Source organism: Sminthopsis crassicaudata, chromosome 2, assembly GCF_048593235.1.
Source record: "Sminthopsis crassicaudata isolate SCR6 chromosome 2, ASM4859323v1, whole genome shotgun sequence".
Lineage (NCBI taxonomy): Eukaryota > Metazoa > Chordata > Mammalia > Dasyuromorphia > Dasyuridae > Sminthopsis > Sminthopsis crassicaudata.
Window position 1 is genome coordinate 605,011,245 of NC_133618.1, and position 144,179 is coordinate 605,155,423.

Consider the following 144,179-nt stretch of genomic DNA (forward strand, 5'->3'; position numbering starts at 1 on the left):
TATGAATAAAACAAAACGTTACCATAATTTGAAAAATCATTTATATTTCGGTCAGTAAAGCCTTCAAAAAGCTCCTTATAACAATATAGGGCTAAATATATTCTTGGAATTCACAATACTTTAAATTTAGCAGCTTAACAACTGTATATTTTTGGTCTAGTCACTTGATTTTTCCTGATTTTTCAAAGACCCATTCTAGCTCTAATATTTTATCATTTTATGCTTAATCGTGGAAATGTATAACATTTCTATTTCTATTAAATTAGAAATGTCTAAAAATATAGGATGGAATGGGTACAAGGAGAACATATGCATGGGGAGAAGAATAAAATCTATTGAGAATTTATTATACTTTAAATTTTAACACTGGTGGGTATTTTTTTTATTATAGCTTTTTGTTTACAAGATCTATGCATAGGTAATTTTTTAGCATTGGCAATTGCAAAACCTTTTGTTCTAACTTTTCCCCTCCTTCTCCCCACCCCTTCCCCAAGATGGCAGGTTGACCAATACATGTTAAATATGTTAAAGTATAAGTTAAATACAATTTATGTATACATGTCCAAACAGTTATTTTGCTGTACAAAAAGAATCGGACTTTGAAATAGTGTACAATTAGCCTGTGAAGGAAATAAAAAATGCAGGCAGACAAAAATAGAGGGATTGGGAATTCTATGTAGTGGTTCATAGTCATCTCCCAGAATTCTTTCCCTGGGTGTAGCTGGTTCAGTTCATTACTGCTCTATTGGAACTGATTTGCTTCATCTCATTGTTGGAGAGAGTCACGTCCATCAGAATTGATCATCATATAGTATTGTTGTTGAAGTTTATAATGATCTCCTGGTCCTGCTCATTTCACTCAGCATCAGTTCATGTAAGTTTCTCCAGGCCTTTCTGAAATTATCCTGCTGGTCATTTCTTACAGAACAATAATATTCCATAATATTCATATATCACAATTTATTCAGCCATTCTGCAATTGAGGGGCATCCACTCAGTTTCCAATTTCTGGCCACTACAAAAAGGGCTGTGGTGGATAATTTTTGACTTAATAGTTCTTTTTTCAACTCACACTCTTAAATCCTTATTAGAAAGGTGCTGCATAAATGCAATGTTTTACAAGGATCTAGAGTCTGTTCTTGATGTTCATGTCACTAGTCCATATGAAGAAATTGAAGCAGAATCAAGATAGGTCATCTATTGTCTACAGAGAAAAAAAGAGTAGGATGGGAGAGACAGAAAGACATAGAGGAGAAGGGTCTGAGGGAGGGGAAATTAGGTCTATGAAAACTTTTTTCATTTATATTTTAAAACTTAAATCAGGGCCTGGCAAGGCAGTAAGAGATTAATAAACACTTGTTGATTGGTTTATAGGAGTCCCTTCCTGCTCTACCTATTATTGCTAGTATCTTCTCTCTGAGATTAACTTTCATTTATATTACATATATCATGCAGAATTTTATGTAAGTATATTGCTATATATTTACATAGCAAATGTTATAAGCAGCTACATATAATATATACTTCCAAGTATATGTACTAAACCTATGAATATAGACTTAATACACTATACTATTCATTGTTCAGTCCCATTTGACTCTTTACAACATCATTTGGGGTTTTCTTGGCAAATATACTGGAATGGGTTCCTTTTCCAGCTCATCTTACTGGACTTCCGGCCAAGATGGCGGCCTGAAGGCAGACAGCTGCTTGAGCTCCGCGTTTTCTCTCAGGACTTACTTCATGACAAGTCTCAGAGTTAATGCTCTACTGGAAAAGAAACCCACAAATAATCACCAACAGAAGCCATCCTTGAAATTCGCCAGAGAAGGTCTGTGTTTGCTCAGGGGAGGGTTGAATAGACTGGGCCCAGACTGAGGGCAGGCAGTGAGAGCAAGACAGGCAGCTTACTCAGCTCAGACCAGAGTGGGGAGGGGTACGATCTCTTCCTTCGAAAGGACTTTTACCCCAATACAGATACTCTGTCTTGGCAGCAAGCCAGGAGCAGCAGAAAAGGTGTAATTACCAGAGGTGAAGAATAAAACCCCGGAAAGCTTGCATCTCTCAGGACCGGCCACCCCTACCCCCACCCAGAGTGACTCAGCACATTCTCAGAGCCTCAGAGCGCAGACACAGCACAGCCATCGCTGTCCTACTAGTGCCTCGCTGCTGTCTGTCTCCCTCCGTCTGTAGAGGAATCACAGTAACACCATCCAGCCCCATCCTCCCCAGAAATAGACCAATTGTTTCTCTTGTCAATTTGTTTTCTTTGAGTCCTGCTCTGACAAAATGAACAAAAAATTCAAAAGGGCTCTAACTATTGACAGCTTTTGTATGGAGAGAGAGCAGACTTCAAACACTGAGGAGACTAAAAGCAGATTGTCTCCAGAGGAATCCCCTAAGGGGGATATGAGCTGCTCCTCAATACAAAAGAATCTCATAGAGGAAATCAAAAGGCCTCTCACAAGAGAGCTAGAAGAGAAATGGGAAAAGGAAAGGGAAGGTTGGCAAGAGAGCCTAGAGAACTCATTTCACACATTTAAAGACTGGATAAAGAAACCAAATCATTGAGAAACAAGATTAGTGAGCTGGAAAAAGTAAACAACTCCAAGGAAAACAGGATTAGTGAGTTGAAAAAAAGAAAACAGCTCTCTATGGAAAAAAATTCCATAGAAGAAAAAACTCAATTGGACAATTACAAAAAGATATAAAAAAAGTGAGTGAAGAAAATACATCATTGAAAATTAGAATGAACAAGTAGAAATGAATGACTCAAGGAGAAACTAAGACGTAGTCAAGCAAAACCAGAAAAACAGAACAATTGAAAAGAATGTCAAGTACCTTATTGGGAAGACAACAGACCTGGAAAACAGATCCTAGAGAGACAATTTGAGAATAATCGGACTCCCAGATGAAGAAACTGAGGCAAACAAGATTAAGTGACTTTTCTAGTGTCACATAGTGTTTGAGACCATATTTGAACTCACAAATGCCACTTAGCTGCTCTCACACAATATATTTTGTATATACACACATATGTTTTGTGTGAATACATATCTGTATATATAGATGAGCATATCTGTCTAAAGTATTAGAATGAGGGGTATTCGAGAACAGGGACAAGTGTTTGCCTTTCCTGTTCTCACCTGTAACATACTAGATTGATGGAGTTTAATAAAGAATTTTGGATTGATTAAAAGAATCGAGGAGGAAAAAGTGTGGGTGAGGACCAGGAATTAAGGAGCAAGATAGGACTGGGAAGGAGAGGAAGCAGAGAGAGGGTCGGGGAGCCAGAGCTCGCTGGGAAGGGCTGTTTCAGTGGAGGCCTCCCAGACCCAGGAGCCCTCCTCCAGGCTTGGGGAAGCCAGCCGCCAGCACCAAAGCCGGTTTCTCTGTCTGCGGCACAGTCCCGGTCTGGGATGACTCGTGTGTCCTCGGGCTGGAGCACATGGCGGAAGGAGGCCAGGCTGGCTGTCCGACTGAATCCCTAGGAGGGGGCAGTGCTCCTCAGCGGGAGACGGGACTGGTCATAGAGCTGCGGAGGGGAGAGGATTTTAAGGGATCCTAGAACCGCTCCGGCCCCTAGTAGGGCTGGAGCGCCGTGGAGAGAGCGCGTACGCCGAGGCATACGCCAACCCTACCAGGGCGCTCCGCCCCTGCGGGCTCTCGGGACCCGCTCCAACCCCAGCCCATCCACAAATATGGCGGCTCCGGAGGCGGCCCCTCCTCCCGGGGCTCCGGGACTAACTGGGGCGGGTCGTGGCCGGCGGCTGCTGGAGAGCCCGGCCTTCGCTTGGTAGCGTTCCTCTAGAGCTCGAGGCCGGCTGCGTGGGCATTGGCCGGCGCGGGCGGGAGGAAGGCGTGGGGCAGAGGCGGGAGATGCGTGGCCCCAGGTGACTGACTCACCGTCGCGCGGGAGGAGGGGAGCGGGGCGGGGCGCGAGCCCCCAGGTGACGGAGCTGGCGCTAGGGAGCTGGGGGCGGCGGGGGGAGGGGCCCGGCGGGCGGGCAGACTGGCGGGAGGAAGCTGCTGTCGCCGGCGGCGCCGCGGGGCGGGGGCGGGAGCTCATTGAGGGAGGGAGGGAGAGAGCGAGCCGAGGGGGAGAGAGAGAAAGAGGCAGTGGCTGCCTGGTGTTCCGGCCCGGGGGTGGTGGGGACGGGAGGAGGTGTTTGCCAGTGGCTGGAGCGGAGCCCTCTCGCGGCCGCGGCGTCAGCAGCATCCCCTGCATCCCTGCATCCCTGTATCCCTGTATCCCCAGCATCCCCGCTCGCTAGCACCACAGTCCCGAGCAGCGGTTCAGCCCAGCAGTCCGCCGCTCACCGCTTCTCCCTCCCGACCCAGACGAGGGTGTCCCTGGGCTGTTGGGTGACACCATGAATGAGGACACTCGGGATCCCTCTCCGCCCGCGGCAGGAGCAGCGGCGGCGGCAGCGGTGGAGGAGAAAGAGAAGAAGGAGGAGGAGGAAAAAGGGAAAGAAGAGGAGCGGGAGAAGCTGCCCCCTGTCCTCAGCACTTCCAGCCCTGGGGCTTCTGGGGTAGGTCTGCCTGCTAATGTCACTGGGGAGCTCTCTCGGTGCCGGGATGCTGTGTGTGTGTCCTCAACGACTCCAAAAGAATCCGTATTTGGGGGAGAGGTTGAGAAAGGGAGGTTAACTACCTTGATGCATGATCAAAGTCTTGTTTTTTGTTAAACATAAAATTTAAAAGCAGAATAGGTAATTCATTTTTTAAAAATAGTTTTCCTCTAGACTTCTAAAGCAGTTTGCAAATAACATGAATAACTTCTGAAATAATGGTAAGGTTTTCCACTCCTGTTTTTCAAATTATTTATTTTTCCTCTTAGCATAACCCAGTAATAAGAAGCTAGACTGGAAACTGGGAGATCTAGGGTTTAAGGCTCACTCTTGACTCGTGGTGGTTGTGTGAACCTAGGCAAGTCATTTAAGCTAAGATAAATAGCAGAGAGAGAAAAGATACTACCGAAGAGAGTATCTTGACCTGAGAGTTTTATATACCGATGAAATCCCAAGGCCAGTCCCTGTCCCAATATCATTGTGTGTACTCTGTATCTAATAAGCTGAATTATTTAAATCCAGTTGTTCAGGGATGGATTATCTGGAGGGTGCCTGCTTGCCGTGTAAGGCAAGGGAAATCTTCCTCATGTCCTGGTTTTTTCTTCTTCCCCCATCATTCTGAACTTGTTCTCTAAGTGACTTACCACCTAATTGTGACTTTTCCATTTCTGTCAAGTAAGTGGGAGGTAGATATCTGATAGTATTAGTTTTCATATGGTATAGAATGGTGACTTTTAAAAGCTTCCTTAGACCTTCCATTTGAATCTAAAATTATTTAACCCTTAACCAGAATGATTTTCCTTCAAAGACAAATTTTAAAGAGCTTTCAAGGATTTCATTCTTCATATGTCATTGAGCATGGTTTAGTTTTCTTCAGAGTATTATTCTCTCTTCTTTCCTTTTGCTGACAATTGTAACTGATTAATTTGGCACATGAAATTCAACTCACATCTTAATTTCTTTCTTTAAGGAAAAAAACTTTTTTTTTTTTAGTTTGCCTTGTTTTTTTAAAAAAAAAAAAAAACTTGATAATAACAAAGTGAACTTTATATGCCAAAATAATAAATGAAAGTTTAGTGTGAATTGTAAATTTCCATTATTAATACTTTGTAAATCATTTCTTAAAACCACCCTCAAATGACTAAGTGTCTTACTAAAATAATTCAGTCTTTTTTTAATGTGTTGTATCAGGAATAGTGTTTTGATGCTGTAGATTTTTGAAATGTCTACACATAGCTAGGTGGCGCAGTGGATAAAGTGCTGGATCTGGAGTCAAAAAACTGATCTTTCTGAGTTCAAATCTGGTCTTAGATACTTCCTGGCTATGTGATCCTGTGCAAGTCACTTAACCCTGTTTGCCTCAGTTTCCTCATTGTAAAATGAGTTAGAAAATGACAAAACAAACCCCAAATGGAGTCACAGTCATATATGATTAAAAAGGACAAAGGCTGTAATAAATAGAAACTAGAGAAATTAAAATCCTAAATTATTGTAGCAAATAGTGAATTATAAATGAATTAAGTAAAGTTGATTAGAAAGTCAAACTATTAATTATAGATCAGTTTGGGGGCAGGATATTTTAAAGGAATTCTTTACATACTGCTTCAGATCTTGTTATTTCTGGTTCCTTGGTTACTATCCTCAGATATTAGATTAGGTCTGAATGGTGTAAATGGATGGTGTTCCAGTAGTGTAAGTAGATTATATGATATTTCATTTATATGTTTTCATAGAAAATATTATAAATGGTGTTTAGGTTCCAAGATTGGCCCACAGATAATCAATTCAACCCTCAAAATGCTGAAATAATGTTTATCCATAATAAAATATAGTAGAAATGAGTATTGCTACAATATCAACAACTAAAACTGAAATATAAAAGTGCATAAGAAATAGTTCTTTACGTGACATTCTAACTGTTGAAGAAAATCAGATTTATATCCAGGAAAATGGAGACTTTTAGAGATTCTTAAATGGATTTTTGTTTGGTTCTGACACCTGACTTTTTTCAAGTGTTTTAGAAGTTGATGGCATTAATTCTTATATCCAACCTTTAATCACATGACTTTCATAGTTACTGGCATATCATTAAATTATGTATATATTTAGCAATAATTAAATCTTTTATTTGACTCATATGTGAAGAGATTTTTTCCTGAAGTAAAAGTTACAAGAGGAAGGGAGTTTTGAATATGAGTGAAAACAAAATTGCTTGAATTGACATAAACAGTTTTCAGCCAGTGAAGGAAAAAGACAGGTTAAGTACCATCCCTTAAAGGGAAAAAATGACATAATGTATAATGATTGTAGGTAAAGTTGCTTTGTAAAGTATTACATGGCTATATATTGTTTACTGTCACCATGATAAATGATAGGTCTTACCTTCAAATGCTAGAAAAGAGGTGATCTTGGTTTAGATTATACCTTTAGACAATCAGTATTTGATTCTGAGGGTCAGATTTCCATACTAATAGCTAGTATTTGTACAGTATTTAAAATTTTGAAAAATTGTTTATATTTTTTCTTTCATTTGATCCTCACAACAACCTTGTGAGTTATTAGTAATTAATAATAGCATCATTGTCTGCAACTAATAGGACAAGGAGAAAAGGCTGAAAAGATTGAAAGGATTATATGGGTGAGAGACAACCCCTTGTCATTTGTGTGTGTGTGTGTGTGTGTGTGTTTGTGTGTGTGTAATATGTCTTTTGCAAATTGAGTGTACTTAACTTGAAGCATGACTATCTGTTTAAGGGTAACAATGTGATTGTTAGAATTGTGTCATAACAGTTTGCTTAATTCTTATGTTTTATCAAAATTTCCCAAGTTACACTATATATTGTTTGAAAAATTTGAACTTATGAGACAAATACAACTGTATATGATAACAGTAATTGGCAGGGTCCTAGGCAATAGTATTGCAACAGTAATTATTTTCTGTCATTTTCCATGGCAAGTGTGCAGTATTATAGTGATTTAACATATTAAACAGGATTTTATAGGCTAACCTGAAAGCCTAAGTAGCATTTATGACAATGAATTATGAAAAGATGTGCTTGAATTTTTCAAGAACTGACTTATAAATGACTTGTATTCCAGAAATTTATTTAAAAGTTGAGGGATACCTGAAATTCTTGCTTTTTTATTTTTGGTAGTTTGTACATCATTATTAGTGTGGTTCATCAATTTTCTTTGTCTTCAAGATTTGGAAGAATTTCACCAGAGCTGAAGAAGTAGATTGCTATTTTTGGCCCTTGGGATTGGGTTGTGGAGGACAAAACTAGGATCAGTGAATGACAATTACAAAGAGGCAGATTTACTTTTGGTGTGAGGAAAACTTTCAAAAATCAGAAATGCCCCAAAGTAGTGTGATGAATGACTCAAACTGTCAGATATTTATGAGTATGGCTCTTGCACCAATCTACCCTCCTCTTATTTTAGTGAAAACAAAAGTTCAAATAATCTTTATATGTATTTGGAAAAATAAAATCCTATTTAAAAAAGGAAACAAAAGTTCAAATAAAAATAAAAATCAAGATGAGGCTAAAAGGCCAAATTTGCTCCTCCAACAACAAATGCCATGTGGTCATTATTTAAGAAGGTATTCATAAAGGAGCTCAAATTTGAGTTGACATCTCATTAAAGACCAAGTTCAAAATCCAGAAGGGTTTCAATCATATTTCAATCTTGCATTTAAAATTCAGTGGGTACACAGGATATTGAAAGTGCCATAAACCCTGTCATATTTTTCAACATCATAAGTATTTTATAATCTGGTTTCCAAAATAATATAACTTTAAAAACTAGAATACATTGAAAAACATTATGGATAATTTTTGAACTTTTTAACATTTACATTTAATTATCGTCATTTATTTGTCTTTTTTTTAAGTACAAATAATGTTCCATTATGATAGAAAAATTAATGACCAGTTTGAATGGAAAAGCCACTGAAGCAGCTAAAACTAGTACAAGCAAAAACAACAGAGAAAATTTGAGTAGTGGAAATAAAGAAACACAAAGTAAAAAGCCCAGCTATAATATACTTCTTAAAATTCACAATGTTATTGATGGAGAGGAAAGAATGTTATGTTTATTTTATGTGAATTATTTGGATGCCAATAGAATGAAACATAATAGATGAAAGGATTCTCTTAAAAATGTGTGGCCAAGTAAGAATTTTTTTAAAGTCTGTTATTAAGTATCCCACTTGGATTTCTTAAGGTTATTTGTTGAACGGCTAAATATAAAGAGTGTAATTCTATAGAAATTTTGTTGCTACTTGCAGCTAATGATATTGTCAAATAATATGTAATGCATCTTTGAATGTTTCCACTTGTAAATAACATGGAAGGAAGCAGATTTGCCCATATGTTTGAGATCTTTATGATCAATTAATGAAGAAACTAAAATCTTCCTATTTTGCTTTATGAGTAGATGAAGTAACATTTATAATTGAAGATGCTGGCTCATTTGTTTACATATATAGGGCACACTATTGAAATTGATTGTGGGGAAGATTTGTTATTTTGCAAATTTAATGGCAATGCCCTATCAAGAGAAATTTTCAATATAATCCATTTTCAATATAATCAATAATCAATGAAAATTATATAATGTGGGATAATTTAATTGGAATGTTCTGATGGAACTTAATCAGTATAAGCACAAAAATACAAATCTACAAGTAATAGTTTTAAATGTGCCCCATATAATTTGGATGTATGACATGCTCCACAGATGAAGACTTCCATTGAAAGATATAAACAGGAACTGCATATGGTTTTTCAAGTTATTAGAGTACTCTCCTTTTAAAAAAAAAGTACATTAAAATGAAGTCTTTAACTGTAAAATTGTAAATATTAGTAAGGAGAAATAAAAAGTACTTCTATATAATTGTGAAACCTGCTTCTTACATTATTATTATTATTATTATTTTTGCTAACATTGCATTTATTCTTGTTGTTTGGTTATATTGTATTCTTGGTGATCCCAAGGATCATGGCAGAACAATACTGTCCATAAAGTTTTCTTGGCAACTTGGTAACTTGTCATTTCCTTCTTTAGGACATTACTTACCATTATTTTGGATTAGGAGAAATGGCCATTTTTCTTAGAGAGAATAAGGATGAAGCAAATTCTTTTCACTCCAGAAATTTTCTCCTGACATAGATTCCATACTCTAATGCAAAAAGGTGAAGTTAATATGTTTATGAGAAACTTAGAGCTGTAGATAATAAATTTGCAAAGATCACATTCTTGAAATGCTCTTTAATTTTATTTTAATAATATTTTGTTTTTCTCCAGTTACATGTAAAATAATTTTAATATATTTTGAGATTTTTAAAGTTTTAGTTCCAAATTATATATCTCCCTTGCTCCTCTCTCCTCTTCCTGATATTGTAAGCAATCATATTAGTTATACATGTACAATCATATATAACATTTACACAGTAGTCATTTTACAGAAGAAAACTAAAATGAAAGAGAGAAAAAAAGAAAAACAAGAGCAGAAGAGAAAGAGACAGAGACAGAGAGACAAAGAAGGTTTGGGTCTGTATTCAGATGCCATCAGTTCTTTTTCTAAAGACAAATAGCCTTTTTTCACCTGAGTGCTTTGGAATTGTTTTATATCATTGTATTTCTGAGAATAGCTAAGTTATTCACAATTGTTCATCATATAGCATTGTTTTTACTGTGTATAGTGTTCTCCTGCTTTTGCTTATTTGACTCTGTATCAGTTCATTCAAAGGTCTTTTCAGGTTTTTCTGAAATCATCCCGCTTGTCATTTCTTATAGTACAATAATATTACATTACAATCATATATTACAATTTTTTCGCTGCTCCCCAGTTGATGGATTTCCCCTCAATTTCTAATCCTTAGCCACCACAAAAAGATATTTCCTAATTTTAAAGATGCCTGCACTTCAAATGAAATAGAAGAAAGTACAAACTTGCTAATTAATTACTTTATTACAGAAGTAATCCTCATTTTAAATTAAAAATTAAATATTTCTAAATATGAAAAAAATATCACAAATATGAAATATTTGGTCTTACTCCATTAGAAGAACAATTATATTTGACTTATCTTGTTATGTGAAATGTAAAATCTTATGTTCTGCATTCAGGTGAGTCAACAATTTTCTGGTTTATCAAACAGAGTAATACACATTTCACTACCATTCATAACACTTTATTTTATGAAATGGCATTCTCTATTGCAATTATAAAGACAAAATATTGATCTTGATTAGTAGTTAAAAGGATTACAATTATTATTAGCTCCAAGATATTTTAAGAGACATAGTCTATCACATTGTTAATTATATAATGGAAACATCATAAGAGATTTTATTAATAAATATGTTTTAAAATTTATAATCGATTTTTAATTTAACTTGAATAAAATATAGGTTAGGAAAATGTCAGTGGACATGACAATATTTTTAAAGTGGTGTTCTTGCATAAAATATGGGAACCATTACTTTAGAAAAATTATTCAACTTTTCGGGCCTCAAATTTTTTCATATACAAAATGAGGAAGTTGGCCTAAGTGATTCAGAAAGATTCCTTTCTTGTTCTGAAATTCTTCAATTTTGTGATTCTTTAAGAAATGTTATAATTTTCCCCATATAAAAAGATGCCTAGTTCTCAGCAAGCTGCAAATTGAACTATACATTAATGTTCCTAGATATGGAAAATAATATGATATCAGAATTAAAAGGTGTCTCAGATGTTATCTAATCTATTGATCATAATCCTTTCTATAGCACTTGCAGTATTTGATCATCCAGCAAGTGTCTAGAGAACAACAATAAAGGACAATTCATTACATTTTAAGGTACTTTATTCCATTTGTGAACAGCTATAATATTAGGAAGTTTTTACTTACAAACTAGTCTGTCCCTTTAAGTTCCACCAAATGCTTCTTATTCTTTTATCTGGGGCCAAGCAAAATTTAACAATGCTTTCAAATAAAAATTCTTCAAATATTTGAAGACAACACGTATATTTCCCTAACACTTTTCCTCTATAAGCTAAAATACCCATAGTTCTTTCCCTTGAATGTGTTAGCTACCTCCCACTGTAGGCTTCCAGCTGGTCAATTTCCTTCCTAAAATTTGGCACCCAAAACAGAGCACAGTATGTAGTCTAATTGTATAATGGAGCATTGTACAATAGAGCTATAAATTCTATTGTTCTATAAAACGTGCTGTTTTAATGTAGCTTAAGATAGCATCAGTATTTTTGGCTATCATATAACACTAATGATTTATATTGAGCCACTAAAACCCTCTGATTCTTTTTTTCTAAAAACTGTCATCTAACCCTTTCTCTCCTGTCTTGTACTTGTATGATGATTATTGAAATTTAAGTGTAAGATTTTACACTTATTCCTATTAAATCATACGTTATTATAGTCATTTTAGCCTGTTAAATCCTTGTTAGATCCTAATTGGATCCTAGTATCTTAGTTATGTTCACCTAACTTTGCGTCATCTGCAATTTTGAAATATATGAACAAGAATCAGGTCTTTATATAATACCATCATTGTTTAAAGTGTTGAGGACTAGGGATAGAAACAAGCTTCTCTTGTTTAGTGTCCATGCCCAGATGACAATTTATCAGCATTTTCATTTCTTGGCATAGAGTAGCGGGTATAGAGTGCTGGACATAGATTTTAAGAAAAGGGTTCATAATACATCTTAACAGGAATATTGGTATTGAACTACATAATCTATCCTACTAATGTTTTACATGATTTATGAAGATTAGAAACACTACCAATGTCTACAAGATATGATGAACAGACAGAACACTGAGCTTGAAACAATAACCTTTGGGTTCAAACCCTGTCTTCAATACTAATTCCATGACCCTGAGGTCATGTAACCTTTTTCAGCCTTTGTTGTCTCATCTATAAAAATTAGTAATACCTATTATTCTTACTTTTCAGAGTTGTTTTAAGGATCAAATGAGATAAAAACTTCAAAATGATATAAGGTACCAACAATTGTTTCTCTTCATCATTTTCCTTCCATCTTTTGTGTTATTGAGGTATCATTTATACATGCCATACAGACTCAAGAAACTACTAGTTCTAAAAAATTCAAAACAACTATCACTCACAGGGCAACCAGAAACACATAGTGATATGAAGATATAGCAACACATTATAAATAAAGGATTATGAAGGAGAGCTGAATTAAAAGATGTCACCAAAGATATATAAGAACAGAAAGAAAGATGGGTTGATAACATAATGAGAACAAGGAATAACAGATAGAAGGTCTCCAGACATGGACACATTTATTGATGCCCTTGTGTTGAACTTATGGGAAGACCTGAACAAAATTACCACAGGATGGATAGCAGTCTTCATTACTAAAGTGAAGGCAAACATTATTGAGATTCCAGGTGCATTTGAGTATTATGCACCCACAGGCAGCACCAACTGCAAATTTCTCAGCTTGGCTAAGATGTCAGGAAAAGATCATGATAAATGTTGGAGTGGATATGGGAAAACTGGGACACTAATACATTTTTGGAGGAATTGTGAACTGATCCAACCATTCTGGAAAGCACTTTGGAACTATTCCCAAAGGACTATCAAATTGTGCATACCCTTTGATCCAGCAATGTCTTTACTGGGTCTGTATCCCAAAGGAATCATAAAAAGGGAAAAGGACCCACATGTGCAAAATGCTCTTATTGTGGTGGCAAGGAAATGGAAACTTAATGAATGCCCATCGTTTGGAGAATGGCTGAATAAGTTATGGTATATGAATGTAATGGAATATTTTTGTTCGATAAGAAAAGAGGAGCAGGCTGATTTAAGAAAGGTCTGGAAAAACTTACATGAACTCATGCTAAATGAAAGTGAACACCAAGAGAACATTGTACACAACAATAGGATTATGGGACAGTCAACTTTGATGGGCTTGGCTTTTTTCAGCATTGAGGTGATTTAGAGCAATTCTAATAGATTCATGATGGAGAGAGCCTTCTGCATCCAAAGAGAGGACTATGGGTACTAAATGTGGAGTGCAATATAGTATTTTCAGCTTTTTATCATTTTTGTTGTTTGCTTGCTTTTTTTTTTCTTATTTGCTTTTTTTCTCTTTTGATCTGATTTTTTTTGTGCAGCATAATAAATGTGGAAATATGTTTAGAAGAATTGCATATATTTAACCTATGTTGGATTACTTGCTGTCTAGAGCAGAGGGGAAGGGAGATGGAGGGAGAAAATTTTGGAACACAAGATTTTATAGGGGTGAGTGTTGAAAAGTAACTTTGCATGTATTTTGAAAAATAAAAAGCCATTATTATAGAAAAAAATCTCAAAAAAAGTTTATGGTACCAAAGTGGTTCTCAACTGTTTTTGGTTCATGGCTCAATGAGGAATTGTGCTTAAGGAACTGAAGATGGCAACAAGAAAGATTTCCAAGTTGTTGGGCCTCGTTATTCCTTATCATTAGAATTCCTCAACCTCTCCTTTACCTCTCTCATACTTTCTATTTCTTTACTTTCCCAGAACTCTTAACAGAAGACTTTGCACCTTCACACATACTGCAGCCATTGTGCTGATGCTAATCAGGGAAGAACAGGTTAGTTAGCCAACTGACATTTATTAAGCACTTACTATGTGCCAAGCAGTGCAACTCAAAGCATCACTTCCGAGAATGTCCTTTGAAAACCACAGATATTGATGTTTTGCTTTTGTTCTTATATCCTCAGTGCTTACAAGGTAAATGATAAATTAATTTGTTAGGGCTTTTTTTTTTATCTTAACTGTCAGGTACTTGCCTATCAGAATTCTCAAGCAAAGGAAAAAAGACATTTGGAGTAAGGTTGATTATGCTTTTAAATTTTAATTCCTCTAATAATCCAGTCTGGAGCTAATGTTATTCCCAGGGGAATATATAGTTAGCCCTTTTCCTATGCATTTTATTCCAGACTTTTATAGAAGTTTTGGGCCCTCCTAATGCTGTCCTACTAATGGTACTTCCTGAGTAGGAGTCAGAAAAGGAAAGCATAAGAACAACTACTGTTCAGATTTTGCACAGTGTTGGAAAATCAAAGTAAGCTTGTTTATTTTTAACCAATAGTTGAGTGTCTCTTGCTAGGGGAAGGGAGATGAAACAAAAAAGGTGGGAAAACACAACTGGGAGTTTCTCACTCTCAGTGGGAAAACCACTAACAGTTCTGGGAATAGCTGTGATATTTTCCCTCCTGGTTTTTTTCCTTGCTATCAGCATTGGTTGCATGGTAAAGATTTCATCATATTCTAAAATAACTTTTTTTTTACATTTATTTCATAAGTATGGTAGAAAGAACACTAAAAATAGGTAAATCTGAACAAATCCCTAGATTTGTTACTAACTTGATAGAAAATAATTCTCTGGGCTTCAATATCATCATCTATAATGAAGGTTTCCATAGTTTTTGACATTGTTAACCTCCTGCTCTACCTCTCCTCCCTTGACTTATGAGACTACATTCTCCTGGTTCTCCTACCTCTCCAACAATTCAATAAATATTAAGTGACTGATATGTTCAAAGCATTATTCTTGGTACTAAGGGTGCAAGGCAACAAAATAAGCTCCTCAAGGAGTTTAAGTTCTATGGAGAATCCAATACACATACATATAAGTAATATATAGTTATACAAAGAAATTTCAGAAAGAAAAAAGGATTAGGAAATACCTTATTTTGTTGGCATTTGAAGTATAAGTTGAAGAAAACTGGGGATTATAATAAAGTGAAATGAGATGAAAGAGATGCCTCCACTTTTAAATGTTCATTTCCCTTTACTTGGTTTGATTTCTTAGAATCTCTGGCTTGGATTAGGAACTGTGATCTGTACCAGACTCCAACTACTGCCATCTCTGGGATGACATGCTTCTCTGATGTATGGTGTTTCTCAGGCTTCCCACCAGAGAAATAATCTATTACCAGTTCTGTCCAAACTTGGTATTTTTGTTCTCATTCATGATTTGACACTTCACAGAGTTTAAATGTTAAAATTCATAATGTTAAAAGTACTTTATAGGAGCAGTTTATCCACAACAGAAGTTGCCCTTGTTAAAAGTAGTTTCATTCATTGTAAAGTGGCATTACTTTGACTGCTAGAACAAGTTACACTTGGTACACAAGAGAAAGGAGGACTTTAGAAAAGAAGACTCTTAAAATTAAAAATAAATACCCAATCTGGAAGTCCAAAGAACCTTTTGCATTTATTGTCCTTTTCTTCCAGTGTCTAAAGGAGAGGGGTCAAGTCCTCTTGAATCTAGGCTGAAAATCTAATTCATGGCCGTCTCCATTCCACGATTGTATTTGGTTTCAATATTTTTCCATAGCTTTCTTCTAATGGGTACATTTATTAAACCTTGTCTAGTTATACGTTCTATATTCTGTTTTTTTTTAATAAATATAGACTCATTTGAGAATTGTTAATTGGGGTATTAAATTCATAATCAGGAGATTAACCAACTCTTCCCATTTCCCTCTAAGGATATTGTTACATTCTTCTTCTTTCTCCTGAAGCTAAGCTCTCCTTTCTCTCCTCTAAATTCCAAAGTAAACAAATAACCACAATAGTCCCTCAGATTATATAGTTTACCAAGTCTCCATACAACTAAGTTTCCTGGGATATCCAGATAGTCCAGTCAAGCCCCATTCTCTATAAAGATTGATAGTAAGTATTTGTAGATCATATTTTGGCTGCCCAGTATTCAAATTGAATAAGTATTAATTATCCTAGTGTTCTTGTTGTTGAATTATTTCAATAGTATCATTTCTTTGTGACTCCATTTGAGATTTTCTTGGCAACAGTAAAAGAGTGGTTTGACATTTTCTTCTCCAGTTCATTTTATTAATGAGGAACTGCAGCCATTCAGAAGTGTCTGAGAGCATCTTTGAATTTATAAAGATAAGTCTTCCTGATTCCAAGCCCAATATTCTATCCACTGTGCTATCTAGCTTCCCTATTCTAGTTTACTGAGCATCTAAATTTATTATGTAAAATAGTAGAGATGCAATAATGAGAAATGATTCTATAGTGGAATCCCTAATGAAAGAGCAGTATTCACCCAAGAGTAAATACCCCCTTTCTAGAGGTTAGTATTAGTAATTAACAGTTGGGAAGAGAATGAAATAAAGGGCATTTTTTCAGCTAGTCAGGAAGACACCAACATGGAAGACCTCTGCCCAAAGTTTCTGGGAAGAGGACTTTTTTATGCATAGTTTCAGGAAGTTTATGGTAGCACATGCCAACCAATCCTTGAATGCAGAACAGTTTCCAAGGAAGAGAAGGAGCAGTACTTTAGGAGTTAGATAGAAACAATGAAATATTTTTCTAACAAGATGAAGCTCAATGCTTTGAATAAAGACAAAGAGAGGAACATCTTGATCTGGAGTCAAGCAAGGAGACAAAAATAAAGGGTGTGTTGTGAGGGGAGAGGAGGAAGCTAACTTCATTTACAAACATCCTTTAAGTAAAGTCTTAGAGCATTATCGGGGTCCTATTCTGGAAGCTCAATGCTATTTTTCTGGTTTTCTTCAACAATCATTTTGTTCCCGACTTTAAAGAATGATAGAAGAAAATAAGGTTGCAGGACATGAATCTTCAGTATTGCAGCAAAGAGGGACAGTTTCCTCCTCACTGAATAATATCAACAAATGTTACTGGATGCTGCCCTATTTCCTTTATTTCCTGTCTTTCAGGGAAACTGTCAGGGATAATTTGCATGGCCTCATCCAGCCTCCCGGAGGAAGATGAGAAGCAAGCAGGCTGATAGGGTAGAAGTAGGAACCAGACTAATATAAGATGATGTTCCATCTTCTGATATATCAGAAAGAGTCTCTTTAGTGCAAGAAAATATCAGGATCCCTCCCAAGAAGAAAAGGAGCAAAAGTCATGGAGCCTCTCTGACCTTGTGTCTATTAGAGAAATCTAAATCCTAGGAGCATAAAATTGGCACTGGAAGAAGGCTCCTTTGAGATCCCTTAGGGCAACCCTCTTCATCTTATATATGAGACCTGTCCATACTTTCTCTGTAAACAAAATCAGCTTTAGTTGTTTTCTTATAAATCAAAAAACTTTTAGAGATCAGATTTTGGGGTACTAGATAATAGCATTTTCAAGTTTTTCCTGAGTAAAGGAAAAAGACATAAAAGAAAAAAAAAGTGTGCCAAGGTCTTTCCTGTCGGAATGGGGCCTTTGGCACAAGGATTACTTGCAGATCACTAATGATAAACCATAGGCTTCCATCGACTAAGTCAAATATCAGGAATTGATTCTATGATCTCATATATCTTGGTTTTTAGTGCCCACACCCAAAATAAATTGTTTCATCACGTAATAATTTCTTGTGGGGGAAGGCATAGGCAACTAGAAGGATAGTAATACTCTCACCTAAGATAGGAAAGGTTAGAAAGAGGAAAAGACTTTTATGATAATGATCATTTTGAACTGACATGAGTTATACTGATGCATTAGAAAGATTGCTTTTGCAGTACTATAGTGGAGAGAAACAGGATGAGAGTTTTAGGGAACAGTTGGGAAGCTACAGTAATCCTTTAAAAGCTGAACTCAGATTTGATGTGGGTAAATGTGGAAATTTTTTGGCAACAGAAACAAGTAGGTTGAGCAAATAGTGGTAGGTAGGTTGAGGCTGTTGGGAGTTAGGAAGCCATCCAAGTAGGTTAATTTGGAACTAGAAGGATACTGGTGACTTTAGAGATGATTTAACAGGTTTTATTATCATAGTGGAAACTTTGTCTGAAAGGTTAAATGCCTTGCCCACTGTCATAAAGAGCTGTCAAAGGCAGAATTTGAACTCAGATATTTGGTTTTTAAAATTTTTTTAAACCCAACCTTTCATTTTCAATAGTAGATTACCTTTATTAAAAGAAATATGATCCAAATTATAACAAGTTCCAAATTAAAGTTTTGAATTTATACAATTTTATCATAAAATAAAAATGTATTATACATATAACCAAACAGAAAATCTTTGTTGTACCTCTGTGGATTGTCTTTAAATCTTGATGATTTTTTATAACTCCTTTTCAAGTTAATGTCATATTTTGAGATTCAGATTTTTAAGGACTGCTGTGAAATAGAATCATAATGTCAGAGCCAAAAGGAGCCTTAAACATTATCTAGTTCCATTTCCTAATGTCATCGATGAGGAAAATGAGGCCCATGAAAGAAGAATTAGTTTCCTGAGATCATACAAATAGTAAGAGCTGACAGTGTTAGAGCTTAACCCCAATTCTAGATTTACTGCTCTTTCCATTATGAAAATCCCTTTTTTATGAAAATAAAACATAATGAACAGGGAACTTGAATTCAAATTTTAAATAGTTGATAAGCCAGCTACCTCACTGCTATTTTAGTTTGTTTGCTAATATGCCTTATTAAAGTTTGAAGTTTATAATTAAAGGTTAAACTTTAACATTTAAAAATTTTTGATGATAAACACTAATTTATGCCTCTTTCTGTTCCATCGACTTGAGTATCTCCTATTTTATATTCTTTAATCTCCATTTCAGCACTATGTGGATCTCTCATCTCAAAGTTGTATTAAAAATCTTTTGAAATTTTTAAAATTTGAAATTTGGTGGAATAGAAACAATTGTTTTCAGGTTAACCATATTTCTTTTATTTGAAGAAACGGAAAACATTTAGTCAGTGGGACAATAGTAATTACTTGAATTAGAAACACATTTGTAAAGAAACATTTTAAAAATAAAGGATTTTGATATTAATATTGCATACAGATAGTATTCACTTTTCAAATTTTTAAAAATGAATAAACTAGAGCTAGAACTCCTTCTCATCCCAAATGTCAAAGCATCTACCTGATTATATTTAAGACCTCATTGTATACTTTATTAGTTTTTTCAGGAGAATAGGGTTAATGCGTACTTCTGCTGTGCTCAACAGAGGGTGTTCTCAATCATCACCCAGCAACTTATTTGTATTCTCAATCAATGGTGAAGACCAAACTTGTCAACTCTGTCCTTAATTCTTAACTTCCAAACACCAATAAGAAAGACATGGCTAAAACACACAAAGAAAGCACTTATCAAAAGAAAAAGAATTCTTAGAACCTAAAAGAACATTCACTTACTTCTTCTTCCTTAGCACACTACCCCAAACCCTCTATAATTCCAGGATTTTAAAGGGCAAAATTCCTTAATTTTTTTATCTATCTTGGATGTTGTATAAAATAGAATTTCTTTCTTTCTTAAGGTTTTTGATAGAAAAACATGATAATTTTAAAAATCTAAGCTATAATGGGCAAGAATCCAATTCAACAAAATACTTTGTAAAGTATTTATATTTTCAATTAATGTGGAAATGAAAAACTGGATCTTTTCTCTTGAAAAACTTACAATCTACTAGGGATCTATTCCTTTATACAAGTAAGCATGATGCTGAGACTTGAGAAAGGAAAATGAGAAGAAAGTGTATATTCCCTTCAAGTCACGCCAAACAGGCTGTACAAATGTTTAAAATACATCGAGGCAGGAGATAGTAGGCCAAGAGTGGGGAACAGTTAGTCATCAGAAAGTAATGAGAAATAAAGCTAGAAAAACAGGATGGAACCAAGGTATGGAGAACTTTAAATGTCTAGTTAAAGAGTTTATATTCTATTCTGTAAGTCATAGGGGAATCATTGAAAGTTTGAGTAGAGAAGTGTCATACTTGGAATTGTGCCTTAGGAAAATTACTTTTGCCTATATGTGAAGGATGAGCTGGATAGAGGAATAAGTTGAGACAGAAAGACCAGTTAGGAGAGACTGATAGAAAGTGATGAGTGTCTGAACTAGGATAATACCAATGTGAGTGAAGGGAGAAAGAAAGGGAAAGGATTCGTTGTTGGAGATATGAAAATAAAATTGGCAGGATTTGGAAATTTATCAAAACCAAATTATATATATATATACATATATTTGAAACAGCCAATGTAGTCTATATTAAGCAACTGAGAAATCTTTGAAAGTTGTGGAAACTAGTGACTGTAACCGCTGCCCAAAGTATTTGTTGATAGTTCTAACATTGGTGATGAACTGAGTACACAAAAATGTTTATTCAGAGAAACACCATTCCAATGTTGAGTTGTTTCCCAGTCATTCATAATTATGCTGTATTGTTTGAGGTTTGGTTTCATTGAATTCTTAAAGTGTTTTTTCCTGCCCTTCCTGCTTGCAATTATCACACTTCAGCTTCCAACAGCTGCTTGGGTATCCTGCTACTGCCAATTTATAGTTGTGTGATGATGAGCATCACTTTGATACTCATAGACTGGCCATGTTCCAAGATTCATCGCTAGTGTTCCTATTCAGCTAGGCTCATAGTAGATAAATGTTTCAACAAACTGGATATGGAAGTTGTGGTAGGTTGAGATCTCAAATGAAATGAGAAAGTATTATTGCTATATATGTTTTAATCTAAAGCTTGATAAGAAATTCATTTTTGCATGATGCTACAAAATAACAGGACTGGCAAAAATGACAATTTTTAGCCTTTATTTTTTCCCAAAGAAAATGTTTCATCTGATCAAAATGCTACTCCATCTTCTTCCACCTTATTGCTGGTCTTCAAGTATTATGCCAGCTCTACAAAATGTTCTTTCGTTAATCCTTAATCAGTCATCTTGAATTCAGATGTTAAGACTGTAGTCACATACAATATGTTTTTGTGATATTAGAGACAGTTGGACAATTGGAAAAGATGCTTTGTGAGTCCCAGTTGCAGAATTTACTCCCGGACCTAGAATAAAAACAGATAAAGTAAAAGGCCAAAATCCCAGGCCCATTTCTTAGGACCACATGGCCTAAAGAGGAGGAAGTTATTCCCAAGTCTGCCCCCTTTACCAAAAGCATTTATCTGCTATGATTGAAAAAAGTCCTTCCCCCTACTGAGTGCAGGGAAAAGCCTCAGTAGTTCAGAGAGTAATGGCTACACAGGCATTGGAATTGTGTAGTAGGCAGATTGTTCATGCATAGGCCATTTCTCAGGTCTCTCCAAGATCTTCCCTGTGGATAGTGCCATTTCAGTTGGTTTAGGCATGTGCCAAATCCACATTATAATTTTAACATTTTGTATTGTTAATATTTAGATGTAATCTCTAATATATATTTGCTGGTAGGAAAGATTTGTCTAAAATTATTTGCTTACTTGCATAGATGATACTATAGATGTTTTATTCTCACATAGCCTTTGGATCTCAAAAGGAAGAGAATTCTATATCAATGAAAATCTCTAAGATACAATAGTAGACCAAGAAATTATCTCATCTTTTGATAGCATATAGTTTATCCACTATTAAGATAAAATAACAATAACAATAATTAAGCAAATGCTTAATGCTAAAATTCACAAATCACTCTACATTATCTCATTTGATTCTCAAAACAGTACTTTGAGATAGTTATTATTAAGAACATATGAAAATTACAATTTGGTATAATTTTCAAAATTTACAAAATGGTGGCTCTTATTTTGGATGTTAAACTAATAGATTTAGTTTTGAGCTGAAATTTAGAATAGTTAAGCTGTCAAAACACACTTCTTCATGTTCCTGGCAAAATATCAGCTGCTAACAGTTTTTATCTTACTGTAAAATATTATTTCTCACTAGGTATAAGTGAAAACACTGGAGCACAGTGTAACCAAGCCCTTTAACATTTGAAATTTTGAAAATCCGTCTCTTAAATGTTATGAAAAAAGGAAATATCCTTCAATTATCTGCCTAAGGCCCCATTAACTTTTTTCCCTAATTATGGTGACTAAAATATAATCATCTATAAAATGGTACCTATGTGGCAAAACTTAGAAAAGGAAGACTTGACATTTCCTTGCTGTTGCTATCCTAGGCAAGTCACTTAGCCTCTTTCAGCTATAGTTTAGATAATAATCATACTTCACAGAGTTATTTTGAAGATCAAATGTGATGATAAATATAGAGTGATTTGTAAAGTGTTGTACAAATGCTTTTTTATTGTTATTGTTATAATGGCATGAAGCTTCTAATGACCTGATAGCCATGCAGTCATCCATCTCTTCTTATATCTGAAGCAGCCTCAATGAATCTCTGAGGTCTCTGGTTCCAATCCTAACCTACTGTAAGTAATATCATGGAAATAACTCCTATTTTCTCTATTCACTTGCTGGTCACCATACCTTTTATCACAGCCACTTTCCTACAGAAAAAAAGAGTAGAGCGGTCTTCCCACTCACCATTCCCAGAAAGATTCATATTTAGCCTGGCTGAGTTTCTTGTGTATTATCTCTGCCCCTTAGTCCCAGCCAATGATTGAAAAAGCTTCATGGAGACATAATCTATAACATCAGTATGCTATTAAACCTGAAAGAGTAGACTGCATAGAAAAATTTTTTTTTTCATTTTGACTTGATTTTCCAAACCTTGATGGAAGGCACAAGAGAGATTAGTTTTAGTCCTGCCATTAATTAATTATGTGATCTTAACCAAAATCACTTCCCCTTTATGACCCTCATTTTCCTTATTTTAGAATGAGAAGATTAAATTAGATGATTTCATAGATTTGATTTATGGTCAACTGAGTCCCAAGTTAGATAATCAAAGTTTTAATAATCTGCTAGACTTTATTTTAAGCCTCTAATACAACTTTTTTTGCATTAAAAAAAGAAACTTAAATACAATTATAGTTGTATGGAGAAGCATTTTGTTGGAGTGAATAGAGACCAGGCCTTAGAGGCAAGAGGACATAGGTTCAAATTTTAGTTCTGGCATATATGAGATAAGTAATATAATAGCTAGAATTTATATTACATCTATGTATATGTATATATGATAAATTCTCAATATATTGGAATATATATATATGTATATATATATATGTATATATATATATACATATATATATATTCTCAGACCTTTATCTGAGAAACTAGCTATAAAATTTCCTAACCACTATTTTCTGTTTTCCTTCTGATCTTGATAGATTTGTTTTATTTGAATAAATTTTTTTAGTTTAATGTAATTGAAATTATCCATTTTATGCTTCACACTGCTCTCTAGCTTGTTTATTCATAAATTGTTAAACTGTCCATAAATCTAATAAATAATATATTCTATACTCCTCAAATTTTCTTGTAATATCTCTCTTTATATCTAAGTCATGTATCCATTTTAAGATGTATCCATCTTACCTTAGTAAATCACGTAAGATATGCCCAATTTTTTCCAGACTATTTTCTAGTTTTCTCACCGGTTTGAACCAAATAATTAATTTTTATTCCAAAACTAAAGTCTTTGAACTTTGTACTTGTCAAATACAAGATTATGTTATTCATTTGCTGCTGTAAATTATATGACTATTCTGTTCACTGATTTACTTTTCTCTTTCTTAGTACCAGAAAGTTTTGATAATTACTACCTTATAATATAGTTTAATATTTCATATTGCTAATCCTCTTTTGTTTATATTTGTTCCTTTGATATTCTTAATTTTTTGGTTCTTCCAAATGAATTTTGTTATTACTTTTTTTTTTCTAATTCAGTAAAATAACTATTTGGTAATTTAATTGAGAAGGCATTGCATACACAAATTAGTTTAGTTATGATCATTTTATATCATTTTAAAATGCATCACTTTTTCTTGGGAATTCTAATTAAACTTATATCCAAGTTGTATTTTTCACTGAAGCTTTATTTTAGGTTTTTTGAAGTTCTTTTTCCTCTTCTGGATTTGTGTCTTAGGCATTACTAGCATCACAATACCTCTTTATCTTCTTTTGTTAACTTATTCTCCAAACTTCCTGTCCAGATTGGGACCTAAGCTTTGCACAATTCTTGTGGAACTATCCTGGCCTTTTATGACCTCTTACTCTGCTGCTGGGTTCAGAGAATGCTTTGGCTTTGTTCTTTGCCTAGGCTCCATGATCACCTTTTCTGAAGAGAGAGAACCAAGACTCTCTTCTTCTATTCCAGAGAAATGTTTGATTTCTGTTTTCTTCTTCTGGGCAAAGTGAAAGCTCAATGGCCTTTTGCTCTGGAAATTTATCTTAAATACCTTTTATAGAGATTGGGGTATCAGTGCTGAGGTCCTATTCTTTGCTCAGAGGTGAGTGTGATATCTCCTATCTCATGTTTAGGGGAAGAGAACTGCCATTCTTGTTTCCATAGGCTGTCTTACAGCCCATGTTTCTAGTCTGAGGGATTGAATGGACAGCACTGAGACTGTGTGGATTGCCTGGAGCCTGTTTTAGAGTATTCCTTTTTGGGGTTTGTAATAACAGTGTTGAAACACTTTTTTACATCGAGGATTAAGTCTAAGATCTCAGACCCTCAAGTGTCTGAGGCAGAATTTGAACTTGGGTTCTCCTAACTCCAGGACTGGTGTGTTCTATCCTGAGCCACCTAGTTGCCCCTGCACTTCTTCCTTCTAGACCTCCATCTTAGTAGTTTCTTTGCCTTTTTTAAAGAAGCATTTCTTTATCTTGTTCTCTTCATTAGTTCTCTTCTCCTTATGTCTAATTTAAATTTTTATTCTTTAACTCATGGCCTGACTCTTTTGTAGGCTTAGGAGACACTTCCTGAGGGATTTCCTCAAGCAGAGCATAGTTCCACTCTCAATTTTTTTTGCCTTCTCTGCATATGGCGGGGCAGAACTGGGGTCTAGTGCTTGTTGCTGTGGGAAAGACATGAGTGGGCAGTGTCAGCAAAAGCTGTAGTATGAAGTAAGTCCCTGAGAATATCTCATCTCAAGCCAATGTGTTAAGTTTATGTGCCTTGCCACAGCATGGATTGTTAAATTAGTGATAAGGATTGACGTTTTTCAATTTTAATACATAAGGCTTTTACTTTGTTGGGCTTTTTGCTTTTTTGTACTGTAAGACAAACTGTAATCTGTTCCAGTTCAAGATTCCTCTCTTCAGGTGTGGGGAAACAAAAGTGGTAAGGGGTTCTTAATCCTCATCTTATTCTTTTTACAGTGCTTGACACTATGGTTGATGTTCTTCTACTAGATAAATACCACTCTCTGGGTTTTGTGACTTGAGAGGCCATTAGATTCATTCTTGTCATTTTACACATGAAGAAACCAAGGCAAAGAAAGCGTAAATAATTTTTCCAGGGTCATATAGCTACTAAATAAGTGTCTGATATGGGGTTTGAAATTGAGTCTTTCTGCTTCCAAGGCCAACACTCTGTCTACCACAATAACTCTATCTTAGACCATGCTGTCTTTTCTCTCTACACTTTCACTTGCATCATAAACTTCCATGGATTATCATCTCTACTGAAGTGTGGATCTAATATTTAGACCTACCTCCTCCTTTAAAGATAAGTAAGAGGATACTTGCAGTTATGATAGAATCAGTGTAACTGAATAGAATACTGTTGAATCTTATCATAAGTGCTGGGCAGAAATACAATAACAACATTATCTATATCCTTACAACTTATCTTCTCCAAGGAAATACTTTATAAACATTTTTTCACTACTAATTTCTTAGTCCCATGAATCAGAATACATTAAAAAGCTGTGTCCAGCTCTACCATTTGATTTCCTTTTTAACACAAGTAAATTATGTTCCCTTTCTCTTTCTCCTTTGCTTCATTGTTTGCTATTTTTAAGAGAACTAGAAGCAACTCATGAAATTTGTAGTGAAGGAGATTTAGACTTGTAGATGTAAGAAGGTTTAATCAGGAGAGTTTTCCAGATAATCAATATAGTGAACTTATTGTGAAATCTTTAAATTTTTTGAAAACATCTCTCTCTGTAGAGTATGGACAAGCCCTTTAGGCATGATCTTGTTAAGAGCACAAAGAAAACACCAGATTAGGTCCCAGTTTGAGACTGTCCAAAATCAGTTAGGTTTGTGGAGCTGCCCTTTGACTCCTTCTAACTAAATGGTTTAAGATCATTTAATTAAGAATATAGACATACTCCTAAGATCATTTGGTTGGCTAGAACTCTTTTGCAGGAAACACCTTTGTAGGAAAAGCTATTTGTCTATTCTGTTCTATAAAAGTGAAATAACATCGCTTTTATTTTTCTTTGCACTTTTTTCTTTTTCCTCTGTTCAAAAGACAAATTGGAATGTAGCAAAGCAGACCTGGAGGGAGAGGGAGAGGAGGAGGAGAGAAAAAGGAAGGAAGCTTATGTATATGAACAGGCTTCAATCCAGGACCCACTAATAGATATCTTGACATGTCATATAGAAGTTCATGATAGTTGCAAGTCCTCACCCATTCATGTCTTGCTCAGTGTTGTTAAATTCTTGCCTCTCATTCCAGAGGGGAAAAATTTATGGAAACATGATCCAAGAATATAATCTTATAGCATATAATTCCTATAACAGAGAAAAGAGATTTGTGCCAGTTTTAGGGCTTTCCTTAAAAGTAAACTCAACCTCAAGAATTCAGAAATTTGACTTTCCAAAGAGAAAAGGAAAGTACTCAAGTACATGACTCAGGGTTACTGATCTTCTCCTCTGGCTACCATTTGCTAAGTGTCAGACTCTTCAGGGCCATCTGCTGCTTTCTGCTACTAATTGCTGAAATACAGCAATTGTTAAACCCTACAAGGGAAACTTATTCAGTGTCTCTGTGTGACCTGGGACAATGAAATTTTCCTCTTTCTCATGTTGCTCTCTATCTGTGCATCCACAGAGGAACCTAAGAGCCAAGTGTAAAGTCTAAATGAAAGTAGAAGAGCCATAAGCATCAGTCTTTATTTCTACTTTTATTATGTATATCCATCAGTAACTGCTGGCTTTTGTGCTGAATTCCCTACAAAATGAAAATTCTGATATTTTTATCTTCATAAATAATATCCTGAATCAATATATAAGCTGCCCAATCTACTATGCTATCTTTGGCTATATATCAGTGTATTCATAAATCATTTTAAAAATATTGACCTTGAGGCAGTGGTGGACTTCAGAACATTATAGCTAGTTTAGAAACTAGTTACACATAATCCACTTAACCTAGTTTAAAAACATTCTTCTATAGTTTATTTTGTTCTGTAAAGAATATACATATTTTAAAATTTTCCTTCTACAGTTTAATTACTCTTTGTATCAAGCTGTTGCTATTTATTCCTTTTTCTAGTTTCAAGGCTTGCTTTTTAGGCCAGTAATTTCTCCATTTCCCTTTTTTATTTCCTCTTACATATATGATCCCTCATTTCTGTGTGTATCTCGAATTTAATTTCTCCCCTTGTCCAGTTAGTAACACTACATATTGTATTATTATTACAGGGTATTGAAACACTGTGTTTAAATCTCACTATAACAAACTCTGTGGGACTACAGAATTGATTTGATTAGGAAAATTGTGGCAATGTATAAGTTCCTTGAAATCAAATTCCTAGGAACTAGTGATTATAAAGCTAACACCTGGCTTGCTCAGTGTATTATCAAGTGAAAAGAAGTGCTTTGAATCTAGTGAGATTTATTATAATCAGAATGATTACTAAGAAAGAATGAGGTTTTTCTGCATTAATAGGCACATCTATGAAAGATATGAATGTGAAGTTAGTGTTCAAATTGCAAATGGAAGTGAGGCATATAGCCAAGCCAAGATCACCATTTAGGTAGAATTATGACTGAGTGTATGTTTATTGTAGCTGTTGTTCTGTAGGTTAATCATTGGGCTACTTTCCATTCAACTTAGAGAAAATCTATTTCATGAAGCAGCTATAGAATGTGAACAAGATGCCAGCTTTTGATTCAAAGATTGACTATTAAGGTATAAAGAAACCACCATTAGAAAGGAACCCTTGCTGACTTGCCTTAATAATTGATCCATTTGTTGAGGTGCATTTTAATGTGTCCAGGAAAAAGAAAATAAGGTTTTGTCACTCTTTGAAATCTCTGATAAACTACAGAGTATTAACAGGTTCAGTCTGGACCCATTAATTATTTTTATGGAAATGAAAGATCATAATAAAATTGCAAATGTTACTTTTTTGTTGTTGGAAGGAGCCTTTCTGAGTAAATTTTGAAAGCTGAGAGCAGGAATAGCAATCCAATCAAACTGTGTCTTGACCGAGAGTAATAGGAAAAAGTCCTATTTAGAGAGAGATGGGATGAGAAATATTTAGAGTTAAATTGTTAAGAAGACAATTAACTCCTACATTCTGATAAGCAGAGACTGAGGCACATCATAAATGACTAGGAGAACAATCTCAAAGCTCAGATTTTTTACTTAAATCTTTTTGTTCAGAAGTTAAGAGTTAAGGTGACTTGTGGGAGCCAAGATGATAGAATAGGCAATAAATTGCTATAATTCTCATTTTTACCTCCAAATGACCATAAAATAGCACCCCCAAGCAAATCCTAGAACAGCAGAAAAAGCAAAAAGATGGAGTGCAACAATAGTCTTTTAGCCTAAGAAACTTGGAACATCAGCAAGAAAAGTCTGTTCCACTCAAATAAATGGGGAGTACAGTCTAGGACAGGAAGCATCCTAGCAAGCCAGCAGTAAAGTGGAAGATCTTGAGCCCCAATGTGGCCAATATCAGGATCCCCCATGTTCCTTGGTATAGCCGTAGGGAAGCCAGCAGATTGGAACTCTGAGAACCACCAAGTGGTTTAGCATCCAAATTCCTTTTTTTAATTTTAATTTTTAAAAATTTTAAAGCTTTTTATTTTAAAACATATACACAGATAATTTTTCTACATTGACCGTTGCATAGCCTTGTGTTTCAGATTTTTCCCTTCTTCCTCCCACTCCCTCCCCTAGATGGCAAGCAATCCAATACATATTATACATGTTAAAATATATGTTAAATCCAATATGTGTAAACATATTTATACCATTCTCTTGTTGCACAAGAAAAATCAGATCAAAAAGGAAAGAAAATGAGTAAGAAAACAAAATGCAAATTAATAATAACAAAAAAATGAGAATGTTATGTTGTGATCCACATTCAGTTCCCACAGTCCTCTCTCTGAGTGTAGATGGCTCTCTTCATCACAAGATCATTGGAACTGGTATCAATAATCTCTGGAAAGTCACGTTCATCAGAATTGATCATCCTATAATATTGATGTTGCCATATACAATGATCTCCTGGTTCTGCTCATTTCACTTAGCATCAGTTCATGTTAAGTCTCTCCAGGCCTTTCTAAAATCATCTTCCTGATCATTTCTTATAGAACAATAATATTCCATAACATTCATATACCATAGCTTATTCAACCATTCTCCAACTTATGAATATCCATTCAGTTTCCAGTTTCTTGCTGCTACAAAAAGGGCTGCCACAAACATTTGTGCATGTGGCATCCAAATTATTATTATTTTTTTGCTGAGGCAGTTGGGGTTAAATGACTTGCCCAGTTGCCCACACAACTAGGAATTGTTAAGTATCTGAGGCCACATTTGAATTCAGGTCCTCCTGACTTCAGGGCTGGTGCTCTAGCCACTGTGTCACCTAGCTGCCCCTGCATCTAAATTCTTAAAGAAGGAGTTAATTGAGTTTATAGGTTCATGATCAAATAAGAGATAAAGAACATTACAAAGTATAAAATAATTTTGATTATATTAAATTAAAAAAAACTTTTGTACAAACAAAACCAATGAAATCAAAATTAGAAGAAAAATAGAAAAGAAAGCTGGGAAAAATTTTATACCAAGCATTACTTGTTTTTGTTTGTTTGTTTGTTTGTTTTTGCTGAGGTAATTAGGGTTAAAGTGACTTGCCCAGAGTCACACAGCTAGGAAGTGTTAAGTGTCTGAGATCACATTTGAACACAGGTCCTCCTGACTTCAAGGCTGGTGCTCTATTCACTACACCACCTAGCTGCCCCCAAGCATTACTTGTAAAGACTTTATTTATCAACTATATAGGGAACTGAGTCAAATTTATAAGAATTCAAGCCATTTTCCAATTGGCAAATGGTCAAAGATTATGAAAAAGCAGTTTTCAGAAGAGCAAATTAAATCTATCTTTAAGCATATAGAGAAGTGATATACATCACTTTTAATAAGAGAAATGCAAATAAAAACAGCTCTTAAGTACCACCTCATATCTATCAGATTGCTCAAAATGACAAAAAAAAAAAAAGAAATTGATAAATATTGAAAAGTATGTGGGAAAATTGGGATACTTTTGCACTGTTGATGGAGTTATAAACAAAACCATTCTGGGGAGTAATTTGGAACTAAACTTTGATCCAGCAATACCACTATTGGGTCTGAATCCCAAGGAGATCATAAAAAAGAAGAAAGGACCTACATGTGAAAAAGTATATATAGTAGCTCTTCTGGAATTGGAACTGGAATTTCAATATTGGAATTAGAGGAATTGGAAATTGAAATATTGGAAATTGAGGTATGTCCATTAAGTGGGGAGTGGCTGAACAAGCTGTGGTATATTAATGTAAAGAAATAATATTGTACAATAAGAAACAATGAACAGGCAAATTTCAGAAAAATCTGGAAAGATTTGTATGAACTGATACAAAGTGAAATGAGCAGAACCAAGAAAAGGTTGTACACAATATCAACAACATTGTTTTATGATCATTGACTCAGATCGTCTCAGCAACACAGTGATCCAAGAAAAGTACACAAGACTCATTAAGGAAAATGCCCATCAACATCCAAATAAAGACCTGATGAACTCTGAAAGCATATTGAAGCATAACTTGTTGCACTTACTTTATTCTTTTTCTTGTTTTTTTTTTCCTTTTTTTTTTCTTTCACAACTGTGACTAATATGGAAATATGTTCTACATCATAGCACATGCATGACCTATATCAAATTGTTTATGGGAAAAAAGGAGAGGACAGAGGGAAGAAGAAAAATTTGCAATTCAAAATCTTGTAAAAGTGAATGCTTAAAAAGTATCTTGACATGTTAAGTGGGAAAAATAAAATACAATCAATTTTTTTAAAAATTGTTTAACTCATTGTTTATTAGTTTAGCTCACTGTTAATTTAATAATAAATTATATACTGTAAAATGCATTAGTATATAGATTTTTTGTTATATGAATATTTCAGTTATTCCCAGCATATTGGACCTATATACTTAACTAGGTATACCCTACTTAGATGTTCACAGAAGACTATTACCTCTGGTGTGAAGGTTTGCTAAGCCATTTTCAGGATGTCTACCTATGTCTCCAAGAATTTGTAGCATTCACAGTGGCCATATCCTGGCCATGTCAATAGACAAGCTAAACCAGTTTGAAAGTAGTTTGCTTGTTGGTGAGTTAGGGTAGTGTATACCCCAAGAATATGAAGACTTCCCCTTGGAAAAATGGGCAGATTGAAACCATTTGTTCCAAAAGACATGAAGGCGGCTGAAGCAGGTGCTGTGAAACACTTAGAGTTTGGTCAGACATTGAAGACGCCAAGGACATCCATCCCTAGTCATCCTGATAGACTTTGATGACTCTAGAAGAGAAAGTAAGATTTAAAACTTTGTGCAACTCTGCTCAAATTAAATTAAATCCAATCCACCCATGAGTCAAGACATTACCTCATGATGCCATTCATACTCTTGGAAAATGAAGAACAAATGACAACAGTGACTCAAAGTATAGTTTGAATTCTCAGTCAATCTGAGAGAGTTTGCCTTTTAATCCCAAACCTTTTAAGAGATATCAGCCTTCAGAATAACCTTTAATAAAACTAGAGGGCTCAACTAGGCTGATTTATATGATTCTTTCTGGCTATAATTTTTATTGACAAAGTGACATCTGAATGTTTATGTTAATGGCAATCAATGTTAGAACTATTTCAAAGTGGACTCTCTAACTCAAGACTTGACTTCAACTCTCATCTCAGACACACCCTGTTTATGTGACCCTGAGCAGTCACTTCACTGCCCCCATCTCTCAATTTTAAGATTAAAAAGTGTATGGTAAGTGCTGATCTACATTAGTGGGAGGGAATTCCCTCACTGACGTTACAGTTCTCCCTAAAATAGCACCTTGTCAGTACAAATTAGTGATCAGTCTAACTTGTTATTTGTAGATTTCTCAGCTCTTTTTTCTAAAATGTTGATAACTTATTTTTAATTGGATAATGTTAATGATGATTGTCATTGTATCCTGATTTAAAATAATTTGCTTCTAGTAAAAATTCAATACATGGCATATATAAAAGCATCAGATATACCTAGTTTCAAATTAAGAAATTTATTGTAAATATCTTTGTGATGCAGCTCACTGAAATATTATTTAAAGTAGTAGCTATAAGCACATTGAAAAAAACAGTTTGCTACAACGACTGCCTTCCTATTTCCAGGCGGTGGAAAGAGGAGCCAAAGGCCAGCTTTCTACTTTCAGCAGTTTCATTTCAACTGTTAGCCAGAAGAAAGAAGTGGCTGGAAAGAGAAGTTCACCCACACAACTTGTTACACCTAACGTCAAGAATGGTAAAATAAAACAACTTTTGTTCTAAAATTCTGAAACTGTGGCAGCAAGTAATATGTCTAAACCATTCTATGAGGATTAATCATATTTTCTCTGACCTTTTGAAAAGATTTTTTAGCTTAAAATAACCATGCAATTAGCAACAGATTCATATGGTTTAGACACCATGAAATTTCCTAGGCAGAAAGATACATACATATATATATATATGTACATACAATTTTTATATAGTTATATGTTGTTGTTATTACAGCCACTGTCTTCTTACATCCTAGTCTCTAACTCCACCCTCCTCAACTATCTAGGTCACAGCCACAGAGCAAATTAAGTCTGCAGCCATGTAGGAGTGGTCTCTCTAGTCCTGAAGAAATTCCTACTTCCCCAGACCCAAATTCCAAAGTTTCTGACTCACAATAGGAATATAACTTATGTACCTATAGAATTCTTCTACCCCATTAAGAATTAGTGTGTTACAGTGTTGGTGCCAAGAGTGCCAGGAGGAAGAAATGAATGCTGGAAAACCAATGAGGCTGGCAGATTAATGTTCCATCTCATTGCCCTGAGGTTTCCTTTCCTTTCCTCCGCTTTTATTTTTACTCACTTTGCCAAAAATCTTTCCTTGGGAAGATTGGCAAAGAATAAATGAGTGAATCAGAGAGAACAAAGCCTTTAAGATGGAAGAGATATTATACAGTGATGACTGAACTAGTGAGGTTTACCTGCTGAGAAGCTAAACATCTTGACTGAGATTACAGGGGTAGTACATGAGCCCAAGGCATATCTCCCTTAGTGCCTTGGACCTTACACTGAATCAAGTCACCTGTTTTCACTTACTTTTTCTGCCCACTCACACATATTGATTGAGCACCCGTTAGAGGCCAAGTGCTACCCAGGGTTAGAGTAAGACAGAGTCAATGCCTTGATTCCTTTAGTTTTCCCCTTCTCTCCTATTGGTGTTCACGTAGCTATCAATATTTGCCTTCAGGAGCATGTAAGCTTCCTGTGAGCAATAATAACTATTCTGATTTTGTATATTTATATATATATAACCACAGTGTCTAGTATTGTACCTGGCATAGATAATTAATACATGTTTTGTTGATTGATTAATTTATTATCTTTAGTGAATACTTTTGTTGAGGAAATATCATATAAGCACGAAAAGTCATGATGCAAAGCAGTATGTGATAAATACTAAGTGACTAGCAGCAGAAAGAATTGTTCAGTAGTTTGAACAGTGACCTCTAGAAACCTAATCTAGAAATTTGACAGGAGATTTTTCTGGATGGTTTGAAGCTGATAAGTGACTTGAGGTTTGTAACACAAATCTCCTTTCTCCCACCTCCTAAAATATACTAAATCAAATAATGTTGAGAAAATGACTATAAGGCAGTCTGCATAGACATGTTGTTTTCTAGTTTCTGGTTGGAGAAAAAACTTGTATAAAATATGCTTCACTGATGTGCAAATACCCTTTCAAAACTAATTTAAAGACTTGCACCTCACATTGAGTGGCAAGAAGCTCAGAGGCACTACTAGAATGGAATTTTGTGTGGGTGTGAGGGGAGGAAGAGGATGATATCTGGGAATGTATGCTTCAGCCCCAGATTAGCCCTGAGATACATGGTTGCCTTTGCTTCTTCATTTGGTCACACTAAGGTTCCTTCACTGTAAACTCTACTTGTCCTGTCTGTTGCATCTGCCCACCTTCACTTTCTCTGTGGGTTGGGAATTTGGTTGGGTGGGGTTGGCTATGCTTCAGGAGCACATACCTGATCCACTGACAAGCAGAGGATCTTGCTCTTCCCAGCACAGCTGCTCCTAACTAAGGCAGACTCATTCTGCTAGGCTGGTAAGAGCAGTAGTCTGGGTTAAAAGGACTGAGATTTAAAGTGAACTTTGATGTCTACAATCTGTGTGATATTGGGCAAGCCCCTAAACTTCCCTAAGCCTCAGTGCCCTTTTTTCTATGAAAAAAAAAAAAAAAAAGAATTGGTTTCTCGGGTCCTTCCCAGCTCTACAGCTGTGAGCCTATTACTCCTGCTATATATGGAATTATCTGCAGCTGACCCATTTGGAAGCTTTTACATACATTCAGTGAACTTTCCTGGACTTGACTTCCCCCAGCAACCTCTCCAGCAATCAATTCTGGGAATCTTTGTCTACCTGGTTATGCTGGAGTCGTTATTCCTCTTCCCTCTTCGTGGGACTTTGTTTCCTGATGTCCAAGGTTTCTTTCAGGTCAACTCTCCTCCTCCCTCCTCCTTCCCTCCCAAATACTTTTCAACTGAGTTTAGTGAGTAGGATGAAGTGACATACACATATTTCCTACAGTTTAGGAAAAAAAAATTTAACAGCTTAATGGAAAATGGATAAGAGTGGGGAAAGAATGGAGGCAGGCAGATCCAACAGCAGCTTATTACATTAGTCCATACTTGAGGTGATAAGGACCTGCACTAGAGTGGTGACAGTATCAGGGGAGAGAAAGAGGAGGGACATTGCAAAAGTGAAATCAACAGGCTATGACAACAGATTACATATATAGAGTGAGAAAAATCATGAAGAGTCAAAGATGACCTTGTTCTTATACCTTGTTTCTGTTTCTCCAAAATAATTGCTACTACCTTCTGCTTGACCATACCTCCCTCATCCCAGGACTCAGATCAAGTACAGATAAATTTGACTCATCCTTGACACACTCTCCTTATCAATAATAGGCTATCAAGAACAGAGATAATATAGCTAACAGATATACTAAATATGAAAATTAAAAGCTAAATCACTCTTTGTATTCCCCAGTGCTTAAGATAATGTCTGACACATAGACTGATGTATAGTCTGATACATTGATCTGCTCTTGAGTGTTTCTTGTAATAGTCTTTGTTCTGCAGTAGTATTTTTATTTTTCCAAATATATGTAAACATAGTTTTCAACATTAAAACTTTTTGTTCCAAATGTTTTCCCTTCTTCCTTTACTTCCTCCCTTCCCAGGACAGCAAGTAATCTATTATAAGTTAAATATGTGCAATTCTTTTAAATATATTTGTGTATTTGCCATGTTGTACAAGAAAAAATCAGACCAAAAGAAAAAAAAAAGGTGAAAATACTATCCTTCCATCCACATTCATTCTCCATAGTTTTCTCTCTGGACACAAACGGCATTTTCCATCCCAAATATAGACTCTTTTAGTGTAAAGGTACTCCTATTCTCCTTTAATGGACACTGTCTCTATAAAAGTCCCAGAATCTGTCCTATTCCCAGAATTATTTGAAAATGACTCAAGGTTAAATCATGCTTCTATGTTTAAGATCCAGTCTATTGAAATTAGCTAAATCAGATTGAAAACAGCTCTTTTAGTTCTGGCTTCCTTCATTCCCTTTACTGAATACTCAAACCTCTGATAAGATTGTACTAAAGAATTATTATTTGTTAAAATATATGAAGTATAAGACATTTTATATATTTTCAAAGTTAAACTTTTTAAAGAAAGAAATATTTCTTAGTACAAATAACATTAGCCCATAAAGGAGCGTTTCTCCCGGGGCCATAACTGGAAAATCAAGTTACTTGGGGCAAAATCAGAAGGCAGAGAAGTCTGTAGCCAGACTTCTGTTTTCACTGTTGACCCTAGACCTCCCGTATACCTATGACTTCACAATCCTTGGAATTTCTTTCTAAAGTCCTTTCGATGCTATCATTTACACCCACCTTAATTACTAGAAGTGGGCTGTAATCATCATAGTTGACAAGGCTTTAAGGGTAGGTGGGTGGGAATGGTTTTCCATTACATTTTAGGTAAATGCCGCACAAAAAACAACATAGCTATCTGTTGTTATCAGATTGCACATTGCTGTCTCCTCCTCCCTCTGGCCATTGGAGAGTCACCAGTCACCACTATGCATGTCTTCCTCTGACTCATGTTGGGTGATCTCTGACCACAGCACCTGGGGATTCACATTGTCATTCCTTGGAGGTCTAGCAGCTATTTCATATTTAAAGGATTCAGTTTCCTCTCAAGCTAGATATAAGTGAAAAGATAAAGCAATGTTAGATGGTTTTTACTATAAAGGAAGTTACAGTCTAATTGAGATAAGCCATGTATACATGAAAGATAATTAACAGTATTTCTTAGAAAATAAATGCCAAATAATTTGAATAGTGTAATCTGTAGAAATTCAGAGCAAGAAAAAAAAAACAATATTAGAAATTTATGCTATGAGACACCATATTTATTTATATAATTTATTCCTGCACAATGGTGTTATGAATTAAAATCTCAGCCCTGAACCTGAGTTAAAAAGTAAAAAGGTTTGATGAAAATACACTATATTATCTTGATAGTAAAAAAAAAAAAAAAGTGGGATTTTAGTGTATTACCTTGATTTGGTAGTATTTCTATTGCTAATACTATTTGTAATGAATGGGGGAATGCTTATTAAAAGCAATAATATGTAAATACATAGAATTTTAAGTGGATACCATTTTTTGTTTTCACCATTCTAAGACATATAATATATTATAAAAATTTATGCAATATAATAAAAAATAGAGAAGGAAGAGATCATTTCCAATTGTAAACATGCTGGAGAAAGTAGAATTTGAAATAATGAAAATGATAAGACTTCAGTTGTTTTAAAGAGAGAGAGTAACTATTCTAAATTGAGGAGGATATTAAACTATAAGCAAAGACATGGAGGCAAGAAAATTTAAGGTGTGGCTGAAGAATAGTAAGTAAACGATTTCAGCTCTGAGTTTCAAAAGTGATAAATTTATAATGATGTGATTTGATGGCCAATTCTCCAAAAGGCATTCCAAATTGTTACCTATTTTTGTACCTATTTATATGGCCTTGGGCAAATTATTTAGGCAGATTTCCAGAAATGATTGTACTAGATGAGATTCTGTTTTCTTTCTGGTAGCCTGCCATTTGGATATCTCATCATTCCCCTACTATTAACTTGAAGATAAGATTGAGAAAATAAGAAATGAAAGTTGCTTTTGTTAATTGGCCAAAATGGTCGCTTTTGAAAATTGTTAGTTTTGGTTAAAAAAAAAAAAAAGATGAAGTTATAACTGAGCTAAAATGAGTTTTTAAAATGACAACATATTCATTTTAATTATACAGTTTTCCCTATAGCTTTGGTTTTCAGTGTAAATTCTAATTTTAGAGGTCACTTTCATTTGGACTTTAACTTAGTCTTTCTATTTTGTGATCTCCTTCAATTTAACTCAATAAATATTAAGTGCTTGTAATGTATAAGGCACATATATCACAATACATTAAAAAGTTGAATCATCATAAATTGTTCCAGACATATCAAATATAATTTTTTTTTTCTGGTGGGATAAAATTTAGAGCTCTGAATTTTCATTAGATATGGAAATCCTTACAGCAAACTTTGTTGCTAGAGATTCTCTTTAGAATGAAAAGTATGGAAACTGGGGAAAACCTTTAAGCCTAAAAGTACCATGCCATTTGCAACTTTCTTGCTTCATTCTTTTACTATCTTTACTCTCTCATATATATATGGAAATAGTCCCAACTTTTCTGTGATATGGCAAATTTAAAATGGAGGCTTACACATTTGTGAAGTGTCTTCATCTCCAGTTTTCCTGTACTAACAAATCTATACTGTTTTCTTGTCAACAGTAATTTGACAAATTTGGCTAGTAATCCTACCATATCTTACAATGTGATATATTTTTCATAATTTTCATAATGCTGCCAGCTCCAACCATAGCCCTTATTCTTTCTGTACTCGTTTTAAGTGTTTTTACTTAATGTTTCTAAGCAACCAACTAAAATTGGCAACACTATATTAAAAGAAAGGAAAAAAATGATCACTGCTTATCAATTCAGCACACAACGTCCTTAAGTATTGGCTGAAAGAAAACTAAATGACGGGTTTTCAACTGATAAATGCATTATAGCTTATTTCACAGCATTGTAAAATTCTATATTTCAAACAAATCTGCATGTGCTAAAAAAGAAAGCCTTGCCTGTTCTATTTTTAAAATCACTTTGAGCTTAATGTCATGTGTCGTCATAGTCATTGATTGCTTCCTTTTGATTCTTATTTTTAATATCCATTTTTGAGTATAAGCAAGAAATTGTCTCTTGAAACAAAGTTTGATATTCAGGGACATTAGAGCAGCTGTGAATTACCATTTCCTCCTCCCCTTAATAGCTGAATATCATATCCTGTATTTTGGCTTTCATTCACTAATGTGAGGAAAAGGATTTCATCTTATTACTTAACTCCAGAGTTTCATTAAGATAGAATATACTAGTACTCTGGATCCCTTTTGTCTGGCCCCAGAAAAACCTTCTTTCTGAACGAAATATCACTTGCATCTATATACTTGGATTCTTTCAGTTGTAGAACTAGGTTTTGTCTAACACTGCTCTCTACCAAACCAAACTCTTCTCAGTTTTTTGGTGTCCTAGCCTTACCATTTTTTCCATATTCTCTTTTTTAAAAAAATTGTTGATGCTTTTTAATTTTTTTATAGCACAAACACTCCTCCCTATCTTCCTAACCCTTTCTTTGGCACAAATAAGCCTAGTAATTAACTTTACTATTTCATTAATGTATCAATTAGCAAAATTACTTTCATCTTAATATTATTTCCTTACTAACTCTTATCTTCAAGCATAAACTAAGAGGTTTTCTTGGTCCTCACTTTGGCCTCCTTCTGCCCCTTTGACTCCCTCAATTTTTTTTTCCTGGCCATTACCCCATACACTTATTTTACTTTCTTTCCCACAGTTTTTGGGGATAGCTCTTTTGCCTTCTGGAACATCGTATTCCAAGACTTCCTCTCTTTTACTGTTGAGGCTTTCAAATCTTGTGTGATTCTGATTGTGGATGTACACTATTTGAAATGGTCATTTTCTGAATCCTTAAAGGCCTCTTCTCCCAATCCCTCAACCCCCCTCATGCTCTGGAATTAGTCCATTATTTTCATAGGGATTTTCATTTTGCAATCTTATTTAGGAGATTATTTCTATATATAATTGTTTGTTATATATTTCTTGAAAGATGATGTGAATCATCATTTGATCATATAGTCCCATAATTCGTATTTCTTCTTGATCTGTTTTTCAGATCAGTTATTTTGTTCAATGAGATATTTCACATTTTCTTCAATATTTTTCATTCTTTTGACTTTTATTGTTTCTTAATTTCTCATGGAGTTATTTACTTCTGTTTGTCCCACTTCTGATTTTGAAGGAATTATTTTTTTTGTGAGCTTTTGTACCTCTTTTAATTTTTGCTTAGTCCTGCTTTTTAAGGATTTCTTTTCTTCAGTGAATTTTTGTACCTTCTTTTCCATTTGTTCAATTTTGTTTTTTAAGGAATTCTTTTCTTCACTGGATTTTTGTGTCTCTTTTACTGTTTAGCCAATTCTAATTTTTAAGGTGTTATTTTCTTCAATATTTTTTTGTGTTTCTTTTGCCAAGATGCTAATATTGTTTTTATAAATTTCTCTGTATCACTCTTATCTTCCAGGAATTCTTGTTGGGTTTGAGTCCAATTAAAATTTTTCTTTGAAGCTTTTTTTTTCCTTTCTGAGGGTTTTCACATTGTTATATTCTAGGTTTATGTCTTGGTCTTCCCTATCACCATAGTATTTTTTATGGTCAAATTCTTTTTGTTGTTTAAAAACAACAGCCTATTTTTTGATTTTGAACTTTCTGTCTAAGTTGGACTCTGCTCATCTGGGAGTAAGAAGGTACTATCCTAAGCTTCAGGCTTTTTTGTGCTGCTGTTTTCAAAGTTAATTTTGTGGGTCTGAAAGTTGTTGGTGCTTCCAAGGTATTGTGACCTTGGGAAAGATATAGTCATTGTTCTCTTAGTCTGTGCTTTGGTCTTTTCTTGGGAAGAGCCTCATCCCTTGCAGCTCCAAACAGTATCACTGTACTTTGTTTTGTTTCTCTCTTGTGACTAGCCAACAGTACTCTTCTTTACTTTGGAACTGTGACCTGGAACTACATAGGGACAATAAAGTTGCTGATTAGAATAATTTGCATTCAAAACCTGCAAAGGGTCCCATGTAATCTCTTTCTGACCAATTGTCTGACTTCCAAGCTGAGTACACTTGAAGCTACTGCTGTTGCCACCATTGTTACCCAGCACATGTATGGGCTCCAGATAGGCCATCCCTCTGGTATCACAGACTCCTATTAAGCCCCATAAGGTTTTTAAGGCCAAAAAAAATCTCCCCCAATCTTTTGTTGGCTCAGCTCCTTCAAAATTTGTTTTGAGACATTATTTTAAAGTTGTTTGAATGAAAATATTAGGAGAGGTCAGATGGGTGACAAATCCTTATCTGCTACTTTGTCTCTGCTCCCTTATTATTTCTTTCAGAAATCTTTCAGATTTCTTTTTTGGTTATGGACGTTAGGTAATTCCAGTGATTCTTAAATTATCTCTCCATGGTCTATTTTCTAGGTCAGTTATTTTTGATAGGAGATTCCTTACACTTTCTACTATTTTCAGTCTGTCTTGGTTTAATATTTCTTTGCTGGCTTTTGGAGTCATTAATTTCTGTTTGAGTCACTCCCATTTTTAAAAAGTTCAATCCTTGAATACAATTACATATTTCTTGTTAGTACAAGTTATTGTACTCCTTCCAAATCTCTCCTTTCTTTTCCAGTTTTTCCCTTCACTATTGTTATATTATTTATAAACTGATTTTAAATTCTTGCTTTATTTCTTCTAAAAATTCTATTTGAATATATGTTCAAGCTTGCTTTTTTGAGACTTTGCTTGAAGTTGTTTTAAAGTCCTTGGCCTCTTCCAAGATTATGCTGTGATCATCTTTGTCACCAGATAGCCCTTTATAGTAGAAAGCTTTCCTATTGCTGCTGTGGTTGTTACTTAACTTTTCATTCTTACTTTTCAAATTGGGATTTGTTAGATTCTGTATACTGCTAGGGAAAATATCTAGGTCTTATTTAATACTGATGTGAATTCTCTGGGTTCTGATATTACTTTCTCTTGGTCTTGAATGCTGTGTTCTTGAAAGATATCTGGAGTTACTTAGGTTGAAGAATTCCAAGCTTTCAGTGCAATTTTCAGTGAATTTTCATCTAGATTATCCAGATTGTACCTACTATGTGTACCACAAGGGTTTGTCTTGGGAAATATTCTCTTCTCTGTCTCTACTATTTCCCTTGGTGAAAGTCTCTTGGGCTTAATTATTATCTCTATGCAGATGATCTCCAGATTTGTGTTTTTTACTCTAGGTCTATTTCCTGAGCTTCAGGTCTATATTACTAGTTGCCTTTTGATCATCTCAAATACAATATACCATAAACATCTCAAAGTCAATTTGTGCAAAATAGAACTTACATTTTCCTCTAAATTACTTCATTTTGTCAAGAGTATTGCAGTCATCTATATTTCCAACCTTGTCTCTTCTCTCTCCCTTAATCCCTATATCCAATCATTTATTAAGTCTTATTGATTCTGTCTCCACAAAATCTCTTATATCTGCCCTGTCTAGACTTATACAATCTTCACCCTAATTTGAGTTCTCACCACTTTTTATCTCAATACAGGTAGCTTGTAAGCAACACGGTAGAATCAGTGTGGCATTTGGGATGATTATTAACCTTTGAAGATATTACTTTCCTCATCAAGAAAATGAAAGAATTCTATTAGATATTTTTTTCTTAAATGTACCTTGTATCTTTAAATATATAACCTTCTTCTTAATTCCTGTGCTATTAATTGGTGTTATTATCAATGGTATCAAACTCAAATAGAAATGGATCTTTGACATTGCATGTATTTAGAAAAACATAGTTTAATATTCTCTATGTTTTATTGTATTTTATTTATTTATGTATTTATTTATTTATTGTATATATTTATTTAAGTATTTCACAATTACATTTTAATCCAATTCAGAGCATTTGGAATTTTCTTGGCTTAGTATGATGCCTCAGGTCTAGTCTATTCATTTAATATTGTTTTATTTTTATTTAATGGAATTTTATATTTTTCTTGTACTTTAATTAAAATTTCCTTATATTTATGTCTTGATTATTCAACTTGATTGTTGGATTGTAAATTGCTTGATGAAAAGAATCTTAATCTTCATACTTATTGCATTCTCCATAGTGTTCTTTGTCTAATTAACATTTGTTGATTAATTCAATTGCTTTGATTGCTATTAAACAAAAAATTCCATACCACTTTTTCTTTGTTATAGATAAATCCATGGTTTGTTAGAAAAATTAACTTTATACTCTATACCTATTTTCTTTGTTCATATTAATCTAATAATGTCATAGTTGGGAATAGTGGTTTATAATTATATGAATGTTCTGTTTTATGCCTCACAGTGAGAGATCTACCACCAATTTGCCTTGATGTTAGACAAAAACAGCGCCTGTCTATTGATTCCTTGTCAACTGAAATGAAAGCACCAATTCCTCCAGAACCTGCCCTTCCTATTCGAACCAAAACTATGAAAGACTTTCAGTAAGTTTCAGTTACCTGATTGATATTTACAAAACTTTGTCTTCATGTCCTTTGAGACTTTTACAGAATATATTGTTCTTTACTTTTGTGGAGTATTGGGTTCATGGGTTATCAATGGAATTTGTCAATTAGTAATGCTTTTCATTTAATTAACTTATTAGCATCTTTGTCAGTTAATTAATGGATCAGTATGTTTTGTATACCTTGGATCAATTAAAATAAAGTATTACCAAATTCTTAATATTTAAATTGATAATGCAATTTATACCTTTTTTCTGTCATACTTCTTTTCAATTATTTCATTATTCCTTATTGCTTCTAACACTGGTTGACCCAGCAAAGAAGTAAATTTAAATCAGCTTCTTTTTCCATATGTTAACAATTCTGATTAAAAAAGATTTTATAACACAGGTGTTTATTATTAATAACACCAACAATTGCTGACTTTTATATAGTGTTCTATGATTTAAGAAGTATTATATATGTCATTTTTCTTCTTTGATCCTTACAACAGTCTTTTAAATTTGAAATTTATATGAGATTTTATGTGTAATAATTTTAACAAATAGTCAAAGAAAGTTTAAGAAGCAGAGTAGTGTCGAAAAACCATATAACAAAATAATATTGCTTGCTGTTTGTTTCTAAGAAGCAATAATAAGAGCCAGAGAGCACTTGAAAGTATGATAGTCACTTTACAGTGACTACAGTTAACACAGTATAGTAGGCATTTAATAAATGTTTATTTTGTAGAATGTAGAACAAAAGGGATGCTTTTTAAAAATTGACTTTAGGGGCAGCCAGGTGGTGCAGTGGATAGAACACCAGTCCTGATAATCAGGAGGACCTGAGTTCAAATATGGCCTCAGACACTTAACACACACTTAGCTGTGTGACCCTGGGTAAGTCACTTAACCCTAATTGCCTTAGCAAAAAAAAAAAAAATGACTTTAGTAATGGCAGACAAACTTCAACCAAAGGCAGATCACACGTATAGGTATAATATAGACTATCCATGCACTGTTGCCAGTTGTTACTTTTACATTTGCAATACAAATAGTAAGACTTCATGAATCTTCCAGTAGCCTGTACAAGTTTCTGAAAAGCTGTTTAATATGGCATACTTAAAACTCTACTTTCAAAAACTATCTTTTAGCTAAAAGAAGGAAACTTCAAAAAAGGCACAGGAAGATTTTTAGAAAGAGAATGTAATATAAAGGAAAGAATACTTAATTTATACTTAGAAGACCTGGATTTGAATCCTTTCTCTGCCTTTTACCAACTTGTGACCTTTGCCACCTGATCCTCAATTTCTGTTCCTCAGTTCACTTGAAAAGTGAAAATAATAGTATTTATATGATCTGTTTCTTAGTGTTGTTATAAAAATGTGTGTGAAGACCATTAGATATATATTTAGGGTTTCTAAAAGTTCTAGTGGATTTTTAAGCTTGGATACCTTAAATAGCTTTGGGGACCTTGTACAAATGTAAGCTAGTTAGTCAAGAAATAAACATTTATTAAGCACTTACTATGTCCCAGGCACTGTCCTAAGTATGGAGGATAAAAAATTATAAAAAGGATAGTTCTAGTCTTCAAGGAACTAACACTGTCAGGGGAATGACAATACATAAAAGGAAAGAAAATGGGAAGAGAGGGGGAAACAAAGGAAGTTCAAATACATGTATGTAGCAGGGTGGAAAATGAAGAGATGGCTGGCCTGAGTACCTTCCTTAAATGGAGTTTTTGGAAGAAATTTTCCATTCTACCTTCCACTTAGTAGGGACTCAGTGAGAGAGATAATGGAGTGTTTGTCTCTATAAATTCATAATAGCTATTAGCAGAATGGAATATAATTGGTTCTGTACTGTTCCAGGTTAAGAGACAAGTAGGGTAAAAATTAAGCTTTGCTTGAAGTGCTCACATGTGATTAGTTCAGAAATGTTAATTTTTTCCTCCCCAGAAGGAGCTAAGGCTCATTTTAGTGATTATTCAATGTCTGTGGTGGGAGGGAGAACATATCTAGCAGTAAGTATGTAATAGGCATATTGGGAAGCTGTACCCCCTGGAGTACTCAGCAAATGGGGAAAGAAATTTAATGGCCAGAAATAGGAATATAATACTTGATCATCCTTTCTCCTAAGTGCACATCCCTAATCTATTATAGAACACACTTGCTTGTACAATTGTGTATAAAAAACAGAGTTTAACTTTACCTCTTTCTAAGTTTAAAAGATTTATTTCTCATACCAAGTACACAGAGTACTGATAAGGTATGAGTATCAAGGCTAAAGCAATCTTGCCCAATGATGTGGGTCCTGGGGATATAGCAGAGTTCAAAAAATACATAGTTAGGTTTTACTATGGCCATCAAGGCCCATAAAGCAAAGATGGAGAATCTTATTATTTTTAAGGCCATGTACAATTGGGAAAATGATTTCCCTTTTAATTTACCCCTAAACATCACTTTTTAATGGGTTTATTTTCTTTCAAAATTATCTCTACTCTGTATTTCTAACCCACCTTAATTTTAAGTTTGTCATTTTTCTTAGTCTCTTGAAGCTTTTAATTGTTGCATGTGTAGAAAATTGGGAGAATTTTTAAAAAAATATTTCCTTTTGATCTTATTAACAACTGTTTATATCAAAAGTATATGCAGTTTCATAAGTCAAGTTAAAATATACCTAATATTTAAAACCAGAGAGAAAGAGGTCAGAGAAAGAAAACTATAAATCAGTATCCCTAATGAAAATTGATGCAAAAATATTTAATAAAATGTTAGCAAAGAGATTAATGCCATATTTATGATCTTTTAATGAATTTAAAAATATCTATAATTTATATTGCCAAATTTTTGTAGAATTTCCTGTCGAAAAAATTGGATACTCATATTGGTCAGTTAGGATACACTTAAACTTGAATAGTGTTGAATAACCTCTAAAATTTTTTTACTCTTTGGCTACCTTTTTCAGGGGTTCATATAGAACCCCACACTCAAATGTTATTAAAATATCAAGTTATACTATAGATAAGTAGTTTGAAGTTTTTGTTGTGCTTTTGATTGTGTTTGAATGGTTTCAAGGACATTGTAGCTAAGGTTACAATAACCAGGGCTTTGCCTTAGAGTACCAGTTAAGTTATAATAACAATTTATTTATTTAGCAGCCTGTCTGTAATACCACATTAACATCCCTAGGGATAATAGTAATAACTAAATAGAACATTAAGATTTGCAAAGCACTTTATATGTGTTATCTTATATGATTCTCACAGCTACCCTGGGGTGGATGCTTTCATTATCCAGTTTTATAGATTAAAAAACTAAGGCAAATGACTTATCCAGCATCCATAACTAGGGAGTGGCAGTAGCAGGATTATTTTACTGAACCTCCAGTGCAGTGCTCTATCCACTGTATCAGCCAGCTGCCTAAATATCTTTCTCATGGAATTGTGAGGGTCAAATGAGATCATATAGACCTTTAAGCACTATTTAAATATCCTCTACTATTGTTGTTTTGACTATAAGTCCTAAAATATCCAAAGAAACAGAAAACATTCTCAAACTATTGAGACTTATGGAAAGACTCAAAAAGTTTCAGTTTTCACTGGAGGAGAGATAGTAGAATCTAGAGCTGAAGCCCATTGGTGATCATCTGGTGTAAACCTCTCATTGTATAGCTGAGGAACCATAGACTTAAGGAAGTTATGACTTGCCTAGAGCCATTTAGGCAGTAAGGGGAAGGGACAATTCAATGTCATCTTTCAGTTCCAAATCAAATAGTTTTCCATCATTTCAATTAAATGAATGAAACCAAAGAATCATCAACATATCAGGGTCTCCAAATCTGTGCTATGCTTTATTTGAACCTTGTAGAGTTTTATATACCTCCAGACTTGAAGATCACAATTTAAATTATTAGGATCATAATATTGTAGATTCAAAGCTAGAAGGTAGCTTAGATCAACCTCCTCCTTTCAGAAATGAAGAAACTAAGGTTCAGAGGTTGAGTACCAGTGGTGAAATTTAAATCCTGGTTCTTTCATTCCAATTCCATTGCTTTTTCTACACATTCAATATTTATTTTTGATTTTAATCCAAGATGTGAAATATTTTCATTCATACTTCACATATATTTACTTATAGTCTAGGGTGATATGCTCATTCAGGTTAATGAAGCATTTATTAGAATTTCTGATAACAACCGTTAAGAAACCTGAATCGTAATGCCAATTTCACTACTACCTAACCTTCTCTTTGTTTATATTTCTACACCTAGAAATCTCCTAGCTATCTCACTAGGTTACAATGAAGGAAAAAAGAAGAGTCATTAGAAAAAAATTATATAAATGTAAATTATATTTTTCATGAAAAGGGAACATTTGAAGTAAAGGCAAATCATTTACAAATGGTAGATAGTAGCTATGGTAGGAACTTATTGGAATAATAGAACCCTCTTTAGATTTGGATATGCGTCATGCCCTTGGTAACTAGGCACTTAGCTATATTAGCAGGATGAAATAGGACTGACACAAAATTCACTTGTATTTCAAATATTCAGTGCTTCAGTCAGTTTCATCTGTAAGGAGAGAAAATATCATTTTGGAATGAGAGCATACTGTAATTATGTGTATATTAAATTTATTTCTATTAAAGTGATCTTTGCTTTTCATTTTAGGGAAGATGTAGAAAAAGTCAAGTCATCAGGAGAATGGAAAGATGTCCATGACTTTTATCTAACAACATTTGATTCTTTCCTGGAGCTCAGTGCTACATTTAAGGTTAATTGATACTTTTCTAATTCATTTTGTGTTTTGTTAATTTAAAATTCTTTACAAAAATTTATTTTGAATACTTTGTACTTTGCCTTATCTTTTATCTTTCAGAAATTAACACAAATATGTTTGAAGTAATGATGATTTAAATTCTATATAAATACTATTCTGTTCTGTTATGATACAAACATTATTTGTTGTATGGTTCTTTTTTCAGTATTAAAAAGGAATATATATATACATATATACAAATACACACATATACTTAGCTAAATAGCTTCACTTTCAATATAAGTGATTTTTAATAAAAAGATTCTTTTAAATCATCAGAACAAAAAAGTAGGTAGAGTTTCAATTTTATTACTTAGAACTGCTTTTATAACTTCTATGTGACATAGTCAATGATTTAATTGCTTTGCAGAAAGATGCCAATACCCCATTTAATACCATTGAAGATTCTGGGATTAATGCAAAATTTGTGAATGCTGTGTATGATGCCTTACTAAATACTGTAAGTATTATAAAATAAATTACTTAAAATACATATATGCAAATGCTCTAAAGGTTAAGTGAATTTGTAAGCGTAGAATTTACTCTAACTTTTTTTTTTGAAGCTAAAGATAATGGATTTGGAAATTACCTGTATAAAGTGATATTTTAAGCTGTGAGATTCTTTGAGTTTGCCAATAGGACAACAAATCAGTCCAAATTTAGATCTCAAAGAATAGAAAAATACAACTGCACACTACTTAAATTCACCTACAGTCTTTAATGATGAGGTACAAAGCAGTGACAGACATGGAAAGATATAAATATACATATACCAACAAGTTCTGCTAGTAGCCTATTTTTTCCCACAAAGAAGCAAGCTTCCAAGCAATCCTGGCTCTTTCCAGAATTTGAAGATATAAATCTGAGTAATAGCAAGGACTAAGGCTAGTATTGTTTCAGAATAAAAGGGGTTTCAGGGTTTTTTTTTTAAATGCATTAACAGATGCCTTTTCAATACACCAGTCCAAATAAAAATCCTAGGTTAGGATGTACAAATGGTTGGCAGAATTCTTCTGAAGGTAGAGTTATTCTTTTAATGAGGTAATTGATGAGGTAATACACTCATTAATATATCAGTTAAATCATTCTCCCTATTTCTGCCTACTGACCCTCTTCTCTTTGTTAAAAGGGTTCCATAGTTTGACCAGCTGGCATTATTAGAACAAAGTTGGAAAGTAGTTGTTAGACTAGGGTCTTGAAGAGTTTGAATTTTTATTTCAAAAACATTTGAGAGCCAATGAAGATTTTTGTTATAGAAAGTAAATTTTGTTTTTTTTAATGAATCCTAGAGATGAGTATTTTCTTGTCATGTGCCTTTTATGAAAACACAGCACACATAAAAAAATTCTTATTAACCAAGGTTTTAGTATGTTAACTGTTAGTATGTTAAATGTATAGTTATTAAAAACAATGAATTAAAAGGTGACATTTAACATTGTTCAAAATATATCTCATATAATGTTTTTTATATAAAATATTTAATATATAACAAATTTGTTTGAAATATATCATTTATTAAACTGCATGACATTTTAGAATTTTTTTCAATTGCTTTGTTACAATTCTTATTTTGGCTTTTACTTTTAATTCCTTCATTTTGTGGCATTTAGGAAAAAAATTTACAAAATTTAATAAAGTAAATTATATGCAACTTTAATTTCTGTATTAAATATCATTTCTTTTTATTTTCATTCTATCAAGTTATCCTATCAAAAAGAGAAAACAAAACTCTTTTTTCTGCTATGCAATAAATGTTATTATAGATCCAATATAGATTTTTCCCTATTAAATCCATAAATCTATCCAACATTTAAAAGTAATATTTTTAAAGTAGTTAGATGCTAATATTTTTGGTTTCCTTCACTTTACAGCCTCAAGATATTCAGAAGTCAGTACTGAAGGGTACCATTAACAGTCTATTAAGAGAATGGAAAGGGTAAGTGTATTATTTATTTTAAAATTAAATGTTAACTCCCTAATACTAAGTAAGGTAAAAATATAACTTATACTTTAAAAATATCAAATTGAATATTTCCAGTGAAAGTCAAATAGAATAATATTTAAATTTTTTCTTAGAATTTCACCTTAATTTCTCATTATGCAATATCTGATACCATCTATACCATTACTATTAGTCTAATAACCTCATGATTCATTCAAATTATTTATAATTCTGTTTTGAAAATGAATGCATCATTAAAAATTCCATTCCAAGACTTCTGGACCTAGAGAAAAGCTCTTAGGATCATAGATTTGAAATTAAAGGAACTTTGGAGCAATTTGCTCCAACCCCTTTATTTCTCACATGAGGAAACTAGGAAAGTCAATTGACTTTCCAAAGGTCATTACTAGTGGGGAGCAGAACTGGATTTTGAACACTATTCTCTGACTATAAATCCATTTTTCTTAAAGCCAAGTTAATTTGGTCTTACCTATTTGCACAATGGACTTATAAGTGAAAAGAAGTACTTTGAACCCAATAAAAAGTTAGGCTGTGACCCTCTAAGAAAGCCTTGACAAATGTCTGCTGCTTTGATTATATGCGTAAGTTATCTTATCACAGATCGCAAGAGTGATGGTTCCTGTCATATATGAACAAGTCATAATTTCTGTTCTCCAGACAACTCTCTAAGATGATAAATTATGGATGAGCTTTTCACAGTGGGTATTATACAAACTGATAAAATCACATGTCCCGACTAACCCACAATGCTGTTTCCCCCACTTTCAATCATAGAATTTTTATTATAAATCACTCTTCTCCTAAGAGGAGTTGAGGGATGCCATATCAAAGAAAACTAAGGGATACTGATGCAATCTGCAGCCTAGAACAAAATGTTTAATTTCTCATGGGGATTAAGACCTGCCAGTCCTTTTGGAAAATGAACTGAGAACTGCTAATACTTCAGACAAGAAACAGATGCTTTCTGAGTAAGAGTCTTGAAGTAGGTAGACAGCAGAGGAAATTTCCTTTAGCCACGGGGAGTAGCTGTTATGATGTGAAGAGAGTCTCTAAAGAAGGCATGATCCTCGACAAGTCTTTCTCAGGGCCTGTTTTCTCATCTTGTAAGTGTGGAGATTTTACTCTTTAAGGCATTTACTATGATCCACTTTTATCCATCCTCAAAGCCACGTCTATTAGTGAAGTGATGAGATGCTAAATTAGAAAAAGAGGTGGAGAAACAAGATTTTGCTGAAAAGTAGAACCAGTCTTAGCAACCTCCTACTGATTGTTCTTCAAGCCAAACACATGTTGAAAAATGAATCAGATGTAAAAGAAATCTTTCAAGAGCCCAAAGCCATGTAGACTTCCAAGAAAGTAAACAAAAGTACAGCTGCAGGGTAAGTGAAGATAGCCAGGAGCTCAGGGGCAGAGAAAGAAACCTCCTCATTTAGAGACTGAGAAATACATCAGTGGAGCTGGGAGTCAGGAGCCAATTGATCAGTTAACAAGCATTGATTAGCCACCTACTGTACTGAGCCTGGAGGTACAAGGAAAGATTGTGGGGTAGTTGTACGATGCAGTCCAACAACATCTGATGTTTGTATAATGTTGCCATGGGGCTACCCTGTGCTTAAAACAGAGTACCACCCAGAGTATAACCAAAGAGTCTGCACTAGGTAAAATGTTAAGAAGCAGATGCAGGGGCCAGAGCCTCAGCCTTTTAAGGTCTGTCAACTAATAGAATCGATCAACTGAACTGGGGTAAAAAAAGTTGTGCATCTAAATTTGTTTCTTTATTTTTCCTGTTTCACTTCAGCTGAGCAAACATAAAGTATATATTATGTGCCTACATGATATGTACTTTATGTTTGCTCAAAGTGAAAAAGGAAAAATTTAAAAAAATGTGATGGAATCTCCATAGCTCATAAGTCGTTCTCAGTCTTTGCCAGAATGCCCATTGCTCCTGGTTGTACCCTATTGGACCAAACAGAGCAAGTTTGGTCCCTTTTCCATGTGATGGCTCTTCAAATGCTTGGAGAGGGTTATAAAGAGTTTTCTGTTCTTCGGGCTAAACAACCCTAGTCTTCTCAAACAATTTTCATTTGCCATGAGATCAAGGCCTTTCCATACTGTTTGCCCTCTTCTGGACACTCTTCCATGTCTGTCCTTCTAAAATTGTGGTGCCCAGAATTGAACACAACATCCCAGATGAAATCTTGACAGTATCTATGACAAGAGTTCCTAACCTGGGGAGTAAAGTGGTTTATTAAAATATCATTACTATTTTCCTTTGAAATCCATTTATTTTCTTTTTCGCATTTAAAAATCTTATTCTGAGAAGGAATCCATAAGTTTCACCATGCTGTCAGAGAATTTCTTGATACACAAGTTTTACTCCTTGATATTTTAGGACTGATGGCTTCTTATTCCTGGATGCAATGCTCTCTTAATGTTGCTCAAGATCACATTAGCTCTCCTTGTATTCGCATTACGTTGCTCACTCACACTGAGCTAACAGTCCACAAAAATCCTGAAATTTTTTTTTCAAAACAACTGCCATATATCATTGCCTCTCTTATCCTGAGTTTATTTTTATCTCCATTTATATGACTTTACATTTATCTCTGTTGATTTCTATTTGATTGGATTATTTTAGATCTTGGTTCTGTCATCCAGCATGTTACTTTTCTTTATCGGCTTGATGTCATTTGAAAATTTGTGGGACAAGTCGTTTATGTCTTTAACTGATAAAAAAATATTGAATAGCATAGTTCCCTGTGGATCTATAGACCTGGGGACCTGCAATCATATTGACAATGTGGGACTTGTTCAAGTCACTTCAGTGAGGTCCACTTATTGGCCTAGGGACCTGGACTTGAACTTGGACCTGGAGTTTCCTTTTAGCTAATGTTTTAGTGTAGTCATCTAACCAATTTTAATTCCATCTTGTAATGGTATTTTGTTTGCTATGTTGTGTTGCACAAGCAGTATTCCTTGACATATGAGAGCTCACCTCCAGAGTGACATAAATTGACTATTGTGTTCTTAAATTGGGTATTCAAAATTGAGTAATGTCAGCATTGAAATTAGTCATTCTGGGAACTCCTGTGAAAACTTTTCAACGTCAGACTATGCAAGTGCTTTTATCAAATTAGTCAGAGCCTGCATGATAACACCTACTAAAAGAGATTTTCACAGTGAGTTGTCTATTGCCTGCAAAAAAAAAATTATACTGCACTTAGTATCAAAAGAAATACATTAACCTTTATCAGTGTAACATTAACCATTTTGAAGCTGGTTAGTTTTCAGTCTTTTCACCAAACTTGACAACCTGATTTGAAAGCTTCCTTAATTTTATTTTAGATTCAGTTTTATTTTAGTTCTCCAAAGACTATTAGAATTACTTAAAGTGGTTTCTTTGATATAAATTTGATCATACTTTTGGCGTTAAAGTAATAATATACATCATTCAGTCAATCAGCAAGTGTTTAGTAAGGAATTATTATGTGCTAGGCACTGTCTTAGTTTACCTCTGACTATTAAGCAACTCATAGAAGTATTTATAGGACTTATGGTAATAAAAAACATTAAAATACAGAAATTAGATTTTGGACTGAACTACTAAGAACTGAAGAAAGAAAGTACTATACCATTATTTATGTTAAAACATATTTTTCATAAAAATTAAAATTCATTAACTCATCAGAAATAAAAGATGAACCAAAAAGTATGCCTTGTTCTTCAACATACTGTTTAATTTGGTCCCAAGCTTTTTCAAAAGATTTGAAATAGTAATAGTAGTAGTAGTAGTAGTAGTAGTAGTAGTGGCAGTAGTAATAGCAACAGCAGCAAAAATAGTAGTAGTAGTAATAGTAGTAGAAGAAAGAGTAGCAGTACTAGTAGTAATAGTATTAGTAGTAACAGCAGCAGCAGTAATTGTAGTAGTAATAAATAGTAATAATAGCAGCAGCTAGCACTCAGATAGCACCTACAATATGCCAGACACTATGTGAAATAACTACTTGTTAAATATTATCTCATTTGAAACCCTGGAAGTTGATGTTGTCATTATTACCATTTTACTGTTTTGGAAACTGAAACAAGCAAAAGTTAAGTGATTTGTCCAAGAGACAAACTTGAACTTAAACACTCTGTTCATAAACTCATCCGAGTGGCCTCGAGTTGTAGTTATAGTGTATGGGTTTAAATATTTTGTTAATACCCATTTGCTACTTCATTACTTTGAGCCACAGTGTCTTGAGATGATATCCTGGTAAACTTCTTTCTTGGTTTTCAGAACAGTCAGGTTCTCTGCCCAGATATGTCTTTTCTTTCTGGACCACTCCAAAGCATTGTTCTTTTATTTACAGTTTATGAAGAAGCATAAAAATCACAGGGTGTTCAACCTAGAATGGATTTTAAGGTGATGTAGGCTAACCTCCTCATTTGGCAGGTGAGGAAATAGAGACCCAGAAAAATTCCTCATATAGTTATTTGGGAGACAAATGCTAAATGACATCTTTGTGAATATTACTCCTAGGTCTAACTAATCCTTCCTTTCTCAGCTCCAGAACTCCTAAGCATCTTTGGCATGACTCAGTTCTTCTGGGAAAACTTTATTGATCAATTCAGGAGAAATTGAATACTTATCATAGACATTGATCAGATCTCTGTTTCTTTTCAGGCCACGATCAAAAGATGACCTTAGAGCATATTTTATACTTTTACAGGTAAGGTCACACAAAATATTTCACCCTAATTACCAATTTATATTTTAGAGAACCACAACTATTTGTGACCAAAGAAATCAAACTATTAACATGGTTGTAAAAGACATCTTAGCCAAAGTGAATTTTAATTACTTTCATTATCCCATGAACATTAGTTGTGCACATACCCAGAACACACAGGGTAAAAGAACTTATATTTGGCCTGATAGTTAAATAATTTCTTCTCTTTAGTTACCTTCTTTTAGTTATTAGGTTTCAGATTTTCCCATTTTTTCTCAGAAATGTTTGAGAAAGTCATTTTATAAAAAACTATGAACCCTTCACCATAAAACCAACGTACAAAACTTTTTAAGGGGAGCTTATGAAGGACGCAGAACCATTGTGAGGGGAAAGCAACTGACATTCACATACAGAAGTATATAAAATTTGTTTTTTTAATTTTGTAGGTTTTTTTTAAGAAAGCAAGCAAATAATCATCTTATCTAACTTAAAAATTAAGAACAGAGAACATAAAACTGCATGAAAGAAATGAAAAGTTATGAAATTCATTTCCACTTAATGAGTGATTTAAAAACGAAAAAGGGAAGAAGATAGGCAAAGGAGTAAAAGATAAAAGAGGACAAAGAGGAGCAAGAGATATAGGAGTGAGAAAGAACAATAACAAATACTATAACAAAAGGAGCAAGACAGACAAGGAAACTCAGTTTTTACTCTTGTCATGTTTAGCTATTCATTTGAGCTATGAATATCAGACTGTTACTTATTGTGACTATTGTCTTTTGAAAATCTGCAATCAAGCCATCCTTCTTTTCCTCTTCTTTCTACTTTTCAGTATTCGACGTAAGGCTTATTATCCCATGGAATTCTTTGAGGTGTTTTTGTGCATTTTAAAATGATGACAAAGGTCTCAGAAAGCCATTTCAGAATCTTTAAAATTGGCAATTTACTTTTTAACTTACTTATACTTAGAATATTGGCATTTAGAAGATGACATTTAGAAACTATCAATTTAGCCACAAAATAAGCATTTATTAAACAACTACCATCAGGAAGAAGCAGAGCAGAGCAGAAATAGATCTTTTTCTCAAAGAGCTTACAATCTAAGGAAAGAAAGAATGTGTAAACAATTACATAGAAACAAGACATCTTCTGAATAAATTATAAATATATTTATATGAGAAATTAGATCCTACTTACAAAATACTTCACAAAGTTTGAAGTCAGAATCAGCATTTATTTCATTTTCAAAGTATTTTTGTCAAATCAGATGTAATTTTTAGTTGGGTCATACTTCAGCAAATTTGAAATCTCATCAATATGAACACTTCCTCCATCAGTAAACCTCACAAACTTCCTATGCCTTTTTATTCTGTGTAACTGAGCTCCCCAAAAGCCTAAAATGTCTTTTGGCTTTATCCCTAGTGCTCAGCAAAGTGCCTGACACAAAGTACTTAATAAACATTTATTGATTGACAGATTCTTAAGTCATCCCATGATTTGCCCAAAGAGGATCTGCCCAAATTATTAAGGGCTCCTGTAAGTTTGTCTGGGGAATGATGTAGCACATGGGCTGGTTATCTTTTGTCCCTTGCTCTGGGTCCTCTCCTTTTGCTGTTATCTTTCACACTTCTTACCCAGGAGAGTTTGTGGTAATGTTCTATAAACTACTTAGACCCATTCTGTGTATTTTCCCATTGCCCTTTGGTTCACTTGGAATTTGGATTGTGATGCCCTATGATTCATAGTCATTATAATTAATAAGTTAAGATTAGTAAGTTAAATCACAGTAGGGTTGATAAATAGTGAAAACCAAAAAATGAGGGGGAACTCCTTAGAAATAAGAGGGAGAAAGAGTTAGAGCTTAAGAGAGGGGAGGGTAAGGCGTCTCAAGTTTTAATGTTATTATAATCTATAGTTGTTATTATACCTTGCTATTCATTTGAGCTATAGGGACCTAAGTTATTATGATTGTTGTCTTTTAAAATTCTGAGTCACTCTCCATCAATTTAGAATATGTTTTTCTCCTTTGGAAAATGTATAATGTTTTCCATTCCTCCTACTCTCCTCTTTTCAAAGATTGTTTTTTAAAATAAATATAATTATTTCCCCATAAAATTCTAGAGGTTTTCTGTATATTTTGAAGGAACAATTTAGGCATTAAAGGATATTCACTTGATATTTTATGTTTGAATTTATTTTCCTAAATTATAATTTATCATGAGATATTTCATTTTGTTTAGAATGTGTCACGTATTTCCTTTTAGTGTTACAAAGTTTTAACAGAATGTCTGTAATGTTTTTTGCAGAATCCTCAGTTTAATAACACATCTACTTATGTCATCTATGCCCACTTGCTAAGACAGATAGCTACCTTAGTGGAAGCGGACCATCATTTCCTTGTTCACTGGTTTAAAAAGTAATTTTTCCATAATATTGTATGTTATAAGCTTTATTGTTTGTTTGAAAACATCTGAAAGATTTAATAGTAAAATGCCTTGAAATATTTTCAAATATATATTATTAACATTTATAAATTAAAGTGCTTCAAAAATCTGGTATAAAATTATTGTACAAAATATTAAATGTATGCTTTAGTAGAAATAACCAATATTATTGTTTTAATGTATTTTTGTTTTGTGAGGTAGATTTCTATTGCTAGTTTTTCAAATATTTCCAAAATGATGATTTACCATAATGCTTTTATTTTCATCTATTTTTTTACCTTGTTTATTATTAATTATTTAGAACTTTAGGGGAAGGAATATATTAAAATATAAAAAGTGAGGCAAAAGACTTGAGTTCATGGCTTGGCACAGTTACTTTATTAGTTATTTGACTTTGAACAAGATACTCTGCCTCTTGGACTCAGTTTCCTCTTCTGTAAAGTTAGAAGATTAGACTGTTGTTTTCTAGATATATTTTTCAATTCTAACATTCTGTGGTTCTTCCTATTTAAACGATTGAGGGGGCAGCTAGATAGTGCAGTGGATAGAGTACCAACCCTCAAGTAAGGAGGACCAGAGTTCAAAACCAGCCTCAGACTACTTAACACTTACTAGCTATGTGACCCTAGGCAAGACACTTAAACCCAATTGCCTCACACAAAAAAATTTTAAAAAATGATGAAGAAGAAAAAAATGAAATGCAGATTGGCTACTTGTAAGTAATTTGTATGAGAAATAATGTTCCATTTTGCAATGTATTGAATCCATTTTCAAAATAACTTTTATGTTTGATTTAAAAAGCTATAAAAAGCAAACACATCTCAATATTAGAAAATGGTTAAAGCTTAAAAGTCCAATAAATCAACTACTTGCTAATCAACTTTATAATAATTATATTTTGGTGTTTCTTATTTAATTAAAACCCTTATTCTAAGAAGTATATATTTTCTTTAATCCCTCCTAATTTGATATATTGATATAATTTTAAAAGAATGTTAGAAATTTTTGCATGTTTTGCCCAATAAACGTGTCAATCAAGTGCAGAAAATGTTAAATTTTATTGGAATTATTTTTATATCTTTCCTAGATTATCACAAAAAAGGTTCAAGCAATTGGTAGACAGATTGCTACAGTTTATTTCCTTACGCCTATTTCCTGCAAAACCTGAAGAATTCCCACCTATGACAAAATGTTCCTGGTGGATTCCATCAGCAGCCAAAGTCTTGGCTTTGCTTAGTAGGTTTTTTCTTCTACTAATATTATTTTGCATCTATTTATTTAAGTGGATTTAAGTATGCAATGTTTCCCCTGAAGATTTCAGTTTCCTGCACAGATAAACTAAAGTTCTCTCCCTCAAAGAGAACTGTGAAGTAGGTTTTCATTTTAGTAATAGTTTTCTTAATGAATTTACATGAATAAAGCACATTCTGAAGTATTTATTGAGTTATGTCCACCAGTGCATCAGTGAAGTTTCAATGACATTTTGTAAAGCTAGCAGTTACAGATCACTTACTAAACTAAGAAAGAAATTTCCATTAATTTATTGGGGATCATAGGAGACAATGGCTAAGGTTAGAAAACAGTATATGGAAATGGTGGTCTGTGTCCTTTCCTGCTGAAATCATAATGAGGTGTGGGAATATTGTGTGAATATTTATATGTTCATGTGTGCTTGTAAAGAAATCATTAGCTGAAGTTTCCACTCAATTTAAAAGCATACTTTGCAAATGGAATTAGAATTTATTGAAATAAGAATCTCAAACAAAAACTTACTTTGTATATTAAAATACTTCATAGCAATAAAACAGACAAATAAAATGCTTGAAAATTGGTTTCATATGTAAGATGATGAAGATCATGCTGTAAGTTTTTTTTTCAGATGCTGCAAATGATCTTGCCCTTCTTCCTCTTATTCCTTATACTGATTTCTATAATTCTACATTGGATCATATTGATCTCATGGAGGAATATCACACCTGGCAGTGCTTTGGAAACTCGCGAAGGTAAGAAAGATAACTAACCAAATGAAACCCTTTCTCATCTGATCATACATAGCAATGAAAAAAACTGATTTAATTAAAAAGTAGTTTTGTCATTGAAAGGCCCATTCCAAACTGATTTACCAGATTATAAAAGAGTGTGCATTTAATGGTGATTTTTTTTTAGGTAGATTCCCTTGGATAGTTCACTAAAAAAAGAAATGTTTTTCCTTAATCTGTTTTCTGTTTCTGTTTTTGAGCAGGTTTTCCTTCTGTCAGTATCCATTTGTTATTTCTATAGCTGCAAAAAAAATCATTATTCAGAGGGACTCAGAGCAACAGATGATAAGCATTGCCAGGGTAAGCCAGATCATAGAAAAAGTTGTATGTTGTCTATAACCAATACAGTGAACATGCTTTTTGAATTTTCCTAGCATAATTGGTGAAACTTCCAAATAAACCTTTAAAATAGTGGATAACCAGACAATATCAGGAAGCTCATGTTGAGCACAAACCTTTCCTAGGTTTCAGCTTCATAGAATCTCAGCCCCTTAGAGATGTAAGGGGAAGTCAGAGTTTATCAAGCCCAATCAGCCCATGTATAGGAATCCCCTCTACAATACAACCACCTACAGTGACAGGAATCCAATGCCTCCCAAGGCTTCCATTCCTCTTTTGGAGAATTCTAAGCGCTGAAAAAGTTTTTTGTTTTTTTTTTCCCTATAAAATCTATTTCCCTGCAGTCTTCACCTTCTCCTCCTCATTCGTCCCTTTAGGGCCAATAGGGGCAAATCTAATTCCAGAGCCATGTGACATTTCTTCAAATTCTGAAAGCCAACTAAATATTGTGGCTCCCTTACTTACAGTTGGGAGGAACCATTCTCTCCAGTTTGACGATCCCTCATTCCTGAAGCTAACCTATCATTATAGTATTTCTGTTCTCCTCTCGATCTACTTCAGTTTGTCACTTATTTTCACAAAATGTGACACACAGAAATGAGCATTATATTCCAAATGGGGTCAAATAAAGACTTAGTAGAGAATATCAATTTAGGGAATATCAACTAACTTTAATATGTATGTTACTCCTCCATTATTGAAGTCCAAGATTGAACTTGCTCTTTTGGTTGCCATTATGACAACATCATTTCAAATTTGGAAAAGTAGAAGAAAGATAAAATGCTGAAGTATCTCAACTATATTAAGACTTAGTTTAGCATAATTCTATAACTATGTCAATGCAAACTTAAGTAATCATTGAAATATTGTCTAAAAGGATAGTAATCATTTTTGTGTCTTCATGGGCATGTACTGAAATAGTTGGAATACATAAGAGTTTTACAAAAAAGCAAACACATCTTCCAGATTATTGGAATATGTGCCAAAGAATTTGTAGGAAGGAAGAAGGGTTCCAATGTATGTCACACATTTTAAGGAAACAAGAATAAATATTTATTAAGTCCTACTATATGCAAGTTGCTATGCTAGAAAAACAAAGACAAATATGGGGAGAGATGCTGCCTTCAAAGAATTTACAAAGAGTTATGGGGAAAGTGCATTCAAGAAGTTGTGTCAAACAAAAAGAAATCGAGGCCACTAATCCATATATGAGGATTCCTTGGATCAAGTATTGATTTAGTTTTAAAATGTATTGTTATCTATTTTAATATTTGGTAAATATTTCCCAATTGCATTTTAACTTGATTTGGCTACATTTGGAAATGTCGCTGTCCACCAAACACCCAGATGCGTTTAATACCTTTGTATCAAAGCATCACAAAATAAACAACTTTATGTCAAGACAAAATTATTGAGTTTCCCGTTTATTTCTAAAGATTTCAAATTGCTTCCAGTTCTTGTTTAATCTATACTTGACTTGAGGGGGGCTTTCTTTTTTCATGATTAAATATATATATATATATATATATGTAAAATATATAACCAAAACTTGACAAATATTTCCTCTGTTAATTAGATACTATGAAGTCATTTCCCCTTCAAGAATATTGAAGTCAATTTTTTAAATCAAGATGACTATTCTTAGAGAGGCTATGTCATCTGTGCATTCTTTATAGTGTGTGAAGGTAGTCCTGAACTCATTGCCCACATTCTTATAACAAATAATCATAAGGAAAATTCTCTAAAGATAGCTTGCCATCATCATGACATCCTTATCCTGCCAGCCTCACTTCAAGTAAGGTGAGGTGATGAAGTTTGAGAAAAGGAAGTCTGTCCTAAGAGCTCTCAGTTTTTTTCTCAATGTATTTCAGCTGGGTATTAGGAGAGAAGTTTGATTAAGCTAAGCTGTACATTACTGTTAGTTGCAGCTATCTCTTGCCCAGAAGGCATGCTTGTTAAGCCAAGTGAATTTATTGATTGGTGGAATTTTAAGCTGTATGACAGAGATGTTTTGAAATGAACCTGAGGAGAGGATTTTTCCTTAAAATGTCACTATTCAGTTCAGTTTGTCTATATATATAAAGTGATCTTTGAGATAGGAGATTTAAGACTCTCTCAACTCCTTCTTTCTGATGTGACAGATGTGAGATGTAGAAAGGTCTCTTTCTCTTTACAGGACTATCTAATAACATCTTTTCCTTGGGAGAGGAAAACATCCTTTGCTTTACCTTCTTTTCCTCCGTGGGCCCCAAGAGCTCATTTGGCCCAATATGACATTCACCAATAGAGAAGAGAGAAGTATTATTGTTCCACCTCAAGTAAAGTGAATTCTGAGCACCTCATTGTATTCTATATACCATTTCCCAAACATATATGTCTTCTTGAAGACTCCTTGAAGATAGCTCTAACTAAAAAACCTTGAAATCTCAGATACCATTATGTCTTCTAAAATCATGAACTTCAGAATTGCAAGATACTTTCAGAGTCTATCTAGTTTTATTTGTACTTGAACAAAAATGTCTTCTAATAAACACCTTGGTAGGTGATTTCTTTAACTTAAATGTAAGACTGCATTTATCCCTATTAATTTCATATGATTAATCTAACTTCTTCCCGAAGACCTCTGATAATGGAGAGCTTGATTATCTTTTGAGTTGCCCCATTCTACATTGGGACAGTTATAATTGTTACAAAATATTTCCTTATGGGGAATTGAAATAGGCCTCTCTATACCACTTCCATCATTGCTCTGACCTCTGAAATAATAATAAATCTAATATTTATATTGTGGATAGCTAGGTGGATAGAGTGCCAGTCTTGGAGTTTAAATAGAGCCTCATGCATTTACTAGCTATATGACCCTAAGCAAGTCACTCACTCCTGTTTGCCTCACTTTCCTCATTTATAAAATGAGCTGGAGAAGAATATGGCAAACCCCTCCAGTATCTTTGACAAGAAAAGCCTAACAGAGTTACTAAGAGTTGGATAGGATTGAAATGGCTCAGCAACATTTATATAGAAATCACTTTTTAATATTAGTATCTCATTTGATCCCTAAGAGATACATACTGTTATTATTCATGTTTTATAGATGAGGAAATTGAAGTTAAAAGATATTAAGTACCTTGTTTAGGGCCATCTGTAGTAAGGATCTTTGGTAGACTTGAATTCTGATCTTCTCAACTCATAGCACTCTATCCTTTTACATCGTCTAAGTGCCACAACAAATCTGTCTTCAGTTATTCTCCAGTTTTCTGCCACAATTCTGGTTCTATATTTCCTACAAAAAGTGCTTTTATAAAATTTTTTGGTGTAGTTCTACCTGTGAATCCTAGATAGCTAGAAGTGAGATTTCTGGATCAAAAATTATGGACATTTTAGTCATTTTTTTATAACACAATTCTAAAATGCTTTCCAAAGAGGTTGGATCAATTCAGAGATCCACCAATATCTTTTTAAGCTGTATCTCTTTCTCAATAGCCCTTATAACAATAAATTTTCATCTTCTATCATCCTGCCAAAATTTTCAGATATGAAGTAAAACTTCAGAGTAATTGTGATTTTAATTTCTCCATTATTAGTGATTTGGAGCAATCTTTTGTATGTTTGCAAGTTTCCTTCTGAGAACTGTTCATTCATTTCCTTTTGGGGAAACATCCAGTCTTTCAGCCAGTTCTGAATTCCTTCTAAATGCCATCATCTATCCCATAGCTCTTCAACCTGTACACAAGTCTATCATGAAACACTTTGTCAAATGCCTTACTGAAATTCTGACATATATCATTCATATTCCTCTGTCAGTCTGATAACCCTATTAGAAAAAATACGTAAAGGTCATTTTACACGACTAATTCTTAATGAGCTCTGCTTATTTTCAGTGATCATCTCTTTCCTTTCAAAATGTTCATAATCCCTGTGTATAACATATATAACAAGAGATTTTCCAGGAATTGAAGTCATGATTACAGAATTATAGTTTGAAATATTTATTCTTTTCTGTTTTTGAAAACTAGGAAAATATTTGCTCTTTTGCAGCCTTGTGTCATCTCTCTATTTTTCAGTTTTTCAGAAATCAACAACAATTGATTTCTTTACATTTTGTAGAATATGGTTTATCCAAGACTGATGACTTGAATTTACTAATGATACTAGAGATTTCCTTTCAGTACTCTCAGTTATTTGGTGTTTCAATTCCCTATCAATTGCCTTTGTTCTAATCTTTCATTATGATACTTTTCCGTCTATTAAAAAAAGCAGAAGCAAAATAAGAATTGAGTAGTTAGTCCTCTCTTCTCTGTATTATCATCATCCTTTAACATTGGAAATTCATCTTGGGGAACAATCAAGATGGTGGAGTAGAAAAAATACAACTAACCTTTCATTAACAACTCCTCCACAAAGATCTAAAAAGCTCAATAGATTGAATCCTGACTGGCACATCTAATAAAAAGTCACAATAGCTCATTTTTTTTCAGAATAATTGGCATAAGGAGACAAACAGAGAAGTCTGGAGATAGTAGGGATGGGATCTAGCCAGGATCAATTGTTCAGAGTATTTTAGTTTATCTACTGAAAGAGGAATGAGGCTGTTCACCAGGTAAAGAAATCCTAGAACAGAGAGGGCTATTGTACAGAAATGTGCTAACTGGCAGCTCTGCCCATTCACTATCTAGTTCTGAGTCACAGATGCATGAAAAACTGAGGAGTGTACCTTCTCCTATGAGCGGCATTCCCTGGAAAGAAATTATCCTGGGCCCTGGGCTATATAGTATGCAAGAAATAAGTTCAAAATCAAACAGCAGCTGTAGGTCTCTGACTCTGAGAGTGAAGTAGAATAGAAGTCTCTGTTTGCGCCTCTAATGTGAAACTAGCAGCAAAATAATCTCAGCAGTTAATCCACACATTAGGTCACACAGGATCAGCAGAGCTTTTTTCCAGCTGGTTGATTATGGCTAAATCCACAAACAGTTATTGAAACCTCAACCAGGGAAAAGCCCCAAGTGTTTCTCAGAACCAAACCCAGGTCAGAAGCTTGCAGAGCATAGATCAAAAGGATTTTGGTCAGACTTTGTTCCTTAGGAGCACTGAAAGCTTTCAAATCCCCAGTTTGAGCTATTCCTGAGGTCCTGGAATAACATAATACTCAAAGTTATCTGCCTTAATATAAAATCCAAAGTTAGAAAGTATATTGGAAGAACAAGGAAAAAAGAGAGAATCCCACCATAAATATCATGATAACAGATATTTTCAAGACTTAAACCCAGAAAAAAAAAAAAAAAGAATGACTTCAAAACTTCTCAAAGAAGGCCTCAAGGCCTCAAAGAATAATACAACTTGGGCACAAGTTCACCTAGAGTTTCTGGAAGAGATGATGTAAGAGTTTCTAAAAGAATTAAACATTTTTTATAAATTAAATAAGAATTGGGGTAAGGGAATTATAAGGAAAATGAAAATAATAGAAGAATATTGGAACTAGAACTTACAGCTTAGCACAAGAGTTATGAACCTTAGTTGTACAGCAAACTCTCTGAAAACAAGAACCAACCAAATAGAAATTAATGGCTCCATGATACAAGTAGTATTAAAATAGTGAGAAGGCAGAAAAAAGTAGAATATAAAATATTTCATAGCAAAAGCAGTTAACCTATAAAACAGATCAAGAAGAAAAAAAATCTTAAGAATCATTGGACCTCCAGAAAGTCAGAACTTCAAAAAAAAAAAAAAAAAAAGCCTAGACATTGTTTCAAGAAACCATAAAAGAAAACTATTCAGAGCTCTTAGAACTAGAGATCAAAGTGAAATTACAATCCTCAGTTATCCCCTAAAAGAAAACTCAAAATAAAAATCCTCAGAAAAGATGTAGACAAAATCAAGAGCTTCTGGATCAAAGAAAAATAGCACAAGGAGTCACAAAGAAACAATTCAAGTTCCAAGGAACTACAGTTTGGGCACACAAGATCTATCATCTGTCACCATAAAGGAACAGAGAGCTCAGAATATATGTCAGAAAACAATTAGATTTACAACCCAGAGTAATTAGCCAACAAAATTGAGTGCAATCATACAAGAAGAAAATTTTATTTTTAATGAAATAAAGGACTTTTAAAAATTCCTGATTTTAAAAAATACAAGATCTGCATAGAAACTTTGAAATATAAATACAAGATTCAAGAGAAATATTTTTTTAAATTTAAAACTGACCAAACGTTTAGTCATAAAGTACTAAACAAAGATAAATAATTTACATTCTAATATGGGGAGATGGTATGTGTGTTCTCTCAGAACACAATAATAATCAAACGTCAGTGGGAGTTTAAGAAGAAAGAAAACATGAAGGTAGTTTTGTTATGTTTTGATTATCTTAAAAGAAGACAAAAGGAAAGGAATATAGTATGGAGGGGGGAAGGAAAAGAAGAGTGGGGAAAATTCTTTTACATAATCAGAGTTTGCAAGTAGAAGACTATAGCTAAATTCAGATTAGTGGAAATAAAGAATCCTTTGAAGTGATTGAATGTTTTAAAGCATATTACTATTTAAAGTTAGAATTATGTAAAATATGCTAATTCATTGCAATCCAATGGAAATATGTAGTGTGAATTCAAATTACTCAGTTACTTCAAGCAGATTTATTATGCACACTAATCATAACCTAGTTTTATACAGAGAGGAAAGGCAGGAGAAAAGCTATGGAATGAATTCCATTCTAACCAGAATTGTTCAAAGAAGGGAAAAATACAGGGGGGGAGAGGTAGGTAAAAAAACAAAAAGAAGGAGAAATACAGATAGAAAAAGAGAAAGAGAGATGAGAAAATCAGAGGCAGAGAGACAAGAAAGACAGTTGAGTACCAAAGTACATTTAATTCCATAAAGAAACAGGTGGGGAAAGGAAAGAAATAAGTAAAAGGGCAAGCAAAGGTAGAGATTATTCCTAAGCAAAATTAACTAAGAAGGATAGATCTCAAAAGGAGGCTTAAAAGAAAATATAAAAACCTATAATTAAGCCTCTTAGTGAAGGAAAGAGAAGTAAAGGAGTAGAAGCAAATTGCACCAAATTTGTAACACTAGAATTTTTACACTCTCCTCTCATATATCACTCTTCTTCTTTAAAATGAGAACAGAAAGCAAAGAGAAAATTAAAAGAACAAGGTGAAAAGAAAAACCCAATTCATTATCATAATAGTGAATATGAATGGGATAAAACCACCCTTAAAAAGGAAGATAATAGCAGAATGGATTAGAAAGCAAAATCCAGCAATATGTTTTTATAAACAAAGGGGAAAGGAAGAGAATAAGCATTTATATGGCATCTACTATGTACTAGGCATTGTGCTAAGTGCTTTTTATTTTATTTTTTTAAACAAATATCTCATTTGATCCTTACAATTATTCTCTATAGTTCTATTATTATCCCCATTTTACAGTTGAGGATACTGAAGCAATCAGAGATTAAATGATTTACCTGGTGTCATACAACTAGCAAGTGTGAGAGTCTGAATTTGAACCTAGGTGTTCCTGACTGCAGGTCCAGTACAGTATCCACAATGCCATCAACTGCCTTTCGAAACACATCATGCAGAGTTAAAATAAAGGGCTAGAACAAAAATCTATTTTGCTTTAAATAAAGTAAATATGCAAGAATTATGATCAGTCCAATGACCAATCCTAATTCCAAAGATCTGATGATGAAGCATGATAGCCAAATCCTGAGAGAAAAGTATACTTTTAGTCTTAGTCAACTTATAACGTAAAACTACGTTTTGCTTGACTGTTCATGTGTATTATAAGAATTTTCCTTTATTCTTTTTTCAGTTAGAGGAAAGGAAGAAGAGAAAAATCAATGCTTGATAATTGATAAAAAGTAAAATAAAGTTAATTTATTTTTTTAAAAAAGCCACTACAAGTGGTCTTATCCTGACTTTGATTTTCCGTTTGCTTCCAACATAAAAAAAAAAAAAAATAAAAATTGTTTTTATTGGTCACTGTCAGTTTCAACTTGCTTTGACATTTGGCAGTATTCTTAAAAAGACATGCTGCTCAATTACCTAATCTTCTGTATGTGCATTTTAAAATTTAAGTTGATGAAAGGCAATGATTTCAGGGGAAAATCATTGTAAATGGAGTTGAGATATGAGTTTCATGTTTGCCCCTGAAGCTCACTAGTGGTATGAACATGTATCAAATCACTTAATATATCAAAGCTTCACTTGCTCATTTTTAAAACAGGGAAAACAATGCTTTAAGTAGCTATGTGACATAGTTGCCTTGAGAATCAAATAAGCTATATAAAAATACTTTGTAAACAATAAAGAATTTTGTAAATCTTAGCTATCATTAATGTTGTTCAATAATTTTTCTGTCATGTCTGACTTTGCAACCACATTTGGAGTTTTCTTGGCAAACATACTATAGTGATTTAGCATTTGTTTCTCCAGATCATTTTACAAAAGAGGAAATAGAGTGAAGCGATTTTCCCAGAGTCACTTATCTAGTGTCTGAGGTAGTATCTGAACTTAGGAAGATGAGTTTTCCTTATCCAGGCCCAGTACTCTATCCACTGTGCCACCTAGCTGTGTCTATCATTGAGGAGCTCCCTGTATGTCCACATTGACCTCTCTAGCTCATCCTTACTTTTGTTCTTCATCTCATTTATTTTTTGTGTGGTTGGAGTTTCATTTTAAGAAATATGCCATCTCTTCTGGGCCAAATTTTCCTCTTTAATTTCAGGCTATGTGGAATTCCACTTATCTCAATATGCAGATAGACCAATTTAACTAGACATATTCTTGAATCCTTTGTTTCCAAATCTTATCATCATTTACTGCCTTGCCCATATTATTCTAACAATCTTCCTCTTTTGTTCCTGCTCACTTACTTCTGAATAAGAAGTCATAAAACCATCCTGGGTTTTTATTGACTATTCCTCCCTGCAATCATAATCCTGCCTAGTTGTCAGAAATGACCACACAGTCCCCCCCCCCCCCCCCCGCCCATCACCATACCCCAAAATAAACTCTCATAGCTCCCTATTATCTCTGAGCTCAAATATAAATTCTGAAGTTCAGCCATACTGCTCTTCTTGTTGATGCTTTTCTGGAAAATATTCCATCTCCTCTGCTTTGCTAAAGGTCTGTCCCTTATTCCTGGATGCTCTCTCTCCTCACCTTCAACCCTTAGAACTCTTAGCTGTCTTCAAGAGCCAGATGAAGTTTTGCTTTTGGCTCGTGGCTTTTCTTGGACCTTCCAGAGGCTTTTTCCTCTACATGTCTATATGATAGACAGTATATATATGTTTATCTATGTACAACCCATTTCCCACATTAGAATGCAACCTCCCTAAGGACAGGCATTGATTTCAATTTGGGTGATTTTTAAAAAATTTGTATTCTTAATATAAATTACTTAGCATTAATTACTTGGTACATGATACTCACTTAAATTTCTGTTGATTGATTGGTTGATATCCATTCTCTGAGCTCTTTTAGTATCTCCTGAGTATATCTCAAACTATGTCCATCTTTTTTCTTAATTATCTAATATGAAATTTATAAATAGTATGGTCTTGTCCCTTCCCACTGTTCCTTTCATTTCTAGTTTTTACTAGTTCCTTTTGATAAAAATGAGTTTTAGAAAAGAGTTCTCCATATCACTTTCTCCACACACACACACACAGACACACACACACACAGACCTCCAGAAAAACTCTCTCATCACTATTGTTTCTTGCCTCCATGACAGATTTTTAGTATTTTTTGAGCTTGTTGTTCAGTTCCTCACTCTGATCTAATGACTTGTAGTATGCTTTCATCCCAAGTCACTTCTTTTTCTCCTTAATATTTTCCTTTACCATTCTTGATCTAGACTCCTTCATTATTGCTACTTTTTTTTCTGATTTGTTCTTTTTGAACACTGTACATATTCTGTCTTCATATTCTAATCATAAGTAACAATCAACCAGGCCTCAGTAATACGTAGGAGGTTTAATTTACCTATTTGCATTAAATCTTGAATTTTGTTAATTATACATTGAACATTTATCTAATAGATGTCTGAAACATATGTCTTTTGCTTCCCTTCTCTGGATATTGTCTCCTGTGAAATATTGGTTTTTTAAACTGAATTTTATTCCTGTTTTATACTCACCAATCTCTACTAAATGTTATTCCTGTATTTTGTACTTGCCATTGTAGTAATCAGTCGGTTGAAGATTCTGACTTCAATACTCTTGGTCAAAAGTGCCCTTCAAATTTATTTCAACTTGCCCTTATGAGATGTGCACCATTACTGGCAAGATCCCATCATTTCTTTATTGTAATCCATTTTCCAAAAATCCATACCTCATTCTCAGATAATTTCTTCTCAGCCAGCTATTTATTCTCATAGAAGCCTTCACTCAGATTTTATAGTTTCCTGCTCCGCTTCTGCTAACTTTTTCTATTTTTGACATCAGAAATACTTTCTAAACACCAGCTCCTAGTTTCTCTGAATTCTTCCTAGTCCCAGCATCTGATTATTTTGTTTTGTTTATTTTTCAAAGTCAAATTCCTTATCACCCAAGTTTTTGCCCAACACAATGGTTAGACCTACCCTTGAAAAGCAATCTTTATTTCTTCATCTACCATCCCTAGGAGTTTGCCTGTTGTATAATGAGATAACATAGAATAGCAAATCTCTGAGAAAAGTTGGTCATAGGCAAAAGGTCAGGAAATTTGGCTTTGGACCCTTATACCTCCCTTAGCTATTTATACTCAGTTACCATGGAGCAAAGTTATTCAATACATACTTATTAAAGTTAAATTTGTCATTAAATTTGTCAAATCGACTGTGTTGTCCATTTCATTTATACATTATTGACACTTTATCATACTTCAAAGATCTGTAATTTCATCTGTGAGAGTTTTTCTTCTGCCAATGTAGATCATAACTCCTTTTTAATTTGATTAATGTTTTTCTAGAATTACTGTTTCTGAAAAAGTTATCTTTGTTTTTCTGATTCTTTTGGACTTTATATCACCTTTCATCCCCTTTTCTTCCTTTCCCTTCTCCTCCCTCTCTTTGGTGATGAGTGTCTCCAATTTTAATTAGGCTATTCTTTGAAAAAAATGGGCCCATACTCACAGCTTTTTCTAACTTAATAGCACTTAAGAGTAAGCCCTCCTTGCATATCCTCGAAGAACAGAGGGCCCTCTCCATACCATGCTGAAGCATGTGAATATAAGACATTAGTGGAGTATAATGACACTCCTGTCTATATTTAGGCATATAATTTATTGTTCATTCATCATAATAATCTGTTCACAGATTACAGTGAGTTGTAGTACTGTTTGTTTTTTAATAAAAGAAAGTACATAGGAAAAAGAAGGGGGTTTGTGTATATGTGTGTTTATTTGTATGTGTGTCTGATCTGAGAAAATAAAAAGAGCCTCAGGAGCATAATTAGTATAAAATCTAAAGATTATTTCCTTTGGTAATTCAGTTCCCAGAAGGCAAATATTTCTTTTTGTCACAACCCAGGAAGAAAGCTTTCAGTGATTGGTGACATGCGTAGTCAGCCTTTACTGATCAAAGGACTCAAAAGGGCTATGAGTATGGGGGTACTAGAAGAAATTTCATTGATTATGCCTGCCAAGAGAGTTCCAAAGCCCACACTGCCCCTTGGAGAAAGAGTTTAACAGGTATTTTTTAGTAGAAAAACTCACCCTTGATCTTGTGTAGATGCTAAAACCCAACAGTGTTTAGTTGAAATAATTCAAGGGGTAGTCCCTATCACTAAATCTATTATGCTTTCTTCCCTTTATTTTCACTCATACTATTCAATATTGATTTTTATTATCTTTCCCTTGACCTATGATTTTTGATATGGGGAGGGAGGGTAGGAACCCAAATCAAGACTCTGCAAAATTTTGTCAAAATTTATTTTAGCAGTTGTCCATTTGTAGGTATTTTTCTTTCCTTATATTTAAAAGAAATAATAAGATGTATTTAATAGATTTGCAGTTTCATATGCAATCTTTTTATTATACTATGATATTTATGGAAATGCTTGTTTTATTCCATAAATTAAAAAAATAAAGTTAAAAAAAGAACACATGACATATATATTTTTGCCACCACTTATATTCCTGGGTATTCCTAGCCTGTTATTCCTTAAGGGGAGGTCAAGATTCAGAGGAAAGGGCAAAGCTAAACAGTAAATCATTAGGGTCAAAAGTACCACCTCAGAACAACGACAAGGAGAACTTACAATGACAAAGGTTTTTTACAGTCTACAGAGTGCTTTCCTCAAATGGCCCTATGAAATATAAATAAATGTGGATGCTGTTTTGCAGGTGAAGAAGCTGAGGCTGAGTTTTGAAGTGATTTATCTCTAGTCCAACAGAGCTAACGAGAATCAGAATTAGGTGGTAAACCCAGATCTCAGGGGTCTGAGTCTACTCAGCTTTCTAGTATGTGTTAGAATTTGAGGTTTCCAGAAACTCCTTTAATCAACATTATTTTCTGTAGCCTGTCTCAGTACCTAAAATTCCATCATTTGAGTGAGAGTCCTTTGGGTCATAACTCCTATTAAAATATTCCCATGGGAGAAAAATCACATTCAACTTACTGATCTTTTAACATCTTAGTGTGCTTTAATTTATGGAGTCTTTTCCAATATAGCAACTCACCAAGAAAGTAAATTCTCCCTGAAAACAGAATACTAAACAAAGTGAAAAGAAAAGTACAGAAAAAAGATAATACTGCATATGAAAGTCAGAACCATTTCATATGTTATATTGAGGAACCTAAGGGCGATTCATAAGAAAGAATTAGTCACCAAGGAATGAAGGTCTCTGGACCCAGAAAGTTTTAGTAGAGTTAATTGGATAAATCATGAAAATCGTCTTATTGTATGGATTCTTTTCTTAAAGTAGTTTTTTTAAATTTTGAAATAGAAATAGTAGTACTTATCTTTTTCAATGACAATATTTTTTCATTTTATCTAATACACAAGAGCTCTATTTTCTTTGTTGCAAAAAGGTAACGTCTTGTGAGAGATATTTTTAATGTAAGTGAGTAAAAGAGGCTTGAATGTCTTCTTCCTGATCATAGTTTTAAAAAACCATTCATTTATAAAATACTCAAGATATCATTTACCTGACTAGGAGCTAACATTTTCTGTTTCATATTTTGTTAATGAAACTAGGAAATTATCTAGCTTTAGAAAATATGTTGGAAATTCATTATAAAACTGTTAATTTCCTATGATTTGGTTATTCTAGACTCTATGAGTTAAACTATTCTAAAATGTTAAAAGATCACTAAGACCTAATTCTTGGATCCCATCCAAGGTAGGTTGATGACTGAAGTACAAAAAGGCATCTTAAAATAAGGCAGTTTCACCAATAAAATGGACTTGTGGCACCTGTTTATAGTGGCTGCCTATAGCAATATTCCAAGGTATAACTGTTGTTACCTTTTCAGAATTATCATATGATATCCTGATGTTAGCAAAAATATTACATATTTTATAAAATCTTATTCTTTTATTAAAGTTTAATAAAATTATACTTGTGAAAAACTGAAAATGTTCTTTCTCTGATTAAAATAGCAGAGTCTGGTGGACAAAGTTTCTCGAAGGCAAAGGCCTGACATGAATATGCTATTTCTAAATATGAAAGTAAGAAGAACGCACCTTGTTAGTGATTCACTTGATGAGGTACAGTGAAATGATTTCTCATTAATATTTATCACTTGAATACTTAATATTTTCAATTCATTCAATTCAATTCATTTAATTCATCAAGGACTTGATATATGATGGAAATATTGCTAAGTAATACTTTTTTCTAAATGGTAATGAATATTTCTAATTTTATTTTAATATTGTGATAACAATTAGGATATATAGTTCGTAATAAAACCCCACATTCAATGGAATTATAAATTACCAGAACTGGAAAATTTTAGAGATCATCTACTTTTATGTTCCTTTTTTATAGCTAAAGCAAAATATATTGCTAAAATAGCACAGCTGAATTCCAATCTTGGACTCAGATTTCCTTGTCCCTTTCTGATAGAGTAGTTTCTGAATATTTATAATTCAAAATAGGTAAAGATAAAATGAAGAAATAGCCTGGGCCCTTGTCCTAATTGTGTCACTAACCAGTTATCAACTTTAAAAACAAAAACAAAAACAAAAACAAAAAAAAAACAACAACCCACTTTTCATTATCTATAAATGAAATTTTGAGATTAGATGATTTCTTAAGGCACTTTCAATTCTAAAATAACTTGAGCTATTTCTAGATAATAATCAATTTTCTTCTAATGTCCAAAATTTTACCTATTTTTCAGCTGGAATAGAATAGTCATTTAATGTTCTAAAGTGATTCAAGTGGTTTTAAAATTTTAACAAGTTGATGAATTAGAAAAGTAATTAATGCGTATTCCCCTTAGTTAAAAGATAACACCTTCACATTTGGGTAATATTTTTAAACAGTTGACAAGGAAAAGAGGAGACTTAAAAAAGAAGCTAAAAGTGACATTTGTGGGTGAGGCTGGTCTTGATATGGGAGGTTTGACAAAAGAATGGTTTCTTCTTCTGATTCGCCAGATTTTTCATCCAGACTATGGTAAGTACTTGTGGTAAAAGTTTTTCAATTAATATGTCCTCAAATTCACTTAGTTAACTAATATAGTAATTTCAATCTAGATTATAGTGACTTGCTTTGGCCTCCAAAAATTATATAATCATAGACACAAATGCCAAAATGTTATTTTTAGGTTGTAAGAGAAAAAAACAACTTAAACTTAAAGGTTTTAATAGTTTCATGATATGACTACTCAAGTGCCCTATTTGGGAACACTAAGAATATTAATGCAGAAATTATCCCAAAAATTTTAAGACATTATAATTACAGTCTTATGTATTATCAGCTATTCCATAAACTACTGCCATTTATCCTAATAAATTTATCTTATGAGCGTTTTCTATTTAAAACTATTTTGATGATTTATTACAAGGTATTCATTCTATTTTTAATTTGTTAACTAAATTTATCAGTACTATTAATACTTTCCCATGAAGATTATTCGTTGTTCTCTGACTTTTCATTTGAAAAATGATAAATGATTTAAAAGAAATAGACTAAGATTACTTAGTTTTGTCTGGAAATATGATTTTGCAACAGTATTTTTTAAGCCATTAGAATATAATTTGCTAAAGGAACTAAATATATATAAAAGTTAAGTCATCCAGTTACAGGGAACAAGATATAATAGTAATGAGCTATACTGGATTTTTGTGCCTTGGCATTTACAAATAACACAGAATTCCTTTATTTGGCTAATTTGGTGTTTGGTCCATGATTTCATTGGAATGGGTAATCTTCCATAGATAAAATTGACAATCCCTTCCTATCATTTTTATTCCACATAGTTTTCATTCATACCTTTTCACAAAGAGATCCAACACCATGTGCCAGAAGTCTTTCCTCAGATTGTTTCAATATACTTAAAGTAACATAAAGGCCTAATATAACTCTTCATCTTAGTGTAAATGTGACCCAGATTTATCAGAATATTTTAGTGGAGTACCAGTTCTGGCAAATTTTACTATGAATGAAAATCTCCAGGTAGAGTGGATGCTTTCTGAGGACTAACTTAATGAAGAACGGAATGATTTATCACAGGTACCCTGGTCACTTCGTGATACATTCTTTGGTCATAGTGCTTATGAAACAAAAGAAAATTCAAAATGTTCATTAGTTTCATGGAGCTGCTTCCCTTTGCTTCAGCAATGATGGCAAAGTAGTGTAAATGAGGTCAAAGAGTTTTAGGAATCTTACCTATTCATATTGTAATTGTGAGATCTTTGGCCAGTGACCACTAAGTGTACATATGACTGGAAGGATGGAATCATATCAAGCTTTACATTCTTGCAATAAGTAAAAGACAAACAGGGGATATTGCTAAATGGAAAGATGGATCATGTATCTCCTTAGGGAGGGAAATAAATAAATTAGCAGAGTTGATTTTTATTGTACATACAATAGTTAAAAAAAAAAAGATGTCTTTATAGGACATTTGATAGTCTCATATTTCATGAGAAAGTCATGTGATCTCTCTTGAGCTTCAGTTTTTCTTGTCTGTAAAGTGGGATTAATAACAAGACTTCTGACTTCTTTGGTATATTGAATTCCAAGTGAAAAAATTTTCTTTATAATTCAGACCAATATTGTCATGCCATTTGTCTCTGACATTGAGATGTTAAGGGATTTGCACAAGGTCACACAGTCAGGATATATCAAAGGCACAACTTAAACCCAATCCTTCCTGACTCTTGGGTGACTAGATCCTATTGCTACTCTAGCTGCAGCTTCTTTATGTCTTATCATTACCAGAAGGCTGACCACGAAGGATTTTTTTTATAAACTATGGCAACCTATAAAATAGCCAACGGATAATTTTATGCAGCTGCTTCTGAAGTGATGGTGGCAAAGTAATGGGAAAGGGGGAAGAAAATACTAAAACTGTATGATTCTATGTATAGAATAAATTGACTTATTGAGATTTGAGGTATAATCTTTGTCAAAAAGCCAACAGTGTAACAGTACTAGAAAAAATGAACCAGATAAGAGACTTGTCAGTCTTTCAAATGAAACAGCCCCTGCCCTAGAAGGCAAGAAAGCCTTGAAAACTAGTTTTTGATTCCTTTAGAGAAAGCTTAGATAACATATAGATATAGATATGGATGCAGATGCATACATATGTACAGTAATACACACAGGTATGTATATACAGGTGCGTGTATGTGTGTGGAGACAAGGGTATTCCAAATATCTTAGTCCTGTTTTAAGCTAACTAGAATAAGATGTTTGAACACACTGTATAAAATTTTAAAGATCTAAACAGTATTTTGTATATATATATATATATATATATTATCTGGCAATGATACTGATTTACATAATATATTTTATTTGATATCATTTGTCTTCTTTAGACTAGAACTCAAAGAATTATCTTAAATAGAATGTTTTTATAACTATCTTTTTTCATCCTCTTCGTTAATGGAAGTAAGAAAGTCATTAATAAATAAAACCAGTGAATAGTGCCCAAATTTAATTTTGCATTTTAACATTTGAAGTTCATCTATCTCCTGTGCTGCACCAGAACAATCAACATGATCATGTTGACTAAGGAGAATTTCATCCACTTTGTTTCTGTATTTACCCTTTGTTTGGGGCTGATGGTCTGTACAATTCTCTCAAGATAGGCATCACAAAGAAGGCAAAAACTTCACAATCCAGCAAATGAGTAATTCCTAAATAATCAAAAATTGACTTGATTTTTAAAAGTTATGCTCTTGTTGGTTAATAAAATGCCACTCTTCAAATAGTTATGTGTTACCAATACCAATTGTATCAAAATAAAACTATGTGACTGATGATAGATAGATGATCGAGATATGGTGATTAGGTTATAGAGTTTGTATGAAATTGTTTTAATGGAAAATAAATTTAGGAAGAAATCCCTTTACTATAAAGAAACTTCTATACATATGAATTTTATCTGATTTTTATTGAGTACTATTTTCTTTTCTAAATATATTATTTTAATAAAATTGTTTTTCCTTCCTTAGGCATGTTTGCATATCACAAGGATTCACTTTGTCATTGGTTTAGCAGCTACAAATGTGATAACTATTCTGAATTTCGGTTGGTTGGAATTGTATCCTTTAAACTGTCCACTAGGAGGTGCTAACAGACTAGAGAAAAATTATTTCTCCACTTTTTTTTTTTAGCAAATTACAGCCTTATGTGTAAAATAAAATGATCTTATTAAATGTAAACTTTACTAATTTCTACTAACTCCTACTATTGCTGCTGATGCTGTTACTACTACTACTACTACTACTACGGCTATTATTACTAAAACTACTACTACTACCACCACTACTATTACTATTACTACTACTACTGCTGCTCCTCCTCCTCCTACTACTACTACTTCTGTTTGTCATAAATAGGATAAATCAATTAGATAAAAATATAGACATTAAAAAGTTAGAAAAATAATTTTCATTTTTTCTAGATAATCATTATGCAATTAAAATGATTTCTATTTTAGATATAACCTGAATTACAATAAACTCAAATGCTTCAAATTGCAAATTATTGTTCAACCATGACTTAATATTTCCATAATCTTTATTTTGCTTCTTATTATATAAGGTAACAAAATATCATTATTTGAAATTAGTTTATTCTTAATGAATTAGCTTGAAAATTTTCCTAAGGACATACATATTTACAAGAAATAATTTGATAGGTAAGTTAGAATTGATAGAATAAACACATTAAGAAATTGAGTATGGGTCTTATACTGCTTATGGTAGCATAGAACTTTTAATCTTATAAATTCTTAGATCTAAATATTATCAAGAAATTAATTATCACGATCTGGTTGGGGTTACAAAACATATATATGTGAAAAATGGAATAATCATGTAAGATAGTCAGTGAGTGGTAAAATACAACAAGTGCAGCATAGGTTCAGAGGCAGGAAGGATCACTGGATTATAGTAATTGAGGAAAACTTCACAAACAAGACAAATTGGAATTGATTCTGGAAGAAAGACCAAGATATAAATCAACCCAGAGGAAATGGAGAGGCAATACAAGTACAGTTAATTGCATATGGGAAAGTATGGGACATATTTGAAGGATGAATAGGCAAATTTGGCTGAAGCATACAGATTATGTAGGAGAATAGTAGAGATGAGGCTGGAGAAATAGGTAGAGTTCATGCTTCATTGTCAGAGTACTTTTTGAGTTTTATTCTATTACCTGCAATAAATGCCAAGGAAATTAGTAAACTTGTAGAAAGAAAATATATAGTAATAACTTGGCTCTACAAATAGAGACATATTATACAAAGGGCATTTTATGGAACTATTTTATGTCTCATTAAGTCATTTACTTCCATTTGTTCAGTTCTAATTTTTATTGAATTAGCTTCTTCAGTTTTTTAAATTTCCTTTTCAATTTTTAAAATCTCCTTTTGCATTTGGCCAATTGAACTTTTAAATTAATTTTTTTGTTCATTGGATTTTTTTTTCCATTTCAGAAATTATGTTTTTCAAGGAGTTATTTTCTTTTTCCATTTCACCAAAACTGTTCTTTAAAGAATGATTTTCTTCAGACAATTTCTGTTTCCTTTTCCAGAGCTCTCATTTCCTTTTAACTTCTTTTTTTTCCTTCTAACACTCTTTTAAGATCTTTTTTGAATTCTTCCAAGAGAGCCTTGTGAAACACCAACCTATATCATATCACCCTTTGAGGCTTCATCTGGAGATGTTTTGCCGTTAGTGTCCTCCGGATTTGAAGTCTGTTCTTCCCTGTCTCCATAAAAGCTATCCATGGCCAGAACTCTTTTTTGCTTTTTTGCTCATTTTTAAGGGTTGAGGTCTGCTTTTAGGGAAAAGGGGAGATTGTCCCAAGCTTCCTCTACAGGCCACAGTGGCTTTGTGCTGCCCTGGGGCCATTGCTGCCAGCTTCCCCATGCTGGGTGGGTATGGCCAATTCCATTATGCTGGGGTTCAGGGCTCCCTATTTGCCTTCTCTATTTGTGTTGGAGGTCTCACAGCTGGTCTGCTGATCTACTGGCTTCTGATTCAGGACCAGAGTAGCCAATGCTATTGTATTTTGGTCACAAGCCTTGTACTCTCCCAATACCCAAAAGCCTCTCCATTCTGGGTCTCCCTGAATTGTGATGTGCTGCGCTCTACCTGTACTAGTCTGCAAACTACTCCCCCATTCCCCCCAAATGAAATTTGTTAAGCTCCAAATAATTGTGGGTTCTGTCACTCCAAAACCCATTCAGAGACTTGATCTGGAGTTGATCTGAGAGAAGGCAGGAAGAGCTCAAAGACCTGTCTACTTTCTGTCATCTTGGCTCTGCTCCTATGGAACTATTTTCATGGCGCTGAGTTTCTATTTTGTACTACTGAACTCATCATATATTTTCTAAATAGTCATTAATTATTTGCATTGCACAAAATTATGATATAATATCCATTTTCAGATAATTATTAATTTTTATTCTGAATTGAGCAAACCGGAATGCCCAATTTTTTCCATGAAGTTTTCTTTATTTCTTAGTGATACAAAAACACATTCACAAACAAAACCCAGAGTCCTATGTTGTAGTTTCCCCTCTGAGACTATAAAATGAATAGCTTCATTGGTGACCTATTATAATCTTTATTTAGTTGAAGTTTAAATATTCTGGAATGTAATATAAAACTGTCTTAGCAAATGGGTCAGTTACATTCCTCCCACACATCTGTCATAATATAAATATAAATACATACATATATATATATATATACACACAAATACATACATACATGTATACATCAAAAAACCACAAACCTGGAAATTTTATAAATATATCCATATTACTTTAACTTTGCTATTCCACAGTAATGGTATGAAAACCATTGAATTAACTTTTCACTGTAAGATTATAACTATCCTATAATTTGTCAATAGCATATTTATACAGCTTAACCCAGCTTATTTTCTTCAGATGCTCTAATTTTAAATTTCCTAAAATGACTATAGCCAGAATCAACATTGAGGGTTACTCATTTTAGTAAACTGCTTCTTCCATTCAAATCACCTACCTACATGTTGATCTAATTTTAAAATGTATTAAACATTCTCTAGAAGTGTCTAAAATAGATACCTTTCGTGGTCTTGGATCAAGGTTTCTAACTATGTCATGAATTATGTCAATTTGACCTTTCTTATTTTGTTGTTAATAAAAGGATTTTTTAAGCAAAATTAAGGCAGAAATCTTTGAGAGAAAAGGAAGGTAATATAATATGTATAAGTGAATGGAAAGTTAAATTAAATCTAAAAGGAATTGCAATGGACATATGAAAAGGCACATGAAATACTCTGTGCTCTGCTCTAAACATACAAGTAAGAAAGCAAGATACGTCCCTGCTCTTCAGGAATCAACACATATAGAAAGTTTTTATTAGAATGTTAGATGGAAAGATCCAGCGGTCCTTAGGGCTCAATGACAAAGCAGATGATAATTTTAATGTCTATTTCCCCTGATAAAACCATGTCTTTTATTGATATTGAACTATTTCACAATGACAGTGGCTGTGATAAGAACTTTTTTTCTGGATTTTCAAAAGCTATTGCTGTTGACGAGGTGGGAGGGTTTCAATCCTGCAAAAGTACTTGACTGGTCACATTGCCATAAGAATTATTACCCTAGAGTATGTCATGGGGGGGTTGTGAAGCTCAGTGTAGGCTTGATGATCACTGGAGCACTACCCTTTCCAGGGATAGTGCCCTGGAACTGCCTTTTAATGGCAGTTGAATCATGGTTGTTATTGGAGTGGTGAGGATGAGAGTCCCCTTCCTTACTAGGGTTGCTTCCCTGGATGATACTCTTATTTAAAATGCAAGTGTGATCATGGCTTCAATTTTAATTCTTAACACTTAACATACATAGCTTATGGGACTAGCTGTATATAACAGCATTACCTTAGATATACGTTTCCCACCCTGCTGTTACAAGAAGCTCCTAAGTCCTCCCATTGTTCCTGGTGATCAGAACACACCAGTCGGCATCTGCAGTGTTACAATAGATGATTTATATCAGATTATGCCTGTAAGTATAAATGTCTTAATCCCTTCTAATTCTACAGTGACAAATCATTTCTTTTTCTCTTGCATATTCTCTTTTGTAGCAATCTCTCTTTTTCAGCCTGTTTCCTTATCGCTCATCCATTCATTTTATTGTACTCAATTCCCCCTTCCTTTATAGACACATTTTAGCCCATCTTGAGTACCCCTTGGCTTGTAATGGAAATAGGGAAACTAATCATGTCACTAGATGTATGGGCAGGAGTAAAGATGGAATCAAATTGGAAGAATCTGTCTCCTGATTGGTATATGACGGAGATGGGAGTAATAATATGTTCAGTGAAATGGATTGATTTGTAGGGTTAGATGGACAGACAGTAAAAAGATACAATTCCAGCAAACAACTGACTTTCAAATTATCTCTGCATAGATTATCCAGATTTGAAGAATCTTCATCCTCTAGGCTTGGCTCTTTCCTTTCAATACTTCTTAGGATCTTCTTTCCCATATGTTTTTTGTTTTGTTGTTATTGTTGTTGTTGTTTTTATTGAGACAATTGGGGTTGTGACTTGCCCAAGGTCACATAAGTGTCTGAGACCAAATTTGAACTCAGGTCCTCCTGACTTCAGGACTGATACTCTAACACTGCATCACCCAGCTGCCCCTTTCCCATATGTTTTGATAACTGTGCTGCTACTTTAGCTTAGGGTAATAGTAAAACCTTAAGGAATTTGCTCTTTTAGTGTGTATTTGAACAGAACCTGCTCCTACAGGGATGATCCTATTGCTGTTATTAATTCATCAATGATGATCATAGAAGATTGACAAAATCAGTATCCTACAATGGTGCCATGGCTGGGTCAGAAAGGTTGATTACAAGAAAACAAAAGGAAAGTTCCTCTTAGGCTATAAGGCATATATCTGTGGATTGTTTATTTCACGTATAAACTCACTTAAACTCTAAATTGGGAAAGCTAATAATATATACAAGACTTTGAATCTAATTTCCAAGTATTGCCAGAATGTTGCCTTTGTTTATGCTAATTTTACAGATAACAATTATAAGAAGTTATTGATCTCACTATACATACAATACTTAGAATTTAATTTTAGAGGCCCTCTAAAATAATGAACTCAAACCCAAATAGAAATGGAGCCCACTAAAGCCAGGATCTCCAAAGGCTACATTTTGACTTAGAAAGTCACATGTTAACATTATGCATTTTTCATGATATTTTGTTTTTATAAATTTTGTTAAATATTTCATAATTACATTTTAATCTGATTTGACTACAATCAGGAATATTGTGGGCAGTATGCAGCATGAACTATGAAACAATTCCCTAATTTTATACATGATAGAACTGCTATCATTGTGTAAATCAGTTTCTGACTTACAGCCATAAAATTTAGTGTTTAGGGCTTGAAATTTTTGCTTCAGCACTAAAAAACAAACACAAAATCAAAGAGTAACAAGGACTTAATAAGATGAGTTATGATCACCCACGAGCATTTTCAAAGACAAAGTCAGGAGGTCTCATTTCCAGTAGGCAAAGGGAATAGAGAAAATTGTATAGTCACTTGCAATAACTGAGTTTTTTATATTTTCTTTAAAGTCAAGTGACTACTTTCTAAGTTCAAAATATAAGCTGGTCTTTTTCCTAAAAGAAAAGTTGAGGGGACTTCAGAAGCACCTCTCTTAGAGCATCAGGGACAGTGAGAATTCCCTTTTTAAAAAAGGAATGGGATTTTCAAAATGAAAAAGGAATCAAAGGATCTCAAGAGGAAAAGGAGAATCCTGAATTGTATTGGGAGGTTGGAAAATAGTAAAATGTCACACAAAGAAGGGAAGAGAGAAAAAAGAAACATGGAAAAATATAGAAAAAATAAATATATAGAAACATAAATACATACACACACATAAATTTGTGTCTTTTTGAAAGAGAAAGTGCTGGCTAACCTGATGAAAAAAACCGTTATTTGGCCTCTAAAGAATAATAAAAGAGAACTAGAGATGAGAGATCTTCCAGTAGTGGTCAAGAAAAAGAGAGGAAAGCGGGCTCCCTGTTCTCTCCATGAGGAGTAATGCACTCCTTGTGAGCTAGACCCATGTGACATTAACAAGATACCCTTGTAAGAAAATCCAGGAGCCAGATGGTAAAAAAAAATGACAGAGAACATTTTGAAAATCAATGTGCCAAAAATATTAGGCACTACATGCAGTTCTCTGGGTGCATGGTAGGCTGGCAGCCTGTATTTGAAAAGTCCTAGACCTGACAATTTCTAAGGACCCTTCCTTTTAGCTCTAAAATGCTACCATTCATGTGTTTGATTAGATTATATATCTAAGATCTCTGAGTTCCAACATTCAATGATTTCTATTTCACTGGAATCTATATTTTAAATTTTTTGACAGAATATCACCAACAAATTAACCTTTTTAAAAATTGAAGGGATGCAGCTTTTACATCTGTACTTTTTAAAAGTTAAGTTTCACTTGATTTTTTTAAATGAAAAACTAAGATCACAAACAGTCCTGAATAATAGCACATTTAAATATAAGTAATATAGTATCTGTCAGATTAAACTATGTTCTCACCACAACAAAGAGAATCATAGGGCTCATATATTTAGAACTAGGGAGCTAAGTGACACAATAGGTAGAATTCTGGTTTGGAGTCAGGAATGCTCACTTCATGAGTTCAATTCTGGCCTTAGATGCTTCCTAGCCATGAGACCCTGGACAAGTCCCTTCACCCTGTTTGCCTCAGTTCTTCAACTGTAAAATGAGCAGGAGAAGGAAATGGCAAACTGCTCCAGTATCTTTGCCAAGAAAACCCCAAAAGTAAGGGTGACAAATCAGACATGATTGAAGAATAATCACAAATTTAGAGCTAGAGAATATATGATCCAACTCCTTCCCTATTACAGATGAATCAGCAAGCCAGACACTCTGCTAGTGCTAGGGGATACAAACCCTAAAAGGATACAACTCTTGCCCCTTAAGAGCTTCCATTCTACTAAAGAGAGAAATTGCTCAACTGATAAGGAAATGGAATCCCAGAGAGCTTTGCCTGATGTCCTACAGGCATTAAGTATCAGAGCCCAGGTTTTTGACTCCAAAGCCAGTCCCCATTTCTTTGTATTCCCCTGCATCATTGGGTGCTTCTATATAATATGAAGTTAGTAAAAATAGACCCACTGAAAAAAGATGCATAAAAAATCCAATGAAAATATGTCTGTGAAAATTCAACACTTAGGTGTTTCAGAAGGGCAAAATGAGGTAGAAAGATGCATTAAGGTCTAAGAAGTAAACAACATATTCCAAGCTAACAAGATAAAAAAATAATAGTGAATTGTGATTGAATAATTGTGAATAGTAAATGAATAAAAGAATTTTAGATTTTGACGAGTTAAAATTTTTAATAGGTAAACAATCCAATATGACCCCATGAGTGAATTTATGTGTGTCTATCCAGCAAAATGTTATTTGTCATGGAGGAGACAATTCAGCACAATGATGAAATCAGATTATCCAGGAACAAAAATTCTTTCAAGGATAGAACTAGAGTTAGGGGTTTGATCATTTCCTTTGCTATTTGAAACTGATAGGGGGTGATCAGAATATGGATTTGTATCCCAAATCGGCCTTTCTCCTACTTCCTAAATATGCCCTATAAAATGAAGTTGGATCTGCAGAGGCATCATGGCCTGTGGACTAAAGTTTGAACTTGGGAATCTGAAGGATCTAAGGTCAGATCGTACCTATACTTTTGGGACCATGGACAAGTCATTTAATATGTTTTAGCCTGAGTCTTTTCCTTTCTAAAATGAGAGGAATAATAGTTGTATTATTTGTCTCACAGTTTTGTTGTGGAGTCCAAATAAGATAATGTATCAAGTTGAGCTTTGCAAACCTCAAACAAAGTACCATATAAAACACTATTTATTCTAGTGGAATGTAAACTTTTTTCAGGTACAGACTATCATCTTATATCCATCTTGTGCTTAGCTCATCACCTTGTACAGAGTAAGTATTGATAAATGCTTGTTGCATTATTCACAAAGCTAAGAAGGAAAAAACAGGCCATTGGTGAATTACTCACCAAAAAATTACACTTTAGGATCAATTGGACTTATGAATGTGTTCTTAATTAGCTTCAAAAACCAAATATCTTCATATTAAACAAGTGGCCTAATGAAAATACCATGAACTTTAAGAGAGACTCTGAACCATCATACTTAGTAGTTATATGGACCTGGCAAGTGGTTCAACCTTCCAAACTTCATTTATCTTTAGAAAGGAAGAAAGAAATTAAGAAAGGAAGCAAGAAAAGTAGGAAGGGAGCACTATCATGTTATAACAAGTAATTTCCTAGATTGACCATGAATAAGAACTTAATATATGATTAAATATTGAACACTAATATTGAATATAAAATTCAAGTCTAGTCATTCAAACAACATTTTCATTAATCTTTTTTGCATAAAACTCTAAATTTCCATAAAGTTATTTTGAATTATTAGAGGAAAATGGAAGTAAGATAAAGTTCAACTGGACAAATTTACAGACAAGTGTAAATTCTCTGTCCCATTAAAACAAAAAGCTTTTCCAGAAATCATACTTTTGTTTATTTTCTTAATGAACAAATGTTACAAATGTGTTAATGAAAGTTGTAAGTTTTGGAATTTGCTATTCAGAAATTTGGGATTATTACTAAGAATTCATGAATCCAGAGGCTATTGGTCATTGTGTAAATCTATCTAAGCAAAGACTGAATGAATCTTGAATGACAAAATAAATGAACAGGCCATTACTTTTTCTTAAGGTGATATCCTTTTAACAGAATCCAAAAATAATCATCTGGAATACTCAAACTTTGTATAGCTCTTATCACTCCCTGACAACCATCTGGTTTTGATTCTATTTGACTAATTACAATCAACATCAAGCAATGTAGCCAATCTAGACTAATTTAATTCAGTAAGGAACATAGTAGGACTCTAATCCTTTATATTTTTTGGCATCGCTACTCCATATTTTCTTCTGTAAATAGGTTTGTAAAAAGTCCAGTGGGGAAAAATTAATTGTTCACATTGGAAATATGGAAATAGCTTACTTTAAATTATTAGGTTCTACAGATGATATAAAATGTATTGTTTTATTATTCATAATAATTAATTACAAAATAGAACACAAAATGAATATGTTTCAATTATACAATGCACAACACATTTTCATATTACTATACTTTAATTACTACTAATTTGAATTTAGTTTCCTATTTAAAGGAACAGGAAGAAATTAGAAAAGAAATTTTGTCATGAGATTAAGGGATGAGAATGATTCTGAAATTCCTAAAGATGTAAATCCCTCATTATTTTCATGTAGCATACAAAGCATTGGCAAATAATGGTTTTATTTCTAGTGTTCACTTAAGTATGAATTGCCTACTGATATTGACCAATTTTACTATTTTAAACCATTTTTGGTAATATTAATTTAAAACCCAGCTTAGCTTCTCCCAAACTCCTAGATTTTTCAGAAAATGAAATTGAATTTTTTGAGTTCTACTTATTCATTATATAGAATTGTGACAAGCAGGGAAATCTATTCTTTAGGAGGGAAAAAGGTTTTTGATAAAAGTAACAAAACTAGTGATAATTACAAAGAGATGCTTTCAATTAGCTGTTGAAGACATCCCTTCTGCTATTTTTAGTGCTATTTTCTTATGTTTTTGTTGGTGTTTTTAGCATAACATTCCTTTCCACGTTTACCCCTCCATTATAAGAAAGATTTGAGGAAAAATAATTCAACAAATCAACACTCTTGCAGTTTATACACTATTGTATTTTTATCATGCCTAATCTCTTCAAAAGAAGGAAGATGGTGAATTTTCTCATGTTGAGTCTGGAGTCAAGCTTGGTTTTTATATAATTGCACAATACTCAGTTTCATTTTCTTCTCATTTACATTGTTGCAGTCACTGTGCATATTCTTTTCTGCATCAGTTCATATAAATTATCCCACTTTTTTTCTAAATTCTCCATATTTGTGACTTTTACAGTATACTTTTTTTACATTCCTGCTTTTTAGTTTGTTTCTCAATTGCCCAACCAAAAAACATTTTCTTTGTTTCCAGTTCTTTGCTACCATTAAAAACTGTTGTTATTAATATTTGTTATGCTTGAGACATGACTTTCTGTCTTAGATTTCTCTAGAGTATATGTCTCCAAAATGGGATCTCTGACCCCAGTGGCTGTGGATGTTGTAATCACTTCTTTTTAGTGTAATTCCAAATTGTTTTCCAAAATGATTGGACACTTTACAGGACCACCAAATCCTTCCAATATCCCCTCCAAACTTGACAAGTTTTAACTTTTGTCATTTTGACAGTTTCTGAGTTGAGAAAAAACCTTAGTTATTTTAATTTGCATGTCTCTTATTATTTACTATTGATTTGGAGCTGTCTTTCATGAGATTATTACTGATAGTTTGTAATTCTTCTGAGAACTGTTCATAGCCGTTGATATTTGTTTCATTAGAGGAATAGTTCTTAGTCTTTTATACTTGCTTTATTTTGCTACACATCTTGAATATAAAAATCTTTATTACTGATATTGGATACAATGATTTTTCTCAAATCAAATTTTCCTTATCCTAATTGCATTGATTTTGTTCACAAAAGTTAATGTACTTGAAATTGTTTTTCCCATGTTCATAATTATGAAAAGTACTTCCATCTATTTCCTTTGTGTTTGTGTATTTAAGTATTAAAATAATTTATCCATTTGAAACATATTGTGGCATATGGTACAGGATGCCCTTCTAAACTTCTTTTTTTGGTTAAACTGCTTTCTATTTTTTCCAACAGTTCTCAGTCAAATAGAGAGTCCTTAGCAAGCTAATTTATGTTCTTGGATAATGTTGACATATTCCTATTATCTCACATATCAGAAAACTTTTCAATGATTAAAGAATATTTTGATAAGAAAATATTTCTTGGGAGCATATTTCGAGTTATAACAGAAAAGTTTTCAGAAAAACATCCCTTTTGTTAATAAAGATATACCATACAAACTGACATATAATTGAGTATACATTACCATTGTTTTATTATATAAATAGTATATTTGCAGTATTAATTCTTAGTTTAATTGAAATTGCATATGTATCACTTTAATGTAATTATATTAAATTAACATATAATATTTGTTTTTCATAGGAATTGGCCCATGGATTAACTGAACTTTTATCATATGATGGTAATGTTGAAGAAGATTTTTACTCAACATTCCAGGTAATAGAAATGTAAAAGAAAATGATCTGTAATATTCAAATCAGTATCAAATAAAAACTTTATTGTCACCATTCAATTTTTAGTACCTGCCCAGTTCATAGTACTATACTAGATATTTGAAAAATACTCATTTTCAATCATATTTGTCTCTTCATGACCCCTTTTGTAGTTTAAGATACTAGAGTGGTTTGCCACTTCCTTCTCTAGCTCATTTTACAGCTGAGGAAATGAGACAAACTTACTCAGGGTTACCCAGCTAATAAGAGATCAGATTTTAACTCAGATCTTTCTGACTCCAGGCTCTGTACTGTATCCGCTGTGCCACCTAGATGCTTATTTGGGAAACAGAGTCTAATCTCAATACTGTTATCTACTTTTAAGAATCTTAGACATAGAAATGTAGTAACAAATACATTACAATGACTTTAAACATAGATCACTGGCCATCACAGGTGAAATGTTATTATAGGCCTTAGCAGCTTATAGAGAAGCAAAAGTATCAAAAATAATAATGATGAATAATCTATAGATAGCAAATCAACACATTCTTAGCTTAATTGCTTTCTTTGATCTCTTTTGAAACAAAGTCCAGACTCTGCCCTCAACTTAAAAAAAAAAAAACTACCTGAAAATAGCAGTGTAAAAAAATCTGAAGCTTGGGACAGTGCCCTCTACTCCAGCAGCAAAACCCAACTTTAAGATCAAGTTTAAAATCAAGAAATAGGCTGGGAAGATGAGCAAATAGCAAAAAAGAAGGAGGAGGAGGAGATTAAAAGAGGAGGAGGAAAGAAGGAAGAAGGAAAAAAGAGAAGGAAGAGGAGGAAGGAGGGAAGAAGAGAGAAGGGAAGAAAGGAAGGAAGGAAGGAGAGGAGAGGAGAGGAGAGGAGAGGAGAGGAGAGGAGAGGAGAGGAGAGGAGAGGAAAGGAAAGGAAAGGAAAGGAAAGGAAAGGAAAGGAAAGGAAAGGAAAGGAAAGGAAAGGAAAGGAAAGGAAAGGAAAGGAAAGGAAAGGAAAGGAAAGGAAAGGAAAGGAAAGGAAAGGAAAGGAAAGAAGGAAGGAAAGAAGGAAGGAAAGGAAGGAAGGAAGGGAAGGAAGGAAAGGAAAGAAAGGAAAGGAAAGGGAAGGGAAGGAAGGAAAGGAAGGAAAGAAAAGGAAAGGAAAGGAAAGGAAAGGAAGGAAGGAAGGAAGGAAGGAAGGAAGGAAGGAAGGAAGGAAGGAAGGAAGGAAGGAAGGAAGGAAGGAAGGAAGGAAGGAAGGAAGGAAGGAAGGAAGGAAAAACAACAACCTGACCATAAAAAATTATTCTGGTGACAGGGAAGATCAAAACACAAACTCAGAAGAAAACAAATGAGTCTGAAGCCAGAAAGAAAAATGTGAATTGGTTCCAAGACCCAACAGATTTCTTAAAAGAGTTTGAAATGCAGTTTAAAAAGCAAATAAGAAAAGGAGAAAAAAAATTGGGAAAAGAAATGAGAGCAATGCAAAAAACAAACAAACAAACAAACAAACATGAAAAATTCAATAGCTTGGTAAAGAAAGCAGAAAAAATACTGAAGAAAAACACCTTAATAGACAAAATAAGTAAAAAGGTAAAAGAAGCCCACAAATCCATTAAAATGAACTCCTTAAAAAAAGCAGAATTGGCCAAATGGAAAAAGAAACACAAAAATTCACTGAAGAAAAATAACTCCTTAAAAAGTTCAATTGACCAAATGGAAAAGGAAGTTCAAAGGCCTCTAAAAGAAAATAATTCATTAAAAACTAAAATTGGACAAATGGAAGCTAATGTCTCTAAAAAACATCAAGAAACAATAAACAAAATCAAAATAAAACAAATAGGAGAAAATGTGAAATATTTCATTGGAAAAACAACTCAATTGGAAAACAGATTGAGAGGAGATGATTTATTGAACTTCTGAAAGCCATGATCAAAAAAAAAAAAAAAAAAACCTTAGACATAATCTTTCAAGAAATTATCAAAGAAAACTGTCTTGATATCCTAGAACCAGAGGATAAAATAAAAATTGAAAGAATACACCTAAAGAAATCCCAAAATAAAAACTCCAAATTTCAGATTTCCCAGGTCAAGGAGAAAATATTCCAAATAGTCAAAAAGAAACAATTCTGGTTCATAAATATAGGATTTAGCAACTTCTTCTCTACATTAAAAGATTAGAAGGTTTCATATGCTGGAGGGCAAAGGAGATAAGATGCACCTAATAATCACCTACACAGCAAAACTGAATATAATCCTTATTAATGTAAAAAACTTATGTTCAGTGAAATAGAGGAATTTCTAGTATTTCTGTTGAAAAACCAGAGCTGAATAGAAATTTTTACTTTAAAATACTAAACCCAAGCAAAGCATAAAAAAGTAGACAGGAAAGAGAATTCATAAAGAATTCAATAAGGTTAAATTGTTTGTATTCCTATATAAGGAAGATGATATTTATAATTCCTAAAACTTTATCATTTTTAGGGAAGTTAGAAGAAATATCCATAGAAAACACAGATGTGAATTGAATATGATGGGATGGCAATAATAATAATAATAATAATAATAATAATAATAAGTAAGAAGTAATAAGGAGTAAAAAGAAGAAATGTTCTGGTGGAAGACAGAAGGGAGAGATAGATTGATTTAAATTACCTCACATAAAAGAGGCACAAAAGAACTTTTACAGAGGAGATGAGAGAAGTAAGGGGATGGTATTGTTTAAACTTTACTATCATCAGAATTGGCTCAAAGGGGAATAATACCAACATAATCACTTGGATTTTCTGAGGATTTTTTGAGGATTGACAGAGTGAAAAGAGGTGAAATAGGACCTAGAGAAATACATAGTAATCATGTCTGTGAAAAATTTTTACAGCAAGTTTCCCTAATAAAGGCCTTATTTCTCAAATATATAGATATATATGTTATATATACATATATATCCATATATATGTATATGGATATATATGTATATATAACATATATATCTATATATGTATATATAGATATATATATAAAATTGAGTCAAATTCATAAGAATATATGCCATTCTCCTTTTGATAAATGGTTAGAGGATATGAACAGGCAGTTTTCAGATGAAGTAATCAACGCTATCTACAATCATATGAAAAAGGCTCTAAATCATTATTGATTATAGAATTGCAAATTACACCAACTCTGAGGTACTACCTCACACCCATAAGATTGACTATTATCACAGAAAAGGAAAGTAACAAATATTGGATGTAGTGGGGGGTGGGGAATGGGACACTAGTGCACTGTTGGAGTTGTGATCCCATTCAATCATTTAAGAGAGTCATTTGGAACTATGCCCAAAGGGCAATCAAACCCTTTGATCTGGTAATATTACTCTAGGTCTGAATCCCAAAGAGATAAAAAGGAGAAAGGACATACATTTATAAAAATATTTATAGCTGCTCTTTTTTTGATGACAATTAATTGGAAATGGGGATGCCTAACAACTGGGGGATGAACAAGTTGGGATATATGATTGTGATAAAATACTATTGTATTAGAAGAAACAATGAGTAAGATACTCACAGGGGAAAAAAACAATTGGCAAAAATTATGTGAACTAGTGTAAAATGAAATGCACAGAACATGAGCACAGTAACAGCAACATTGCATGAATTTTTTTCTTTTTTTGTCTTGAATGCATATGTATAAGCTATGTCAAACTGCTTGTCTTTTATGTGGTGTGGTGAGGGAAGTATTTGGAACTAATTTTTTAAGAATGTGAAAAATAGTATTTTTTCCATGTAATTGAAAAAATAAGATATTAAACAAAAATATCTCAAAGCAGAAATGCCATCTCTCTTATTAGGATAGAAAAACACATTAGACATAAAATAAAAACTGATTTTGATAGTAAACTTTCTGGCAGCTAATTTTGGTAATATTTTTATAAGAACTTGGATAAGCATGCTATTAGGAGAAAGGGGGGAATTGGTCAAGATAGAAGATAAATTATATAAAATTGCTTTAAAATCAAACAAGTGATCTATTTCAGCATCTTGAGGGTATAAAATGTTATGCAGAAGTATTTTCCCCTACATTTTATCTCTTGTTTGAATATTGCCTAATAATGTTTTCATCATGGAAATATTTTAAAAACTATTATAATGGCATCTCCCATCAGGTTTTTCAAGAAGAATTTGGAGTAATCAAATCATATAATTTAAAACCAGGTGGTGATAAAATTCCAGTTACCAATCAAAATAGGAAAGGTATGTTCAATATATGTATTTTTGTCTGAAATGCATCTGAATTAACCATTTGCTTATATTAATTAATCAGATGTATACTTTCTTTCTAGAGTATGTACAGCTATATGTTGACTTCCTTCTCAACAAATCCATCTATAAACAGTTTGCTGCATTTTATTATGGATTTCATAGTGTATGTGCTTCAAATGCACTAATGGTAAGTAGAAGTTTAGATTTTATTAAGTTACCAAGTAAGCTTTTCAATCTACAAGAAAAAATAATTTAGAATAACAGTTCTGATGCAAATAACCAGTTGCCAGCTACTTCAAGGTAAGGCATCATAGTGTATCTGATGGATTGGTTGGACTACCTTAGTACAAATCCTAGCTCTGATGCTTTATAAGCCATGTGACCTTAGAAAGGGCATTAAAAATCTCGGGACCTCAGTTTCCTCTTCAGTGCAATTGCAATAATAAATATCATCATACTACATTGCCTATTTTATATACTTTATAAATATCTTTATACATTAGCATTATTAATATTAATTAGACAAGTGAACTGGATAAAATTCAGTTGCAGTTAGCCACCCAATCTCAGAATTGGAATGGATCTCAAAGGCCATCTAATCCAACCCCACCTGAAGGAGGAATCCCTTGTGCAACCTTCAGTTAGTATTAATTCCTAGCCTTATTTCCTTTCTTTATGCAAAAGAGTAATGACCACAAAAACCTTCCCAGGTGACTGAAGACATTCTACTGACCCATAGTTAATGAGCTTCTCTAGTATAGGAAATTTGAGTTACAGCAAATCTTTGTGGGAGGGGGAATAGTTAGCACTTGTCCCTAGTGGTTGTGGGGGTGGTGTCCAAACTCTTCCTTTCAGTAACAACTTTTATTCAATCAATCAATTAGCATTTATGAAATTACCCACTATGAGCCAGACTCTAAGGAAATAACACAGACAAGTTGGATTGTGCCCTCCAAAAAGTAAGCAACAATGTAAAATCTTTTCTGAACATTATCATCTGAAACAATAAGTAAGAAATTCTTTTTTTCTCTAAAGTTGGGAACCTAGAATATCAGTTTCTTTGGGAAAGTTGTGCATCTATCCCCTTGTGTTTTCATATAATTGTTGGTTTCATTTATTTTATTATAAATGAAACTATCAACAGATTCAAATGCAAAACCAAAAAAATTTAAATATTTAAATTAAATATTTTAAAAATTTAAACAAAATAAGATTTTTATGTGAATTAACATTAGTAACATAATAATGAAAAGTTTTGCTTCTGTGTATATATATATATATATATATATATATATATATTTTAAATTTGTTATTATTGCTGTTGTTGCTGTGAAAACAGAGGCAAACAGGATTAAGTGATTTGCCTGGGGTCACACAGTAAATGTCTGAGTGCAGATTTGAACTCAAGAAGGAAAGTCTCCCTGACTTCAGAACCAACTCTCTATCCACTGCCCTTTTGGTAAAAAATCTCAGGATTAAAGCCTTCTACTTGTAAACACACATCTCTCTCCTCCCTTCTTAATGAACCCTCATTCTGATATTCCTTAGCTACCTTCTGAGATCTATCCTCCCTTTCACTGCAAAATTTGAGAAAGCTTGACTGCCTCTTCTGGACCTTCTTTTACCTCCCACTTATGTTCCTGCAATTCAGCTTCCCATTTTTTCAATCAATGGAACCCTCCCTCTCCAAACTTACAAGCAATCTACAAAGTACCAAATCTCAGTCCCCATCCTTCTTGTCTCTATAGCCTTTCACAGTCTTAAACACTCTCTCACCTCTGGATTTTCCTGCCACTGCTCTTGGTCTCTTTTCCTCCATCATCTGTGTCATATCTTTAGTAGTGAATAAGTCTAAAGCCATATCTTGGGTTCTGTTCACTTCTTTCTCAATTTCTTCTCACTGAATTTAAGTCCTGTCTCTGATCCATCCTCACCATATGATCTTAAACTCTCAGTATTCTAAATAACTCTCTAAAGCCATAAGTTGAAGAGAAAGAGCCAACCTCTACTGTAGAGGGAATTTCCTCACCTGGGAGATCCCTAGACTAATGAAATAACAGGGCTTATGCCTATACAATCTATCTATTTAAGTTGACAATGAAAAATGGAAATGCGTGGAGTGATGGATATTGATGCCATTTATAACAACTTCTTGTAGAAGCTTCCCAATTGTAGATTAGTTTCCCTAGTGAAAAGACCAAAAAAGTATATGAATCACCTTCATAACCTAACCAGTTTGCCATGTAAAGAGAGATGGAAGTCAAATGCAACACCAATTTTTAATATAAATTCATTTGTAAAATCTAATGGACAAGAATGGTAGATGAAGATATCGCCTTAAAATAGTGAAAAGCAAAAGGCAGAAAAAAAGAAATCAATTGAACAAAGTCATCCCAAGTACATTTAAAGATGAAATTGGAAGGATAAACAACTTAAATATGAAAAAAGATCTGCAGAGATTTTTATAACACAATGTCTTCATCTTCTGGGCACTTTAGGAAGTGACTATATCCCGTCTTGTGCCATTCTCTAGTTTTTCCATATGTATATAGGCCATGTCTCTATGAAAAGATTGATACTCCTCAAGGAAAAAGACTTTCTTCCATGCCCTACAGTTTATATACATATTGAAGTGTTTGAGGTATTCAGGGAGGACCTTTCTAAGGACTTCTCATTTACTTTTAGTGTCCATGTGATTCACCCAACTCTCACCTGTGACTTCAAGAAGCTATAGCATGCATACTGGCCACACCCCGATAAAATGTCTCACCAGACAGGATAAACCAGGCTGAGGTAACCTATGGACCTCAAATCTGTCGATGAGTTAGGGGGATGACTCCCCAGAGCATGTGAAGAATTTCCCTGGCAGAAAGGGCAAATGAGAACAATTTATTCCCACCGCCATAAAAACGACTAGAGCAAGAGCTGTGGAGCTCTTAGAGTTTGGTCAACCATCTCCCATGCTATCCCCAGTCATCTTGTTTTTTTCCCTGTCACTATACTTCTATGACTCTGGAAGAAAGCGTGAGGGTGATGACTTTGTATAACGCTGCCTCTTTTAATTCCAGTGCACAAAGCAAGTCAAGATGTAGCCTGTGATGTCATTGGTCTCTGAAAACAAAAGGCAAACAATATCACATTGTATAAGCTTGGTAATTTGCTGAATTGAAATGAATTAAGGATTCATTTCTGACTCCCCAAATGAGAAGCCATTATCAATTTGATTCTATCGTCATAGACCTGGCTTTTATTTATTAAACATTTTTAGATTTCTTATAGAGGAACTGGAAAGAACAATTAAAAGGACAAAGAAGGGAAATATAGCTGGACTAGAAGTACACAAAGAGGAAACCCATACTGAAAGTGACACAATTCTGAAAGAAATGAGAGACCTTCCGTAGCTAAAAAGAGAGAGAGAAAATGCCAATTAAAGGGGAAAAAAATCTTGGACCTCTTTGCTACCTTTTGGTCACTGAATCAATAGCTAATAGCCCCATACATCTGTTTTTTCCATCTATATAAATATGATCAAGTATTCACCATTGTTATTGAAAGGATCCAATGCAAAAATTACTGTTAGGTGGTGAAATTTACCACATATTCCTTTTTGTGAGTAACATTGTGCTGATTGCATCAATCCCCTGAACATTGCAGATGTTCTCCAAAAATGAATTCCAAAATAATTCATTGCCCCTAAAATTCTCCAGATCAGAAAATCCTTCCCTGACTTCTATTGCTTAATATATGTTATCTCTTCTTTCTAGAATATAAGCTTCTCAAGGGCAGGGGCTGTCTTTTTAAATTTGTATTCCTGGTGTGATATACCCAAATCTATGCAAAAAAAAAAAAACAAACCCCCAAAAAACAAAAAGCAAAAAATAAAAAACAAAACTGAAACTATTTGACCTTATGGAGTTACTCTAGGGAAATTCTTTGTAAATCTTAAAGCTCTACATAAATCTGGGTTACTATAATAATAATTTTATAGGTTTAAAAGTAAAATTAGTGCTGCTGGGGAGCAGATGAGCCCCAGTATTTTCAACTTGAATACTTATAAACCATAAAACACTACATAAATGTCATAGTTATTAATGATGTGAAAGATATTAATTTATTGGCAAAAGTTAAAAAAAGTTATTCTTTAGAAGAATTAGATTTATTAAAACTGAGGTTGAGAAAATGCTTCCTTGGTGTAACATTTTATTCATTATAAGAAGCTACACTTGTGATTTCCAAACATTTCCAATTTCTGGGTCTTTTGTTTGAAGTTTGAGTGTTTATTTAACACAAATAAAAATGTGCAAAGTTTTTTACACATTTTCTTCACTCCTCAGTCTAGCCTTTGGATTGGTGATCTTGATGACTAGCTCTCTCAACACTGACTTTCCATTTCTTAGAAGAAACATTGTAAGCAATCTCAGCACAGTAAGATTTGTTGCACATTAGTAGCACTTCTAGCTCTATGACATTGTACACCAAAAACTTCCTGAATCCACTTGGTAACATGTGTTTTGTCTTCTAATTGCTTCCATAACTAATATTGGGCATCAAGATCTGGCCCTTGAATCGTCTTTACATTCTGCTGTCAATGCCTCTTTTCATGCCATTTTCTCTAGATCTTGACTTGTCAGACTGGTGCTGGATGAACTTTTTGGTCTTCTTATTGGACTTCATGAAGGGTTGGAGGGCAGGAATTGTGCCATCTAAGAGATTGCAACCCCTCCTCGGGAAGTGCCAAGAGAAAACATTTAAGTTGTTTTAAACCATTGTCCGAAGGTTTTTTATTATGATTAATTAATAATTATTTTAATTTTTAATTATTGGTAGCTGCTTCGTCCAGAAGAGGTAGAAATTCTGGTCTGTGGGAGTCCTGAATTGGATATGCATGCTCTGCAGAGAAATACTCAGTATGATGGCTACGTGAAAACTGACCTTACTATACGGTAAGTTATTTCCGCTTACTTAAGAAGTAAGCAATATATTTAGTCATTTATGCTCATTCAGATAACAAAGGCTTATATGAGTCTTCTTAGCACAAAAATACTATTATGCACATTTTAAAAGTAGAAGCACTTGGTGTTCCTCAGGATAATGGTGACAAAAATGTAAATTTCAGAAAAATAAATGAGTTGATAAAGATTGAAGTACAATTTTGACATAGAACATGCAATTATATGTGTGTATAATTTATATATGTTTAGGATGAATAATTTTAGTAATACTATTATAACTAAAAACTTAGATTTCATAAGAGAAAATTATTTTGATACCTCCCATAATTAGACCATTTAGAAGTCTTTTAAATTCTACCAGAGAAATTTTCTTCATATATAGAACTACTTAATTAGTATAACTTCAAATCGAGAGAGTTATTCTGTTTAAAGGGATTTGTTTCCTTCCTAAAGCTGATTTTAATCTAGAACGTAAGATAACAGTTTGGATTTGTTTTTAAAAATCTTTTTAAAATTGTATTTTATTTTGAACAGATACTTTTGGGATGTTGTGCTTGGGTTTCCTCTTGATCTTCAAAAGAAATTACTACATTTTACCACAGGAAGTGACAGAGTACCTGTGGGAGGAATGGCAGATTTGAATTTCAAGATTTCAAAACATGACACTTCTACTAACTGGTAAATTCTCTCTTTTTATGTTTAAAGCTTTTTTGAAAACATATGCATGGATAATTTTTCAATATTGACCCTTGCAAAACCTTGTATTCTAAATTTTCCCCTCCTTCTCCTCATCCCCTCCCCAAGATGGCAGGTAATCCAACATATGTTAAATGTGTTAAAATATATGTTAAATCCAATATATGTCTACATATTTACACAATTATCTTGCTGGACAAGAAAAATCAGATCAAAAAAGAAAAAAATGAGGAAGCAAAATACTGTGTTGTGATCCACATTCAGTTCCCACAGTTCTCTCTCTGGATGTAGATGTCTGTCTTCATCACAAGATTATTGGAGATGGCTTCAGTCATCTCATTGTTGGAAAGAGTCATCTCCATCAGAATTGATCATCATATAATATTGTTGTTGTAATATATAATGATCTCCTGGTTCTGCTCATTTCACTTAGCATCAGTTTATGTAAGTTTCTCCAGGCTTCTCTAAAAACATCCTGCTGGTCATTTCTTATAGAACAATAATATTCCATAGCATTCATATACCACAATTTATTCAGCTGTTCTCCAACTGATGGGCATCCACTTAGTTTTAACTGGTAAATTCTCAATTTTATTTGTATGTTTTATTTTACAAGGAGCACTGTCTTTAAAAAAAAAAAAAGAACACACTTCTTGGTAAAATACATCCTTTTGGCAGAAAATGTTTTCTTTTTTTCCTTGTGCCTTCCATTTCTTCTTTTCTATCCATTTCTAGATATCAAAAATTAATAATTAACACATATGACAAGTCACTATGACAATTTGGCACATTCTGAATATCAACAAATCTCTGAGCAACAACAACAGAAACTTATTAAGCCAGTAATAATCCATTTGTATAACTTGAAAAATATCATTGCCAAGTAACAGGTTCCACTAAAACACTCATAGTCACAATGTAGTAAGTGTGAAACCCCTAGCCATGGAGAAGTTTAGTGCCTCTGAGGATCTGTTCCTTCTGAGAGATGTAAGGTTGACCCAGCCAATCATAAAGGTTTCTGGGGAGTTGTAGGTACATGTATATATAAGGCCATTTCTCAGCCCTGTCCCATTTTATACTTGTCCTCTCTTACTCTACATTGAGTTTTAACTACTATCAGAACTCTCCAAATTCTGTGATATTCTTGATGCTGTTGTTGCAACATGAAACTTTATATTGTTTGGATGAAATGGAAATGTCAAGAGATAGAACACCTCTAACTTTAATACAGCATTCCCTTCTATGGTTTCCTACTTGAAAGATCTTGTGTAACCTTTTTAGTTCCTTCGTAGTATTATTTGTTAGATCTTAACACAAGGTTTATAGTCAATGGTGAAGCTCACCAATGTGATAAGAAAATCAGGAAAGCTGTGAAATAGATAGTTTTCATGAGTTTCTGTAGCCAAAAAAGAATCCCCTGGCGGCTATCCCTCCAGTGATGAGCTTCTGTTCTCAGAGACAGCAGTTATCCAGATTACCCCTGTACCTGCACTTAAAACCTTTCCAGCTGGGCAGGGACTGCTATTCCTTGTGTCCCCCAGCACAATCCTCATGAGCCACCTTTCTATCACAACATTGGATTGGAGGAAGAGTCAGGCTCATATAACAAGATTTTGAAATATAATATCTAATTTCTAAATTATGTTCTAAATTTAATAATGGTTTTTATGATGTTATGTGAAAGCTAGGAAACTTTAAGGTGGTACTTATATGTACATCTTTAAGTTTGAGAAAACTATGGACATTATTTATTATGATGATGATGAAAAGTAGAATTTTTTAAAGCTATTATACCTTCCTTGGTCTATGAAGGTAAGCATCATGACCTAGGAGAATATGAGGCTTGGAATAATAAAAACTTTGGTTTCAAGCCATGCCTCTGTGCTTTCTGGCAGTGTAGTCATGGGCAAAGCCAAAACTTTCTGAGCCTCATTTTCCTCATCTGTAAAACTGAAACAATTCTATTTGTGCTGCCTGAGTCTCAGATGAAATAATATATGTAAAGTGCTTTGAAAATTTTAATCAAGAGGTACATTTGGGTCTATATGATTTTATAAGTTACCACCATTGGTATATATTCATGAGACTATGAATAATAATTTTTATAAAGAACAACTTTTAAAGCCTTATATTTTTTATTATGTTGGAAATGGATATGAGTTTAAGTTTAATTTTCTCAGGATTTCTTCCTTAAAATTACTTCTACTTCTCTCTAGTTAATTCTGTTCTTTATTGGTTATTTAAAGCCTAGGGTTTACACACACACAGAGAAATTGAGACAGAAAGAGAGAAATAGAAACAGAAAGATAGAGAAAGGGTGCTCCTCAGAACTCCAATAATTATACTTTACATATTTGAACTGAGTTGAAAATAGCATTCAAACTCTAGAGTCATATGAACTGGATCTAATTTAGAGGGAGAAGAAAGGGGGAGGGAAAGGAATGTTGCAATAGCCAAAGAGAAATAGTACTCTGTTATATTCGTATCCAGGGTTGTAGAAATCTCAGACTATAATTTGGATATAGCTCCAGGTCTCCATAGATATCCTGTATCAAAATACGAGGTAATGTATATGTAACTTTTTAGACAGCCCTTATTCCACCCCCCACTGAAAATGTAAAACGACATAACAGACATTCAGTATCTAGCAGACAAATTTTCCTCCCTCTCCAGTAAATCTTATCTTCCTCCAGGATCCTAATATGCTCCACATTTGTAAGAGCACCCTGTGGTTTGGATTCCTCTCAAAAGGAAAAATGAGTTCGGGGTTGTTAGGAAGGAAGCTTTCCAATAAATCCCTCTTTCTCTCTAAAAAACCCTACAGGCACATTCATCCATAGGATCCTACCCTCTGTTTGGCTTGCCCCCAGGAGAACACCCTTATGTTGCTAAAGAGAAAACTTCTATCAGATCAGACCTAAAATGTCCAAATAACTCACAGTAATGGTAAAGGACAAAGTCCAAATCCCTCTCACCCACCATATCCTGATTTTGATTACTTCTTCCCAGATGGCCAGAATCCTCTTTCTCATTGCTTCTTTATCCTGGAATTAAAGAATTTTCATTACTTGTTCAAATGTTTCCCCTCTATTTATCTGCCATCTATGTTAGAGAGGTTACAATATAGCCTTTCAAGTCTGGGCCAGGAGCTGAGGTTCAGGACTCTCTTCTTGGGCCATGGGAGGGAAAACTTCAGAAGTCTTTCCATGTACTTCTGCCCCGAGGCAGAAGTTCTACTGCTTTAAAAAGACAGAAAAATGTCAAGTTTACAACTGAACAATTCCTACTTAGGTCAAAGGATAAGGACAAACAGTTGTTAAGAGAGGAATTACAAATTATTCACAACCATGCAGAAAAAAAATGCTCCAAATCACTGATTAGTAAGAGAAATGCAAATCACCACAACCCTGAGATTTCACCTTACCCTACAAAAATGACAAAAAATGGCAGTGGTGTTGGAAGGGTTGTAGAAAGATAGGCACACTACTATATTGTTGGTGAGGCTGTGAAATAACATGATCATTTTGGAAAGCAACTTGAAATTACTCAGAGTAAAATACCTATATCCTTATGATCAGATATTTCATTATTAAACTTATACCCAAATAAGTTAAAAATAAGGAAAATTTTTCACATACTATAGGAGCATTCTTTGTTATAACTAAAAATAGCAAACAAATTAAAGCCCAACCAATTGGGGAAAGGCTCAACAAATTGTAGTACAGGAATATAATGGAATATTACTGAAATATAAAAAATTATGTGAATGATGAAGACAAAGAATCATGGAAAAGAGCTACCTGAACTGATGCAAAAAGAAGTAATTAGAGCCAAAAAAACAATATACACAATGACTACAATAATGTAAGTGGAAAGAACTACACACCAAAAAATAAAAAATAAATGTAAATGAAATTATGAAGATCAAGTGAATTCAAATCAAGAATTCAAATGAAATCCTACATGGAGAAAATCCCCATACTTCATATGGTTTCAGATAAATTTCAGGTTTTTCAATGTATTTCAGTTGTGCCAACTTTCTTTTCTTCTCCTAAAAAACCCTAGTAGACACATGGTATGGCTTTCAGGGAGAAGAAAGAAGAGGGATAACAGATTATTTTTGTGGCATAAGAAACAGAAAATATCACTAAAAATTATAAAGAAAAAAGAAAACTTCCCATTTACAGTCCATTACAAAAGATTGGTTTCTCTCAAAAGCAGTTCATCACTGAGGAGGCCATTATTGATTCATTCATACTCCCTGAGATCCATCTTTCAGGAGGTACATTTATACACATTCCACAGAATGATAGACATCAAGAGAAACCTCAATTTTTTTTCCATTTGCAAAAATTTTAAGCATTTGCACACCTGCTGAATGCTTATATGATTGATCAGGAAACTTCTATGATCAACCCTTGACAAGAGAAAGAAGTATTAATTGTAGAAACACTAAATAAAGAAATGCATCATCAGCAAAGAAACATGAGAAAACTTGTTAAATTAAGAACTCCAGAAGGAAGACAAAGTTTATGGTCTTTGAAAGCAAGATTATGTAAAAGTTGAATGTATCAGATGCCTCCAAAATTTGCTCAATACACCTATCTAAAATTCAAGATTTCCTCAGGAAATCTGGAAGGCTTGGTATCATCACCTAACTTTAATAGAATATTTGCTTACACTATGTGGGGAGGGAGGAAATGGGGGCATTCAGGGCAGTCAGCAGTGTGAGGTTCACCCTCAGCAGCTCTGTCCTTCAGTATTCTGAGACACAAGGAAAGATTGAACCACTTCTTCAGTGGGCTGGGGGCTGGTGTTTACATCTTCCAGAGCATGTCACTGAAAACTGAAAATCGGCAAAGGGTTCCAATTGGCAAGAATACTGTGGAATTCAAACACTTTTTTAATAATTGACAAATGAATTATAAAGTTGTTAATCATACTCTAGTCCACTATAGCCTTCACCAAAAAGTTTCTTCCCAATTGCTATTGATCTCAAGTAAAGTTTCTCTGCATTTTCATATTTTGGCTTTTTATTTTTTTTAATGGATTATTTAAAGTTTATCTTTTTTCTAGGTTACCTGTGGCTCATACCTGCTTCAACCAGCTTTGCCTGCCTCCTTACAAAAATAAAAAGGAATTAAAGCAGAAACTGATCATTGGGATTTCAAATTCAGAAGGTTTTGGGCTGGAGTAACTTTGGACTTGAAATAAAGTATTTTTATATGTAGCATCCACTCTCTTCTCATTGTGCCTTTAACCTTTTCATGCTTCTGTCTTCAGCACTACAATAAGCTAAACAATTTTCAAATGCTAACTTTTTGGATTATTAAATGTGAAATACATTTAATCTACATAGACTTTTCAAAAATTACAGAAACTTTGGCACAGGGAGGTGGGGTAGTCAATAGGTAACAATAGGATTTTTTTTTAGGATCTCTTTTTATAGCACTTTACCAGTCTCCATAATTATGTCACATGTGCCACTAGGGGATTGAAGTGCAATATTTAATGCATTTCTAGAATGTGGCAGATTATGTGTTATTAACACACAGTAGCAAAGCATAAAGCTACAACACCATTAATATAAGGCCTGTAGCCATATTTTCATACAGAACTGAACAATTTTAATCGCAATGGAAATTTACAGTGTTTTTAATATTCTGGCTTTAGTTCTATAAGGATTAAGCCGATTGTTGAAAAGCATGTAAATAATTGCTGGGGGGTGGAGTTTTTAATAGTGCTATTTGTTGCTAAAGATTTATTTTTTACTAAATAAATTCAGGGCTTTAGATGTGTATACAGCTTTTACAAATCAACAGGGATGATTGTACAGGAATACAACTTTTCAGACTAACTGGGCTTAAGATATATGCATTTAAGTATTATGGTTAAATATTAAGGTATGTACCTATTGAAATTAGCAGAAAACTAGTTACTTTGAAGGCTTTCTGATTTGTGTGGCCATCATGTTTTGAAAAAAACCTGTAGGTCAGAAAGTGAAATCTAATCAAATTAGTTGTGTATGAAATAAATCCTAAAAGGGTACGAAATGAAAGGACTTTTCCTTTGAAATTTTGATTGATGGCTTGGACTTATGTCTGGTGTTGTTTTTAATGGCCAGTACTACTGGAACTAACTTTCGGAAAAAATAGGCTGAAATATAGGGCAAAATTGTATGAACATATCATCAAGCAAGATTTAGTATAGTTTTGATATTTGGACCAAAATATTCATTCCCCCTCAATAAATTTTAAGTATAAAAAATACAAAAGTTCAAAGCAGTACATAAGGGAAAGAGCTGAATTTCATTTCATAGCTACTGATGCATTTTTGCATTAGTAAAAGTGAAGCAGTTTTCTTAGTCTGTGACAGATTTTTTTCTTAAATTAAGATTTATTTCCTGGAAACATTCCTATAATTTCTTCTGACAATTCAGAAGCTGTTATTGTTGCAATAACAATAAATGATGCCAGCATTTATTACCAGCAAATACTCTTTTTAGGTACACTTTCCCCATCTTTTTCTGAGTTTTGCTATCTTCTTGTTATACCCCCAGCAGCAGAATTCAGCATGAGTGAAGAAATGAATAAACTCATTCTTCTGGGTTTTTAAAGCAACCAGTGTTTGGAGGAAAGGGAGGACCTGTGTATGTACTTATCTCTCCTTCTCAAAGTGGGCTCTGAAATACTTTGGGGATCTTAAGTGATCTGTAGTGAATAGTATCTTTACTAAGAAAATATAGAGGCTAGAAAAAGGTAGCAAACTAACTGGTTTAGTTTGTTAATCCGTGTGCAAATAAAATCTCTTCTCTGTCATGCTGCCTGAGCTAGACTGGGAGGTGTTTAAAGTAGGTTGATAATAACTAATAAGCACAAAAGAATTATATGTAAGTAATCAGGTTTAAATGTTTAAGATGTAAACAAAGCTCTTATTTGATAAAAATGATTTATGGTTTCTTGTGCACGTTTAATGATGTGTCTATATACATCAATAGCTATGTCACTTTAGAAATATTTAAACCTGTTGTTTTTAATCACTTATACCAACAATTAACTGGAAAATTTGTGTCTATTATGAAAATGAAAAATACAGCTGTTTTAATCATTAAATTACACATTGCCTTTATTTATTTATGCTCTCTCTGGTTTTAGTTTACAGTGTAATAATACCTCATTTAAAAAAAAAATAACACTGCTGTTCTATTTTGTTAATTTTCAATTCCCTAGTAAGTTCATGTAGTTACATTTTTATATATTTGTTGTTAATAAACTATTCAATTTTTGTATTTGCCATAGTAAATTAAAGTATCGCACAATATTTCTTAGTAATTATAAAATGTCTCTAGTTATTCTTTATTTTTAATCTTGACTTCTTCATTCCAATGATCAGGTATTTTTTTAAGCTCCCTTTTTCATAATAATATGTATTGTAACAAGTTGTTTATGACTTGAGTATTAAAGTTGTGCTGTCTTTCAGGACTCGTTTCTTTTTTTTTAAAGTTCTGCGCCAAATCATTTAAAGGAATAAGATTTGGCTGTCTTGGAAATCCCATCTACTTCTCTGCTGTGACAATTTATCATCTCAGATCTGTATATTTGTTTAAAAAAAAACAGCTTCAGAAAACTAGCTATGCACAAAACCTGAGAATCTGGTTTCCTTTCCCTCCTTACCCTTTCCCCAATATTTATTATGCTTAAGGGGGAAAGACATAGAATGCAAGAATAATTATAGTTCACTCTTAAGGATTTTTAAGTACGTTATTTTGTGTGATTCTCACAACCATCCTCAGATATAGACAGGATGATTCAGTTTAACAATTAAGCATTTACTATATGTAAGTCATTGTTATTCCCTAGGGAAACAATGGCCAAGAAGAAAAAACTGTCTTTGTCTTCAAGGAGCTTATTCTCCACTGGAAGATTCAACGTGGACACAGTGGAATAAATGAGAACTAAAGTGAAAAGGATGAATGACCAGCTGGTAGATCAGGAATGGGTCCCCAAGAACTAAGCAGTGAAGAAAGCAAGGGATTCAAAGAAGTATTGTGGGGGACAGTAGAATGCTGAATATGGGGTCTAACAAAATGTTGTGAAGGGGAGTAATGTAAAGAAAATTGAGGAAGGAGACTGGAGCAAGATTGTGGAGGGCTTCAAATGATAAACTTTGGATTTTTGACCTAGAGGCAATAGAGAATCTCAACAGACTTTTATATGTGAGAATAACATTGTTGGGCCTGTGCTGTACAAAGACCTTTGACATAGGAAGATATACTGGAGGATAGAGACATTGGAAACAGCCAATTACAAAGCTATTGCAATAGTTCAGGGGAGATGTGATGAATACATGAATTAGTGGGATGGTCATATGAGTGGAGAGAAGGGAACTAATAGGGGAGATATTATTAGGTAAAAGTGACTAGGTTGACAACCAGAGTAGGTCAATTATGACAGTTGAGTGAGGAAATAATGGTTTTCTCAAAAATAATCAAAAAATTTGGAATAATTTAGAAGTATAGGGGACAGGATGAGTTCCATTTTGTATATGTCTATGAAACAGCAAGAAGTAAATGTCTAGTAAGTAGCTGACAGTGTGAGACAAGTTAACTAGGAAATTTGGGATAGACTCATCTGAGTAGGAATGCTAATTGAACTAATGGAAACTGGTATGATCACCAAGAGTAAATGCAAGAAGAAATAAGAAGTGGATACAGGAAAGATCCTTGAGAGACATCCATGCTTAATGGGTTGGAGACACTGTCTTGAATTCAACAGCAAAAAAGGAGTTGTTCCATGTCTGTGAGTTCTCCAGCACAGATCCCAACCCCTCTATACCTGTAGTAGAAAAATTCTGAGCAGTTATGGACCAAAAATTCCCCAAAATACATCATCCAGTATCTAACCTTCTGCTGATGAACTAACTGCTCCAAACTTAGCTTAGTTTGACCCTTACACAACTTACACACTACATCCCTGACCCTAGAAGCCATTCCAACTTGACAGAATGTTTCAGAATTTTTGCTCCACTAGAGAACTCTCTACATCAGGGGTTCTCAAAACTACAGCCTGTGGGCCAGATGTGCCCGCTGAGGATGTTTATGCAGCCCGCCAGGTTATGGCAAATGGGCTGAGGGGTGGAGCCAGAGTGTGAGTTTTTGTTTTTACTATAGTCCAGCCCTCCAGCAGTCTGAGGGACAGTAAACTGGCCCCTATTTAAAAATTCTGAGGACCACTGCTCTACATAATCATACATTTATCGGGTTTATGCCATAAACAGTTCACAAAATAATTCCCACTATCTCCTTTCTCCATCTTTTGAGGTCTTAAGACAATACCCACTCCTTAAGAACAATCAGCACAATTTCCAAACTCTACATAAAATTTGTAGATAATCACTTTGTTTAAAAAGCCCCATACAACTTAGGAAACTTTAATGGTTAGCCAGTCCAATCTTCCTCATTCTACATATAAGAAAGTTGAGGTCCAGAGAGCTAAAGGGATTTTTTCCATTATGCAGTTTTGGACATCTAAAAATCCTAAATAGATAACACTTTTAAATATTCATTTTATAGTCTCCTGACTTTCTTGAATTCTTTCAAATCTCAGGCAAATCTCTTCTACAAGAGGCCTTTCTCAGATTCCTTCAATGCTAGTCTCTTTCTTCTGAGATGACCTCCAGTTTATCAGCCATATATTTTATATGTCTATAGTTGTTTGCATGTTGTTATTGGCACATTCAAACATGAGTTTCTTCAGAACATTTCCATCAATTTCTATTTTCACTTTTCTTTGCTTCCCCAATGCTCACTGACTTCTTAATTTAAAAGTTCTTCTCCTTCAAAATCCATAACCAAGTCAAGTCCTTAGAGGGATAATAGAGTTTCCAAACTCCCAATAACTTAGGAGTGGTGGTATTATGATTGATCCAAAGAAAGCTGTGATCTTATTTTCCATAAGGTAGCAGCTCAGAGGGACCAACATGATGATCCCCCTTGTCTCTCATTTCTCTAATTCTTTATTAACCCTTTACCTGCTTTATCTCCTAGTTATCTCTATTTATTGTCCTCTTAGTTCTTTTTTCCACTAAAGAAGTAGATTGTAACAGAAGTCCTGAACTTCAAATCAAAACTCCAGGGTGCCAGTCCTTATTCTCCCCTATACGAGTCCAGTGACTATGCTCATTACTTACTATTTTTGTATCAATTTTGCCTTAGGTAAAAGTTATTAAGTCACTTTTGTAGTAACTTTTGGCAAATGGGATCAAAATCTTTCTCCTTATATACTAAGAAAATCAAGACCATTTAACAAAATGATCATAGATTTAGAGCTGAAAGGGACCAAAGGAACCAACTCTCTCATTTTACAAATGAGGAAACTGAGACCCAAAAAGCTGAGAGCTTTTCCCAGATCACCTTGGTGGGTAGAGATGAAATTTAAACCCAGATTCTCAGATTCTATACTGAGAACACCCTCTTCTTTCAGAACATGGCTCTATCCTGATTTTCTTTCTATTTATCTGGCTACTTCTTCTCAATCTCATTTACTAGATCATCATCTCTCTCCTTCCTATAAATTAAGGGTATTGTCTAAGTCTTTGTCCTGAACTTTTCTTCTTTTCTATACCATCTTTCTTATCGATCTCCTCAAATCCTATTAATTCAATTATCATCTCTATCCAGATGGTTTCCAAATCTATATATCTAGTTCTAATCTCTCTCTTGAATTCCAGTACTGTATTCCAGTACAGAAATCCAGTACTGATTTCTACCTTCTGAATACCTGATGTCCTAAAAACATCTCCAATATCAGTTTCCTAAAATGAAACTCAATGTTCCTTACAGAACATTCAGAGTCTACATGGTCATAGAATCCTTCTAGTTCAATCCATTCCTGAGCAAAAATCCTGGTCACAAAGTGATCAGCTAGTCTTTGCTTAAAGATCTCCAATAAGGAAGATTCTACTAGCTCCCAAAAGAAACCCTTTCTGCTTTTGGCCAGCTTTAGTTTGTTAGGAGTTTTTTTTTCCTTTCTTAGGTTTGGCTCTTTACAGCTCTACCCATTGTTCATAGCAGCTAAACTAAGTTATTAGAACAAGTCTCAACTCTTTTTCCAATTAACAATCATTAAAATTACTTTAAAATATCTACTATGTCTCTCAAATCTTACCTTCTCATGAAAGATGAGATGTTATTATCAAAACTTATTTAATACTGTTTAAAAAATAGAAAAGTTAATCAATGGAAAAGAATAAACTAAGTAATCAAATCTTGAAATAATCAAAAACAGCAGCCTGATATTTAACAAACTCAACACAAATTACTAAATTGTTGTTGTTTTTACAAAAACTTCTGAGAAAATTGGAAAATAGTTTGACAAAAAAATAGTTATGCCAACCTATTGCATCATATGCTACAATGAGCTTCTATTTGGATAAATAGCTTAAATACAAGAAGTCATAACATAAAATATTAACAAATGGTTGAATGTACTATGTACTTCTGTGATTGGATAAAGCGTTCTTAAATAAACAAGAGATCTGGTGATTACAAAAATAGAGTGAACAATTTAGATACAAAATCAATGTGTTTAGAATGAATAAATATTGGAAGATTTGTGGTAAGACAGGCACACTAATTCACTATTGGTGGAACTATGAATTAGTACAGTCATTCTGGAAGGCATTTAGGAATGATATTTTTATGTTACTAACTTGTTTGTCCCATTTAGCCCAGTGATAAACAGTGTTGGGCATATATATAGAAGAAAAGTCAAAGTCAGAGGGATATGTCCCTCATATGCAAAAAAATATTTACAATAGCACTGAACTTTAGAAAGAATATGGCTTTGCAGAAAAGTTAATGAGGCAAAGAACCCAGAAATAAGGTATGGGCATATTCCATCGGAAAATATATTTTCTTCTTTTTCCTAGAATTCTAGACTCCAAGTTCAAAGATCACTATTTTTGTGACATCAGGGTAAAAGTCTGAATGGTTGCCATAAGTACTCCCACATTCAGTGTCCTTAGTCCTTCTGGCAACATTCAGTGATTGACAATCAGTTAATCAATAAATATTTATTTAGAATCTACTATGTGCCAGAAACCATACTAATAATCCCAGAGGCAAAGGACTACATATAAACTTATATTGTATTTGCTCAACATGATTGTGACTCACTCCTGCTTACTTTTAGAAATAACATGAACAAGAGCAAAGGTGCTAAATGGAGGGAATAATCTGATGTTGGACAAGGTTTAGGGGGATTAAGACAAAAGGAGCAAAAACTTTGAAAATACAGGATGGTGGAAGGCTAAGCTAGCTAAATAAAAAATGACTAATGGAGAGGGAGAGTGGAACGAGAGCAGGGTGAAAGACCTAGGAAAATATTGAGGGATGGAAGAAAAGGAGGTCATAGGAAGGACAAAGAATAGCTCCTTTTAGAAGGAGTAAGGAATAGGGAGAAATGGGCTGATGATTACAATCAGATAAAGAAATTTCAGAGTTCTTGATCAATGATGTGGAGTAATCATGGAGATGGTATGATCAAAGGTGTAACCATCCTTGCATGGAGCTGAAGTAGAGTTGACAACTAGGTCACGGGAGTTGAATATCTATAAAGAAAAAGGGAGATCAGGGTTTTTGAGATAATGTATGCATGTATATTGAAGTATCCTAGTATAAAAAATGGGAAATATTGTAGAGAGGAATACTGAGATGAAATTGAACTCACTGAGAAAAAAAAAGAGGTGTTTGCCTTAAAATGAACATGTTCAATCTATAAATTGTTGAGGTTCATGTAGACTCTTTAATTTATCCTTTTAGCAAGGCTATGAGAAATGCACCAGAGATAGCATTATTCTTCCCATTTTACAGATGAGGTTAATCCCAAAGGAAATGATGATTTATTCAAGGCCCATCATTTAGACAATAAATATAAGAGATCTGAACCAGGGATTTCTGGCTCTTTCCACACTACAGCCCTTCCTCATAATTTGAGGATGGGTCAAGGAACTATAAAGAAAAGTGAAGATCATATGTTCTGGAGCTGGAAGAGATGTTTAAAAGTTCTCCATCTTAACCCTCCCCCATTCTCTTTTTTAAGTAAGGAAATTAAGACTCAGAGAGATAAAAGCCCTACTGGAAATCAAGCAGATAGTAAAGGATAGAGTCAAGATTCCAACTACAATATTCTGACTTCAATAAATGGGGATTGATTCTGCAGAAAGTTGCAGAGAACTTGACTTCCCAGAAGTGTGGAATATATGTGCATGGATGTATATTTACAACATATACTAACATATATATGTGTGCATCAGATTTGTGATTTCAATGGTACAGGAAACTCCTTATACCCATGCATATCTGCACCATTCTGCAAATCCTAGAGCACTTAGAAGTTACATGAGTTGACCAGGGTCACATAGCCAGTATGTGTCAAAGTCACGAGTTGAACTCAGCTCTTTCTGACTCCAAGACTTGCTTTCCACCTTTCCACTATTGAGCAGACGTGTTTTAATCAATTAGCAAATGCATTTTGAAAATTTGTTTGGTATAAATTAGCACAAGCATTTAAAGTGACAGTGGCTCATGTCCATTCCACAAACAAAGCATTCCATCTCTTGGTTTTGAGTATTTTTTTTTCCTAGTGCTTGAACCTAGAGCTCACTTCTCTGCTCCAATCTTCCTGAATTCTTTTCTGCCTTCCACAGGAAGCCTTCCCTAATTTGTCTAAATTCCAATGTTTTCCCTCTTTAATTATTTCCTATTTATCATGTATACAGTTGTCTTTGTATGTATTTGTTCACATGTCATGACAATGTTAGCTTTTTTGAGCAGGGATGGTCTTTTGCCTCTTTTTGTATCTTCAGAAACTAAGCATAGTGTCTAGCATATAGCAAGCATATAATAGTAATAAATATTTATTGAATTGAATTGAATTAAAAGATGCTCTTAATCTCTTTTCTTCAAATAAAAATACATAAATATTCTACAAGTATGTACTATTTTCTCTCTATGCTGATGTTTTGTCTCTCAAGGAATCAAATACATAACTCATTTTTTAAAATTTCCTACCTAAATCACTGGGCACTCCCTCTAACTTTTTGACTCCTCATAACTTAGTTGCATATGATCATATGGAATCATTATTCCCAAAACATTGATCATTTTTCAGCCAACCCAGAGATGAGCTTCTCCCAACTTAGTGAATCTGGTACTAAGCCTTCTTAGTTTGTTCTACCAGTCCTTGCCCTGTGTGTAGGTGTGTGAGTGTTTTTAACTCCAGGATCACTTTGACATAATAACGAGGCATCTGGTAAGATGACTTAACCTCAGAAGTGAAACTGATATCAGAAGATCACTTCCTTATTCTTTGAACGAGGTATCTTGTTATTCCCTGCAAAGGGCAGGACTGATTCTGAATTCTTAGACCATTACACACTTAAAGTTACCTTGTCAGAAGGAAGTATCTCAAGGGCTAGCATGACTCTTAATGTTGAAATGCTTGGCTTTCAAGCAAGTCACGGAGACATGACTATTGCATCCTAGGTATTCAAGGAAACCTTTAGTAGGCATTCCAATAAGCTCCCCAGTTTTCAAATTATCAGCATATCTCTGCATTCAGAAAGGAGGGTGGTGAAGTAGAAAGGGCATGGGAATGAGAGAGAGAGAGAGAGAGAGAGAGAGAGAGAGAGAGAGAGAGAGAGAGAGAGAGAGAGAGAGAGAGAGAGAGAGAGAGAGAGAGAGAAGGAGGAGGAGGAGGAGGAGGAGGAGGAGGAGGAGGAGGAGGAGGAGGAGGAGGAGGAGGAGGAGGAGGAGGAGGAGGAGGAGGAGGAGGAGGAGGAGGAGGAGGAGGAGGAGGAGGAGGAGGAGGAGGAAGAGGAAAGAAAGACATAGAGAGAAAGAAAGGAAGGAAGAAAAATAAAAAAGAACAAAAGAGAAAGAAAGAAAGAAAGAAAGAAAGAAAGAAAAAGAAAGAAAGAAAGAAAGAAAGAAAGAAAGAAAGAAAGAAAGAAAGAAAGAAAGAAAGAAAGAAAGAAAGAAAGAAAGAAAGAAAGAAAGAAAGAAAGAAAGAAGAGAAAGAAAGAAAGAAAGAAAGAAAGAAAGAAAGAAAGAAAGAAAGAAAGAAAGAAAGAAAGAAAGAAAGAAAGAAAGAAAGAAAGAAAGAAAGAGGAAGAAGAAAGAAAGAGGAGAAGGAAGGAAGGAAGGAAGGAAGGAAGGAAGGAAGGAAGGAAGGAGAAGGAAGGAAGGAAGGAAGGAAGGAAGGAAGGAAGGAAGGAAGGAAGGAGGGAGGAAGGAAGAAGGGGAAGGAAGGAAGGACCAATGAGAGGGAGGGAAGGAGGGAAAGAGGAAAGGAAGGAAAGAGAAACAAATAAACAAAAAACAGATGTTCTGGCTACCAATGACAAATAGAACAAATTCCATTGAAGAAGGATGTCCTTCTCCCACAAAGGAGTAGTAAACTTTCATATGGATACATCTTATTTCACTGTGGTACCTTTGAAGAAGCAGAAGCAAATTCTAGGACTGAAATAACCTGTTAGCTGAGACTGGAATGAGAGAGGCTGATTGTGAACAAGAATGGGAAGGAGAGGAACAAGTCAGCCTGGAAAGATAGGAGAAAGAAAGGCAAGAATAATGTCTAGGTCACCAAAAGTCCATCTAAAGATGAACTGATAAAAATTTTTATTAACTTTGTCATTTCTCCCTTCATTGTCAAGAGGCTGACTCACTCATGAGAGGTTCTCAGAGTCAAAGGTTTGGGCTCAAGGATACTCTCTAAAAAATCCTGTCTCTGTGATTCTGGACAAGTCTTTCCCTTTCTCAGGACCCAACTCAGGTGTCTGATGCTATAAGTTACAGAATTATGGAGGATCTGTTTTGGAAGAAGTTTCCTCACCATCTGTATGAAAGAAATCCCAAATGTAGACACACACAAAATTTCCCCTTTTGATATAGTGGGACTCAGAAAAACAAGTCAAAAAAGGACTCTCAGTCCAGATCCTTGGTTGAAAAAGGAGAGGATATGAAGGGGAGCGTGACTAGGCTACAGCAGCATATCCAGGATGACACATCCATGTTGTTTGGGATTTATGAGTTTTTCACCTTGTTTCTCAAGGCTCTGCGGGCCATACCTGAGGCACAGATGTCTCAGAGGTATGGATTTTGCAAATGACTGATACTTTACCTTTTCTCACACCAGAGAGAAATGACAAGTTTGCCTTTGTCCAATTCCAACTTGAGAGCAATTGAAAACTAAAGTTTAAAATGATTCCTAAAACAAGAAAGAGAAAGACAAATTTCAACTCAGAAGGAATCTCTGCCTTTGGGAAGTCCTGGATATAGGGACTGAATGGAAAATTCATTTTATGTTGTTGTCACTTAAGACTCATGTTATCAATTTTATTAACGTTTATTTAATTTTATTCAACACATAATTCAATGACACTGGGAGAGATAAAGTACTGCAATATATAGCCAGGAACCTAACAAATGGGAAAAACCAGTAGGATGACTTTAGCATAATAGCCTGTACATAATTGGTGCTTATGAATTTTTTTCATTATTACCCAAAGTTAACTTCCAATGGTAGAATTCTAGGCACTATGGCACCTGGTCAAAAAAGATACAGTCAAGAAAAAAAATTCCCTGGAATCCCTAAAATCATACCACCTGAAGTGATATTAGTTCTTCCTTCTCTTAGAGCCTCCTTCTTAATCAATCAATCTACAAGCATTTATTAAGTGCCGACTATGTACTAGGTACCGTTTTGGGTGTTGTAAGATACAAGTACACTCTCTATTCACAATGAGTTTATATGGAAAGAAGGAGGAAACAAATTCATATAAAATATATATATAGCATAATAATTATACATTTTACTACTGTGTATGTTAATGCACACATTTAATACACACATCTACATACAAGGTAGTAAAATATAAGTAATCTGGGAAGTTTTAGAGTCATAGGGGAACCAGAAAGGACTTCATGCAGAAGATGTATGAGATGCCCATTTTAAAGGCACTTTGCAGTCAGTGGGGATGGCCAGTGCAAAAGGTGAGAGATGAAAGATGGAACGTTGTGAGTGAGGAACAGAAGGTCAGTTTGGTGGGGTCAAAAGTTTGTGGAGTTTTTTTTTTCCATGAAAGAATTGGGAGTTTTCAGTTGGACGACTCAACTCCTGAGCTGTTTGTTATTTCTCTAAACTTCAGAGTAGCTGGTTTCAGAGCCTGATTTGTCAATAACCTGATTTATTAAGTAAAACAAGGATTTTTCTGCTGGCCACTGATGTTGCACAATTGCTCCTTGTTTATGTATACTCAGGCAAGACTTTGACCTCGGAGTGTCATTCCTGCAATATCCCCATCAGAGTGGGAAACCCAGGACTTGAAAACTCCTTTATCCCTTTGTACATAGTGACCTAATAATCCATTTTTTACTACTCTTTCCAGGGCTTCAATGGTGTCAGTAATTTTAAAAGAGGCAGTAGATTGTTGTGGACAGAGAACTAAATTTTGGATCAAATTAAATGACTTTGGACAAATGTCTCCACTTCTCAAAGTCTCTGTCTTATTATCTATAAAATGGGGACAATGATACTTCAACTACCTACATCAAAGAATTAATGTAAAGAAAGCACTTTAATCTTAAAGCACAATTAAAATATAGATAATTAATCATTTCCTACCTTATTGAATTGTTCTAAGGAAAATGCTCTATAAATTGTAAAATCAGATAAATAGATAGATAGGCAGAGATAGAGATATATAAACCATTCACAATTAAGGAAATAATACTGACAAGTAAGAGAGAAGGCTGGCAGCTGAACCTGCTCCCAGTATTATGAAATATATAGGGTTCAGGAGGACTAGCACTTGTGGTGGGAAGACTTGCTAAGCTTTTTTCAGGATTGCTTATCCACTTTGTCATTCACCTGATTATCAAACTTTCTCCTGTGGCTCTAAGAAGCTGGAGCATGCACAATGGTCATACCCTGGTGTACCATCTCAGTGAGTTAGGGTAGTATCTGGTCTAAGCATGTTAAAACCTTCTCTGTCAGAGTAGGTGTTTGAAAATTATTTATTCCAATGGCCATGAAAGAGACTGAAACAGGGTCTTTAAAGTCCTTAAAATTTAGTTGAGCAAAGTCATCCACTAAATCCTGGGCCTGCTAGGATTCTTACAAGGTGCTAAGTTGGTTGTCTAATTTAGCATGGTATTTAACAGTTCGCTAGTTCAGAGTTCAGACCCTTCACACCTTTAAAAGAGCATATAAAAGGACAAGCCCACTGGAAGCTCCAGGAGATTCAGAGTCAAGATTCATTCCCACTTCCACCTTTGTGCTGGATGGAGACATTCGGACAAGAGCTCTCGGGAACCAAGGAGAGAGGAAGGCCTCCAGAAAACTAACTGAGCCCCAAGTGAAGGAGATAAGATTTTGGAAGAGACAGTTAAGGAGTTGGACTTTAACTCCTGACTGCATTTGGGACTATTGAACTGAACTGAAACTAAGGCTGCCTCCAGAAGCTCCCCAAGAAACCTGCTCACAGAGAACGATTGTAATTTAGAGGGAAAAAAAAAACAATACAACCAGCCATCTTGACTTTTGATGACTTAGGAAGATGGAGCAAGGGTGATGATTTTATGCAACTTTGCTTCTAAATATAAATTCAAATGTACAGGAAAGTCAAGATAGAACTTATAATATTATTATTTTAGAAAAATGAAGGACAAACAACAATACCATCTTTTTAGGCCAAGAGAAGAATAGGGAGAATATCAGGGATGGTGCTGCAGCAGAAGAATGAGGAAGGTTAAAGACCAATTCTGTGACTTTAACCCCTACTCCATGCCATAGCAATTGAAGGTCAGTGGTATCAAACTCAAATAAAAATGAGGGGCTTTAAGCTATACAAAAATATCTCTATGGGTCATGTCAACCTCAAAAAAAACTCATATGTTTATATATTTATTTTACTAATAGATCAGTACATTAAAATCATGTAGGAATTACAACTAGATCTGGTTCAGTCCATAATCTGAGGCTCTATAGGCCACATTTTTGACATCTCTGCTCTAAATCTTCTCCAAAGCTGTCCAAGTAAGCAAGTTCCTTGGAAGGATTCTGGGTTCAGATTCCCCTAGTGAATTTTTCAACTCTACCATAGACTTGCTACTCATTCTACACAGTAGCACACAATATATTGGTGGGGGCTTGAGCCCTGATCTAAGCTTATGTCAAACCTTTAATTCATGCTTAGGATCATGAGATTACAGATTTAGAATAGGAGTAGATCATAAAGAACATCTAGCTTAATTGTCTCAATTTTATAGAGAAGAAAACTGAGTCCTAGAGAGGTTAAAATTACTCCCCCAAAGTCACCCACATATGTAAATAGCTTCTGAGCTTCCTCTCGATTCTAGATTCATAATCCTATGTACTATGCTCAAAAAAAAAGGTGACATGGGAATTACATGGAAGAGCTGAGATTTTAACCCAGGTTCTCTGATTCCATATTCAGCATCCATTCTTAGTATATTTCTCCTTCATGTTTATTTACTCTTAGTATAATTCTCTTCATGTTATTCATTCTCAGTATAATTCTCCTTCATGTTTATTCATTCATTCAAATAGCACTTATTAAGTGACTTCTATGTACCAAGGATGGCAGTAAGCACTGAACATACAAGGACAAAAATAAAACAGTCCCTATCCTCATAGATAAGTAAATAGCAGATACAGGCCCCCAAAATGCATAGTTATTGGAAGCTTGCAATGAATGAAAGGGAATGAAGGCTTCCAAAAGGCACAGGCATAAATAGTTAGCATTCCAGGAAGGGGGGACATCTTACACCAAGATATGGAGGCAGAACATTATAATGTACAATGTACAATGAACAACAAGGAAGCCAGTTGGGGTGAAAAATAGAATTTGTGAAAGGGGATAATGTAAAATCAGCTTGGAATGGGATCTCACTCTCATTGACCCTTAAATCTAATCAGCTTCCCAAGTCTCATTGATTTCTCCCCCTGTGGAAACCATCCCCCTTTTTTTCATTTGTACAATCACCAATTTAGAAAACAGAGTCAACATAAGTATAGTAAAAATGGCCTTAAGAAATCATGAGGAAAGCAATAAATTGGGAAAACATTTTTACAGCTAAAGGTTCTGATAAAGGCCTCATCTCCAAAATCCACAGAGAATTGACTTTAATTTATAAGAAATCAAGCCATTCTCCAATTGATAAATGGTCAAAGGATATGAACAATTTTCAGATAAAGAAATTAAAACTATTTCTAGTCATATGAAAAGATGCTCCACGTCGTTATTAATCAGAGAAATGCAAATTAAGATAACTCTACACATCTGATACCACTACACATCTGTCAGATTGACTAGAATGACAGGGAAAGATAATGCAGAATGTTGGAGGGGATGTGGGAAAACTGGGACACTGAAATTGTTGGTAGAATTATGAACACATCCAGCTATTCTAGAGAGCAATTTGGAACTATGCTCAAAAAGTTATCAAACTGTGCATACTCTTTGATCCAGCAGTGTTACTACTGGGCTTATATCCCAAAGAGATTTTAAAGAAGGGGAAGGGACTGTATGTGCAAGAATGTTTGTGGCAGCCCTTTTTGTAGTGGCCAGAAACTGGAAACTGAGTGAATGCCCATCAATTGGAGAATGACTGAATAAATTGTGGTATATGAATGTTATGGAATATTATTGTTCTATAAGAAACAACCACCTGAAAGGCCTGGAGAGACTTACATGAACTGATGCTGAGTGAAATGAGCAGAACCAGAAGATCATTATACACTTCAACAACAATATTACATGATGATCAGTTCTGATGCATGTGGTTCTCTTCAACAATGAGAGGATCCAAATCAGTTCCAATTGATCTTTAATGAACAGAACCAGCTACATTCCAAAGAAAGACTACTGGGGAATGAGTATGGACCACAACATTTCCACTCTTTCTGTTACTGTTTGCTTGCATTTTTGTTTTTTCTTCTCAGGTTATTTTTGCCTTCTTTCTGAATTCAATCTTTCCTGTGCAACAAGATAACTGTATAAATATATATATATGTGTGTGTGTGTGTGTGTGTGTGTGTATACACATATATTATATTTAACATATACTTTGACATATTTGACATATTTGACATATATATTTTGGCATACTTACCTGCCATCTAGAGGAGGGGATGGGGGGAAGGAGGGGAAAAGTTGGAATAGAAGGTTTTGCAAAGGTCAATGTTGAAAAATTACCCATGCATATGTTTTGTATATAAAAAGCTATAATAAAAATAATAAAACAAAAAAGAAATCCTGAGGAAAGCTTTGATCTGTTCATACTCCACAAGGTGGTTTGGACCATCTAGGAAAGATCCTTTCCTAGTTGTGTGGCAAAAAGATATAGAATATCAGAGTTTGAAGGGGTAGTGAAGGTCAGCCAGAACAGCCTTTTCATTTTGTGGTTAAAGAAACTGAATCCCAGGACTGGTCCCAGAGCTGGTTTAGACTAGAAATAGCCATCTACTAATTCTTTTCCCACTTTACCTCTCAAATGTGATTAGCTTATTTTCCTCTATTACAGAACAGTCTGAGATAATAAAAGAGAAGCAAAAAGATAGACAGGCAGAGACAAAGGAAGAAGCAGAGAAGTAAACACCCAGAAGTAGGGAAAAGGGGGAGATAATAGCAGTCATACTATCAAATCAGATAATCACTTCAAAGAGCATGGAAAACAAGTTTTGCTAAGTTCACAGTATTGCCTGGGGCTAACCCTGCTTGGAGAAAATATATTATATAAAATATATATATTATATAAATATGTATTATGTATACACATATAAACATACTGATTATTTATGCCATAATTATATTGCATATATCATGTTACAAGCAGTGATCTATCATACCTTCATGAAAGGATTTATTTCTCTTTTACATTGAGTTGTTCTCATGTAGACAGTTAACCAAGAATCAGTCAGCTATGTGCCAGGTACTGTGCTAAATGCTAAGAAACCATCAGAATTATGCTTTACATTTCTGTGGACCATTAGAATTCATAGAATATTTTTAGATACAACAACCCTGTGAAATGGGCAGGACCAGTATATTTATCCCCACTTAACAGAAAAGGAAACTGAGGCAAAGTAATTTTCCAAAGGTCATAGGGCTAGCAAAACAAATTCTTCTTACCTCAGCCAAAATTTTGAACCTTTAATCAGAGATTCCTCTTTTCCCCACTTTTTTTTTAATTCCTGGATAGTGATCTGCTGACATACAAAGGTAGCAGGTCAGTCAGCACTTCTAAGGCAAAGAAATGTAGGTCAGTTACTGGGTAACAAGGGAAGACTTACGTTGGAAAACATTCAATACCTTTATCCAGAAAAATTGTGTTGTCTTTCTTAAGGGGAAAGATAAATGACTTACTCTAGCCTTTTTCATCCTCTTTCCAAATACAAATAGGGGTTAGACAGAATGTGGAATTGTTGTCACACAATGTTAGAGCTGAAAGGGACTTTAGAAAGCCACTTTTCCATCCCCTTCACTTTCTAGGCAAGGAAACTGAAAATCATGGAAGACCATATGGGTTGAGTCTTACCAAAGTCACACAGGGAATAAGAAACAGGGGAAGCTTGTCCCCAAGTCACCAAAGCCAGCAGTTTTTTCACTGTGCCCTGCTTGCCTCTCATAATGTGGCCTTAGGCATACCTGGGAGAGATGTTTATGGATTAATGGAGGATACAATATCACCTCCCAATATCTTTTCATACCACAGAGGCAGCTCATGGGATCTACAGCCTAGTGAGTGTGATCCAGAGCCTGTCCTAGGCTTCCAAATCAGCCAGGTAGGGAGCTCTGCTTGTTCCATGCTTACCAGCATTGAGGTTTGGGACGCAATTCTGAGTGTTCTGTGGGATCCCAGTTTCCTTATATCACTCTCCTCCCTTGATTCTCTGGTCCAGCCAAGCTAACCATTTCTCTGTTGCTCAAATGTCGCTCCATCTCCATCTCCATGCTCTTGTCTGGTCATCCACCATGCCTGGAATGACTCTTTCCTCACCTCCAATTCAAAACTTCCCTCCTTCCTTTAAGACACCGCTCAAGTACCCCCATCTGCCTTTTTTCCACACTTCTTCCAGTGGTTAGTGTACTCCTTCCCTAACTTCCTTGAACTGATCTTGTATTTCTTCTGAAAAAAACATATGTATTATGTTGTCTTCCCAATTGAATATAAAATTTTTGAGACTAGGAATTGTTTCTTTTATCTATTCATTTGTTTGTTTGTTCTTCCCTCCCCCTCCCTCCCCCCCACCTCACCCCCATTTTCTAAAATAGTTCCAGGACCATAATTAGTGTTTACCAAATGCTTAGTTAACTGAATGACTGACTCCTAGCTCTGAATCCTATAACTTGCACCATCCCAAGTTTTAGAGATGGCTTGGCCACTGAGAACTTGGAGTTGTGAGAACTTGGGTCTTTGTAAACTCTCTGTCCCAAAAGTCTGCCAGAAGAATTCGTAAATGATCTTATTAAGCATGTTTTTTTTTTTCATAAAATGTCTTTTTCCAAAGAACTGAGGCAGGGTCTGCAGAGCCACAGTCTGTATGATTAACAGAGCACAATTTTTTCCAGACCACCCACAATCATGAAACCCATAGAATCAGGATGAAGGACAGCAAGGGTGGAAAGACAATGCAACTGCTTTCATTAACTGATTCCTTTTCTCTGGAAGCTCTCCCCTCCTTATAGCCAAATAGTTAAGGTCAGACAGCATGTTTCACTCAAAAATCTGTTTGCTCAGCTGGTTTCAACATCAGGGCCATTTGCCCAGGGTAGTCCCCCTCCTCATTGGAAACATTTTTTCCTACTAAATGATAGTTTGCAAATTGAAATGTGAATCATCTGAATGGAGAATAGGCCTCAGTTTATTCATCTATCAAAGGGGAATAATTCTACCTTGTACTTCCTTTCTTACCGGGCATTCTGCACAACAGAAAGAGTAATAAAAATATGAGTTTGGTGAGTCATGGTCATTATCACCACTACATCCAATTCAGTAACTTTAAGTTCATAATAATTGGACAAGATGCTTTCTCTGGTTGTTTAGAGTGTTATTTGACCCAACTTTACTCCAGTAGAGTGGGTCCACAGCATCATTTAACACAGCCTTAACCTAGCTCCTCATCTCCTCCTGCTCAGTGACTTTAGGTCCCCTTTTGTTGTGTCTGTTTTCATATTTGGATAACCCCAGTTTGTCTCTAAACAAAATGGAAATCTTCAGGCTTTGAAGAAATTACCACGTATCATTTCCTTCCAAAGAAGCTGCCTCCAAGTCCCATAGTAGACCCCAAATTGAGTTCCCTGTGTGTCCTTAGAAGGCAAGATAGATGCCAGGCAATCTGTGCCAGGCTGGGATAATGCTTGTGCAGCTGGGGTCCTTTGCAGATAAGCAGACCCTCCTATCTTCGTAGTTTAGTGGTACCCAAGGGAAAAGAATGGGGCTTTTGCCATCACCTAGCTCTTTCCCATCAGGAATAGTTTTGCCCTTTTCCTACCATTAGTGCACATTCATTCCCCCACCCCTTCCACACTCATTCCTGACATTCATTCCTGTTTTCTTCTCCTCCTTTTGTTATACTATCATAAATATGCAAATTTCTATAAGGACTGTGAACTCTGGGGATTCCACATGCATGTTTGGTTCTCTGGTTTTTACGTAAGTCTCTTGACATTGTCATCGCCTATTGGTACACCTACTCTTGAGAGCTAACATTTCCAAAATGGGTCATTTTTTCTTGATTTTTTTTTTTTTCTCTTCTCTCTCACAGGTGGTGGCCATTTAAATACTGATGACAGGTCAGTGATAAGAGCAGGGTAACTACAATGGCATAGGGATAGGAAAGACTGATGACTTTGGAACTAGAAGAGTTGGACTTGAGACTCAACTCTGGCACTTATTAACCTTGTGCTCTCAAAAAAGTTTCTGATTCTCTAAACCTATTTTCATATCTATAAAAGGGAAGAATATCTGCCCTATCAATTCACATAACTGTTGTGACCACTGAACACAGTAACTTCTGTAAAGGGCTTTATGACCACAAAGCCTTCTGTAAATGTGAATTATTATTAAATTGGTCTTTAAGATGCTACAGACTTTTAAATATGTAAAGGAAGAATTCCCAGGCCTTAGTATTCTATAGACTCTCAGAGTTGGAAGGAACCCTAAAAAAATATTTGAACCAACTTAGATCTAAATAATTATTATAGTCATTATTATGATTACTATTATTATAGCTAGCCTTTGTATAGTATCTTAAAGTTTGCAAAGTACTTTACAAATGTTATTTCATTTTGCCCTTACAACAACTCTGAGGTGCTATTAATATTCCCATGTTATAGATGAAGAAACTGAGACAGTTTGAGTCAATCAAAATTTATTAATGTTGCTATTATCAGTCAGGCACTGTGCTAAGCTATGGGTATACAAATAAAAATCAAGAAGCTAACAGTCTAATGGGAGAAGACATAAAAAAGAGACTGAAAAGAGAGTATAGAAAGAGTCTTGGTGCACAAAGGGATGATGAAGTTTTGCAGCTGGCTAGGAAATGATGTCAGCCATGAACCTCCTCCTTGAGGGAAAGATCTAGGAGGAACTCCCCATGAAGCTCCATCTTCTCCAATCAGAAGGAGTGAGGGGCTCCAGGGATAAAGAACACTGGGCATGTGTGAGTTTTAGAGTTGATGTGATCTTTCAGAAAAAAAAAATTAATTTATGTAGATATTAATAAAGTTCCGGACAGTAGAGAGGTGGGAAACAGGCAGATAGGGTTAAGCAGAGTTGCCTAGCTGGTGGTATGTGAGGCAGGATTTGAATTCAAGTTGCCCAATTGACCATCTAGAATCCCCTCTACAACACACCCAAGAAGTGATCACCTGGACTTAGCATGGAGCTCTCCAGTGCAGGGGATCCAATGCCCTACCTTCCAAGACAGCTAGCCTTTCCACTTTAGAATAACCAATGGGTTAAAAATTTTTGCCTTACATCAAACCCAAATCGAGTTCTCTCTACCACATTCAAGCCTTCCTTGGAGTGAGAAGATAAAAGTTCTCTGCCATATGGAAATCACTTAACCAATCAAATAATCAAGTAAGTAATGAGAAAGCATCTATCCAGGTCCTGCTGTTCTAAGTATTAGATATGCAAAGAATAAAACACTGCCTACTCTCCAGGAGTTTACATTCCAACAAGGAAAACAAGAAGCACAATGTAAGTGCATGATAAGCAAATGTAAAGATAAAACATCTAAGTTAAAATTGCATGACACTTAGAAAAGGAGGGCAGGGGTTATCAGAAAAGGCTTCATGTAGAAAGAAAGACCTTAGCTGAGGCTAATTAAAACAGGCTTAACTGTCTGCCATAAAAGGCTTTAATTTTCCTGCTGCTTAACTCCTAATAATTTCTTCATCCATTTCACCACCTAGAGCCCAAAGGCTACAAAAGAGAGGAGAGATGTTGGATGGCAGTTTGGAGGCATGGCAATATTAATTGAAAGGGTTTTTTTTTGCTTACCCATTTTTTTTAAATGGGTGAAATCTGGGTGCCCCAAACAGCAGAGAATATGTAAGAAGAAAAGAAAAATGAAGAAAAAGAAGACACTAGTGATTATATGATTCCTTTTCCTATAAGAGGCAGTAGAAGGTACTTTTGTAAGCAGAAATTAGTTGTTCTGTGCACTATGGAAGTTGGAATCAGCTCCTTCCCAACATAGCCAACTTTTCGAATGGAAATGAACCAACTGTATTATATTCATAGGAAAGCGCTAGGATTCTGTAATTTTTAAAAAGTGTATCTAAAGCCATCCATCTGGGGAAAGGGAAATGTTATTCTTAGATATCTCTTTCCTCACCCAGGAATAGAAGATTCCTTAACTAGTTTCCGGAATTGTACAGTTTTATGTGGGAAATGCCTCTGCTCCTGATGATGAAGTGATTTCCAAAAAGGGCCTATGGATTTGGCTGCTTTCCAGAAGAAGAGGGGGGGGAAAGTCTGAACTCACTTAGACACAGTACAAACACTGAGAAGAGAGGCAAAGGATCTAAATAACTAATTATACTGGGTGCCTAGAAAGTCATAGTGAAACACTGTAGAAGGAGAAGAGAGATTGAACTTGCTATAAGAAACTAAAGGAAGGAGACAGGATGATGTTCAGGCAAGATGAAGGAGGTGTGCCTAGAACGATCCTGAGGAGATAGAATCCCCAAGAAGTTATTTAAAGAAACAAATATGGGAGAGGACAGAATGGGGGAGTCACATTCACTCCAAGACAGGAATCTAGGGTTATAAACCTGTTTTGCCACTGGTTTACTATGACTTTAGGCAAATAACCTGCCATCTCTGGGCCCAAAATCAAATGAAAGACTTGGATGGATGATCTCTAAGTTTCCTTCTGGACTTCTGTAATTTTTGTCGATTCACTAGTTTTTTTTTTTCCTTCTGTATTTGTAATCTATGTCACATGTATTAATTATGTCTCTTAGAGGTAGCTAGCACCAGTGTGCCCTTAGCCTTTGTGTGAATAGGTTAGTGTTCTATAGGATGGATATAGATGGATAGCATCTAGGATATTTCATTTGATTCCAAACACCTGCTTGATCTAGAGAGTCCATGATCTAGTTCCAACTAATCTTTCCAGTCTTATTTCATATTTCATTTGTTTTACATTTCTCCCAAACTAGACTCCTCTCTGATCCTTGAATTCAATATTCCATCTCCTGGTCCAAAAGGCGCTCCCTCCTTATCTCTGCCAGCTGGAACTCTTACTTTCCACAATTGTTTAGTTAAGGTGTCCTCTCATCCATGAAGTCTTCACCACCATCCCATGCTGAAAGAGATCACTCTATCCTCAGGTTTTCTTAGCGTGTTGACTAGATCTCTCCTTTATCCCTTCTTGGGTCATACTTATTAATGTATGTGTCATATCCCCCAAAAGATCCTGGAGAGTAAAACATCTGCAGTCATTTATCTTTATTATAGAGACAGCCTTGCAATATTCATACACTGCTGGACTTGGAGTCAGTGAGACCAGGTTACACTTGTCATCTCCAGTCCTGACCAGCTGCACAATATGTGGCAGGTCGTGTCATTTCTCTTTGCCTTATTATCAATGAGGATGATAATAATAATAGCCAGCATTTATAGTCTGTTATAATTAGCAAAGCACTTTGCGAAGATGATTCCATTTGATCCTCACAAGGATCCTGGAAGATGGGTACATTATAATCCTCATTTTACAGAGGAGGAAACTGAGGCAGACAGAAGTGAAGCGATTTGCCCAGAATCACACAGTTAATAAGTTCCTGACTCTGGATTTGAACTTGGGCTTCCTGACTCCAGGGCTGTGGTAAGTTTCATTGAGATGAAATAATTTGTGAGCCTTAAAATATTATATAATGTCAGTTATTATTTCCAGACAATTCAATATGAATACCAATTGGAATCTGGAATATTTAGCTTGAAGAAGAGACTTATGGGAGACCTGATAACTATCTTCAAATGGTTGAAGGGTTGTTATGTAAAAGGCTATCCTTATTCTGACTTGGACACAAGTCAGAATTAAGAATAATGGATAGAAGTTGCCAAGCTTGACTTGGACTCTATGCAAAGGAAAGCTTCCTAATAAATAGAGTTATCACCAGACTTGATGGATCATTCTTCTCATCTCTGCTAACTGAGGAGGCTGAGACTGGTGAACTTCTAGAGATCAGGAGTTCTGAGCTGAATGAGTCAAGCCAATCAGCTGTCTGCCAAGGACCACCATGTAGGCTGCCTAAGGAGAGACAAACCAGACCAGATCAGAAATAGAACAAGTCAAAATTTCCCTGCTGGTCAGTAATGAGGTCAGGCCCATGAACGGACTTCAAGCTCTGGAAAAATAGGACACAGCCTAAAAAATGAATGAAATGGGAAGCCTAAGAAGATTGTGGATTCTCTCCAACTTGAAGTTTTCAAATGGATGATGGATGATGCACTGAGAGGTGTTGTAGAAGGAACAGAGTAGATCGGGGGACCTCTGAGGAGCCTTTCAAATCTTTGATAACTTTATGATTTGGGATATTTTTGTCTTTGTTCCCTTGGAGTTCCTTCTTGGATAAAGTAGTTAATTTGTTGGATTTAATTGAAAAATAGGAATTGAGAAAAATAAGTGGTCCAAGAATGTCTTGGGTATGTATTTGTTCAACTTTGACTTAAGGTTATTATTATTATTATTATTAAGATTCATAGAGCCATATTGTTATTTCATCCTTCATTTTTGAAGAGGACCAAAGCCATCACAGTACAATGGGAAATGTCTTGACTTGCACCTGAATTGGATTTAAGTAAGTTAAGTAAGAGTTGTGCAAATCTGTCAGCTTCTCTCTTTCAGTGTCATCAAAGTTCAATGGCAGGACAAAAGTCAAGATGACAGATGATGGCCCAGGATACAGTGGATGACTATAGTATCTTCAGTGTCTGACCAAGCTTTAAGCATTCCACAGAGACTCATGTATAGAGCACTGGAAGGGAGGCTGCAGTTAAATAAATAAATACATTTGGACTTATAGGTTCAAACTCTTCCCCAAACCCTTATGGAGTTAGCACTCGATTACCCAGGTAATTCAGTTCATCTCTCTGAGACCCTCAGCCATAAAATGAGAGATTGGACTAAAATGATTTCTAAGAACACTTTCTGCTCTCAAGCTATTCCACTATGATATCCTGTCATTGGTCAGGTCCCTGTTATAAGGAAATCATTTGCCTCTGTGTAAAGAGTGGATTGAAAAGGGGAAAAGCTAGAATAATTAGGAGAGTTCTGAATCAATCCAGACTAGAGGTACTATGAGATTAAATGAGGGAAGAAATACACAAAAAGTAATGAAAGTAGAATTGATCAGATTTAACCATTAATTGAATATGGGAGATAAGGGAGAATGAAGCATTAAAGATGATCTTACAGTTGTGAGCCTGGATAAGTGAAAAAAAATGGTGATGTTCTTGGCTAAAATAAGGTAAATAAGAAGAAAGGTAAATTTGCAGGGGAAATGATATTTTTGTATATGAATATAATAAAATTCTCTCTTGTCTGACACTTTCCACTTTTCAAAGGTCTTCTACATATATTATCTTAGGTAATCCATGTAATAATTCTATGAGATGTTATCTCCATTTTATAGATGGGGAAGCTGGGCTCACATTAATTGCCCATGGCCAACAGCTAGATTGGTTGAGTAGGCTCTCCAGCCAAAGTCTGGCTGAGCTGTGACAGGCACTAATGGAAGCCAAAATCAATTGATGCGTCACTTTTAGTTCTTCTTTTGAACAATCTAAATTAAGCTTACTCTTGCCAATATCTCTTGGTGCCAGTAATGGAGCTTGAGCAAATGCATCTGTTAGAACTGCCCCAAAACAAAGAAAGCCCTGGCTCTACCCCTCCTTCCCCCCAGATCTTTGGGAAGGCTGACCATCTCACACGGCCGCTGACTGGTGGCAGTGAGCACTATGACAGTAGGGCTAACTAGCCATGTGTAATCAGCTGTTGACAGTGGGTGATTTGAAAGAAACCAAAAGGGACAGTCTTCTTGACATACCCTATCCCACCCCACTCCTCACCATACTGTTGCTTCACTGATGACATTTTTAGGCTCATAGAATATCACAGAGAGAATTTCAGAGCTAAGAGAGTTCTGATAGGCCATCTAACATGATCTCTCATTTTATAGATGACTAGAAATACCAGAAACATAAAGGGATTCATTTGAAGTAGCCCTGGAGAGTCAGTAGCAGATCTGGGACCAGAACCCAGGCCAACCGATTCTCAGTTTGTGATGAGGTTGATTGGTGAGAAGAAAGAGAAGAAATCTGGAGAGTGTATTGAGATACTGATTGTATGAAGCTTAGTTGGGATCTTTCCCAAAATAGTGATAGAAGCCAGGTGATTACCAATCAGGAAAGTTTCTCCAGAGAAGGAAGGCAATTGATGAGGTTGAGAATTCTGGAGAAGGAAAGGAATGAATGAAAAAACTTCATAGTTAATATATCCAATCTGACATCATAAAAACACTTATGGGCTGTAGAGTAGAATTTATTGAGATAAAAAATATCTAGGCAGGTTCTAATTAATGCTAATCATGAATCTCCTGAATTGGCTTCATTATTTAAATTCACAACAAATATTTTCATTGGGTTTGAATCAATTACCGTATTTTACATAATTATAACTTTGAATATAATTCTAATATTCTTATGTATTCTAATTCTAATACATGTAGCTGCTTGAGGGGATACAATATTTACAATAATCGGGATTATGTTTATTTTTAAAATATCCCTTGTATTCTACCCATGTTCTTTCTAACCCTTAAATCCATATTCCAAAACCCATAGTTATGTGGACATCCAGTTTGACTCTTCATTGAGTTACAAAGCAGTAGAGATACCTGTCCAAAGTCCCATAGGTGATAAATAGCAAAGCTAGATTTTCATTCCTGGCTTCTGATTGTAAGGTTAACGCTCTTTTCTACCATGCTCTGCAGCTTTCCTGACAATGAGGTGTTGTTTGAAAATTCACTAGATGATATGGGGATCCCAAATAAAAAGTATGTAAAGCAATTAATTTCTTAAATTGGAGAAACAAAGGAAGGAAGAAGGAATGGGGGAAAGGGGCCTGAACATGGACTGTTTGTTGCTTAGGAAGACACAATTTTAATAGGACTACTCTAACATTCTTCAATAATATGACCTTGAGGATCACTCCATCTCCCTAGCCTCTGAATCTGTTATTTAAAAAAAAAAAAAAAAAGGACTATTCTATTAGTTGGGGAAGACGAAGAGAGTGTTTAGCTGTCTCAAGCAAGTGGAGGTCAGCACAGCCTTAGGAGTGAGGAAATTAGACTCTAATTCTAAATTTTAGCTGTGTTATTCTTAGCAAAAAATATCTCCTGATCTCAGTTTCTTCTGAAATCAGGTTATTGGACTGGATAATTTATAATGTCTCTTCTAGTTCCAATAGTTTCTTAGTTTCATCTAGATCTCTGAGGAAGCGCAAGAGCTAGCTATGTGTGCGTGTGTGTACTGCAAGAGGGACAAAAAAAAAAAAAAAACAAAAGAGAAAGGGAAGGAAGAAAGCAAAAAGAGAGGAGTTTCTATATTTCAACCCATACTTAGTGGTCTAGAGACCACAATGCCTCTAGAAACAGAAAATGTGGTTTGCAATTTTTTACTAGAAAAATAGGGAACTGGGTTTCTGCCTCTGTAAAATGAAGGGACTGTATCGGATAACTTCTAAATCTAAGATTAGATCCTCTGAGAAGCCTTACTGGTATTTCACAGTTAGACAGATGTGCTGATATTTTTTTCTTTTTTTATTAAAGCTTTTTATTTTCAAAACATGTGCATAGATAATTTTCAACATTCACCTTTACAAAACCTTGTGTTCCAAAATTTTTTCCTTCCTTTCCCACCATCCCCTCCCCTAAATGGTAAGTAATCCAATATGTTAAACATGTAAGATTCTCCTATACATATTTCCACAATGGCTGATAAAGTGTTTAGCGAACAACTCTTCAAAAAATGTATGTAGTATGCACTTTTAAGTTTCACGTGCTATATTAACATTTTCTTTCTATCATTTTCTTAAGTCTGCGCAATCAGTAAGACAATTAATCAAGCCTTGATTTATGGTATTTGTTGATTTTCAAGATATAAATGTTCACAGAGAAATTGTAACAGTCAGCTTTCCTAAGCAATAGTAACTAGCTTCAGTATATAACCTTTGGAAGTAACCCAAGTAACCCAATTCCAGTTCTGTGCAGGAATTGTTTGTTTTCTCTACAGAAAGGGAAGGCCCATACCTTCCTGGAAAGGCATTATAGAATGCTGTTGGAGTGACCTTAACTTAAGAACACATTAGAAGGTTCATACTGTGCCCAGCCAAGTCAAAACATTGTAAGTAAAGAACAAAGTCAAGAGAACAACTATTTAAGCTCCCACTGTGCTGGACACTTGTGTTAATTCCACTAAATATTTGCAGACTATCAACTAGCTGCAAATTTGATTTGTGATTGTCAGAGCATCTAAGTAATCCTCTGGGTGTGGTATGGTCTGAGCTGAGATGGTAAAGAAGAGGAGCAGTATCCAACACGCCACAGGAAAAGGTAATGGCTTGGAGGCAGCCTAACAAGACTTACTGCCTGCCTCATAGAGGATTAAATCTAGACCTGGAAGGGCCCTCAGAGACCACCTAGGACACTTCTTCATTTCATAGGTGAAGGACCAAGGGTGAAAGGAATGACTTGTCCAAGATCACACAGGTAGAAAATATCCAAGTTTTCTGACACTAAAGCCAGGCTTCTCTCCATTTTACATTGCCTTTGGCCATAATAAGCACTCAAATTAATTGACATCTATTGACAGATGACAATAACAAATATTATTGATGATAAACTCCAGAGGATCCCTAGCACTTCCAAGTTTGTATATAAAAGTCTCTGTTTATATTTAAATCCATTTATAAGCTACCTTTTATGGGCTTTTCTAGCTCTACACATTATCCCTCAATCCATCAGTCAACAAACAAGCATTGATTTAAGTGATTACTATATGCTAAGGCACTAGGAATAAGGAAATGAACAAAAAAGTCAGTTTCTGCCCTGAAGATGATTACATTCTATTAAGAGAGAAAAATTTGAAAATGTCACATAAGAGGAAGTTAAAGGTTAGGGGCAAGGGGGTAGTACATTCAGTAACACTAGCTTCCTTGCTGTTCCTACTCCATTTCCAGATTTTGGACATTTTCACTAATAATAACCCAGGTTCACCATCTTCATTTCTGCCTCCCCTCTTAATTGAATTCCTTCAGGCTTCTTCAAGAAAACTTTCTCAATCCCCCTTATAGTATCATCCCTCTGAGATTACCTCATGTTTACACTGCATATATTTTGTATTTATAGAGTTGTTTGCATATAGTCTCCTCAAGTAGAGTGTGAAATCCTTGATAACAAGAGTCTGTTTTGCTTCTGTTTAGCAGTGTATGACCCATAGCAAGCAGCTTAATAAATAGTTATTGATTTGACTTGAATTGAATAGAATTTTATTGGATTAGAGTAGATTGGATTGGATTGAATATAGGACTCCTAGGCTACAGAAACAGTGACTCCAAGAAGTGGATCTATTTTAGGAGATGGGAACTTTCTTCTCATCCAGGCCATGGTCTGACATAATAGCCCTTCCCGTTCTTGTTAAAAATTCCATGCTGATTCCAGGCTACAGTTAGTAAGTAGGTTAGTCCTTTAATCTCCTGGCTTCTGTCACTGTTTGAGACACTGTCTGCTTTCCTTCTCCTCCTTCTTTTCCTTCTTTTTTTTCTTCTCCTCCTCCTCCTTCCCTTTGTCCCCTCCCTGGCTGTTGGACTGTGTGCTATTCCTTTTCTCTCCCTCTTTCTTCATGAGCAGTAGCTGCTGCTCAATCTGTTCCTTTTGGCCTAACCTCTGGAATTCCCGGGGAGGCTCTGTGGGTCCCCACCCCAGATGGATGCCCTGCTGGCAGTTTCCCTTTTGCCAAGTGTCATAGGCTAATGCAAGAGGCTGAAAATGCTTTACAAAGCCCCCAGTCCTGACATTAGCACAGCCCATGTCACTGGCGGTGTGTACGCCCACTGTGGCATTTAAGTAGAAAAATATTGCTATCCACTGGAACAATTGGCTTCTATTAGAAAGGGAGGAGTAAATTATCTGAGCCAAAATGAAGTGTTGTTAGCTTCCTATGTCATTCTCCTGCCCCTTGACCAAGGTTATTACCCCTCAGGGATCACAAGATTAACACACTTACACTCCACCCTCCATACCCTGAGAGTGAGTGAATTCTCTCAGCTCTCCAAGGAATGGATGCTTGAAAAACCCATGGGACTTTGTGGCCCAGCAAGAGAGTATTCATTGATCCTATCAGCCTTCCCATCTCTTTTCCAAAATCAGAAGAGGAGGAAATCCGGTATCTCTGAAAAGAGACCATTGATTGAAGGAGATGGCCTTTACCTCCAAACCGGTTCAGCTTGTAAAGGGAAAATAAAGTTTTAAAAAGAAAAAAAAAAAAAAAAAAAACACCTCTCCTATTTAGCTATTTTCCTGTAGAGGGCCATAAGTCTTTCTTTCTAAGAACCTCTGAAAAGCAGTGGCTGAGAGCACTGTGCTATTTAGTTTTTTGTAAATAGTATTTTATTTTTTCCAACTACATCCAAAGATATTTTTCAACATTCACTTTTATAAGATTTTCAGAAGACAATCTGATACAGGTTAGATATGTGATATCATGTGACCATATTTCCACATTAGTCATGTTATGAAAGAAGAAACAGAACAAAATGGAAAAGCCATCCAAAAAATGAAAATAGTATACTATGATCTGCATTCAGACTCCATATCTCTTTCTCTGGATGTGGATAGCATTTTCCATCATGAGTCTTTTGAAATCTTCCTGCATCATTGTATGACTGAGAAGAGCTAAGTCTATCATAGTTGATCACTGAACAATGCCTTTGTTCCTGTGTACAATGTTCTCTTGGTTCTGTTCACTCTGCTCAGCCTCAGTTCATGTAAGTCTTTTTAGATTTCTCTGAAATCTGCCTGCTCATCATTTCTATTTTCACAATAGTATTTCATTACATTCATATACCACAACTTGTTCAGCCATTCCCCAATGGAACATTCTTTCATTTTCCAATTCTTTGCCACCACCAATAGCAATATCCACCAAAAAGAGAAAAAAAAAAAAGCTGATATATATATATATATATATATATATATATATATATATATATATATATATTTGCACACGTAGGTCCTTTTCCCTTTTTATAGTCTCTTTAGGATATAGACCTAACAGTAGTATTGCTGGGTCAAAGGGTCTGTACAGCTTGGTTGCCCCTTGGGCAGAGTTCCAAATTGCTCTCCAGAATGGTTAGATCAGTTCACAACTCCAGAGGATGTTGTTGTTTATCCTTCATTCTCAAAGAGGGCCAAGATATCAGGGAGGGGATGCTATGACATCCAAATGAAAATGGATTTAAAGAAAGGAGGGCTAGGCAAAGTCACCTGCCTCAGTTTCCCCTCCAGAGTCATCTGGGTCCAGTGGCCAGATATAGATCAGGAGATGACCCTGGATGAAAAATGAGAAAAAAAGAATCTCCTCTTTCACCTAGTCAAAAAAAAATTTATATCAATCAATCAGTTTGGGAGGGGAAGACCCTCTGGGGTTTCTGACTAAAGCAGAAATAATTGCTATTTACATCCAATCTGAGTCATCGATTGACAACTCCACCAATAATGCATTAATGTCCCAATTTTCCCACATTCCCTCATTTTCCCTTTCTGTTGTATTAGTCAATCTGTTAGGTATGAGGTGAGAACATAATGATATTAATCACCTTTGTGGATATAGTATGTATTCAATACCCCTGAGGCAGAGCAGAAAGCATGTTATAACACATTAGAGAAGGTGATGAGCCTGGAAAAACTGAACTTGTGGGTTTTGTTTCAGAAATAAAAAGGTGTGGACCTGTAGAAGGGATGTGACAATGCTTCCAGTTTGAGTCCAAACTGTTCCTTTCCTCCTTATCTCCTCCTCATCATGTCCACAAATCCATGCCATGGATATACTACTTAAATACATCTTGTGAACAAATAGCCCTTGACCTGGCTTTGGCAGAGGGCCCATTTTTTCCTCTTTAACAGTTATTGCAAAAAAAAAAATGTTTTCTTACCAGTTAAAGGAAATAACATAGGGAAAGTAGCTTATGCAGGACAGAATGTACATGGGAATCTCATCCTAAGAGAGACCTTAACTAGGCTCAAAGAATTTTTTTCTTTCTTTCCTCCCTTTCCTCTTCTTTCCTTCCTTAGTTAACTAAGCACACAGCTATAATTAGCATTAGAAATATAAGGCTTTCCTCCTAGTTTCTGATACCAAAAAGGGGCATATTATTCCCTCATAATGACTAATGTGTCTTTACTTTTTCTTAAAATTCTTTGCCAGGGATTCTCTAGGGAAGAGATTCCTTTTTTTTTGGGGGGGGGGGAATTAATATATTAATTAATTCATGAAGCATAATAATTCATTGCACATAATTAATTAAAACAATAGATTAATTTATTTGCATATCCCTTTATCCATCAATCCTTATTGCTTATGCATTGGTGTTCATAGATTTCAAGACTGAAGAGACCTTGAAAATCATCTAGTCCAGTGATTCTCAAATGCTGTACTGGGGCATACTTATTTGTCAGGCGTTTCAGTTCATTTTTTTTTGCAAATTATAGCAAACTCACACTTGCAAATAAGCGTTCATGTGAGAGTCTCCAACTTCCTTGTAGTTTCTAAACTACAAACAACAAACAACATTGTAAACAACAAAAAGCATTAATTATAATGATAATTATATTAATAATAATAAACAGTGAGAAAAAATGGTGTTGAAGAATTGTTGATACAATCCAACACTCATGTTTTATAGATTAGGAAACTCAAGTGTAGAAAAATTAAATAAATTGCCTAAGGTCAAATAAATATGAAATAGAAAAGCCAGGATTTGAACCTTTATCTGCACCTGATATTTAATAACATGTTACTTAAATTATTTTGCCAGTATTTCAGTTTTTTTCTGAAGTCAGAATGATATGCTCTCTGAAATCAGGAATCACTTGTTCTATTCCTTTTCTAAAATTCTCTTTTTTTTTCTTTCTTTCTTTTTTTATTAATTTTTTATTATTTTATATTAATTTTTAATTAATTTTATAATTGTAACATTTTTTGACAGTACATATGCATAGGTAATTTTTTTACACCATTATCCCTTGTACTCCTTTCTGTTCCTAATTTTTCCCCTCCTTCCCTCCACCACATATATATAAATATATATATATATATATATGTGCAGAACCTAATTTTGTTGCTGCAAAGGAAGAATTGGATTTGGAAGGTAAAAATAATCTGGGAAGAAAAACAAACAAACAAAAATGCTCACAGTTTACACTCCTTTCCCAGTGTTCCTTTTCTGGGTGTAGCTGATTCTGTCCATCATTGATCAATTGGAATTGGATTAACTCTTCTCTATGTTGAAGATATCCACTTCCATCAGAATATATCCTCATACAGTATCATTGTTGAAGTGTATAATGATCTCCTAGTTCTGCTCGTTTCACTCAGCATCAGTTGATGTAAGTCTCTCCAAGCCTCTCTGTATTCCTCCTGTTAGGGCAGAGATTCTTAACCTTAGGATTGTGAACATTTTTAAAAAATTATAACTACATTTTGCTATAATTCATTTCTTTTGTATTCCTATAGATTTTATTTTTTGCATTTAAAATCAATATTCTAAGAAAGGATTGATTGGCTTCATCAGATCTGCTACAGAGAAGTCGATGACCAAAAGAAAAAGATAAGAACTATTATTCTTGAATATAAGTTGTCCCCTCTCCCTGAGATATCTCACCTGTAGTTGGACCATCTTCTGTGTTGCATCACTCCTTACCTAATCCTCAATGTATACTGTCTTCTGAATCCTCCCCAGTTGAAAAAAACTATTAGTTACAGCTTTGATCTTAGCCATCTTCCTATTTAAGGACAGTCTGGATCTGTCCACCATGTAGCAGCTACCAGGATGCCTCTGAACACATCTGGCTCAGGGATACCATTTCTTTTGTATGTCACTCCCACAATCCCTTTAAGTCTTTGCCTCTAACTAATCCCCTATCAACTTTAAGAGTTCTCCACATTAGCTAGTATCCAATCTACTGCCAGTAAGGAAAGGTCTTTTTAACATAGCTTTGCCTTTAGATAAAGAAGAGACCTGGAAGATTATTTAGTCCAATGCCCTCATTTTTATAGATAGTAAACTAAGGCTCACAAAGGTTAAGGACTTCTGATGTTCAATATAATACTCTTGCTACTACACCATACAACCTGTTAACAAATCAAGAACCTGTTATTTTGCCATGGGGCAAACTCCCTTCACCAGAGCAGATGGCAACTACTTTATAATCTACCATCTTTAGAAAGTTACCTTAGAGAGGTTATTAAGTGATTTTCCAGCAATCACAAAGTCAGTCAGTATCATAAGAAAGAGTGTAAGCCAAGATTTTCTTATTCCAGGTCTAGCATCCTACTTATTTTTTTGGCTCCTCAATATAGATTTATTGTTTCTTTGTTTTTGACAAACATAATTCAAAATAATTGGTTTCCTTTGTAAAATCTTGTGTTCCAATTTCCCCCCTTTCTCCTGACTTTCTCCCCTAGATAGCAAGTAATCCAATACATGTTAAAAACATGGTAAAATATATAACATCATACTTAGTAAGTCACATTGAATTATATCACAATAGAATAAATATAATAATACTTTAAAGTTTATAAAGAGCTTTCCTCAAAACAACTCTATGAAATAGGTACCACGAATAGCGTTATCCTAATTTTTTGAATGAGGAAACAGAAACTCAGGAAATCAAGTGGTACTGCCCAAAGTCACATAGCTAGTAAGTAACTACTAGCATCAGGGCTTGAACCAAAATCATTTGACTTGAAGACCAATACTATAAAACTCTTAATTTGTTGGACCAATGAACATATGAATCCAAATACTGTATTTTCCATTAAAATTACATGTGCTCTCTTTATGATTTGCCTATGATTTCTTCATGCATTTTTAAATTATGCAGGCCATTCATTATTAAGGTTTTTTTAAAGTTAGAGTTTCAAAATATTGTCATTTCCCTATTTTCTTCTTTTTCTCTATTTCTTTTAGCCAATCAGGCTCCATGAGAGCCCAAAAATTGACACAGAAAAGATAACGGAATAAAAGGGATCTGGGATAAAGAGACAGAAGAAAAGATGAATAAAAGAGAATGGGAATGAAGAAATAGTTCTGCAGAATTTGTGTGGAGAAGGACATTTGGTGTTTTTGTCATCATTAAAGTAGCAAGAAATATCTGGACATGCTTTTAAAGAATATCTACTATATGATTCCACTCAATAAACAAACAGTTGCCAAAATCCAAAAAGGGCAAGGCAATGTTTTACAGCCAGGTTGCAGAATCTAAAATAGGACTCACAGCAGAGCTCTTGGAAAAGGAAGACATCTGCCAATGAATAGTCTCTTCTCCAGAGAATTGATGGAGTCTTAGTCATTTGGAAGTCAGATAATAAGACGGCTCCTGGCATCATCAGCCTATGGCTCCCCACTGAGATTCCCCTAACACTTTCTATAGAAAGAAAATTCCCTTTACACAACATTGCTACAAAAGAAAATATTCCAGCTTTCCTGTCTTAGATAGAATTCATAATGTTACACAGATCTAATGCAATGCTAGACAAGAGTTCTCCACTCCAGAAATGTACTTCCTTGGACTACAGTTCCCTGTACCATAGCCTCTTCCAGATTCTAACCCCACAGAAGTAAAGCCAGGAATTAGAAATACATGGTTGTTCTTGTCATTTTCATCTCTCCTGATGGCTACTAGTCTCCAATACTGGCCTCACACATGGTCACCCCAAAGCTTGACTTCTCTACCACAAAAACCCAGGTATTGCATCTTCTGCTGGAATAGTCAGTCCCCATTAGTCTAGGGAACAAAATAAAAACTCCAGCTTCTCTCTAGTCATTTCACTGGTTCCCCTAAATTTCCCTGTAGGACAAATGCATGGGGTAATTCAAATTACCTTACAGACTTAGAGTTTCTCCTAGAGAGAGGAAGAAATAGATAGGGGAAATCAAGCACTTACTACATTACATGCCTATTAGGAAAGTGGAACCAAAAAAAAATGTACATTAGTGCTTCAAGAACCTTATCTATATCATTTAATCCCCATGAGACTTAGAGGGCAGCTATTTTTACTGCCATTTTATAAAAGAGGAAACTGAGCCACTTGCTCAAAATCTTGAAAGTAGCAGAGCCTGGATTCAAACTTGTGTCCCCTGAAGTTGAGAGTCCAGCATTCTTTCTTTTCTTTTTAAAAAAAAAAAATCTCTTTTCAATAGTGAATAATAATAAACAAACCTGAACATTTCCAAATACAAAGATGAACATGAAAAGATTATTTATGACACTGAAAGCTCTCAAGGCTCTTTCCTCTGTGCCAGTCTGTCTCTTGGAATATTGTCTGGCATATGGTAAGCACTTAATATTACCAATTAATTGATGGATTATTTGTGTATGTCATTGAACATATACTGTAGCCCACTCCAGGAAGACCATCATGCACAAAAGATACTCCACTCCCTTGGCTTCTCAAGGACTGAAGAATGTGTACAATGAACACTCATATTTGCATTCATCAGGAATGTTTATACACTTATACAACTCAATGAACAGTTTCTAAACAGTGACGCAGGACCAATTCTGTATTTTTAAGTGCCTGACAAAAGGATAAAAATAAATGAATATTTTTAGCCTGGTGGAATAGTGTCTCTAAGAAATCCAAAGCAAATGGATTCTAACCTTGGCAGATTTCTGAACTTCTTTGACTCTCAGTTTCTCCATCTGTAAAACAGAGAAAGGATTAGATTAGATAATTTTAGGCTCCTTCCACCTTGAAGCTGTGAGCCTGTGAATTTTGAAATCTTTCTTTAGTTGTTGTTGCTTCATTTTCAAAGATTCTGTATCTCTGGGCAGGAAGGTCCCATGTCTATCCAAACTGCATGAATTAGCTGTCTTATCAATTCAGAGGCACTCTGTCGAGGGTAGAAATAGAGAAAGACAACAGAGACAAATTAAGAAGAAACATGGAGATTCGTAGGATATACAAACCCAGAAAGAGAAACAGAGAGCCAGAGGGATAGAGGGAGAGAGCCAGAGAAACTGGCACAGACATAGAGATTCATAGGACAGGAATAGAAACACAAAGAGATGGACAGACAGACAGACAGAAATAGACAAAATAGACACACAAATATGGAGGGAGACAGTCAGAGACATAAAGAGACAGGGACTAAAACATACACAGAGAGAAGATAGGAAGAGGGAGGAAGAGAAAGACAGAGATGGGGGAGGAGAGAGAAAGAGAGAGAGAGAGAGAAGAAGAAGAAGAAGAAGAAGAAGAAGAAGAAGAAGAAGAAGAAGAAGAAGAAGAAGAAGAAGAAGAAGAAGAAGAAGAAGAAGAAGAAGAAGAAGAAGAAGAAGAAGAAGAAGAAGAAGAAGAAGAAGAAGAAGAAGAAGAAGAAGAAGAAGAAGAAGAGAAGAAGAAGAAGAAGAGAAGAAGAAGAAGAAGAAGAAGAAGAAGAAGAAGAAGAAGAAGAAGAAGAAGAAGAAGAAGAGAAGAAGGAGGAGGAGGAGGAGGAGGAGGAGGAGGAGGAGGAGGAGGAGGAGGAGGAGGAGGAGGAGGAGGAGGAGGAGGAGGAGGAGGAGGAAGACAGAGAAAGAAAGACAGAGACAGAGAGTTATTTAGTTAAATCTATTCTAGATGTATCTTTGCAAACTAGACAAGGGACATCTACAGACCCTTGTCATTGAAATCCTAACCATCAAAACTATCACTCAGTTTGTCTCATTTCCTGGCCTGGATGTCTGCCAAAGTGACTTGCTGGAAATCCTTTATAGATTGAATTCCATCTTCTTTTAATGACAGAGACAGCTGTTCCCTTGGTCACAAAAAAAAAAAAAAGAAAAGAAAAAAAAGGCCAAACCTCTAACCCCATCTTCCTGTGATTCTTAGTATTCCTCTAGGATGGGAGGTCATTGGGTAAAAGTGGGGAGTTTTTACATTTTTACCAAATAAGTCTTATTCCTTTTGCTAAGAAATACATGGAGGAATAAATACAGTAGGAAGAAAATCCAATGAAGTCTTGGGAGGAATCAGGCAATGTTGCTAGCTGATCATTAACATCTGGAAATACCATTGCCAATTTTTTGAAGAAAGCTATGTTTTGCCGCAGGGTGTGGGTGGGAGTAGTAGTTGTAGTTGCAATTATAGTAGTAAAGTAGTCATAGTGATGATGGGAGTAGTAATAATAGGAATAAGAATGGTAGAAATAGCAATGGTAATAATGGTAGTAATGTTAGTGATAGTAGCAGTAGTAGTAGCAGCAGTAGTAGTAGTAGTAGTAGCAGTAGTAATAGTGATTGTGGTAGTGGTGATGTTGGTAGTAATGGTAGGGGTAGCAGTAATAGTAGGAGTAAGATAGTAATCTCAAGGTTAGGAGTGATTAGTAATTTTTCCCTTAGCAACGGTTTTCTTTCTTTCTCTGGAGCTCAGTTTCTCTAACTGTAAAATGAAGAACTTGAGCCAAATTGACTTAATTACTCAAAGTTCTGGGAATACTTCCAACTTGATGAGTCAGGAGGTACTTTAAAAAAGCACTACTTGCTTAACTACTTGTTAAGGAAGCTTCCATTGACTGGAGACCAGTCTACATTTCTCCATTTAAAAAAAAAAAAAAAAAAAAAAAAGAGGAGTGTAAAACCAATTAGCTAGAGAAAGAATGCTCTCCCTCTCTCATACTTGAGGAACAGTAAAGGCAGGCCTTCAGAGCTTTCTGGAGGCACTGAAACAGACTGTGTATCTGAAGGGACCTGAGCAGAGTCCAATACGCTCCTTTAACAAAACAGGGAACTGATGGCCAGAGAGATAAAACCACTTGTCCGATATCATGAAGGCAGAAAAAGATTCCAGGTTCTTTCTCCTGTGTCACAGCTTCCTCTGGTATGGGGGATGGTGACCTATTTTTGTCCCTGAGGTGATTGCCTTACGCAAGTCAATTGGGAGATAATTGGGTGCTTTGCTAGTCCCTGAACGAGAGCAAGAAGAGTTTTGGGGAAAGGACATCCACATCTTATTGTCAAAAGGTAGGAAGAACCCCATAGTCAAGGAATAAACTCCATCTTGCTTTCTGCCACTGGCTAGCTCTCCTGTGGTCTGGGTGGAAAAAAGCAGCACTTGAGAAAGGATAGATGGCTTTGAGAATTGCCTCAATGACTTTGCCCCGGCAAAGTCAAACTGCCTTTGGAGGCAGTTGAGATCCCAGGAGGTAGTCTTTCACACAAGTGAGTCTAGCGTTGCCAAAGCCATGTTTCCTACTGGAAAGAGTCATCATCACTGGTCTGAAAAAAAGGGGAACTCTCTGGCTCCTCTTACTAGTAGCTGGGATGCCCTGAATGGCTCAGAGAGGACATAATGTAGCTAAGTGAAATACTATTGCCAGGACAGGCAACTCAGGCCAGGTGAGACTGAGCCAATGGAGGAAGATTCTTCAGACTTTCAAGGAACAACAATTCACTGATATGCAAAGATTCTTCCTTCCGGGAATTATGTCATTGGAGAACACTCTTCATGGCAGGTTGTGGACCATTCAATTATCTACTGGGATTTATTTGCCTGTTATGGAATAACAATGTTTATTGATTTTTTTCCAATTCTTTTACTGCAATTTTTTATATATTGGAGACTAGTGGACTTGAAAGTAAAGGAATTGTTGGAAGATTTCTGACTATTGAATGGAAAAGTTTTGTTTGACTTTGGGTGAAGGTTTGAACCAAGCAGGGGGAGTGAGACATCTCCTTCTTCTCATAAGACTGGATTTAAAGTTAGCTTTCCTGAATCCAAATGCCAGTTGCTATGTGACTTTAGGTCAATAACATAACTTTTCTGTACCTCTGTTTTCTCATCTGTTAAATCAAAGGGGTTGTTCAGATGATCTTTACAATTCCTGCCATCTCTCTGACTCTTGGGCCAGCTGGCAATAAGTTCTGAATCTTATTCCATCTCCTATAAAATGTTTAGTCACTAGGCAGAGTAGGAAGCTGGTTACGGCATCCCCCAAAGGGGTAAATACAACAAGAGATATTTTTAAATAACTTTTTAAAAATCAATATTCCAGGGGCAACTAGTTGGTACAGTGGATAGAGCACCAGCCCTGCAGTCAGAAGGATCTAAATTCAAATGTGACCTCAGACACTTCATACTTCCTGGCTGTGTGACCCTGGGCAAGTCACTTAACCCTAATTGCCTCAGCCAAAAAAAAATCAATATCCAGATTTTAGTATTAAAATGTGTTTCATGTTTATGTGAGATAATGTAACTTAGTGGATAAAGAATCAAGCTCTGAGCTTAAATCTCTGTGATCCCAAATAGTCATTCACCTTCTTAAGGTTTTAGGGAACTAAGACTATTAACTTGAAGAAAATGTGCCAGCCTGCATTTGTGGAGGGAGATTCCTTACCTAAAAGTTCCCTAGACCAGTGAAATCACAGGTGCAGGCCCTGTCCCCATCCCTTCGTGAATCAGCAAAGTCTCAAAGCTTCTGGCTAAGACATCCGCATAGCAGGCACTATTTTCAAACCTTGCTTAGGGCACCAAAGAGCTTGTCCTGACTCGTTGCTAGGAAAGGGATCCAGTTAAGTCTTAGGAGGAGTAAGACAATATTGTTAGCTGAATATCAAATGCAGAACAGGAATTTCCAATTTCCTGAAGAAAGTTGTGTCCAGGGGAAATA

At 34.6% G+C, this 144,179-nt stretch overlaps 1 protein-coding gene across 2 annotated transcripts; it reads left to right on the plus strand.

Moving 5' to 3' along the window:
- Window positions 1–3,691: 3,691 nt before the first annotated feature.
- On the plus strand, window positions 3,692–103,965 carry HECTD2 (HECT domain E3 ubiquitin protein ligase 2). 2 transcript variants are annotated; one of them, XM_074295857.1, is made up of 22 exons: window positions 3,692–3,893; window positions 4,259–4,535; window positions 32,854–32,983; window positions 43,341–43,479; window positions 48,150–48,252; window positions 48,668–48,757; window positions 50,169–50,233; window positions 54,927–54,972; window positions 57,279–57,388; window positions 58,504–58,652; window positions 59,296–59,419; window positions 59,659–59,755; window positions 73,380–73,487; window positions 74,271–74,403; window positions 77,415–77,503; window positions 81,311–81,469; window positions 88,671–88,745; window positions 92,902–92,989; window positions 93,079–93,185; window positions 97,826–97,941; window positions 98,485–98,628; window positions 103,723–103,965. In XM_074295857.1, the coding sequence occupies exons 2-22, from the start codon at window positions 4,374–4,376 to the stop codon at window positions 103,841–103,843; spliced, it is 2,355 nt and encodes a 784-aa protein (XP_074151958.1). In that variant the 5' UTR covers window positions 3,692–3,893; window positions 4,259–4,373; the 3' UTR covers window positions 103,844–103,965. The 2 variants fall into 2 exon arrangements, with proteins under 2 accessions (XP_074151958.1, XP_074151959.1); XM_074295858.1 differs by lacking the exon at window positions 3,692–3,893 and having other exon boundaries at window positions 4,239–4,535.
- The last annotated feature ends 40,214 nt before the right edge of the window (window positions 103,966–144,179 follow it).

Coding starts and splice junctions, on each gene's coding strand:
- HECTD2 (XM_074295857.1), top strand. CDS start 4,374: ATGAATGAGGACACTCGGGATCCCTCTCCGCCCGCGGCAGGAGCAGCG. Junction 57,389..58,503: donor CTTGTTCACTGGTTTAAAAA/GTAATTTTTCCA, acceptor TATCTTTCCTAG/ATTATCACAAAAAAGGTTCA. Junction 59,420..59,658: donor TGCTTTGGAAACTCGCGAAG/GTAAGAAAGATA, acceptor GTTTTTGAGCAG/GTTTTCCTTCTGTCAGTATC.